Source organism: Hibiscus syriacus, unplaced genomic scaffold, assembly GCF_006381635.1.
Source record: "Hibiscus syriacus cultivar Baekdansim isolate YM2019G1 unplaced genomic scaffold, ASM638163v2 tig00008673_pilon, whole genome shotgun sequence".
Lineage (NCBI taxonomy): Eukaryota > Viridiplantae > Streptophyta > Magnoliopsida > Malvales > Malvaceae > Hibiscus > Hibiscus syriacus.
The window spans coordinates 10087-132993 of record NW_024062172.1 but is presented as its reverse complement, the minus strand read 5'-3'; the positions used below and the strand labels follow the sequence as shown (position 1 = coordinate 132993).

General features: G+C 36.2%; 5 protein-coding genes and 3 pseudogenes across 7 annotated transcripts; 6 read left to right on the top strand and 2 right to left on the bottom strand.

The window, feature by feature from the left end:
• Positions 1-2785: 2785 nt before the first annotated feature.
• On the bottom strand, positions 2786-19419 carry LOC120202374 (annotated as a pseudogene).
• A 6401-nt stretch (positions 19420-25820) lies between these two features.
• On the top strand, positions 25821-28031 carry LOC120202371 (probable 2-oxoglutarate-dependent dioxygenase AOP1). The gene is made up of 5 exons (XM_039202805.1): positions 25821-26088; positions 26222-26437; positions 26958-27255; positions 27319-27643; positions 27747-28031. The coding sequence occupies exons 1-5, from the start codon at positions 25821-25823 to the stop codon at positions 27996-27998; spliced, it is 1359 nt and encodes a 452-aa protein (XP_039058736.1). The 3' UTR covers positions 27999-28031.
• A 50-nt stretch (positions 28032-28081) lies between these two features.
• On the bottom strand, positions 28082-47128 carry LOC120202373 (sugar transporter ERD6-like 5). 3 transcript variants are annotated; one of them, XM_039202807.1, is made up of 18 exons: positions 47044-47128; positions 46578-46785; positions 46380-46442; positions 46216-46305; positions 46003-46128; positions 45855-45920; positions 45698-45773; positions 45546-45610; positions 45384-45476; positions 45230-45310; positions 45079-45163; positions 44954-44997; positions 44810-44872; positions 44666-44725; positions 44535-44588; positions 44365-44424; positions 28339-28453; positions 28082-28252 (listed from the first exon to the last, which is right to left on the bottom strand). In XM_039202807.1, exons 2-18 carry the CDS (start codon positions 46764-46766, stop codon positions 28143-28145), a joined length of 1440 nt encoding a protein of 479 aa, XP_039058738.1. In that variant the 5' UTR covers positions 46767-46785; positions 47044-47128; the 3' UTR covers positions 28082-28142. The 3 variants fall into 3 exon arrangements, with proteins under 3 accessions (XP_039058738.1, XP_039058737.1, XP_039058739.1); XM_039202806.1 differs by having other exon boundaries at positions 47004-47115; XM_039202808.1 differs by lacking the exon at positions 28082-28252 and having other exon boundaries at positions 44806-44872; positions 47004-47115.
• A 2285-nt stretch (positions 47129-49413) lies between these two features.
• On the top strand, positions 49414-50510 carry LOC120202368 (probable 2-oxoglutarate-dependent dioxygenase AOP1.2). The gene is made up of 3 exons (XM_039202802.1): positions 49414-49752; positions 49816-50140; positions 50244-50510. Exons 1-3 carry the CDS (start codon positions 49562-49564, stop codon positions 50493-50495), a joined length of 768 nt encoding a protein of 255 aa, XP_039058733.1. The 5' UTR covers positions 49414-49561; the 3' UTR covers positions 50496-50510.
• Positions 50511-73942: 23432 nt separating this feature from the next.
• Positions 73943-81351, top strand: LOC120202370 (annotated as a pseudogene).
• Positions 81352-85224: 3873 nt separating this feature from the next.
• LOC120202372 lies at positions 85225-90934 on the top strand (annotated as a pseudogene).
• Positions 90935-93972: 3038 nt separating this feature from the next.
• LOC120202367 (histidine-containing phosphotransfer protein 1-like) lies at positions 93973-95556 on the top strand. Its single transcript, XM_039202801.1, has 6 exons — positions 93973-94267; positions 94344-94465; positions 94585-94653; positions 94946-95017; positions 95091-95163; positions 95272-95556. Exons 1-6 carry the CDS (start codon positions 94208-94210, stop codon positions 95314-95316), a joined length of 441 nt encoding a protein of 146 aa, XP_039058732.1. The 5' UTR covers positions 93973-94207; the 3' UTR covers positions 95317-95556.
• Positions 95557-106023: 10467 nt separating this feature from the next.
• On the top strand, positions 106024-107115 carry LOC120202369. The gene has a single exon (XM_039202803.1). The coding sequence runs from the start codon at positions 106024-106026 to the stop codon at positions 107113-107115; it is 1092 nt and encodes a 363-aa protein (XP_039058734.1).
• Positions 107116-122907: the final 15792 nt, after the last annotated feature.

The following is a 122907-nucleotide window of genomic DNA, read 5'->3' as shown; positions in this document are numbered from 1 at the left end:
TTAACATAATTTAAGGTGAAGAGCATACACTACAGCCATAGCAGAAAGAGCCACAGACGGCAACAAACGTACTGATGACGAGAACCGGTGTCAACGGGGACACTGTGAGACTGTCACCGCCGGTGCCGTTACTACTTCGTCCATGCCTGCCTTTTAACAGCCCTTCTTCCAGGCTTTCCCTCTCCATCTTCCCTACTGAAATTGTTTGAAGAACTTATTTGAAGGACTAATTTGATTTACTCATGACTTGATAAATCCTATAGTTGGAATTTATCCAATGATTATGTCATTTAAGGAAATTAAAATGTTAGAAAAAAAAACCCTGATGGGACAAATTTAAAAAAAAATATGAATGTTTTGTCCCATTGAAAAAAAATATGCAAATATTTAATTTGTAGCTTGAAGAAGCAATTTTGTCACAAATCTTTCCAAGATCTAATATTAATCTCATTCAGTGTCCAACTAACCCAATGCTAATTATTGAAATAATCAAATATTAAAAGGTAATCTAAATTATTCGTTTCTAAATTTATGTATTTTTTTAAATTTGAAATTTTAATTTCAACAATATCTATTAAATTTATTAAATCAAATTTTAATATAAACTTTTGTATTATTTTGATCTTATTTCAAACAATAATTAAATTTAAATTAAATGAGCTAATTTAATTTTTTTACCAAATAAAAAAGATACAAATAAATTTTGTTCCATTAAAGAAAAAAATGTTCTTGATAAATTATTTTATTTGTTTATTGGTTGCTTGAGAAAGCAGTTTTGACTTTGTGGACAAACTTAATAATAAAATATAATATATATTTTGTTGCTTGAGAGAGTAATAAAATTGTTGGTTACGTAACACACGTTATATTATATATATATATAGAGAGAGAGAGAGAGAGAGGGGTAGTAGATGGGACCAACTTCATGATTTTCTTGAGTTAAAATAATAGATAAAATATACAAATGATCTTCGATTATAAAGCATTGTTTTGTTAAGTCCTTCGACTACTAAAAGTTATAAAATGTCTCTCGATTATAAAATATTGTTTTGTTGAGTCTCCTAATATTAAAAGTTATAAAATGATAATTCGACTATTCATATTTTTCAAACTCGTCTTTTTCAAGTATAAAATTTATGAAATCATATTTTAATGATATCTACTAGCACCGCTATTGCTTTCAAGCACCAGTTTAACGATATAATGTAAGCAGATAATCAATTCACAAAATACAACTTAAATGATTTTGAGATCATATTTTATTATATCTCAGTCAATAGGTTAACGTCCAACTCAGTCAGTTGCCAGTTTTTTTAATTGAAAAATGATGTGTTTGAAGCGTATGAATAATCATGTGATCATTTTGTAACTTTTAATAGTCGGATGACTGAAAAAAGTATAATCCTATAGTCTAAAGACCATTTTATAACTTTTAATAGTTGAAAGACTTAATAAAATAATACTCTATAGTTGAAAACATTTTACAATTCATTCTACTCTGTAGTTTACTTATCGTACATTTGTTCTCAGTCCTCACTACGGACTGCTAGAAACTGATGCTTGTATGCCTTCAAGCGTTCGCCCCTTCATCTCCGGCACATCTTCGAAACAAATATGAAAGCAGCCTTAATGGGATCTGGTGAAACTCCAAGTCCGAGAAGCACTCGAGGAGTATGGCGGTTTCGAGGCGTTGTTCGACAAACTCGCGGAGGTTCGAAAGGCGGTGTTTGGAGCCATGGAAGAGCTCTTTGACCTTCCTTTAAAAACGAAACAGCTTTTCACTTCCGACAGACCATTTGGTGGCTACCATGATGCTACGGCAAAACTACTGCGTGAAAGCGTGATGATCGATGAAGCACATGTTCCGGAAACATCGATCGAGGCCTCACCAACATCTTGTGGCCTCAAGGAAGCATAAACTTCAGGTGAATTACGTTTCCATTCTGTCTCGCTTTTCCGGAATTCATTTTTTAATTTTCTTTAGACAGCAAAACTATTGAATCCTTTACACACTTAGCAGCGGGATTAGAGAAGACGATTATGAGGATGGTTTTGGAGAGTTTTGGCGTCGAGAAATACACGGATGAACTCATCTATGCCACTAATTATACCCTGAGGGCAATTAAATATGGAAGGCCACAAACCGGCAACGAACCCACCCTTGGAGCAGATGCACATACTAACAAGATTTGGATAACTCTTTTGTATCAAAACGAGATGAAAGGATTGGAGATTCTAACCAAAGATGGCGAATGGATCAACATAAAGCCACGCCAAACTTTCATAATCTTGAGCGGCGAGTCCCTTGGTGTAGTCATTATGACATCGATACCTTTTTGGTCGGTTTGATTAGTATTGTTTAGAAGTACTAGCGGATTATCGGTATGATATGTCCCTTTACTTTCTCTGTAGGTATGGTTAAACGTCCTATTGTCTGTACCTTATAATCGGGTCGTGACGAAAGGAAACAAGGTAAGATATAGCATCGCAGTTTTCGCAAACCCGAGAGGAGGCTACCCTGTAAAGGTTCCTGAAGAGTTTGTGGATGGCAAAAATGGCTCGCTCTTCAAACTCTTCGACTACGACGAATATCTGCAACATTACGCTTCTCAGATAGCAGCTCTAGGTGTTTTTACTGAACTTGAAGTTTACTGCAAGGTCTAGATTTTGGGCATCGATAAGCGTTATATATAACGGATGGTGTGTAGTGTTTTCTTGGCAGAATCTTGTGTTATGTAGTCTATAATGAAATATTATAGATATGTAATATCTGTATCGTTTCAATCCACTGATACTTTGATTTGGAGTCATTGATGTGTTTGTAATTCCTCTAGTGTTCTTCCCTTGGTCTCCGGAACTAGCTTTCCGATGAATATAATCGCAACAACACCGATGAAGGCAAAGATGAAGAATGTTCCTGAAAGAAAAAAAAAACATTTAAAATCCCAGAAAATCTCAAGAAAACAACATTGGAAAGGTAAAAATGGGTCACAAGGAAAATCACCAGCTGAGTTCCATTCAAAGAGAAAAGTGAAGTGTATGAAACAACCAAGAACTTGCCCAGTTAGCAAATTCACCAGGCTTCCTCCTGAACCCTTTATGTTTATAGGAAATATCTGAAAGTACAATCATATAATTGATTAGTGTTTAAATTATACATTATTTTATTATTAATTACTCATTGATTCGATAATTTTAGTTGCTAACTTGGGCTTTTTCATTCATTTTCGATACAAGACATTGAATTTCAGAAATTATGCTAAGAACAACGAAATCGTGTAATTTTTTTATTTTTCTGGATTCATGGTCGGATTAGTGGGCACGACTTGGGACATGACACACCCGACATGGCATCTAGTTAGCAGCTGATGTGGAAATGACGTGGCAGCTGACGTGATGATTGTCGAGACGTTATTTGCCCGGCGAAAAAAACAAATTGTACACATAAGTGTAGCTGTCTCGAAAAATACAAGTGTTTATCTTCTGGCAAAGGATAAAACACTAATTTGAAGAGTCGCCAACAATCATTTATCAAGGTGTGATTGGTCACCAAAATATTATGTTATTTTAATAAAATTCATAAGAACAATATTAAAATAGCACAAAAAAGGGTCTGCTTACCAGAAAATGAGTTCGGGAGTCGGTTACGTGTGGAGAAGGATTAACACTCCCACAACGCCCAAAATTGGTACCGTTGTTCAGTAATTAATTTGTATTTGTAGTAAAAATTTACAAATATGAATTTAATTTAATTTTATGATCCCATAAAAACATTAGGGATATTATTTTATACCAATAAATCATTTAGAATACATTCCTAATCAATTAAGGAGATATTTTATGATTTATTGTATAAAATAATATGACCCGAATCTATATAAAAAACAAATTAAAATTATAGAGATTAAAATGCAAAATATCGAAATTAAAGGGTATAATTTGAAATACCATAAAATATAAACATTAACAGTATAATTTAACCTAAATTATAATTCGGGATTAAAATATAAGTTATTAGAAATTCTAAGGACTAAATATGCAATTTTATCTAAAATACATAAATATATGGGCAGTGACTAAAACATGATAAAATAAAACGCGAAGACCGAATTAAAATACTCAGAAAAATGATTTTAGTGACTAAAATAGAAGACTTACAAAGTACATGGATTGCGGGAGGGATTTTCCCATTAAAAAATTACACAGATACCCCTCCCAAAACGGCATCGTTTGGGAAGGGGCATAAAAGCCCTAAAATCGGCCATTTGAGGCCATTCTCTTTCATTTTCTCACTTCCTCTCTCTCTCTAAAAACCTCCCACCAGAGGAAATCTGGCCACTGGCCGACCACCGTCCGTTGCCGATTTCGACCACCGTCGGTCACCGTTCACGGTGGCCGGAATTCTGGAAAACACTCCAAATTGAAGCCCGATTTACCCTAGTCCCGAATCTGAAATTCCTTCCTCCTAAAAGCTCATAGATCGACGTAGATCTAAATGTTTATCTTCGAAAAACCCGACGACGTTTGGTCTTCTCGGTAAGTTTCTTCTCTTTCTTTTGTTTTTTCCTCTGGTTGTTGTTTGGCTGCCCTTATTTGCTGTTGTTCGAATGGATTTCTATTTTCGTAGCTTTCTCCCCGTTTTTTCTATATCTATGTCCGTTGTTGTCGTCTCTTTTTTTCTTTGCAAGTTCGGTCGATGGCCTTTTATAGGCCTCGTGATGCCTCCCTTTAACTGGTTAACAGAGGGAACCCCGGTGAGTCATCGGATCTACGATGGTGACTCACCATAGGGTAGTGAGGTGTGTGACTCTCCTGCGGCTTCTGGAGTCTTCTGCTGAGGCGGTGGTGGCATGGCATCGTCGGAGTGGAACACTTGGACAGTTGTAGATCGTTGGTGGCGGCGAGATGATAACCCTAGGGTAATGATGAAACCCTAGGGTTTCTGTAAGCTTCATCTGGGCCCTCTATTTCCTCTTTGATCGAACGGTGGTGATGAGGCGGTTGGAGAAGCATGGGAAACCCTAATCAAGTTTGGGCCTTCTTGGGTTTGGATCTGCTAGGTTGGACTTGTAATTGGACCTCTGGATTTTGCTTTGTAATTGGGCCTCCGGAATTGATTTGTTTATTTGGGCCTCCAAGTTTATGTAATAATAATAATACTAATAATAATAATAGTAGTAATAAATAATAATAATATAATAATAATAATATAAAACGAAACTCGGATGAAAACGACTGTCGATAGTTGCCCCTCTTTGCTTATTTTTGTGTTAACAAGAATATATCAAAGATAAAAAGACAAGAAGTTTTCGTCCAATTGACTACTTAAAAAATCCGTTCCACTACTCTTCCGTGGAGATCAAACTTTTGATATGTTCCTACTTCACTAATCTTTCGTGAAGGCTAGATTTGTATCGCTTCACTACTCTTCCGTGAAGGCTAAAAATGATTTACTTCATTACTCTTCCGTGAAGGCTAAAAATGATTTACTTCACTATTCTTCCGTGAAGGTTGGGTTGTTTTACTACTCTTTTATAAAGGCTTTGAATGATTTACTTCACTACTCTTCCGTGAAGGCTGGATGATTGCAAATAATAAGAATATGTTCCACTATTTATTCAGAGAAGATCAAAATGGATCTGTGCCACTTTTCGGGTATACAAATCAATTTAAAGACGTATCTGTTCCTCTATTAATTCAGAGAAGATCAGTCTGGATCTTTACCACTTTTTCGGGTATACAGATCAATTTTGAAGACATATCTGCTCCACTATTCATTCAGAGAATATCAGACTGAATGTTGACTTGCTTCCACTACTCTTCTGTGGAGACCAAATCTGAAATAAGAAGAATATGTTCCACTACTCTTCCGTGAAAATCAGATTCAAAGTTGATTTGATTTGTTGCTTTGTCAGAAAGACCAAATCTGCAATATTGACTTTTCTTCACGAGGAAGTCAAAAGTTGACTCTACTGGAGAGTCAGAAATAACACAAGTTGACATCTCTTCATGAGGAAATCAAGGATTGGCTCCTCTAGGGAGTTAGGAAATAACAAAAGTTGACTTCTCTTCACGAGGAAGTTAAGTATTGACTGTGAGGGGAATAGATGCCAAAAGCGATCTTCATTTTTTTTCCGCTTGCATCAACGTACACTCTTGCAAGTATAGAGTTGTATCAATTTCTTCTTATCCCTAGTAAGTTCTTGCCCCTGCTGAACTTGTGTAGAAATTCAATAAAGCTCTTATTTTTTAAAGGAAGATCTACCATTTTAAGGAAAACATCATTTATTCTGATTTGACTCTTGAAACACATCTAAGGGAATTTTTCCTAATTCCTTTCATGTTTCCACCTCTAATTAGATCTCAAACATTTAGCAACAGCCCATCGTTTAATCTTAGTTGGCTCTACTAGTTTCTTGAAAATTTCATTGCCCCTCTATGGAAAGAAATCTTCACAATTTCTCATTTTGAACCTTTGAGTTGAAGAAGACAAACTTCATATTGAGTAAAAATGGGAATACCATATGATCGCAACATTGGTTTAGCACCATACTTACTGATTCATAAAATATTTGACAACACATTCATCATCTCTTGTGGCTTCTGCCTAGATTTTTCAACCAGGGAAACTCTTTGCATCATTTTCAGAGTTTTTGTATGACGTCACAAAGACACTTAAAAACAAAGCTCATTCGAAATACAAGTAGGACATTTTGGCTTTTCAACATCAATATAGGGGAAAACACCCGGAGAATGCAACTATATGAGGGACAAAATGATCATATATGGTCAGCTCCACTGTCACCGTTTCACCATTTTCATTCTTCATACCTTTCTGTCTCATTGAAAGTATTTTCTCAAATCAATGATTTTTCCACAACATGCCCCAACATTTGCTTCTAGATGACATGGGAATTCAAAATGCCCCAACATTGTTATTTCTGACTAAAACGAGCCTTCAAAATGTCTCAACATTCTAAATTGTAAGGATTACTCTCAATGTCTGATTGATTTGAATCACATGATCCCCACGAGGTCCAACTTTGATAATGCCCCATTGTGGGTACTCTAGGCTCTATTCATGCCCAAATCTCTTAATCTTGAATGCTTTCATTCTAGTGTTACTAAACAACAGTGTTGTCAAGTAACTTGAGGGATTCTCTTCATATTGTCACAAACTTAAAAAGTGATCAATCCTTCTGACAAAAATGTATGAAATATGTGCCTCTTCCGAATGAGGTGATCATCTTCTACTTGACGGTTTGCAGACAACATCACAAGGGAGTGTTACAAGTTCTATCATCCAGCCCTTCTGATCTAACAGGCTACTTGCTTTCAAGAATGTGAAATGTTTCATGTTCGGACATCTTTTATTCTCTCTTTTTCCCAATAGAGACAAAATATGCATCACCTATTTCAAGGACCTTTCTTATCATGTGCTCGTATCATCTGCCTTTTGGTACATCTGACCATGACAAATAGCTTTCAATATCTTTTCTTCAATCAAATTCAATTGGTCATATCTGGCTTGTACCCAATCTATTTCATCTAGTTTTACCTTTGATAAAACTCGTAGTGAAGGAATTTCTACCTCAATAGGTAGGACTGCTTTAATCCCATAGGCTAATAAAAATAGAGTTGATCCATTCAATGTTCGTACTGAAGTTCGATAAGCCAATAGAGCAAATGGTAGTTTCTCATGCCAATCCTTATAAGTTTCAGTCATTTTCTCTATAAGCCTCTTAATATTCTTATTAGCTGCCTCAACCGCTCCATTCATCTTTGGGCGATAAGTGGTGGAATTATGATGCTTTATTTGGAACTGTTCACAGGTTGATTTCATCATTTTGTTGTTTAAATTCAAAGCATTATCGGTAATAATCCTTTCTGATAGACCATATCGACAAATGCTTTCATTTTTCAAGAATTTACAAACTGTGGACTGAGTAATGTTTGCATAAGAAAATGCTTCTACCCATTTGGTAAAATAATCTATTGCTACCAAAATGAAATGATGGCCATTTGAAGCTTTGGGAAAAAATTGTCCAATAAAATCTATGCCCCACATAGAGAATGGCCAAGGAGCTGTCATCACATGCAACAGATGAGGAGGAGTGTGCATCCTGTCTCCATAAATTTGACACTTGTGACATTTTCGGGCATAATTGATACAATCAGTTTCCATAGTTGACCAATAGTATTCAAATCTCATAATTTGTCTAGCAATTGCATGCCCATTAGCATGAGTACCACATACTCCTTCATGCATTTGTTCAAGAATTGTTTTGGCTTCTTTGTGTCTACACATCTCAATAGGATTTGATCCAGGCTCTTTTTGTACAGGATTTCACCATCGAGTACATACCCTGATGTCGTTCTTCTGATAGTTCTTTTATCATTCTCGGTTGCCTGTTCAGGATAACTTTGATATCTGATGTATTGCAAGATATCACAGTACCAAGGTTTCACCTCTTCTTCTTCTTTAATGTTGAAACAATGAGTTGGATATTCATAGGCCTGCATTTCAATAGGCATAATGCTCGAATGCTCATCTACCTTAAATGCGGCTTCCAAAGTTGCCAAGGCATCTGCCATTTGATTTTCTTCTCTAGGGAGGTAATTGAAAGTTACTTCTTCAAATTCTTTGATGAGTTCCAGAACCAATTTATGGTATTCTACAAGCTTGGAATCTTTTGTCTCTCATTCCCCTCTGATTTGGTAAATTACTATAGCTGAATCCCCATATACCTTGAGCATTTTTACTTTACATTCGATGGAAGCTCTAAGACCCAAAACACATGCCTCATACTCAGCCATATTGTTTGTGCAATCAAAATTGAGTCGGCTGATAAACGAATAATACTCTCCATTTGGTGAGACCAAGATTGCCCTAATTTCATGCCCCAAGGCATTCGAAGCACCATCAAAAGTCAATTTCCAATAATCATCAGAAGATGTAATTGATTCTTCCACTGAAATCGCCATTAAATATTCGTCCGGGAAATCAAAGTTTATCGTCTCATATTCTTGAGAAGCCCTACTTGCAATAAATTCAGCTATTGCACTCCCTTTTACTGCTTTTTGACTGAAATATTAGATATCAAATTCTGACAACAAGATCTACCAATGTGGGTACATCCATTAGATACTTCAAAGGATCAAATCTGGGATGGGTGGTACCAAGATTGGGGTACTTGACAAATATTTCTTAATTGTCTCAAAAACTTATTGACACTCTTCATTCCATGCCCCAGAATTGCTCTTTCTAAGGAGGCGAATAATGAGATCACATTTCTCAGTCAAATGTGAGATAAATCGATCTATATAATTCAATCTCCCTAAAAATTCTCGAACCTCCTTTTGTGTTTGTGGGGGTGGTAAATATTGAATAGCTTTAACTTTATATGGATCTATTTCAATTCCTTTTTGGCTCACCACAAATCTCAAGAGCTTGCCAGATGTTACTCCAAATGTACACTTATTTGGGTTAAGCTTCAACTGGCATTTCCTTAATCTTTGGAAAAGCTTTCTTAAATTCTCAACATGTTCATCTTCTGACTTGGCTTTGACAATTATATCATCGACATAAACTTCTATTTCTTTATGCATCATGTCGTGAAATAATGTTACCATAGTCATTTGATATGTTGCCACTGCATTCTTCAGTCCAAATGACATCACTTTTTAACAAAATGTTCCCCATATGGTGACAAACGTTGTTTTTTTCCATATCATCAAGGTGCATTTTGATTTGATTATAGCCAGAGAAACCATCCATAAATGAGAATAAAGAATTCTTAGCAGTATTGTCCACCAATGTGTCTATGTGTGGCAAAGGAAAATTATCCTTCGGACTGGCTCTATTGAGATCTCGGTAGTCAACACACATACGAATTTTACCATCTTTCTTTGATACATGAACAATATTTACTACCCATTTAGGATACATGGCCACTTTAAGAAACTCAACATCGAATTGCTTTTTTACTTCTTCCTTGACTTTGAGTAATATTTCGGGTTTCATTCTTCTCAACTTTTGTTGCACAGGTTTACATTATGGCTTTATTGGTAACTTGTGTACTACCAACTCTGTATCCAATCATGGCATGTCTTCATATGACCAAGCAAATACGTCCTTGTATTTTTGCAGCAACTCAATCAAACTCTGTCGTCCTTTATCAAATAAAGTAGTGCCAATTTTCACCACTTTCTTATCCATATCGGACCCCAAATTTGAAATTTCGATATGTTCCTCATGAGGCAGAATCTACTTATCCTTTTTTCCACCATTTTTAACAGCTCATAAGGTAATTCACATTTCTCACCATTATCATAACCCTTGACTTCCCCAGGACACATGGGCTGCTCGAAGTCAATTTTCGGGTCAGTATCATCAGTATTCATGTTATTGATATTTGAGTTCTCTGAAAAAGACTTGAAAACTATAGGTAATTCTTCCGCAATCCAATTATTTAACTCAAAGTCTGATGGTGCAGGGTAGATGCCCGGAGCTCTCTTTTGTACAGATTCATCATCTTATATGACATTGATACTAATCTCTTTCAAAACATTCTCAACAATCAACCCTTTGTTTTACTGACCCTTTTGGAAAATATGTCCTCGAGACATAAAAATATTACTCAATGGTGGAAAAGTCATTGGTTCCCATATAAGATCATCTCCAGCTTGCTTTGTCTTCCTCAATTCTTGATTCTTTCTAATGCCCCTCTGTTTCTCCCTTACAATCGGTTGATATCCCAAACCAAATTGATCTTTTTTAGAGATAGGAAAAATTGGATTAACTGGTCTTTGCAAGTGACTTCCTAACCCTTTTCCAACTTTTGCTCCTTTTCCCATAGTCAATTTGAGCCCCATTTTAGTGCAATTCAAAATTTTGGGTTTGGGCATCCTTTTACCTTCGGCCACAAATGTGGCATTAACAAATTCCAATGATCTGAAAGAGCACTCAATAGCTTCTTCATTCAACTAAACATAAGGAGTAGTGGTAGAGACTGAAGCAATGATATTTTCTTCAGCATTAAGACATATCAATTTTCCATCTATTACGAGTTTTAACTTATGGTGTAGTGTGGATGGAACTGCCTCTACCTGGTAAATCCAAGGCATTCCTAGTAAGCAATTGTAAGTGGGTATAATATCCATTACAAGGAATTCCACCTCATATGTAGTTAGACTAATAGTTAAAGGAATGTCGGTTTTTCCCAATACCTCTTTCTTGGTTCCATCAAAAGCTCGGACAATACTTTGACTATTTCTCATGAGTTAACTGTCGACTGATAATTTCTTCAAAGTCACTAATGGCATTACGTTCAAAGTTGAACCATTATCAGATAACACTTAAGATAGAATATGTCTTTTGCACTTAACCGTGATGTGCATGGCTTTAGGGCTACCACTCATCTCAGAAGGGATCTCATCTTCAGAAAAAGAAAGAAAATTGTCAGCCTGTATGTTTGTAATCAACCTATCCAATTTGTTTACAGACAATTCCTTTGGCACAAAAGTTTGATTTAACATCTTTAGTAAGGCATTCCGATGTGCTTCGGAGCTTAATAAAAGTGCTAAAACTGATATACGAGCAGACAATTTGTGTAATTGTTCAATAATATTGTATTCACTGTGTTTGAGAAACTTTAAGAATTCTATAGCTTTATTTTCAGTTACTGGTTTGTTGATGACAATTTCATCTTCTCTCAGTTGTAATTTAACCTTTTTCCCTTTATCAACTGTAGCTTGCTTTTCAGGTTCTTTAGAATAACACATTCCACTTCTGGTAAAATGTCCAACCACATCTACTTCTTCATTTTCTCTCATTGTTTCCTTCATTTTACTATCACAATTCCATGGCACCTGCTTGTCATCTTTATATGGGAACGGGGATGGAGAAGTGAAAACCACATTTGGAGCTATTTTACCTGATACACGAGTCTTTGGCGTAATAATTAAAGGCAGTTAGAGTTGTAGACCTCTCTAGATGGTCCTTCAGAGGCACAAATATCTATTTCTTTCTCTTCTGGTACTTTGAAAAATTCCATTTCCTTTTCATCCATCATCTTTTGTACCAAAGCCCGAAAATCTGGACATTGTTGTATAATGTGTCATTCGCAACAATGATAATGGAATACATTTCCAATGTTTAATCATTCTGCTAATGGATTAGGCCTCAATAGACCAACTTTGGTCATTTGAATCCATACCCAAAACATAGGTGATTTCACCTCATTGACTTGCATTATAACTTGTTTTCCTTTTTCCTCTACAACTGCATTGATTCACGCTCATGTGTGGTTTTACAATGGGTTTTGAGCCATATTTGGTTGCTCATTATCACCAAAATTTATGACATTCTTTGTTCTAAGGCTTTGGACGATTCTTTTGAATGCGATGCAATTTTCAATAGAATGTCCACAAGCCCCTGCATGATACTCGCATTGCAAACTATCACTGTACCACTTAGGATATGGAGGTTGCATGGGTGATACATGATAGGGTGACACTATATGTTTATCATATAATATATGGATTAACTCTTTGTATGTCATAGGAATTGAATCAAACTGGAGCTTCTCTCTCTCTTGCCTCGGTTCTCTTACCCCTTGTTTGGCAGAGTTTTGTGTAGAGGATCCAATGTCCTGAGGTTGAGACACTGTGATATTATTTGATTCATATTTCCTCACGCCATTTACCTCGCTCTCTTTCTTTTTCATTAATGGCTTCTTGCTAGATTTACCACTCTCAAGTTTCTCATTCTTAACTGCCATTTCAATCATCTCACCTGCTGTACATCTATGTCCCTCCATCTTTGGGCATAATGCCTAACATTTTCCATGCTCTGCATTACCAGTCGATTGGGTCTTACATCTTTCACTTTCTTGTTTGAAGAAGTAAGCCTAACCGCAAATTCTCATAAAGATTTTTTCCTTGTGTATTCTCTTCAAGGGATTTCCAAGATTAGAGTTCTAGGTTGATTATATGTTGGGTTTGGCTCTATGGTTAAAAGGGTCATCAAATTGTCCTTATTGGTGCCCCCTTGGGCTGCCAAACCCTCAATCCTGGTTCATTACAGACTTTTGGATCGAGTTCAATTCGAAGGAACACACTTCTTTATGTCCATACGGAGGTGAAAACCACACGAGGAACATAAGGTGTGAGCTCAAGGAATGGTCCCCTATCCCATACGGAAGTGAAAACCACACGAGGGAGTAGTTTCTCATTCAAGCTAAATGGTATAGAGCGGTATTTTAGCTCATGTCATGATAATGCAGTGCACAGTGTGTGAGGAAAATCAGAAAGAGAAACATAATCACATAACTCACAAAATTTATTCCTTAATTCCAATAAAGACATAATTAATCAGAAGACAATAACAAACAAGTTAGTACAACTATTTATACCAAGATGGTTATTAAAATAATCAAGAAATCAAAAACTAAATTAAAACAAATTTAATTTTATTGCAAAGACAATTAATTAATAAACTAGTGGCTTGACTCTCTAAAAAAAATGGTCCCCAGTGGAGTCGCCAAGCTGTCGAGACGTTATTTGCCCGGCGAAAAAAAAAACAAATTGTACACATAAGTGTAGCTGTCTCGAAAAATACAAGTGTTTATCTTCTGGCATAAGATAAAACACTAATTTGAAGAGTCGTCACCAATCATTTATCAAAGTGTGATTGGTCACCAAAATGTTATGTTATTTTAATAAAATTCATAAGAACAATATTAAAATAACAAAAAAACGGTCTGCTTACCAGAAAATGAGTTCGGGAGTCGGTTACGTGTGGGGAATGATTAGCACCCCCACAACGCCCAAAATTGGTACCGTTGTTCAGTAATTAATTTGTCTTTGCAGTAAAAATTTACAAATCTAAATTTAATTTAATTTTATGATCCCATAAAAACATTAGGGATATTATTTTATACCAATAAATCATTTAGAATACATTCCTAATCAATTAAGGAGATATTTTATGATTTATTGTATAAAATAATATAACTCAAATCTATATAAAAAACAAATTAAAATTATAGAGATTATAATGCAAAATATTGAAATTAAAGGGTATAATTTGAAATACCATAAAATATAAATATTAACAGTATAATTTAACCTAAATTATAATTCGGGATTAAAATATAATTTATTAGAAATTCTAAGGACTAAATATGCAATTTTACCTAAAATACATAAATATACGGGTAGTGACTAAAACATGATAAAATAAAATGCGAAGACCGAATTAAAATACTTAGAAAAATGATTTCAATGACTAAAATAAAAGACTTACAAAGTACATAGACTGCAAGAGGGATTTTCCCACTAACAAATTAGGCAAATACCCCTCCCCAAAATGGCGTTGTTTGGGAAGGGGTATAAAAGCCCTAAAATCGGCTATTTGAGGCCATTCTCTTTCATTTTCTCACTTCCTCTCTCTCTCTCAGAGAGAGATAAAAATTTCTCTTTCGCCTTTCTCTAAAAACCTCTTACCGGAGGAAATCTGGCCACCAGCCGACCACCGTTCACGGTGGCCAAAATTTTGGAAAATACTCCAAATTAAAGCCCGATTTACCCTGGTCCCGAAATTAAAATTCCTTCCTCCTAAAAGCCCATAAATCGACGTAGATCTAAACGTTTATCTTCGAAAAACCCGACGACGTTTGGCCTTCTCGATAAGTTTCTTCTCTTTCTTTTGTTTTTTCCTCTGGTTGTTGTTTGGCTACCCTTATTTGCTGTTGTTCAAATGAAATTCTATTTTCGTAGCTTTCTCCCTGCTTTTTCTCTCTCTGCCCGTTGTTGTCGTCTCTTTTTTTTTCTTTGCAGGTTCAGTCGATGGCCTTTTATAGGCCTCATGATGTCTCCCTTTAACTGGTTAACAGAGGGAACCCCGGTGAGTCACCGGATCTACAATGGTGACTCATCATAGGGTAGTGAGGTGTGCGGCTCTCCTGCGGCTTCTGGAGTCTTCTGCTGAGGCGGTGGTGGCATGACAGCATCGGAGTGGAACACTGGGACGGTTGTAGATCGTTGGTGGCAGCGATATGATAACCCTAGGGTAATGATGAAACCCTAGGGTTTCTGGAAGCTTCATTTGGGCCCTCAATTTCCTCTTTGATCGAACGGTGGTGATGAGGCGGTTGGATAAGCATGGGAAACCCTAATTGAGTTTGGGCCTTCTCAGGTTTGGATTTGCTGGGTTAGACTTGTAATTGGACCTCTGGAGTTTGCTTTGTAACTGGGCCTCCGGAATTGATTTGTTTATTTGGGCCTCCGAGTTTATGTAATAATAATAATACTAATAATAATAATAGTAGTAATAATAAATAATAATATTAATATTAATATTAATAATAGTAATAATAATAATATAATAATAATATAAAACGAAACTCGGACGAAAACGACTGTCGACAACGATGACGTGGAAGGTGACGTGGCATCCAGTCAGCAGTGGCGTGAAGACCAAAGACTCAACAGAATTTTTGAATTCAAATTAAGATTTATTTTATTTTTATTTTATGAATTATCTTTTTAGTTTTAAATGTTATCCTTTAAGTTTTTTTGAGGACTATAAATACCTCATTGGGGTAAGCCTCTAATCATCGATTTCTTCATCCAGAATTCATTCAACTCTTGTTTCTTTATTTAAGTTTTTATAAATGTTTTTTCCTTTTTTTTCCTTTTCTTTTCAAGTTTTTAGTTTACTTTCTTAAAATGCTAAATATCAATTCAATCATGTTTAGCTAAGTTTTCTATAGCCAAGGTCTCAAGCTATGACTCGATTCTAAGTCATGAGAATCAAAAAGTGCTTCATACTCTCAAGGGATACACTTTCAATTTTCGAAAATCAAGGATAGGTAATCGACAATCCTTTTATAATCAAGGCGATTTCATTTCAAAAGTGCACGTTGGAATTGAATTTCGGTTTCGATTAACAATTGGGAGGAAGGATCGGCCTGTGGCACATTCGACTTCCTATGAACACACTTAGCAGCGGTCCGCTAAGGGAAACTGAAATCGGGTTAGATTCTTAATTGAGACGATAGAATCCGAGTCTGGGTTTTCCATATTTTCAAAGCATTGAATTAATAAGCGATTGACGCTATTAACTCAGAAAGAACCGAGATCTAAAGATAGATTTTAGATTCTCGATTCATTTGAGAGAAAAACAAGTTATAGGGGTTGGACCCTATAGACTGTAACCAGTGTGAGCCCGAAGGTAAAATCCTATTCGAGGATCGATTTAAATCGAGGCAAAAGCTTTAGCCCAAGTCTGATTTCTAGCAATTGAATTTTACCATTTAATTTTATTTCAATCAATTTTATTACTTCGCTTCAATTCTCCAAAATCTCCCCTCTAATTTCTTTTACAAATCACGCCTAAAGCCAGATCAAAAGCTAGGAAATCGTCAAACTCCTAGTCCCTGTGGATCGACTCTTACTCTCACTATTCTACTTATTCTTATTCATTTTTGGGATTAAGACTATTTATTTTGAGATCATAACGACGACGCGTGTCAATAATATATAAGTGTGTGTGTATATATACATATGCATATGTCTGCGTGTGTGAGAGAGTTCATTTGATTTTCATTCTTTTGTCAATATTTCATCAGATGAACTGAAATCGAGAACTTTACCTCAGAAACAATGATCCAGGGAATTCCCCCCAAGCCCAGATCAAAACTAAGCAGGAAAACCTGGTTTTCAGGTTTCACATGGATGGAAGATAAATGATCAAATATCCTGCTCAGTGAAGAAATCTAAACTGTAAACTTGAAGATTGTATGTTAATATATAGCAGCTTTACCAATACTCCAGTAATCACCAATGTGGCTGTTAGTTCCTTGCTTGCATGAAAATCCTACTCATTTCATGGCAGACAAATGTGTTTAGAAAAGGCTGCAAATGGCAAAACCATGTAAGAGTTTAAGCCGAAACCTGCAGGAAGAATGAAAGTCCTGTAATGACACAGCCCAAGCATGTTCCACCTGCCGATATCTGCACAGATTGGTGCTAATTGAATGTTTTTCAATGCTGATGAAGTTTATAGATGGAAGATAAATGTTGTCGATAATAACTAACCAGCAGAAGTGGTCGTCGTCCAGACTTATCGATGAAGAGTACTCCGAGAATAGCCATTAAGATCTGCCAAACATTTCCCTAGGGGTTAGAATGCGCCAGTACAATGTTTTAATCTGATATCAAATGTTAATGTCATTTGCTAACCTGAAGAACAGCTATCGCAATGGATCCGACCTTGCTCGGAAAACCTGTGAAAGACAGAATTACTTTGCTTACGGTTTTCGATCTATGTAATCACGGTTAAACTAAACGTAGTTTCGAAAGTTTACCGGCTGACTCGAATATAAAACTTGTATAGTATGAAAAACCACTTAGGCCTCCAAATTGTTGGAACACCATGAGTCCTACTCCGACCTGAAATAAGCAAGCATAAAGCAGCTTTCGACAATGAATGCAGATGTATATCTAATCATCTCTCACAATCAATGGGTTGATATATCTCTTCTGGAAGAGATTCCGAAGCCCTCCATCGGCGATCTGCTGCATGTATTCCGTGTACAACTGTTTCATAACAAAAATCATGTCTCATTCCGATCGAAAATTTCGTGTTGATTCGAGAAAATATGAGATTTACTCTGATATCAGTAGCTTCTTGAGAGATATTAGCCTTTTCTCCCGAAGGCGTCGCAGGGTGGCTTCAAACTCTTTTGTTTCATTAGTCTTGGCCTGCAGATGGTTACCATTACCAATTGGACACTTTAACTATAGCCTATATATACATTGAACCTCACTGACCAGCCATCTTGGAGACTCTGGAATGAAGAAAACTCCAATCAATTGCAGCACACACGGTACGACTCCTGAAAATAAAACTAATGGCAGCTTTTCAACATGCTCGGAATTCGAATCTTAGTACTAAAAGTTTAAAATATCTTGAAAGAAGTGACCTATAAGGGCTGAGGTGCGCCAATTGATTAGAGAACCGATTATGAACATGACTGCCTTGCCGCAGCATAGCATGACCTGTAAATACCAACATACATGCATCAGCTAAAGAAAACCTGCTCCCAGGAATCAGTTATGGAATGAATGAAGTATGCATACAGTAAAAAGCGACGCGAATGCTCCCCGAACATTCTTAGTAGCGATTTCAGATAGATAAAGAGGAATCTGTATAAGAAAAGATTTAGATGACAGATTTTCATGATACTAATGAATCATGTTTGAAATTTTCGCAAGCTACGAGTGTTACCACATAACAAAGAACCCCGGATCCACATCCAATTAGAAGTCTTCCCAAGTTGAGCCACTGAGCATCCTTAGAGAATACTATTGCAAGCCACCCTGTGATGCAGAAAACTTCTGAAATCCCCATTGCCTGTTTAGAAATCTAAAGCATCTAAGAATCGGGAAACCGGATACCAGTCATCTTCAATAAATGTTAAGGGTTAATAGAAAGACTTACGCCTCTTCCGCCGAGAAGATCTGCGATCTTACCGCTACATGCTGCTCCAAGCATCCCTCCCACTGTTAATATGGAACTAAAAACTGCATACTGCATCAGAGAGTAAAGCTAATTACATTTATTCTGTGATTCAACTTTTCATCTTTGGCGGAATTTATTTTACCTCTGCTAGAGAAAGGCCGAGGTCTTCTGTAATGCCGCTTTTAACCGGAGACGAGTACCCCACCTGAAAATGAATCCCGAACCACTCAAATACACGATTACCACATACATTCCTGAACATAACATATAGCCAAACCAGTATAATATTTCAAGTTGGTGAACAGAACACATAGAAAGGTACATTTTCACTATACTTACTGCATTTCCAAATGCGTATGCACCAGATATTGCCACTAAGGTGCTAAAGATAACAGTCCCGGTGACAGAAGATGAACCATTGTGATTACAGCCGACAGTACTATCTCCGTATCGAACACTCGTCGCTGCCTCATCGATGATAACCGGTTTTCCGGTGACCAGCCCTTCCAACACTTCATTTTTCTCCATGTTTTGCTTTTCTTGATCACTGTGGAAATAGAGAGAAATTACCCATGTGACTATCAGTAAGAAAAGACAGTCGGCAGCTGTTTTATAAGTTCGACTCCTAACATAAAATCTTGAGTCCGTCACTGACTCACTCTTACGACACATGGAACAATATAGAGCATCGAGGAAGTAAAAAACTGTATAACTTCAGGCAATTGAATAATATGTAATTGAATTGTAAAAACAGAGAAATTATACCAATTAACCCGAGAATTCGGGTTGGGTAAGTGTTGCTTACAGATCTGGGCTACACAGGTAAAGTTTGAAGTTTCTGATGATTTTCTGCTGCTCTGTTTTCTTCCCTAAAGTTTCAGCTTCATCTTTAGTCAATGCCAGCCATCAAATCTCTTTATTATTACATAGAAAATGGTTGCCGTGACATTATTTGTTTGTATGTCACTCTCATAAATGATTAATCTAGGGACGGTAATTTATCCCGAAATTGATAGATTTTGACCTGATAGATTTGATATGGACGGAATTTTAAAAAAAAATTAGGTCCTGATCGGGTCGGATTTTTTAAAGGGATGAGATCGGGTCGGGTCGGGTCGGGTTCTGGTGGAGGGTGAAAAAACTTCGACCTGACCTGACTCAGGATAATAATATAACTTTTTTAAAATTTTATTATGTTTTAATTAATTTGTTATTTTATACATAGTCGAATTAGGTTGGATTTATATTTTTAAAATTCTGATCAGATCAGAGTCGAATCAGGTTGGATTTATATTTTTAAAATTCTGATCAGATCAGAGTCGAATTAGGTTGGGTTTATATTTTTAAAATTCTGATCAGATCAGAGTCGGAGGGAGGATTATATATTTTTCAAGTCGGGTCTCATTCGAGTGGAAGATTGAAAATTTTGTGAAATACATGAAGTATAACTAAATTATCATGTCAAATTTTATGTAAATAGCATTTAAATTTTAATATTTTTATTGAAAATAATTATTTATAAACTTTTTTATCAATCTATAATAATTATAAGATAGTATTTGTTCGAAAGATTATTGATAATTTGACAATAAGCGTTCAAATGCTCCTATTGATGACGTGCTCAAATTTAAAACCTTATGAGATAACAATTATTCATTTAATTATTGAAGTGATTTAATTCATACAAATTATTTTAAATAACAATAAAATTAAATTAATAAAAAAATATAGGATAAAGTATATAAATAGTCCCTGAACTTTTAAGGCGCTTGCATTTTGGTCACCCAACTTTTGAAACTTGTAATACAATCATCGAACTTTTATTTCGTTTTGAGTAATATGCTTGTCGTCACCCAACTTTTGAAACTTGCAATACAATCATCGAACTTTTATTTCGTTTTGAGTAATATGCTTGTCGTTACCTCCCGCCAGTTTTTGCTGACGTGGCAGTTAACCCTTCTTCTTCTTCTTCTTCTTCTTCTTCTTCTTCTTCTTCTTCTTCTTCTTCTTCTTCTTCTTCTTCTTCTTCTTCTTCTTCTTCTTCTTCTTCTTCTTCTTCTTCTTCTTCTTCTAGCTTTAAGTCCTGATTTCACAAACACAAATGGAAACTAAACACATAACTAACATTTACAAACTGAAACTAAAATTCCATTCAAGATCCACGAGCTTCGAACCAAACCCAGATCGCCAAACCGAAGAAAATGTTGGAGTATGAGATTGTTGAAGAATGAAGGTGTGAAAGGTTTTGAAGGTTCTGCTCTAGGTGACGTGCATGTGTTTCATCTTTATGCATGAATCTGTTAGAAGTTGATTGAGAGGTTAGAGTTTTGGTGAGCTGTCAATTCTTAGCTGTTTTCTTTCTCTTTAATCGTCGGCTTTGCTTAGTATAAATAACTAGTCATCGTGCTTGGTTGAGGATATACTCAGTTTTATAAAATGATTACTGAAGCATTCTTTCTGTTCTATTTTCCTTTATTTCTATTGTTCATTCTGTAGAATAAGATAGCTTTGTTACTATCTTAACAGAAAACTCATCGAAACCAGTTTTTTCTCGCCATTCAAGATCAATGAGCGATCAGTTTAGCTGGATCTCGTGATTCTTTCTCACCTGACTCGGTTCTCCACTCACCAAATCTTTTTTTTTCCTTTTCAGATTTTGAGCTGTTATTGTCTCATAATGGAACTATCTATTTTGTCAAAAATTCTTCATTCTTTGTAACTCCTAACCCGGTCTATACAATACGATCATTTTTAAAACATTTTTAACACTTTAAAAACCAAAAAAACCCAAAACGAGTAATATAAAAAATAAAATCACCAGTGAAAAAAAAATGTACCCATAACCAGTGACAAAATTAATACATACTTCAGAGGTGATAGGAAGTAGGTTATAAAACCAGTGTATTAAAATAACAGGCACATGTCACCAAAATAAAGATAGTTCGGAATATTAAAAAATTACAATAAAATATATTATACGGAATGTGTCGATCCTTTAAGTGTCGATCTGGGTGCCTATCCAAAATATCTGAAAAGGGAAAAGATGGGGGAATGAGCTAGAGAGCCCAGTTTGTTCGAACAGTGCAAAGTAAAACATACGAATAATTTTAAAAATCATTTCAGTTTTATAAAATGAAAGTAGCAGTACAATTTTCAGTAAAATTACTGAGTTACCATCTAATCTTACACCAAATGTGGTTCCTCATAACTACACTCCATAAGGACTTATCTTAGGCCCAAAGGATCCAAGAGGCAACCTAAGAGAGTACTTTGCGTCCATTATCGACGGAAATTAAAAATAAAGCAACCAAAGCTTTCCCCAACGGTGGTTGGAGAAAACGACGAAGGAGGCAAACAAAACCAACTGGGGGTTTTGATCGGAATTGAGAGGAGATTCTGATGGCAGTGGCGGTGAGACGAACGGAACTCGAAATCGACGCAAAATTGACAAAACTCGTGATGAGTTTAAGGTTTTTTTATGTTAATTTGATAGTTGATTCATGGCGATCGACGACCCTAAATGGGGTGAGACTGGTCAGGTTTTGCTCGGCGTCAGATGGCGGTCACGTTGGTGGTGACGGCACGACCTACAGTCGCCTGTGGTGGTCGAAATCGCAAGGAGAAACAACGGGGTTTTTAGATTTTTATGATCCTTCATCGGGTTCTCTACGTCGATTACGGTTACTCTCAGGAAATAACCAAAGGTGTTTTAAATGGGTGACGACGGGCAACGAGTTGGTGGTGGCGGTGTACGCCACCACCGGCCGGAGACAGGGTGAATCACGATGAGGTAGAGTATGTGTGTTGATGTTTTTCGGAACTTTAGGGTTTTCACGAAATTGGGGATTTGGCTCTAACTTTTAGGAGGCGTTTGGTTCAAGAAATTTCACATTACCGGGGGAATGAAATGTCATTCCCCCGTTTGGTTGTCAAACATTCCCAGCCCCCGATAATAAGTTATTCCCAACAGTGATATTTTGGGGGTATATTACCGGTTATGTGATTATCCCCTTCTCTTAGGTATTGTTATATTCCCGGTGTTTTGGACTAAAATGCCCTTAAATCTTTTTTCTCAAAACTATCCTTCTTCTATCGTTGAATAAAAAAATTCTGCAAATGTTAAATTACAAATTTATCCTTAAACTATTTTAGATTTACAAAAAAAAATCCATAATTAGAATTTTATATGAACTTCAGTGGTTAAAATAAAATTTTACCCTTTCATTAAACCTATTTATCTTTTCAATTTTGTAAAAAAATATATAAATTGTATGAATTTAAAATTTTTAAAGAAAAAATATAAATTAATTATAATAATATTATAGTAGAATTCAACTTGTTAAAAAAATAAATATATAATAAAGACAATTTAGTAAAATATATATTCCAATAATCTTTTATTCTTTTAACCAAACACTATAATCTTATATTCTTACTAAATGAACCAAACACAAAATATAATATTGTCAGTAATCTTATTCCTACCAGTAATCATATTCCCACCGATAATCTTAAATTGTGAACCAAACGCACTGATGATTTGAATTCCTGACTAAAAATATTAAAGATATTTGTTTACTAAATCCTGTTAGCTACAATGGCCTAGCCTAAATGACGAAGGCTTAGGTTAGATTAAGGCAGGATATGGGTTCCATCTTAGAACCACACAAATTATTTTACTTTTCAGAGTTAAGGGAAAAATGGTAATTCATGAGTTAAGCCACTGAACAAAAAGGAAGTTTGAAGAACAGTTATCAATTTTCTAATATCGCTCAAAATGGTCCCTTAATTAAAATTTAATAATTAAAAAAGTTCAAAAATTTCCGGGTGTGACATTCTTCCCGTATCGATGGGTGCTTATGCAATTAGGTGCTTTCATCATTCTTTGTGGAGCAACCCACTTTATAAACTTGTGGACATTCACTATGCACAGTATTGCGCACTAAAGTTGTTGCTGTGGTGATGACCATTGCAAAGGTTTCTTGTGCTCTTGTATCATGTGTAGCTGTTGTGATGCTTGTACACATCATTCCCGATTTGTTGAGTGTTAAAACTCGTGAATTGTTTCTGAGGAACAAGGCGAAACAGCTTGACAGGGAGATGTGCCTTGTTCTCACTCAAGAAGAAACTGGAAGGCATGTAAGAATGCTAACTCATGAAATTAGATGGAAGGCATTCGAGAAAGAATCACGAGACTTTATAATGAAGCTCGTTCTGATCCAAATAAACTGATCGCTCAATTATCTTGAATCACGAGAAAAAACTGGTTTCGATGAGTTTTCTTCGGTTTGGCGATCTTTGTTTGGTTCGAAGCTCGTGGATCTTCAGTTTGTAAATGTTAGTTATGTACAAATGTTTAGTTTCCATTTGTGTTTGTGAAATCAGGACTTAAAGCTAGGGACTATGAATGACTGGTTGCATTAATGTCAACCGGTGAAGAAGAAGAAGAATCTGTCACGTCAGCAAAAAAAGAAGGTTAACGGAGGGTTAACTATCACGTCGGTAAAAATTAATGGGAAATAACAGTAAGGAATTTAATGAAAACGAACTAAAAATTTGATGATTGTATTGTAAATTTTAAAAGTTTGGTGACCAAAATACAAGCACCCTAAAGGTTTGTACACTATTTATATACTTTACCGAAAATATATAAACTACTAGAAATAAACCCAAAAAGGTAGGAAGTAAATCGAATTTTTTTTATACAAAATTAAATATATTTTCTATTAATATTTAAATTAAAATAAAATAAATATTATAATTAGTAATATTTCTACAATTAATCACCGTGGATATTTCTACAATTCTACGAACTATTATAATTGTAGGTTTGTAAACTATCCGAACGAACATGAACGAAGTATTTCATGTTCGTTATTTTAATTTTAATCGAACAAACGAACGAATACTAATAATTAAACGAATGGAATTTCTTGTTTGTATTCGCTCATTAAGAAATTTAGCTTATTTGTGTTTGTTTATGTTTGTTTCAATGATAAACTAACACAAATGAACGAACTTAAACGAATACAAATGAACGAACGTAAAAGCCATAAAATTATTTGGGATTATATTTGAGAAGAGTTTTTTTTTAAATAATTTAAGGGTTTATATTTTTAATTGATTTAAGTATTTTTTTTATTTGAGTTTAAAATTAATTGAGTTTAAAAACTATTAATGGATTTAAGGTTAAAATTTATTAAGTCTTAATATTTCAAACGGATCTGGAGAACATAAATTAACGAACATAAACGGACAGATTATCGAATGTTCACGAACGTAAATGAATGAACAAGTCTTTTGTTCGTGTTCGTTCATTTAACTAAACGGACATAAATATTGTTCATATTCATTCGTTTAATAAATAAACAAACATAAATGAATTTTCCGCTAAACGATTCACTGAATGTTCGGTTCGTTTTCAATCATAATAAAATAAGTAAAAATAATTACATGAACCCGATTCCCTAGGCAATGATATATTTTTAAACCGTTGTAGATAAAAACAAGAGAAAATAACCTCAGTGACCAAAAATCCCAGATAATATACGATTTTGACCAACTTTTTTTGGATTTGCGAAAATGACCAACAAAATCACAATGCGATCTTTAATTCGCATTGCGATCTCCACTATCGCAAATTCGCGTTGCGATAGTCTACAGTTGTCGTTGCGATTTTCCAAAAATCCCAGACAATGCGATTTTCAACTATCGCAACGCGAACTGGAAAATCGCAACGCGATTTTCAATTATCGCAACGCGAAATGCAACGCGAATTTGCGATAGTGGAGATCGCATTGCGATTTTGTTGGTCATTTTCGCAAATCCAAAAAAAATTGATCAAAATCGTATATTATCTGGGATTTTTGGTCACTGAGGTTATTTTCTCTAAAAACAATTGGTAAGGTTTTATTTCTATTTAAACATATAATCTGAATTATTATTATTTATTTCAGAACCTATATAAAATAAATAATCTACAATAATATATATATATATATATATATATAAGATAAACTTAAAATACCTGAAATGACGTTAGACACTCCTACTAAAAGTAGAAAATATAGGAAATATTTTATAATATAATGTTATATTTTAATATATAATATATTATAATATAATATTTTAAAACTTATAGTCTCAGTAGAAATAGGTGACATGTAATTTATAAAATAATGTTTTTTTTGTATATAAAAGCTTAAGTTCATAGTAATTCTGGTAAAAGAAGCTAGATAACCAAATATTATTTTAGTGACTCTTCTCTCTTACCATACTTGATATTCAAGCAATGGCGGAAAACGTTAGTAACCAGCAAAATTCTTCTGCCGCCGTGAATCATGGAGGTGCCGCCGTCGAAAGCCGTGAAATCTTCGCTCACGAAGGTGATGACTTCGCCACCATTTATAAAGATTATCCGGTCGGGTTTCGGTTCGTCCCTACCGATGCAGAGTTGATTGAGCATTACTTGATAAAAAAGCTTAACGATATGCCCTTACCTCCTAATAAGAACATTCATGAAGTTGATCTCTATGGCAGTACTCCATCCCAACTTACTCGTAAGTAAATTAAATCATAATCTCGATATTAGTATCATATTTGTGTTATTTTCATATATTTTTATATAATCCGAATCTTCGTATGTTATTTTGATTCGTATGTCGTTCGTATTATTTTTCATGATTGTGGCAGAACAATACAAGCAAAGTGACGGAGGAGAGGAGTGGTATTTTTTCACACCGAGGAATAGAAAATACCCGAACGGAAAGAGGCCGAATCGTGCGGCGGGAAACGGTGACGGATACTGGAAACCGACGGCGGACGAGAAACCCGTTGTCCGTTTGGGTCAAAAGGATATCATCGGCTACAAGAGAAACCTTGATTATTATGAAGGCCTGCATTCCGACGGTAAAAAAAGCATATGGAAAATGCACGAATATACAGTAAGAAATAGGTGCACTAAGTCTGGACAAGTGGTAAAATTTCTCTCCTCTGATTTCGAATGAGTAAAAGATCGATCCTCAGAGGTGATAGGAAGTAGGTTATAAAACCAGTGTATTAAAATAACAGGCACATGTCACCAAAATAAAGATAGTTCGGAATATTAAAAAATTACAATAAAATATATTATACGGAATGTGTCGATCCTTTAAGTGTCGATCTGGGTGCCTATTCAAAATATCCAAAATAAAGACCATTTTATAATTTTTAGTAGTTAAAATATTTAACAAAATAATGCTATATAGTTTGGGACTATTTTTGTACTTACCCTAAAACATTTTACAATTCATTCTACTGTAGTTTACTTATCGTACATTTGTTCTCAGTCCTCACTACGGACTTCTAGAAACTGATGCTTGTATGCCTTCAAGCGTTCGCCCCTTCATCTCCGGCACCATCTTCGAAACAAATATGAAAGGCAGCCCTTAATGGGATCTGGTGAAACTCCAAGTCCGAGAAGCACTCGAGGAGTATGGCGGTTTCGAGGCGTTGTTCGACAAACTCGCGGAGGTTCGAAAGGCGGTGTTTGGAGCCATGGAAGAGCTCTTTGACCTTCCTTTAAAAACGAAACAGCTTTTCACTTCCGACAGACCATTTGGTGGCTACCATGATGCTATGGCAAAACTACTGCGTGAAAGCGTGATGATCGATGAAGCACATGTTCCCGGAAACATCGATCGAGGCCTCACCAACATCTTGTGGCCTCAAGGAAGCATAAACTTCAGGTGAATTACGTTTCCATTCTGTCTCGCTTTTCCGGAATTCATTTTTTAATTTTCTTTAGACAGCAAAACTATTGAATCCTTTACACACTTAGCAGCGGGATTAGAGAAGACGATTATGAGGATGGTTTTGGAGAGTTTTGGCGTCGAGAAATACACGGATGAACTCATCTATGCCACTAATTATACCCTGAGGGCAATTAAATATGGAAGGCCACAAACCGGCAACGAACCCACCCTTGGAGCAGATGCACATACTAACAAGATTTGGATAACTCTTTTGTATCAAAACGAGATGAAAGGATTGGAGATTCTAACCAAAGATGGCGAATGGATCAACATAAAGCCACCGCCAAACTCTTTCATAATCTTGAGCGGCGAGTCCCTTGGTGTAAGTCATTATGACATCGATACCTTTTTGGTCGGTTTGATTAGTATTGTTTAGAAGTACTAGCGGATTATCGGTATGATATGTCCCTTTACTTTCTCTGTAGGTATGGTTAAACGTCCTATTGTCTGTACCTTATAATCGGGTCGTGACGAAAGGAAACAAGGTAAGATATAGCATCGCAGTTTTCGCAAACCCGAGAGGAGGCTACCCTGTAAAGGTTCCTGAAGAGTTTGTGGATGGCAAAAATGGCTCGCTCTTCAAACTCTTCGACTACGACGAATATCTGCAACATTACGCTTCTCAGATAGCAGCTCTAGGTGTTTTTACTGAACTTGAAGTTTACTGCAAGGTCTAAGATTTTGGGCATCGATAAGCGTTATATATAACGGATGGTGTGTAGTGTTTTCTTGGCAGAATCTTGTGTTATGTAGTCTATAATGAAATATTATAGATATGTAATATCTGTATCGATTCAATCCACTGATACTTTGATTTGGAGTCATTGATGTGTTTGTAATTCCTCTAGTGTTCTTCCCTTGGTCTCCGGAACTAGCTTTCCGATGAATATAATCGCAACAACACCGATGAAGGCAAAGATGAAGAATGTTCCTGAAAGAAAAAAAAACATTTAAAATCCCAGAAAATCTCAAGAAAACAACATTGGAAAGGTAAAAATGGGTCACAAGGAAAATCACCAGCTGAGTTCCATTCAAAGAGAAAAGTGAAAGTATATGAAACAACCCAAGAACTTGCCCAGTTTAGCAAATTCACCAGGCTTCCTCCTGAACCCTTTATGTTTATAGGAAATATCTGAAAGTACAATCATATAATTGATTAGTGTTTAAATTATACATTATTTTATTATTAATTACTCATTGATTAGATAATTTTAGTTGCTAACTTGGGTTTTTTCATTCATTTTCGATACAGGACATTGAATTCCAGAAATTATGCTAAGAACAACGAAATCGTGTAATTTTTTATTTTTCTTGATTCATGGTCGGATTAGTGGGCACGACTTGAGACATGACACACCCGACATGGCATCTAGTTAGCAGCTGATGTGGAAATGACGTGGCAGCTGATGTGATGATTGTCGAGACGTTATTTGCCCGGCGAAAAAAACAAATTGTACACATAAGTGTAGCTGTCTCGAAAAATACAAGTGTTTATCTTCTGGCAAAAGATAAAACACTAATTTGAAGAGTCGCCAACAATCATTTATCAAGGTGTGATTGGTCACCAAAATATTATGTTATTTTAATAAAATTCATAAGAATAATATTAAAATAGCACAAAAAAGGGTCTGCTTACCAGAAAATGAGTTCGGGAGTCGGTTACGTGTGGAGAATGATTAACACTCCCACAACGCCCAAAATTAGTACCGTTGTTCAGTAATTAATTTGTATTTGTAGTAAAAATTTCCAAATATGAATTTAATTTAATTTTATGATCCCATAAAAACATTAAAGATATTATTTTATACCAATAAATCATTTAGAATACATTCCTAATCAATTAAGGAGATATTTTATGATCTATTGTATAAAATAATATGACCCGAATCTATATAAAAAACAAATTAAAATTATAGAGATTAAAATGCAAAATATCGAAATTAAAGGGTATAATTCGAAATACCATAAAATATAAACATTAACAGTATAATTTAACCTAAATTATAATTCGGGATTAAAATATAAGTTATTAGAAATTCTAAGGACTAAATATGCAATTTTACCTAAAATACATAAATATATGGGCAGTGACTAAAACATGATAAAATAAAACGCGAAGACCGAATTAAAATACTCAGAAAAATGATTTCAGTGACTAAAATAGAAGACTTACAAAGTACATGGATTGCGAGAGGGATTTTCCCATTAAAAAATTACACAAATACCCCTCCCAAAACGGCATCGTTTGGGAAGGGGTATAAAAGCCCTAAAATCGACCATTTGAGGCCATTCTCTTTCATTTTCTCACTTCCTCTCTCTCTCTCTCTAAAAACCTCCCACCAGAGGAAATCTGGCCACTGGCCGACCACTGTCCGTTGCCGATTTCGAACACCGTCGGTCACCGTTCACGGTGGCCGAAATTCTGGAAAACACTCCAAATTGAAGCCCGATTTACCCTAGTCCCAAATCTGAAATTCCTTCCTCCTAAAAGCTCATAGATTGACGTAGATCTAAATGTTTATCTTCGAAAAACCCGACGACGTTTGGCCTTCTCGGTAAGTTTCTTCTCTTTCTTTTGTTTTTTCCTCTGGTTGTTGTTTGGCTGCCCTTATTTGCTGTTGTTCGAATGGATTTCTATTTTCATAGCTTTCTCCCCGTTTTTTCTCTATCTATGTCCGTTTTTGTCGTCTCTTTTTTTCTTTGCAAGTTCGGTCGATGGCCTTTTATAGGCCTCGTGATGCCTCCCTTTAACTGGTTAACAGAGGGAACCCCGGTGAGTCATCGGATCTACGATGGTGACTCACCATAGGGTAGTGAGGTGTGCGACTCTCCTGCGACTTCTGGAGTCTTCTGCTAAGGCGGTGGTGGCATGGCAGCGTCGGAGTGGAACACTTGGACGGTTGTAGATCGTTGGTGGTGGCGAGCTGATAACCTAGGGTAATGATGAAACCCTATGGTTTCTGTAAGCTTCATCTGGGCCCTCCATTTCCTCTTTGATCGAACGGTGGTGATGAGGCGGTTGGAGAAGCATGAGAAACCCTAATCGAGTTTGGGCCTTCTTGGGTTTGGATCTGCTAGGTTGGACTTGTAATTGGACCTCCGGATTTTGCTTTGTAATTGGGCCTCCGGAATTGATTTGTTTATTTGGGCCTCCAAGTTTATGTAATAATAATAATAATAATAATAATAGTAGTAGTAATAAATAATAATAATAATAATATTAATAATAGTAATAATAATAATATAAAACGAAACTCGGATGAAAACGACTGTCGACAGTTGCCCCTCTTTGCTTTTTTTTGTGTTAACAAGAATATAGCAAAGATAAAAAGACAAGAAGTTTTCGTCCAATTGACTACTTAAAAAATCCGTTCCACTACTCTTCCGTGGAGATCAAACTTTTGATATGTTCCTGCTTCACTACTCTTTCGTGAAGGCTAGATTTGTATCGCTTCACTACTCTTCCGTGAAGGCTAAAAATGATTTACTTCACTATTCTTCCATGAAGGTTGGGTTGTTTTACTACTCTTTTATAAAGGCTTTGAATGATTTACTTCACTACTCTTCCGTGAAGGCTGGATGATTGAAAATAATAAGAATATGTTCCACTATTTATTCAGAGAAGATCAAAATGGATCTGTGCCACTTTTCGGGTATACAAATCAATTTAAAGACGTATCTGCTCCTCTATTAATTCAGAGAAGATCAGTCTGGATCTTTACCACTTTTTCGGGTATATAGATCAATTTTGAAGACATATCTGCTCCACTATTCATTCAGAGAAGATCAGACTGAATGTTGACTTGCTTCCACTACTCTTATGTGGAGACCAAATCTGAAATAAGAAGAATTTGTTCCACTACTCTTCCGTGAAAATCAAATTCAAAGTTGATTTGATTTGTTGCTTTGTCAGGAAAACCAAATTTGCAATATTGACTTTTCTTCACGTGGAAGTCAAAAATTGACTCTACTGGAGAGTCAGAAATAACACAAGTTGACATCTCTTCACGAGGAAATCAAGGCTTGGCTCCTCTAGGGAGTTAGGAAATAACAAAAGTTGACTTCTCTTCACGAGGAAGTTAAGTATTGACTATGAGGGGAATAGATGCCAAAAGCGATCTTCATTTTTTTCCGCTTGCATCAACGTACACTCTTGCAAGTATAGAGTTGTATCAATTTCTTCTTATCCATAGTAAGTTCTTGCCCCTGCTAAACTTGTGTAAAAATTAAATAAAGCTCTTATTTTTTAAAGGAAGATCTACCATTTTAAGGAAAACATCATTTATTCTGATTTGACTCTTGAAACACATCTAAGGGAATTTTTCCTAATTCCTTTCATGTTTCCACCTCTAATCAGATCTCAAACATTTAGCAACAGCCCATCATTTAATCTTAGTTGGCTCTACTAGTTTCTTGAAAATTTCAGTGCCCCTCTATGGAAAGAAATCTTCAAAATTTCTCATTTTGAACCTTTGAGTTGAAGAAGACAAACTTCATCTTGAGTAAAAATGGGAATACCATATGATCACAACATTGGTTCAGCACCATACTTACTGATTCATAAAACATTTGACAACACATTCATTATCTCTTGTGGCTTCTGCCTAGATTTTTCAACCAGGGAAACTCTTTGTATCATTTTCAGAGTTTTTGTATGACGTCACAAAGACACTTAAAAACAAAGCTCATTCGAAATACAAGTAGGACATTTTGGCTTTTCAACATCAATATAGGTGAAAACACCAGGAGAATGCAACTATATGAGGGACAAAATGATCATATATGGTCAGCTCCACTGTCACCGTTTCACCATTTTCATTCTTCATACCTTTCTGTCTCATTGAAAGTATTTTCTCAAATCAATGATTTTTCCACAACATGGCCCAACATTTGCTTCTAGATGACATGGGAATTCAAAATGCCCCAACATTGTTATTTCTGACTAAAACGAGCCTTCAAAATGTCTCAACATTCTAAATTGTAAGGATTACTCTCAATGTCTGATTGATTTGAATCACATGATCCCCACGAGGTCCAACTTTGATAATGCCCCATTGTGGGTACTCGTGGCTCTATTCGTGCCCAAATCTCTTAATCTTGAATGCTTTCATTCTAGTGTTACTAAACAGCAGTGTTGTCAAGTAACTTGAGGGATTCTCTTCATATTGTCACAAACTTAAAAAGTGATCAATCCTTCTGACAAAAATGTATGAAATATGTGCCTCTTCCGAATGAGGTGATCATCTTCTTCTTGACGGTTTGCAGACAACATCACAAGATTACAAGTTCTATCATCCAGCCCTTCTGATCTAACAGGCTACTTGCTTTCAAGAATGTGAAATGCTTCATGTTCGGACATCTTTTATTTTCTCTTTTCCCCAATAGAGGCAAAATATGCATCACCTATTTCAAGGACCTTTCTTATCATGTGCTCGTATCATCTGCCTTTTGGTACATCTGACCATGACAAATAGCTTTCAATATCTTTTCTTCAATCAAATTCAATTGGTCAAATCTGGCTTGTACCCAATCTATCTCATCTAGTTTTACCTTTGATAAAACTCGTAGTGAAGGAATTTCTACCTCAATAGGTAGGACTGCTTTAATCCCATAGGCTAATGAAAATAGAGTTGATTCATTCAATGTTTGTACTGAAGTTCGATAAGCCAATAGAGCAAATGGTAGTTTCTCATGCCAATCCTTATAAGTTTCAGTTATTTTCTCTATAAGCCTCTTAATATTTTTATTAGCTGTCTCAACCGCTCCATTCATCTTTGGGCGATAAGTGGTGGAATTATGATGCTTTATTTGGAACTGTTCACAGGCTGATTTCATCATTTTGTTGTTTAAATTCAAAGCATTGTCGGTAATAATCCTTTCTGATAGACCATATCGACAAATGATTTCATTTTTCAAGAATTTACAAACTGTGGACTGAGTAATGTTTGCATAAGAAACTGCTTCTACCCATTTGGTAAAATAATCTATTGCTACCAAAATGAAATGATGGCCATTTGAAGTTTTGGGAAAAAATTGTCCAATAAAATCTATGCCCCACATAGAGAATGGCCAAGGAGCTGTCATCACATGCAACAGATGAGGAGGAGTGTGCATCCTGTCTCCATAAATTTGACACTTGTGACATTTTCGGGCATAATTGATACAATCAGTTTCCATAGTTGACCAATAGTATTCAAATCTCATAATTTGTCTAGCAATTGTATGCCCATTAGCATGAGTACCACATACTCCTTCATGCATTTGTTCAAGAATTGTTTTAGCTTCTTTGTGTCTACACATCTCAATAGGATTTGATCCAGGCTCTTTTTGTACAGGATTTCACCATCGAGTACATACCCTGATGTCGTTCTTCTGATAGTTCTTTTATCATTCTCGGTTGCCTGTTCAGGATAACTCTGATATCTGATGTATTGCAAGATATCATAGTACCAAGGTTTCACCTCTTCTTCTTCTTTAATTTTAAAACAATGAGTTGGATATTCATAGGCATGCATTTCAATATGCATCATGCTCGAATGCTCATCTACCTTAAATGCGGCTTCCAAAGTTGCCAAGGCATCTGCCATTTGATTTTCTTCTCTAGGGAGGTAATTGAAAGTTACTTCTTCAAATTCTTTGATGAGTTCCATAACCAATTTATGGTATTCTACAAGCTTGGAATCTTTTGTCTCTCATTCCCCTCTGATTTGGTAAATTACTATAGTTGAATCCCCATATACCTTGAGCATTTTTAGTTTACGTTCGATGGAAGCTCTAAGACCCAAAACACATGCCTCATACTCATCCATATTGTTTGTGCAGTCAAAATTGAGTCGGCTGATAAACGAATAATACTCTCCATTTGGTGAGACCAAGATTGCCCTAATTTCATGCCCCAAGGCATTCGAAGCACCATCAAAAGTCAATTTCCAATATTCATCAGAAGATGTAATTGATTCTTCCACTGAAATTGCCATTAAATATTCATCCAGGAAATCAAAGTTTATCGTCTCATATTCTTGAGAAGCCCTACTTGCAATAAATTCAGCTATTGCACTCCCTTTTACTGCTTTTTGACTGAAATATTAGATATCAAATTCTGACAACAAGATCTACCAACGAGCGAACCTTTCAGATAATGTGATTACATCCATTATATACTTCAAAGGATCAAATCTGGGATGGGTGGTACCAAGATTGGGGTACTTGACAAATATTTCTTAATTGTCTCAAAAACTTATTGACACTCTTCATTCCATGCCCCAGAATTGCTCTTTCTAAGGAGGCGAAAAATGAGATCACATTTCTCAGTCAAATGTGAGATAAATCGATCTATATAATTCAATCTCCCTAAAAATTCTTGAACCTTTTTTTGTGTTTGTGGGGGTGGTAAATATTGAATAGCTTTAACTTTATATGGATCTATTTCAATTCATTTTTGGCTCACCACAAATCTCAAGAGCTTGCCAGATGTTACTCCAAATGTACACTTATTTGGGTTAAGCTTCAACTGGCATTTCCTTAATCTTTGGAAAAGCTTTCTTAAATTCTCAACATGTTCATCTTCTGAGTTGGCTTTGACAATCATATCATCGACATAAACTTCTATTTCTTTATGCATCATGTCGTGAAATAATGTTACCATAGTCCTTTGATATGTTGCCACTGCATTCTTCAGTCCAAATGACATCACTTTATAACAAAATGTTCCCCATATAGTGACAAACGTTTTTTTTTCATATCATCAAGGTGCATTTTGATTTGATTATAGCCAGAGAAACCATCTATAAATGAGAATAAAGAATTCTTAGCAGTATTGTCCACCAATGTGTCTATGTGTGGCAAAGGAAAATTATCCTTCAGACTGGCTCTATTGAGATCTCGGTAGTCAACACACATACGAATTTTACCATCTTTCTTTGATACATGAACAATATTTACTACCCATTTAGGATACATGGCCACTTTAAGAAACTCAACATCGAATTGCTTTTTTACTTCTTCCTTGACTTTGAGTAATATTTCGGGTTTCATTCTTCTCAACTTTTGTTGCACAGGTTTACATTCTGGCTTTATTGGTAACTTGTGTACTACCAACTCTGTATCCAATCATGGCATGTCTTCATATGACCAAGCAAATACGTCCTTGTATTTTTGCAGCAACTCAATCAAACTCTGTCGTCCTTTATCAAATAAAGTAGTGCCAATTTTCACCACTTTCTTATCCATATCGGACCCCAAATTTAAAATTTCGATATGTTCCTCATGAGGCAGAATCTGCTTATCCTTTTTTCCACCATTTTTAACAGCTCAGAAGGTAAGTCACATTTCTCACCATTATCATAACCCTTGACTTCCCCAGGACACATGGGCTGCTCGAAGTCAATTTTCGGGTCAGTATCATCAGTATTCATGTTATTGATATTTGAGTTCTCTGAAAAAGACTTGAAAACTATAGGTAATTCTTCCACAATCCAATTATTTAACTCAAAGTCTGATGGTGCAGGGTAGATGCCCGGAGCTCTCTTTTGTACAGATTCATCATCTTATATGACATTGATACTAATCTCTTTCAAAACATTCTCAACAATCAACCCTTTGTTTTACTGACCCTTTTGGAAAATATGTCCTCGAGACATAAAAATATTACTCAATGGTGGAAAAGTCATTGGTTCCCATATAAGATCATCTCCAGCTTGCTTTGTCTTCCTCAATTCTTGATTCTTTCTAATGCCCCTCTGTTTCTCCCTTACAATCGGTTGATATCTCAAACTAAATTGATCTTTTTTAGAGATAGGAAAAATTGGATTAACTGGTCTTTGCAAGTGACTTCCTAACCCTTTTCCAACTGTTGCTCATTTGCCCATAGTCAATTTGAGCCCCATTTTAGTGCAATTCAAAATTTTGGGTTTGGGCATCCTTTTGCCTTCGGCCACAAATGTGGCATTAACAAATTCCAATGATCTGAAGGAGCACTCAATAGCTTCTTCATTCAACTAAACATAAGGAGTAGTGGTAGAGACTGAAGCAATGATATCTTCTTCAGCAGTAAGACATCAATTTTCCATCTATTACGAGTTTTAACTTATGGTGTAGTGTGGATGGAACTGCCTCTGCCTGGTAAATCCAAGGCATTCATAGTAAGCAAGTGTAAGTGGGTATAATATACATTACAAGGAATTCCACCTCATATGTAGTTAGACTAATAGTTAAAGGAATGTCGGTTTTTCCCAATACCTTTTTCTTGGTTCCATCAAAAGCTCGGACAATACTTTGACTATTTCTCATGAGTTAACTGTCGACTGATAATTTCTTCAAAGTCACTAATGGCATTACATTCAAAGTTGAGCCATTATCAGATAACACTTAAGATAGAATATGTCTTTTGTACTTAACCGTGATGTGCATGGCTTTAGGGCTACCACTCATCTCAGAAGGGATCTCATCTTCAGAAAAAGAAAGGAAATTGTCAGCCTGTATGTTTGTAATCAGCCTATCCAATTTGTTTACAGACAATTCCTTTGGCACAAAAGTTTGATTTAACATCTTTAGTAAGGCATTCCGATGTGCTTCGGAGCTTAATAAAAGTGCTAAAACTGAAATACGAGCAGACAATTTGTGTAATTGTTCAATAATATTGTATTCACTGTGTTTGAGAAACTTTAAGAATTCTATAGCTTTATTTTCAGTTACTGGTTTGTTGATGACAATTTCATCTTCTCTCAGTTGTAATTTAACCTTTTTCCCTTTATCAACTGTAGCTTGCTTTTCAGGTTCTTTAGAATAACACATTCCACTTCTGGTAAAATGTCCAACCTCATCTACTTCTTCATTTTCTCCCATTGTTTCCTTCATTTTACTATCACAATTCCATGGCACCTGCTTGTCATCTTTATACGGGAACAGGGATGGAGAAGTGAAAACCATATTTGGAGCTATTTTACCTGATACACGAGTCCTTGGCGTAATAATTAAAGGGCAGTTAGAGTTGTAGACCTCTCTAGATGGTCCTTCAGAGGCACAAATATCTATTTCTTTCTCTTCTGGTACTTTGAAAAATTCCATTTCCTTTTTATCCATCATCTTTTGTACCAAAGCCAGAAAATCTGGACATTGTTGTATAATGTGTCATTCGCAACAATGATAATGGCATACATTTCCAATGTTTAATCGTTCTGCTAATGGATTGGGCCTCAATAGACCAACTTTGGTCATTTTAATCCATACCCAAAACATAGGTGATTTCACCTCATTGACTTGCATTATAACTTGTTTTCCTTTTTCCTCTACAACTGCATTGATTCACGCTCCTATGTGGTTTGACAATGGGTTTTGAGCCACATTTGGTTGCTCATTATCACCAAAATTTATGACATTCTTTGTTCTAAGGCTTTGGACGATTCTTTTGAATGCGATGCAATTTTCAATAGAATGTCCACAAGCCCCTGCATGATACTCGCATTGCAAACTATCACTGTACCACTTAGGATATGAAGGTTGCATGGGTGATACATGATAGGGTGACACTATATGTTTATCATATAATATCTGGATTAACTCTTTGTATGTAATAGGAATTGAATCAAACTGGAGCTTCTCTCCCTCTTGCCTCGGTTCTCTTACCCCTTGTTTGGCAGAGTTTTGTGTAGAGGATCCAATGTCCTGAGGTTGAGACACTGTGATATTATTTGATTCATATTTCCTCACGCCATTTACCTCGCTCTCTTTCTTTTTCATTAATGGCTTCTTGCTAGATTTACCACTCTCAAGTTTCTCATTCTTAACTGCCATTTCAATCATCTCACATGCTGTACATCTATGTCCCTCCATCTTTGGGCATAATGCCTAACATTTTCCATGCTCTGCATTACCAGTCGATTGGGTCTTACATCTTTCACTTTCTTGTTTGAAGAAGTAAGCCTAACCGCAAATTCTCATAAAGAATTTTTCCTTGTGTATTCTCTTCAAGGGATTTCCAAGATTAGAGTTCTAGGTTGATTATATGCTGGGTTTGGCTCTATGGTTAAAAGGGTCATCAAATTGTCCTTATTGGTGCCCCATTGGGCTGCCAAACCCTCAATCCTGGTCCATTACAGACTTTTGGATCGAGTTCAATTCGAAGGAACACACTTCTTTATGTCCATACGGAGGTGAAAACCACACGAGGAACATAAGGTGTGAGCTCAAGGAATGGCCCCCTATCCCATACGGAGGTGAAAACCACACGAGGGAGTAGTTTCTCATTCAAGCTAAATGGTATAGAGCGGTATTTTAGCTCATGTCATGATAATGCAGTGCACAATGTGTGAGGAAAATCAGAAAGAGAAACATAATCACATAACTCACAAAATTTATTCCTTAATTCCAATAAAGACATAATTAATCTGAAGACAATAACAAACAAGTTAGTACAACTATTTATACCAAAATGGTTATTAAAATAATCAAGAAATCAAAAACTAAATTAAAACAAATTTAATTTTATTGCAAAGACAACAACAACAACAACAACAAAACCCAATTCCCATATGTATGGGGTAAGGGGGAGGTAGGGTAGTAGGCTACCCCCAACGCCAGGTTGAGAGTAGCTTCCGTGGAAGACCTCCGGCAGTCAGAAAATTAAAAATTTAGATAAAATGCAATGCATGTATAAATAAATACATAAATACATAGCTAATCAGTATTCATATGCCGTCATTAAAATAATATGTGCGTCTGTAACTGGAATTTATCCCTGCATAATAATCCCTGCGAAAGAATCTCTGCATATAGACAGAAACATAAGATCCGTCTAATTTAAAAGAGGAAACATGAAGAGAATGATACACAGAAGTCAACGTTAGCAAGCCCAGTTCTAATCCTTAATAAATACCAATAACAGAAACGTATTAAAAGTATAAGTCATGGAAAATACTACAAAGACATTAAAAGAAGACAGAGATGATACACCCTATAGATGTGACCCACACTACTCGACTACCCTAGTCTTTAGCCTCCATATTTTCCTATCAGAGGTCATGTCTTCGGTAAGAGCTAAATCCCTCAAATCAGATCTCAAGCAGTCTTCCCACTTTCGCCTTGGTCGTCCTTTCCTTCTGGCACCGTCGACTGTAATCGACTCTACCCTCCTTACCGCATCCGACGGTAGTCGCCTAAGGACATGCCCAAACCACCGTAGTCTTCCCTCCCTCAATTTTTCGGAAACAGACACCACCCCCAAGGACATCCTAATAGCAGAGTTTGTCGTCATATCCCTCAGAGTCCTACCACATGTCCATCGAAGCATTCTCATTTCTGCGGCCTCAATCCTCCTCACGTGATCCTTCTTGGTTGCCCAACATTCTGATCCATACAACAGCGCTGGTCTTATTGCCATTCTATAAAATTTTCCCTTAAGTTTTAGAGGGACCTTCTTGTCACACAGAACTCCAGTAGCGGCCCTCCACTTTAGCCATCCCGACTTTATACGGTGTGTAACGTCATCATCTACACCCCCATCTTTATGTATCATAGACCCTAGGTACTTGAAACAATCCTTTGAGGGGAGAACGTGTCCTTCTATGCATACTTCTATATCTTCATCATTTTGGTTCCCATTGAAGTTTGAACATACATACTCTGTCTTTTCAATATTGATCCTTAAACCTTTTTCTTCCAAAGCAGTCTTCCAGGTAGCCAGTCTACTATTCAACTCAGATTTTGTTTCAGCAACTAAGACAATGTCGTCAGCGAAAAGCATACACCATGGTACACCGTCTGGTGTCGCACAATAGATGTCGTCCATAATCAAGGCGAAGATGTAAGGGCTAAGAGCCGACCCTGGTGGAGTCCGATTTCAACCGGGAATGCCTCGGTGTCGCCAACTGTAGTCCTGACGTAAGTAGTAGATCTACAGTACATATCACGAATCGCCCGGATATAAGCAGTTGGGATCCGTCTAGTTTCCAAAGTCTTCCAGATCGTATCGCGGGGAACACTATCATAAGCCTTCTCAAGGTCAATGAACGCCATGTGAAGATCTCTAGACTTTTCCCTATATTTCTCCATAAGCCGTCGAAGTAGATGAATCGCCTCCGTGGTAGACCTGCCTGGCATAAAGCCAAATTGGTTTTCCGAAACCCTAGTAACTTGTCTCAACCTAGCCTCTATCACCCTTTCCCATAGCTTCATGGTATGGCTGAGGAGTTTAATACCTCTGTAGTTACCACAACGTTGGGGATCTCCTTTATTTTTATAGATTGGTATCACCGTAGACTCTCTCCACTCCTCTGGCATCTTGGCAGTCTCTAAAATAATATTAAAGATGTTGGTCAACCACTTAACTCCCTCTTCTCCTAGGGCCAACCACACAGTGATAGGAATTTGATCAGGACCGACAGCTTTGTCCCTTCCCATCTTTCTAAGAGCCATTTTGACTTCCTCCAACCCAATCCTACTTGTAGGGCAGTCATTGGCCGTAGTATGATAGTCGGCTAACCCATCAACGATACTATCTCTACATGGAGAGGCACCGTCATTAAATAAGCCAAAGAAGTAACTACCCCAAACCCTCTTAATATCGTGATCTTTCGCTAAAAGAACACCATTGTTGTCCTTAATAAACCTAATGTTACCTAGATCCTTTTTCCTAATCTCCCTAGATTTTGCAAGTCTGAAGATGCCATTTTGTCCTACCTTGGTGTCTAATCTCTTGTACATTTCCTCGTATGCCTTATCCTTTGCTTTAGCTACCGTTTTCTTGGCTTCCCGCTTTGCCTCCTGGTATCTTTGTTTAGCTCTCGACCTTTCTTCGTCGTCATTGCATTGTAGAAACTCCTTGAAGCAAGTTTGTTTTGTCTTCACCTTAGTTTGGACTTCGTCGTTCCACCACCACGATTCTTTATGTTCCTTGGCCTTCCCCGTCGACAACCCAAGGGTATTTTTGCCAACATCTCTGATGGAATTTGCCATATTTTTCCATAACATATCTGCATTTTTTGAGTTTGTAGTTTCAAAACTTGTATTAGACAAAACCTTACTCCTAAAGTCATCAGTTGTCGCTCCATGTAAGTTCTTCCAGTGGAGTGACTTGACTCTCTAAAAAAAATGGTCCCCAGTGGAGTCGCCAAGCTGTCGAGAAGTTATTTACCCGGCGAAAAAAAAAACAAATTGTACACATAAGTGTAGCTGTCTTGAAAAATACAAGTGTTTATCTTCTGGCATAAGATAAAACACTAATTTGAAGAGTCGTCACCAATCATTTATCAAAGTGTGATTGGTCACCAAAATGTTATGTTATTTTAATAAAATTCATAAGAACAATATTAAAATAACACAAAAACGATATGTTTACCAGAAAATGAGTTCGGTAGTCGGTTACGTGTGAGGAATGATTAGCACCCCCACAACGCCCAAAATTGGTACCGTTGTTCAGTAATTAATTTGTCTTTGCAGTAAAAATTTACAAATCTAAATTTAATTTAATTTTATGATCCCATAAAAACATTAGGGATATTATTTTATACCAATAAATCATTTAGAATACCTTCCTAATCAATTAAGGAGATATTTTATGATTTATTGTATAAAATAATATAACTCGAATCTATTTAAAAAAACAAATTAAAATTATAGAGATTATAATGCAAAATATTGAAATTAAAGGGTATAATTTGAAATACCATAAAATATAAATATTAACAGTATAATTTAACCTAAATTATAATTCGAGATTAAAATATAAGTTATTAGAAATTCTAAGGACTAAATATGAAATTTTACCTAAAATACATAAATATATGGGTAGTGACTAAAACATGATAAAATAAAATGCGAAGATCGAATTAAAATACTTAGAAAAATGATTTCAGTGACTAAAATAGAAGACTTACAAAGTACATGGACTGCAAGAGGGATTTTCCCACTAACAAATTACGCAGATACCCCTCCCCAAAATAGCGTTGTTTGGGAAGGGGTATAAAAGCCCTAAAACCGGCCATTTGAGGCCATTCTCTTTCATTTTCTCACTTCCTCTCTCTCTAAGAGAGATAAAAATTTCTCTTTCGCCTCTCTCTAAAAACCTCCTATCGGAGGAAATCTGGCCACCAGCCGACCACCGTTCACGGTGGCCAAAATTCTGGAAAATACTCCAAATTGAAGCCCGATTTACCCTGGTCCCGAAATTGAAATTCCTTCCTCCTAAAAGCCCATAAATCGACGTAGATCTAAACGTTTATCTTCGAAAAACCCGATGACGTTTGGCCTTCTCGATAAGTTTCTTCTCTTTCTTTTGTTTTTTCCTCTGGTTGTTGTTTGGCTGCCCTTATTTGCTGTTGTTCAAATGAATTTCTATTTTCGTAGCTTTCTCCCGGTTTTTTCTCTCTCTGCCCGTTGTTGTCGTCTTTTTTTTTTCTTTGCAGGTTCAGTCGATGGCCTTTTATAGGCCTCGTGATGCCTCCCTTTAACTGGTTAATAGAGGGAATCCCGGTGAGTCACCGGATCTACAATGGTGACTCATCATAGGGTAGTGAGGTGTGCGGCTCTCCTGCGGCTTCTGGAGTCTTCTGCTGAGGCGGTGGTGGCATGACAGCGTCGGAGTGGAACACTGGAACGGAGTGGAACACTAGGACGGTTGTAGATCTTTGATCGAACGGTGGTGATGAGGCGGTTGGATAAGCATGGGAAACCCTAATTGAGTTTGGGCCTTCTCGGGTTTGGATTTGCTGGGTTGGACTTGTAATTGGACCTCTGGAGTTTGTTTTGTAACTGGGCCTCCGGAATTGATTTGTTTATTTGGGCCTCCGAGTTTATGTAATAATAATAATACTAATAATAATAGTAGTAGTAATAATAAATAATAATAATAATAGTAATAATAATAATATAAAACGGAACTCGGACAAAAACGACTGTCGACAACGATGACGTGGAAGGTGATGTGGCATCCAGTCAGCAGTGGCGTGAAGACCAAAGACTCAACAGAATTTTTGAATTCAAATTAAGATTTATTTTATTTTTATTTTATGAATTATCTTTTTAGTTTTAAATGTTATCCTTTAAGTTTTTTTTGGGGACTATAAATACCCCATTGGGGTAAGCCTCTAATCATCGATTTCTTCATCCAGAATTCATTCAACTCTTAAAATTCTAAATATCAATTCATTCATGTTTAGCTAAGTTTTCTATAGCCAAGGTCTCAAGCTATGACTCGATTCTAAGTCATGAGAATCAAAAAGCGCTTCATACTCTCAAGGGATACACTTTCAGTTTTCGAAAATCAAGGATAGGTAATCGACAATCCTTTTATAATCAAGGCGATTTCATTTCAAAAGTGCACGTTGGAATTGAATTTCGGTTTCGATTAACAATTGGGAGGAAGGATCGGCCTGTGGCACATTCGACTTCCTATGAACACACTTAGCGGCGGTCCGCTAAGGGAAACTGAAATCGGGTTAGATTCTCAATTGAGACGATAGAATCCGAGTCTGGGTTTTCCATATTTTCAAAGCATTGAATTAATAAGCGATTGACGCTATTAACTCACAAATAACCGAGATCTAAAGATAGATTTTAGATTCTCGATTCATTTGAGAGAAAAACAAGTTATAGGGGTTGGACCCTATAGACTGTAACCAGCGTGAGCCCGAAGGTAAAATCCTATTCGAGGATCGATTTAAATCGAGGCAAAAGCTTTAGCCCTAGTCTGATTTCTAGCAATTGAATTTTACCATTTAATTTTATTTCAATCAATTTTATTACTTCGCTTCAATTCTCCAAAATCTCCCCTCTAATTTCTTTTACAAATCACGCCTAAAGCCAGATCAAAAGCTAGGAAATCGTCAAACTCCTAGTCCCTGTGGATCTTACTCTCACTATTTTACTTATTCTTATTCATTTTTGGGATTAAGACTATTTATTTTGAGATCATAACGACGACGCGTGTCAATAATATATAAGTGTGTGTGTATATATACATATGCATATGTCTGCGTGTGTGAGAGAGTTCATTTGATTTTCATTCTTTTGTCAATATTTCATCAGATGAACTGAAATCGAGAACTTTACCTCAGAAACAATGATCCAGGGAATTCCCCCCAAGCCCAGATCAAAACTAAGCAGGAAAACCTGGTTTTCAGGTTTCACATGGATGGAAGATAAATGATCAAATATCCTGCTCAGTGAAGAAATCTAAACTGTAAACTTGAAGATTGTATGTTAATATATAGCAGCTTTACCAATACTCCAGTAATCACCAATGTGGCTGTTAGTTCCTTGCTTGCATGAAAATCCTACTCATTTCATGGCAGACAAATGTGTTTAGAAAAGGCTGCAAATGGCAAAACCATGTAAGAGTTTAAGCCGAAACCTGCAGGAAGAATGAAAGTCCTGTAATGACACAGCCCAAGCATGTTCCACCTGCCGATATCTGCACAGATTGGTGCTAATTGAATGTTTTTCAATGCTGATGAAGTTTATAGATGGAAGATAAATGTTGTCGATAATAACTAACCAGCAGAAGTGGTCGTCGTCCAGACTTATCGATGAAGAGTACTCCGAGAATAGCCATTAAGATCTGCCAAACATTTCCCTAGGGGTTAGAATGCGCCAGTACAATGTTTTAATCTGATATCAAATGTTAATGTCATTTGCTAACCTGAAGAACAGCTATCGCAATGGATCCGACCTTGCTCGGAAAACCTGTGAAAGACAGAATTACTTTGCTTACGGTTTTCGATCTATGTAATCACGGTTAAACTAAACGTAGTTTCGAAAGTTTACCGGCTGACTCGAATATAAAACTTGTATAGTATGAAAAACCACTTAGGCCTCCAAATTGTTGGAACACCATGAGTCCTACTCCGACCTGAAATAAGCAAGCATAAAGCAGCTTTCGACAATGAATGCAGATGTATATCTAATCATCTCTCACAATCAATGGGTTGATATATCTCTTCTGGAAGAGATTCCGAAGCCCTCCATCGGCGATCTGCTGCATGTATTCCGTGTACAACTGTTTCATAACAAAAATCATGTCTCATTCCGATCGAAAATTTCGTGTTGATTCGAGAAAATATGAGATTTACTCTGATATCAGTAGCTTCTTGAGAGATATTAGCCTTTTCTCCCCGAAGGCGTCGCAGGGTGGCTTCAAACTCTTTTGTTTCATTAGTCTTGGCCTGCAGATGGTTACCATTACCAATTGGACACTTTAACTATAGCCTATATATACATTGAACCTCACTGACCAGCCATCTTGGAGACTCTGGAATGAAGAAAACTCCAATCAATTGCAGCACACACGGTACGACTCCTGAAAATAAAACTAATGGCAGCTTTTCAACATGCTCGGAATTCGAATCTTAGTACTAAAAGTTTAAAATATCTTGAAAGAAGTGACCTATAAGGGCTGAGGTGCGCCAATTGATTAGAGAACCGATTATGAACATGACTGCCTTGCCGCAGCATAGCATGACCTGTAAATACCAACATACATGCATCAGCTAAAGAAAACCTGCTCCCAGGAATCAGTTATGGAATGAATGAAGTATGCATACAGTAAAAAGCGACGCGAATGCTCCCCGAACATTCTTAGTAGCGATTTCAGATAGATAAAGAGGAATCTGTATAAGAAAAGATTTAGATGACAGATTTTCATGATACTAATGAATCATGTTTGAAATTTTCGCAAGCTACGAGTGTTACCACATAACAAAGAACCCCGGATCCACATCCAATTAGAAGTCTTCCCAAGTTGAGCCACTGAGCATCCTTAGAGAATACTATTGCAAGCCACCCTGTGATGCAGAAAACTTCTGAAATCCCCATTGCCTGTTTAGAAATCTAAAGCATCTAAGAATCGGGAAACCGGATACCAGTCATCTTCAATAAATGTTAAGGGTTAATAGAAAGACTTACGCCTCTTCCGCCGAGAAGATCTGCGATCTTACCGCTACATGCTGCTCCAAGCATCCCTCCCACTGTTAATATGGAACTAAAAACTGCATACTGCATCAGAGAGTAAAGCTAATTACATTTATTCTGTGATTCAACTTTTTCATCTTTGGCGGAATTTATTTTACCTCTGCTAGAGAAAGGCCGAGGTCTTCTGTAATGCCGCTTTTAACCGGAGACGAGTACCCCACCTGAAAATGAATCCCGAACCACTCAAATACACGATTACCACATACATTCCTGAACATAACATATAGCCAAACCAGTATAATATTTCAAGTTGGTGAACAGAACACATAGAAAAGGTACATTTTCACTATACTTACTGCATTTCCAAATGCGTATGCACCAGATATTGCCACTAAGGTGCTAAAGATAACAGTCCCGGTGACAGAAGATGAACCATTGTGATTACAGCCGACAGTACTATCTCCGTATCGAACACTCGTCGCTGCCTCATCGATGATAACCGGTTTTCCGGTGACCAGCCCTTCCAACACTTCATTTTTCTCCATGTTTTGCTTTTCTTGATCACTGTGGAAATAGAGAGAAATTACCCATGTGACTATCAGTAAGAAAAGACAGTCGGCAGCTGTTCTATAAGTTCGACTCCTAACATAAAATCTTGAGTCCGTCACTGACTCACTCTTACGACACATGGAACAATATAGAGCATCGAGGAAGTAAAAAACTGTATAACTTCAGGCAATTGAATAATATGTAATTGAATTGTAAAAACAGAGAAATTATACCAATTAACCCGAGAATTCGGGTTGGGTAAGTGTTGCTTACAGATCTGGGCTACACAGGTAAAGTTTGAAGTTTCTGATGATTTTCTGCTGCTCTGTTTTCTTCCCTAAAGTTTCAGCTTCATCTTTAGTCAATGCCAGCCATCAAATCTCTTTATTATTACATAGAAAATGGTTGCCGTGACATTATTTGTTTGTATGTCACTCTCATAAATGATTAATCTAGGGACGGTAATTTATCCCGAAATTGATAGATTTTGACCTGGTAGATTTGATATGGACGGAATTTAAAAAAAAAATTAGGTCCTAATCGGGTCGGATTTTTTAAAGGGATGAGATCGGGTCGGGTCGGGTTCTGGTGGAGGGTGAAAAAACTTCTACCTGACCTGACTCAGGATAATAATATAACTTTTTTAAAATTTTATTATGTTTTAATTAATTTGTTATTTTATACATAGTCGAATTAGGTTGGATTTATATTTTTAAAATTCTGATCAAATCAGAGTCGAATTAGGTTGGATTTATATTTTTAAAATTCTGATCAGATCAGAGTCGAATTAGGTTGGGTTTATATTTTTAAAATTCTGATCAGATCAGAGTCGGAGGGAGGATTATATATTTTTCAAGTCGGGTCTCGAATATGAAGTATAACTAAATTATCATGTCAAATTTTATGTAAATAGCATTTAAATTTTAATATTTTTATTGAAAATAATTATTTATAAACTTTTTTATCAATCTATAATAATTATAAGATAGTATTTGTTCGAAAGATTATTGATAATTTGACAATAAGCGTTCAAATGCTCCTATTGATGACGTGCTCAAATTTAAAACCTTATGAGATAACAATTATTCATTTAATTATTGAAGTGATTTAATTCATACAAATTATTTTAAATAACAATAAAATTAAATTAATAAAAAAATATAGGATAAAGTATATAAATAGTCCCTGAACTTTTAAGGCGCTTGCATTTTGGTCACCCAACTTTTGAAACTTGTAATACAATCATCGAACTTTTATTTCGTTTTGAGTAATATGCTTGTCGTCACCCAACTTTTGAAACTTGCAATACAATCATCGAACTTTTATTTCGTTTTGAGTAATATGCTTGTCGTTACCTCCCGCCAGTTTTTGCTGACGTGGCAGTTAACCCTTCTTTCTTCTTCTTCTTCTTCTTCTTCTTCTTCTTCTTCTTCTTCTTCTTCTTCTTCTTCTTCTTCTTCTTCTTCTTCTTCTTCTTCTAGCTTTAAGTCCTGATTTCACAAACACAAATGGAAACTAAACACATAACTAACATTTACAAACTGAAACTAAAATTCCATTCAAGATCCACGAGCTTCGAACCAAACCCAGATCGCCAAACCGAAGAAAATGTTGGAGTATGAGATTGTTGAAGAATGAAGGTGTGAAAGGTTTTGAAGGTTCTGCTCTAGGTGACGTGCATGTGTTTCATCTTTATGCATGAATCTGTTAGAAGTTGATTGAGAGGTTAGAGTTTTGGTGAGCTGTCAATTCTTAGCTGTTTTCTTTCTCTTTAATCGTCGGCTTTGCTTAGTATAAATAACTAGTCATCGTGCTTGGTTGAGGATATACTCAGTTTTATAAAATGATTACTGAAGCATTCTTTCTGTTCTATTTTCCTTTATTTCTATTGTTCATTCTGTAGAATAAGATAGCTTTGTTACTATCTTAACAGAAAACTCATCGAAACCAGTTTTTTCTCGCCATTCAAGATCAATGAGCGATCAGTTTAGCTGGATCTCGTGATTCTTTCTCACCTGACTCGGTTCTCCACTCACCAAATCTTTTTTTTTCCTTTTCAGATTTTGAGCTGTTATTGTCTCATAATGGAACTATCTATTTTGTCAAAAATTCTTCATTCTTTGTAACTCCTAACCCGGTCTATACAATACGATCATTTTTAAAACATTTTTAACACTTTAAAAACCAAAAAAACCCAAAACGAGTAATATAAAAAATAAAATCACCAGTGAAAAAAAAAATGTACCCATAACCAGTGACAAAATTAATACATACTTCAGAGGTGATAGGAAGTAGGTTATAAAACCAGTGTATTAAAATAACAGGCACATGTCACCAAAATAAAGATAGTTCGGAATATTAAAAAATTACAATAAAATATATTATACGGAATGTGTCGATCCTTTAAGTGTCGATCTGGGTGCCTATCCAAAATATCCAAAATAAAGACCATTTTATAATTTTTAGTAGTTAAAATACTTAACAAAATAATGCTATATAGTTTGGGACTATTTTTGTACTTACCCTAAAACATTTTACAATTCATTCTACTCTGTAGTTTACTTATCGTACATTTGTTCTCAGTCCTCACTACGGACTGCTAGAAACTGATGCTTGTATGCCTTCAAGCGTTCGCCCCTTCATCTCCGGCACCATCTTCGAAACAAATATGAAAGGCAGCCCTTAATGGGATCTGGTGAAACTCCAAGTCCGAGAAGCACTCGAGGAGTATGGCGGTTTCGAGGCGTTGTTCGACAAACTCGCGGAGGTTCGAAAGGCGGTGTTTGGAGCCATGGAAGAGCTCTTTGACCTTCCTTTAAAAACGAAACAGCTTTTCACTTCCGACAGACCATTTGGTGGCTACCATGATGCTACGGCAAAACTACTGCGTGAAAGCGTGATGATCGATGAAGCACATGTTCCCGGAAACATCGATCGAGGCCTCACCAACATCTTGTGGCCTCAAGGAAGCATAAACTTCAGGTGAATTACGTTTCCATTCTGTCTCGCTTTTCCGGAATTCATTTTTTAATTTTCTTTAGACAGCAAAACTATTGAATCCTTTACACACTTAGCAGCGGGATTAGAGAAGACGATTATGAGGATGGTTTTGGAGAGTTTTGGCGTCGAGAAATACACGGATGAACTCATCTATGCCACTAATTATACCCTGAGGGCAATTAAATATGGAAGGCCACAAACCGGCAACGAACCCACCCTTGGAGCAGATGCACATACTAACAAGATTTGGATAACTCTTTTGTATCAAAACGAGATGAAAGGATTGGAGATTCTAACCAAAGATGGCGAATGGATCAATATAAAGCCATCGCCAAACTCTTTCATAATCTTGAGCGGCGAGTCCCTTGGTGTAAGTCATTATGACATCGATACCTTGTTGGTCGGTTTGATTAGTATTGTTTAGAAGTACTAGCGGATTATCGGTATGATATGTCCCTTTACTTTCTCTGTAGGTATGGTTAAACGTCCTATTGTCTGTACCTTATAATCGGGTCGTGACGAAAGGAAACAAGGTAAGATATAGCATCGCAGTTTTCGCAAACCCGAGAGGAGGCTACCCTGTAAAGGTTCCTGAAGAGTTTGTGGATGGCAAAAATGGCTTGCTCTTCAAACTCTTCGACTACGACGAATATCTGCAACATTACGCTTCTCAGATAGCAGCTCTAGGTGTTTTTACTGAACTTGAAGTTTACTGCAAGGTCTAAGATTTTGGGCATCGATAAGCGTTATATATAACGGATGGTGTGTAGTGTTTTCTTGGCAGAATCTTGTGTTATGTAGTCTATAATGAAATATTATAGATATGTAATATCTGTATCGATTCAATCCACTGATACTTTGATTTGGAGTCATTGATGTGTTTGTAATTCCTCTAGTGTTCTTCCCTTGGTCTCCGGAACTAGCTTTCCGATGAATATAATCGCAACAACACCGATGAAGGCAAAGATGAAGAATGTTCCTGAAAGAAAAAAAAACATTTAAAATCCCAGAAAATCTCAAGAAAACAACATAGGAAAGGTAAAAATGGGTCACAAGGAAAATCACCAGCTGAGTTCCATTCAAAGAGAAAAGTGAAAGTGTATGAAACAACCCAAGAACTTGCCCAGTTTAGCAAATTCACCAGGCTTCCTCCTGAACCCTTTATGTTTATAGGAAATATCTGAAAGTACAATCATATAATTGATTAGTGTTTAAATTATACATTATTTTATTATTAATTACTCATTGATTAGATAATTTTAGTTGCTAACTTGGGCTTTTTCATTCATTTTCGATACAGAACATTGAATTCCAGAAATTATGCTAAGAACAACGAAATCGTGTAATTTTTTTATTTTTCTGGATTCATGGTCGGATTAGTGGGCACGACTTGGGACATGACACACCCGACATGGCATCTAGTTAGCAGCTGATGTGGAAATGACGTGGCAGCTAACGTGATGATTGTCGAGACGTTATTTGCCCGTCGAAAAAAACAAATTGTACACATAAGTGTAGCTGTCTCGAAAAATACAAGTGTTTATCTTCTGGCAAAGGATAAAACACTAATTTGAAGAGTCGCCAACAATCATTTATCAAGGTGAGATTGGTCACCAAAATATTATGTTATTTTAATAAAATTCATAAGAACAATATTAAAATAGCACAAAAAAGGGTCTGCTTACCAGAAAATGAGTTCGGGAGTCGGTTACGTGTGGAGAAGGATTAGCAATCCCACAACGCCCAAAATTGGTACCGTTGTTCAGTAATTAATTTGTATTTGTAGTAAAAATTTACAAATATGAATTTAATTTAATTTTATGATCCCATAAAAACATTAGGGATATTATTTTATACCAATAAATCATTTAGAATACATTCCTAATCAATTAAGGAGATATTTTATGATTTACTGTATAAAATAATATGACCCAAATCTATATAAAAAACAAATTAAAATTATAGAGATTAAAATGCAAAATATCGAAATTAAAGGGTATAATTCGAAATACCATAAAATATAAACATTAATAGTATAATTTAACCTAAATTATAATTCGGGATTAAAATATAAGTTATTAGAAATTCTAAGGACTAAATATGCAATTTTATCTAAAATACATAAATATATGGGCAGTGACTAAAACATGATAAAATAAAACGCGAAGACCGAATTAAAATACTCAGAAAAATGATTTCAGTGACTAAAATAGAAGACTTACAAAGTACATGGATTGCGGGAGGGATTTTCCCATTAAAAAATTACACAAATACCCCTCCCAAAACGGCATCGTTTGGGAAGGGGTATAAAAGCCCTAAAATCGGCCATTTAAGGCCATTCTCTTTCATTTTCTCATTTCCTCTCTCTCTCTAAAAACCTCCCACCGGAGGAAATCTGGCCACTGGCCGACCACCGTCCGTTGCCGATTTCGACCACCGTCGGTCACCGTTCACGGTGGCTGGAATTCTGGAAAACACTCCAAATTGAAGCCCGATTTACCCTAGTCCCGAATCTGAAATTCCTTCATCCTAAAAGCTCATAGATTGACGTAGATCTAAATGTTTATCTTCGAAAAACCCGATGACGTTTGGCCTTCTCGGTAAGTTTCTTCTCTTTCTTTTGTTTTTTCCTCTGGTTGTTGTTTGGCTGCCCTTATTTGCTGTTGTTCGAATGGATTTCTATTTTCGTAGCTTTCTCCCCGTTTTTTCTCTATTTATGTCCGTTGTTGTCGTCTCTTTTTTTTTTTGCAAGTTCGGTCGATGGACTTTTATAGGCCTCGTGATGCCTCCCTTTAACTGGTTAACAGAGGGAACCCCGGTGAGTCATCGGATCTACGATGGTGACTCACTATAGGGTAGTGAGGTGTGCGACTCTCCTGCGGCTTCTGGAGTCTTCTGCTAAGGCGGTGGTGGCATGGCAGCGTCGGAGTGGAACACTTGGACAGTTGTAGATCGTTGGTGGCGGCGAGATGATAACCCTAGGGTAATGATGAAACCCTAGGGTTTCTGTAAGCTTCATCTGGGCCCTCCATTTCCTCTTTGATCGAACGGTGGTGATGAGGCGGTTGGAGAAGCATGGGAAACCCTAATCGAGTTTGGGCCTTCTTGGGTTTGGATCTGCTAGGTTGGACTTGTAATTGGACCTCCGGATTTTGCTTTGTAATTGGGCCTCCGAAATTGATTTGTTTATTTGGGCCTCCAAGTTTATGTAATAATAATAATACTAATAATAATAATAGTAGTAATAAATAATAATAATAATAATATAAAACGAAACTCGGATGAAAACGATTGTCGACAGTTGCCCCTCTTTGCTTATTTTTGTGTTAACAAGAATATAGCAAAGATAAAAAGACAAGAAGTTTTCGTCCAATTGACTACTTAAAAAATCCGTTCCACTACTCTTCCGTGGAGATCAAACTTTTGATATGTTCATGCTTCACTACTCTTTCGTGAAGGCTAAAAATGATTTACTTCACTACTCTTCCTTGAAGGCTAAAAATGATTTACTTCACTATTCTTTCGTGAAGGTTGGGTTGTTTTACTACTCTTTTATAAAGGCTTTGAATGATTTACTTCACTACTCTTCTGTGAAGGCTGGATGATTGCAAATAATAAGAATATGTTCCACTATTTATTCAGAGAAGATCAAAATGGATATGTGCCACTTTTCGGGTATACATATCAATTTAAAGACGTATCTGCTCCTCTATTAATTCAGAGAAGATCAGTATGGATCTTTACCACTTTTTCGGGTATACAGATCAATTTTGAAGACATATCTGCTCCATTATTCATTCAGAGAAGATCAGACTGAATGTTGACTTGCTTCCACTACTCTTCTGTGGAGACCAAATCTGAAATAAGAAGAATCTGTTCCACTACTCTTCCGTGAAAATCAGATTCAAAGTTGATTTGATTTGTTGCTTTGTCAGGAAGACCAAATCTGCAATATTTACTTTTCTTCACGAGGAAGTCAAAAGTTGACTCTACTGGAGAGTAAGAAATAACACAAGTTGACATCTCTTCACGAGGAAATCAAGGATTGACTCCTCTAGGGAGTTAGGAAATAAAAAAAGTTGACTTCTCTTCACGAGGAAGTTAAGTATTGACTGTGAGGGGAATAGATGCCAAAAGCGATCTTCATTTTTTTCCGCTTGCATCAACGTACACTCTTGCAAGTATAGAGTTGTATCAATTTCTTCTTATCCCTAGTAAGTTCTTGCCCCTACTGAACTTGTGTAGAAATTCAATAAAACTCTTATTTTTTAAAGGAAGATATACCATTTTAAGGAAAACATCATTTATTCTGATTTGACTCTTGAAACACATCTAAGGGAATTTTTCCTAATTCCTTTCATGTTTCCACCTCTAATCAGATCTCAAACATTTAGCAACAGCCCATCGTTTAATCTTAGTTGGCTCTACTAGTTTCTTGAAAATTTCATTGCCCCTCTATGGAAAGAAATCTTCACAATTTCTCATTTTTAACCTTTGAGTTGAAGAAGACAAACTTCATCTTGAGTAAAAATGGGAATACCATATGATCGCAACATTGGTTCAGCACCATACTTACTGATTCATAAAACATGACAACACACTCATCATCTCTTGTGGCTTCTGCCTAGATTTTTCAACCAGGGAAACTCTTTGCATCATTTTCAGAGTTTTTGTATGACGTCACAAAGACACTTAAAAACAAAGCTCATTCGAAATACAAGTAGGACATTTTGGCTTTTCAACATCAATATAGGTGAAAAGACCCGGAGAATGCAACTATATGAGGGACAAAATGATCATATATGGTCAGCTCCACTGTCACCGTTTCACCATTTTCATTCTTCATACCTTTCTGTCTCATTGAAAGTATTTTCTCAAATCAATGATTTTTCCACAACATGCCCCAACATTTGCTTCTAGATGACATGGTAATTCAAAATGCCCCAACATTGTTATTTCTGACTAAAATGAGCCTTCAAAATGTCTCAACATTCTAAATTGTAAGGATTACTCTCAATGTCTGATTGATTTGAATCACATGATCCCCACGAGGTCCAACTTTGATAATGCCCCGTTGTGGGTACTCGTGGCTCTATTCGTGCCCAAATCTCTTAATCTTGAATGCTTTCATTCTAGTGTTACTAAACAACAGTGTTTTCAAGTAACTTGAGGGATTCTCTTCATATTGTCACAAACTTAAAAAGTGATCAATCCTTCTGACAAAAATGTATGAAATATGTGCCTCTTCCGAATGAGGTGATCTTCTTCTTCTTGACGGTTTGCAGATAACATCACAAGGGAGTGTTACAAGTTCTATCATCCAACCCTTCTGATCTAACAGTCTACTTGCTTTCAAGAATGTGAAATGCTTCATGTTCGGACATCTTTTATTCTCTCTTTTTCCCAATAGAGACAAAATATGCATCACCTATTTCAAGGACCTTTCTTATCATGTGCTCGTATCATCTGCCTTTTGGTACATCTGACCATGACAAATAGCTTTCAATATCTTTTCTTCAATCAAATTCAATTGGTCATATCTGGCTTGTACCCAATCTATCTCATCTAGTTTTACCTTTGATAAAACTCGTAGTGAAGGAATTTCTGCCTCAATAGGTAGGACTGCTTTAATCCCATAGGCTAATGAAAATGGAGTTGATTCATTCAATGTTCGTACTGAACTTCGATAAGCCAATAGAGCAAATGGTAGTTTCTCATGCCAATCCTTATAAGTTTCAGTCATTTTCTCTATAAGCCTCTTAATATTCTTATTAGCTGCCTCAACCGCTCCATTCATCTTTGGGCGATAAGTGGTGGAATTATGATGCTTTATTTGGAACTATTCACAGGCTGATTTCATCATTTTGTTGTTTAAATTCAAAGCATTGTCGGTAATAATCCTTTCTGATAGACCATATCGACAAATGCTTTCATTTTTCAAGAATTTACAAACTGTGGATTGAGTAATGTTTGCATAAGAAAATGCTTCTACCCATTTGGTAAAATAATCTATTGCTACCAAAAAGAAATGATGGCCATTTGAAGCTTTGGGAAAAAATTGTCCAATAAAATCTATGCCCCACATAGAGAATGGCCAAGGAGCTGTCATCACATGCAACAGATGAGGAGGAGTGTGCATCCTGTCTCCATAAATTTGACACTTGTGATATTTTCGGGCATAATTGATACAATCAGTTTCCATAGTTGACCAATAGTATTCAAATCTCATAATTTGTCTAGCAATTGTATGCCCATTAGCATGAGTACCACATACTCCTTCATGCATTTGTTCAAGAATTGTTTTGGCTTCTTTGTGTCTACACATCTCAATAGGATTTGATCCAAGCTCTTTTTGTACAGGATTTCACCATCGAGTACATACCCTAATGTCGTTCTTCTGATAGTTCTTTTATCATTCTCGGTTGCCTGTTCAGGATAACTCTGATATCTGATGTATTGCAAGATATCATAGTACCAAGGTTTCACCTCTTCTTCTTCTTTAATGTTGAAACAATGAGTTGGATATTCATAGGCCTGCATTTCAATAGGCATCATGCTCGAATGCTCATCTACCTTAAATGCGGCTTCCAAAGTTGCCAAGGCATCTGCCATTTGATTTTATTCTCTAGCGAGGTAATTGAAAGTTACTTCTTCAAATTCTTTGATGAGTTCCAGAACTAATTTATGGTATTCTACAAGCTTGGAATCTTTTGTCTCTCATTCCCCTCTGATTTGGTAAATTACTATAGTTGAATCCCCATATACCTTGAGCATTTTTACTTTACGTTCGATGGAAGCTCTAAGACCCAAAACACATGCCTCATACTCAGCCATATTGTTTGTGCAGTCAAAATTGAGTCGGTTGATAAACGAATAATACTCTCCATTTGGAGACCAAGATTGCCCTAATTTCATGCCCCAAGGCATTCGAAGCACCATCAAAAGTCAATTTCCAATATTCATCAGAAGATGTAATTGATTCTTCCACTGAAATTGCCATTAAATATTCGTCCGGGAAATCAAAGTTTATCGTCTCATATTCTTGAGAATCCCTACTTGCAATAAATTCAGCTATTGCACTCCCTTTTACTGCTTTTTGACTGAAATATTAGATATCAAATTCTGACAACAAGATCTACCAACGAGCTAACCTTCCAGATAATGTGGGTACATCCATTAGATACTTCAAATGATCAAATCTGGGATGGGTGGTACCAAGATTGGGGTACTTGACAAATATTTCTTAATTGTCTCAAAAACTTATTGACACTCTTCATTCCATGCCCCATAATTGCTCTTTCTAAGGAGGCGAAAAATGAGATAACATTTCTCAGTCAAATGTGAGATAAATCGATCTATATAATTCAATCTCCCTAAAAATTCTCGAACCTCCTTTTGTGTTTGTGGGGGTGGTAAATATTGAATAGCTTTAACTTTATATGGATCTATTTCAATTCCTTTTTGGCTCACCACAAATCTCAAGAGCTTGCCAGATGTTACTCCAAATGTACACTTATTTGGGTTAAGCTTCAACTAGCATTTCCTTAATCTTTGGAAAAGCTTTCTTAAATTCTCAACATGTTCATCTTCTGACTTGGCTTTGACAATCATATCATCGACATAAACTTCTATTTCTTTATGCATCATGTCGTGAAATAATGTTACCATAGTCATTTGATATGTTGCCACTGTATTCTTCAGTCCAAATGACATCACTTTATAACAAAATGTTCCCCATATGGTGACAAACGTTGTTTTTTTCCATATCATCAAGGTGCATTTTGATTTGATTATAGCCAGAGAAACCATCCATAAATGAGAATAAAGAATTCTTAGCAGTATTGTCCACCAATGTGTCTATGTGTGGCAAAGGAAAATTATCCTTCGGACTGGTTCTATTGAGATCTCGGTAGTCAACACACATACGAATTTTACCATCTTTCTTTGATACAGGAACAATATTTACTACTCATTTAGGATACATGGCCACTTTAAAAAACTCAACATCGAATTGCTTTTTTACTTCTTCCTTGACTTTGAGTAATATTTCGGGTTTCATTCTTATCAACTTTTGTTGCACAGGTTTACATTATGGCTTTATTGGTAACTTGTGTACTACCAACTCTGTATCCAATCATGGCATGTCTTCATATGACCAAGCAAATACGTCCTTGTATTTTTGCAGCAACTCAATCAAACTCTGTCGTCCTTTATCAAATAAAGTAGTGCCAATTTTCACCACTTTCTTATCCATATCGGACCCCAAATTTAAAATTTCGATATGTTCCTCATGAGGCAGAATCTGCTTATCCTTTTTTCCACTTTTTTTAACAGCTCAGAAGGTAAGTCACATTTCTCACCATTATCATAACCCTTGACTTCCCCAGGACACATAGGCTGCTCGAAGTCAATTTTCGGGTCAGTATCATCAGTATTCATGTTATTGATATTTGAGTTCTCTGAAAAAGACTTGAAAACTATAGGTAATTCTTCCGCAATCCAATTATTTAACTCAAAGTCTGATGGTGCAGGGTAGATGCCCGGAGCTCTCTTTTGTACAGATTCATCATCTTATATGACATTGATACTAATCTCTTTCAAAACATTCTCAACAATCAACCCTTTGTTTTACTGACCCTTTTGGAAAATATGTCCTCGAGACATAAAAATATTACTCAATGGTGGAAAAGTCATTGGTTCCCATATAAGATCATCTCTAGCTTGCTTTGTCTTCCTCAATTCTTGATTCTTTCTAATGCCCCTCTGTTTCTCCCTTACAATCGGTTGATATCCCAAACCAAATTGATATTTTTTAGAGATAGGAAAAATTGGATTAACTGGTCTTTGCAAGTGACATCATAACCCTTTTCCAACTTTTGCTCCTTTTCCCATAGTCAATTTGAGCCCCATTTTAGTGCAATTCAAAATGTTGGGTTTGGGCATCCTTTTACCTTCGGCCACAAATGTGGCATTAACAAATTCCAATGATCTGAAAGAGCACTCAATAGCTTCTTCATTCAACTAAACATAAGGAGTAGTGGTAGAGACTGAAGCAATGATATCTTCTTCAGCATTAAGACATATCAATTTTCCATCTATTACGAGTTTTAACTTATGGTGTAGTGTAGATGGAACTGCCTCTACCTGGTAAATCCAAGGCATTCCTAGTAAGCAATTATAAGTGGGTATAATATCCATTACAAGGAATTCCACCTCATATGTAGTTAGACTAATAGTTAAAGGAATGTCGGTTTTTCCCAATACCTCTTTCTTGGTTCCATCAAAAGCTCGGACAATACTTTGACTATTTCTCATGAGTTAACTGTCGACTGATAATTTCTTCAAAGTCAGTAATGGCATTACGTTCAAAGTTGAGCCATTATCAGATAACACTTAAGATAGAATATGTCTTTTGCACTTAACTGTGATGTGCATGGATTTAGGGCTACCACTCATCTCAGAAGGGATCTCATCTTCAGAAAAAGAAAGGAAATTGTCAGCCTGTATGTTTGTAATCAGCCTATCCAATTTGTTTACAGACAATTCCTTTGGCACAAAAGTTTGATTTAACATCTTTAGTAAGGTATTCTGATGTGCTTCGGAGCTTAATAAAAGTGCTAAAACTGATATACGAGCAGACAATTTGTGTAATTGTTCAATAATATTGTATTCACTGTGTTTGAGAAACTTTAAGAATTCTATAGCTTTATTTTCAGTTACTGGTTTGTTGATGACAATTTCATCTTCTCTCAGTTGTAATTTAACCTTTTTCCCTTTATCAACTGTAGCTTGCTTTTCAGGTTCTTTAGAATAACACATTCCACTTCTGGTAAAATGTCCAACCACATCTACTTCTTCATTTTCTCCCATTGTTTCCTTCATTTTACTATCACAATTCCATGGCACCTGCTTGTCATCTTTATACGGGAACGGGGATGGAGAAGTGAAAACCATATTTGGAGCTATTTTACCTGATACACGAGTCCTTGGCGTAATAATTAAAGGGCAGTTAGAGTTGTAGACCTCTCTAGATGGTCTTTCAGAGGCACAAATATCTATTTCTTTCTCTTCTGGTACTTCGAAAAATTCCATTTCCTTTTCATCCATCATCTTTTGTACTAAAGCCCGAAAATCTGGACATTGTTGTATAATGTGTCATTCGCAACAATGATAATGGCATACATTTCCAATGTTTAATCGTTCTGCTAATGGATTAGGCCTCAATAGACCAACTTTGGTCATTTGAATCCATACCCAAAACATAGGTGATTTCACCTCATTGACTTGCATTATAACTTGTTTTCCTTTTTCCTTTACAACTGCATTGATTCACGCTCCTGTATGGTTTGACAATGGGTTTTGAGCCACATTTGGTTGCTCATTATCACCAAAATTTATGACATTCTTTGTTCTAAGGCTTTGGACGATTCTTTTGAATGCGATGCAATTTTCAATAGAATGTCCACAAGCCCCTGCATGATACTCGCATTGCAAACTATCACTGTACCACTTAGGATATGGAGGTTGCATGGGTGATACATGATAGGGTGACACTATATGTTTATCATATAATATATGGATTAACTCTTTGTATGTCATAGGAATTGAATCAAACTGGAGCTTCTCTCTCTCTTGCCTCGGTTCTCTTACCCCTTGTTTGGCAGAGTTTTGTGTAGAGGATCCAATGTCCTGAGGTTGAGACACTGTGATATTATTTTATTCATATTTCCTCACGCCATTTACCTCGCTCTCTTTCATTTTCATTAATGGCTTCTTGCTAGATTTACCACTCTCAAGTTTCTCATTCTTAACTGCCATTTCAATCATCTCACCTGCTGTACATCTATGTCCCTCTATCTTTGGGCATAATGCCTAACATTTTCCATGCTCTGCATTACCAGTCGATTGGGTCTTACATCTTTCACTTTCTTGTTTGAAGAAGTAAGCCTAACCATAAATTCTCATAAAGAATTTTTCCTTGTGTATTCGCTTCAAGGGATTTCCAAGATTAGAGTTCTAGGTTGATTATATGCTGGGTTTGGCTCTATGGTTAAAAGGGTCATCAAATTGTCCTTATTGGTGCCCCCTTGGGCTGCCAAACCCTCAATCCTGGTCCATTACAGACTTTTAGATCGAGTTCAATTCGAAGGAACACACTTCTTTATGTCCATATGGAGGTGAAAACCACACGAGGGAGTAGTTTCTCATTCAAGCTAAATGGTATAGAGCGGTATTTTAGCTCATGTCATGATAATGCAGTGCACAGTGTGTGAGGAAAATCAGAAAGAGAAACATAATCACATAACTCACAAAATTTATTCCTTAATTCCAATAAAGACATAATTAATCTGAAGACAATAACAAACAAGTTAGTACAACTATTTATACCAAAATGGTTATTAAAATAATCAAGAAATCAAAAACTAAATTAAAACAAATTTAATTTTATTGCAAAGACAATTAATTAATAAACTAGTGGCTTGACTCTCTAAAAAAAATGGTCCCCAGTGGAGTCGCCAAGCTGTCGAGACGTTATTTTCCCGGCGAAAAAAAAAACAAATTGTACACATAAGTGTAGCTGTCTCGAAAAATACAAGTGTTTATCTTCTGGCATAAGATAAAACACTAATTTGAAGAGTCGTCACCAATCATTTATCAAAGTGTGATTGGTCACCAAAATGTTATGTTATTTTAATAAAATTCATAAGAACAATATTAAAATAACACAAAAACGATCTGTTTCCAGAAAATGAGTTCGGGAGTCGGTTACGTGTGGGGAATGATTAGCACCCCCACAACGCCCAAAATTGGTACCGTTGTTCAGTAATTAATTTGTCTTTGCAGTAAAAATTTACAAATCTAAATTTAATTTAATTTTATGATCCCATAAAAACATTAGGGATATTATTTTATACCAATAAATCATTTAGAATACCTTCCTAATCAATTAAGGAGATATTTTATGATTTATTGTATAAAATAATATAACTCGAATCTATATAAAAAAACAAATTAAAATTATAGAGATTATAATGCAAAATATTGAAATTAAAGGGTATAATTTGAAATACCATAAAATATAAATATTAACAGTATAATTTAACCTAAATTATAATTCAGGATTAAAATATAAGTTATTAGAAATTCTAAGGACTAAATATGCAATTTTACCTAAAATACATAAATATACGGGTAGTGACTAAAACATGATAAAATAAAATGCGAAGACCGAATTAAAATACTTAGAAAAATGATTTCAGTGACTAAAATAGAAGACTTACAAAGTACATAGACTGCAAGAGGGATTTTCCCACTAACAAATTACGCAGATACCCCTCCCCAAAACGGCATTGTTTGGGAAGGGGTATAAAAGTCCTAAAACCGACCATTTGAGGCCATTCTCTTTCATTTTCTCACTTCCTCTCTCTCTCTAAGAGAGAGATAAAAATTTCTCTTTCGCCTTTCTCTAAAAACCTCCTACCGGAGGAAATCTGGCCACAAGCCGACCACCGTTCACGGTGGCCAAAATTCTGGAAAATACTCCAAATTGAAGCCCGATTTACCCTGGTCCCGAAATTGAAATTTCTTCCTCCTAAAAGCCCATAAATCGACGTAGATCTAATCGTTTATCTTCGAAAAACCCGACGACGTTTGGCCTTCTCGATAAGTTTCTTCTCTTTCTTTTGTTTTTTCCTCTGGTTGTTGTTTGGCTGCCCTTATTTGCTGTTGTTCAAATGAATTTCTATTTTCGTAGCTTTCTCCCCGTTTTTTCTCTCTCTGCCCATTGTTGTCGTCTCTTTTTTTTTTCTTTGCAGGTTCAGTCGATGGCCTTTTATAGGCCTCGTGATGCCTCCCTTTAACTGGTTAACAGAGGGAACCCCGGTGAGTCACCGGATCTACAATGGTGACTCATCATAGGGTAGTGAGGTGTGTGCGGCTCTCCTGCGGCTTCTGGAGTCTTCTGCTGAGGCGGTGGTGGCATGACAGCGTCGGAGTGGAACACAGGGACGGTTGTAGATCGTTGGTGGCAGCGATATGATAACCCTAGGGTAATGATGAAACCCTAGGGTTTCTGGAAGCTTTATTTGGGCCCTCAATTTCCTCTTTGATCGAACGGTGGTGATGAGGCAGTTGGATAAGCATGGGAAACCCTAATTGAGCTTTGTTACTATCTTAACAGAAAACTCATCGAAACCAATTTTTTCTCGCCATTCAAGATCAATGAGCGATCAGTTTAGCTGGATCTCGTGATTCTTTCTCACCTGACTCGGTTCTCCACTCACCAAATCTTTTTTTTTTTCCTTTTCAGATTTTGAGCTGTTATTGTCTCATAATGGAACTATCTATTTTGTCAACAATTCTTCATTCTTTGTAACTCCTAACCCGGTCTATATAATACGATCATTTTTAAAACATTTTTAACACTTTAAAAACCAAAAAAACCCAAAACGAGTAATATAAAAAATAAAATCACCAGTGAAAAAAAAATGTACCCATAACCAGTGACAAAATTAATACATACTTCAGAGGTGATAGGAAGTAAGTTATAAAACCAGTGTATTAAAATAACAGGCACATGTCACCAAAATAAAGATAGTTCGGAATATTAAAAAATTACAATAAAATATATTATACGAAATGTGTCGATCCTTTAAGTGTCGATCTGGGTACCTATCCAAAATATCTGAAAAGGGAAAAGATGGAGGAATGAGCTAGAGAGCCCAGTTTGTTCGAACAGTGCAAAGTAAAACATACGAATAATTTTAAAAATCATTTCAGTTTTATAAAATGAAAGTAGCAGTACAATTTTCAGTAAAATTACTGAGTTACCATCTAACCTTACACCAAATGTGGTTCCTCATAACTACACTCCATAAGGACTTATCTTAGGCCCAAAGGATCCAAGAGCCAACCTAAGAGAGTACTTTGCGTCCATTATCGACGGAAATTAAAAATAAAGCAACCAAAGCTTTCCCCAACGGTGGTTGGAGAAAACGACGAAGGAGGCAAACAAAACCAACTGGGGGTTTTGATCGGAATTGAGAGGAGATTCTGATGGCAGTGGCGGTGAGACGAACGGAACTCGAAATCGACGCAAAATTGACAAAACTCGTGATGAGTTTAAGGTTTTTTATGTTAATTTGATAGTTGATTCATGGCGATCGACGGCCCTAAATGGGGTGAGACTGGTCAGATTTTGCTCGGCGTCAGATGGCGGTCACGTTGGTGGTGACGGCATGACCTATGGTCGCCTGTGGTGGCCGAAATCGCAAGGAGAAACAACGGGGTTTTTAGATTTCGATGATCCTTCATTGGGTTCTCTACGTCGATTACGGTGACTCTCAGGAAATAACCAGAGGTGTTTTAAATGGGTGATGACGAGCAACGAGTTGGTGGTGGCGGTGTACGCCACCACCGGCCGGAGACAGGGTGAATCGCGATGAGGTAGAGGATTGTGTTGATGTTTTCTGGGAACTTTAGGGTTTTCACGAAATTGGGGATTTGGCTCTAACTTTTAAGAGGCGTTTGGTTCAGGGTATCTCATATTATCGGGGGAGTAAAATGTCATTCTCTCGTTTGGTTGGCAAACATTCTCAGCCCCCGATAATAAGTTATTCCCAACATTGATATTTTGGGGGTATATTACCGGTTATGTGATTACCCCCTTCTCTGATATTGTTACATTCCCGGTGTTTTGGACTAAAATGCCCTTAAATTTTTTTTCTCAAAACTATCCTTCTTCTGTCGTTGAATAAACAAATTCTACAAATGTTAAATTACAAAATTATCCTTAAACTATTTTAGATTTACAAAAAAATCCATAATTAGAATTTTATATGAACTCCAATAGTTAAAATAAAATTTTACCATTTCATTAAACCTATTTATCTTTTCAATTTTGTAAAAAAATATAAATTTTATGAATTTAAAATTTTTAAAGAAAAAATATAAATTAATTATAGTAATATTATAATAGAATTCAACTTGTTAAAAAACAAATATATAATAAGGACAATTTGGTAAAATATATATTCCAATAATATTTTATTATTTTAACCAAACACTGTAACCTTATATTCTTACTAAACGAACCAAACACAAAATACAACATTGTCAGTAATCATATTCCTGCCGGTAATCCTATTCCCGCCGATAATCTTACATTCCGTGAACCAAACACACATATAATTTGAATTCCTGGCTAAAAAGATTAAAGATATTTGTTTACTAAATCCTGTTAGCTACAATGGCCTAGCCTAAATGACGAAGGCTTAGGTTAGATTAAGGCAGGAAATGGGTTCAATCTTAGAACCACACAAATTATTTTACTTTTCAGAGTTAAAGGGAAAAATGGTAATTCATGAGTTAAGCCATTGAACAAAAAGGAAGTTTGAAGAACAATTATCAATTTTCTAATATCGCTTAAAATGGTCCCTTAATTAATTTTTTTTTTGGATAAGTAAGTTATATTCCATCCAAAAGAATACAACCAAGGCTGCTACAAAACGTCACAAACATACAAGCGCAAATACTACTTATATCCTCAAATCAGTATATCCATGCCTGTACATCTTAATTTTTATAGACTCTAACAGGTTATTTACAATTACATCTATTGAACGAATCAAATTTCTATGATATCTATGATTACGTTCCTCCCAAATGAGGTAAAGAAAACCAATCCACGCAAGCTTAAGGACATGAACTCTAAGAGATTTACCTTTGAGGTTAGCCAAAAGCCATTGAAGGAGATCATCCCAAGAACGAGCCACAAAAGAGAGGCTACAAGCATTCAAAACAGCCCCCCAAACACCTCTTGCATAAGAACAGTCAACAAAGAGGTGATTACGAGATTCCAAACCAGCACCACACAAGCCACAACCAGCATCAACAGTCAGTCCAAACCGAGCAAGCCTATCTTTCGTGGGCAGCCTATCAAGAATGACCATCCAAGAAATTAAAGAAAACTTAGGAACATGGCTCGGGAACCAGATTAACCTATGCCAGCTAACTTTCTCTTTGCTTTCACGAATGCAATCCCAAATCCACTTCCCATTAATAAGATTCCAGTTAACATAAGGCAGGAACAATCTCCTAGCCTCATCTCTTAGCTTCAGTAGTTTGACTAATATCCAGTTAAAGTGGGGTTTGCAATCAACCTCCCAGTAGCTCACAGATTTAAAGCAATACTCCTTGATCCATGCAATCTAGAGCGAGCCCTCACCAGCCAAAATATTTCTGACAAGTAGCAGGCAGCATGGTCTACTCTAGACCACAAGATTCCTAAGACCCAAGCCACCCTCAGACTTTAAAGAGCAAACCTGGTTCCAGCTAACACGAGCACCCCTAGCAGGGGTGTCACTGCCCTTCCAAAAGAAACGCATATAGAGCCTTTCAACATCCCTAATAATCCCTTTAGGGAGAACAAACTGCCTGCTCCAGAAATTAAAAATACCAAACAAAACAGTTTTAACTAACTGCAGTCTACCCCCAAAGCTAAGGTTCTTATTGGACCATTGACTTAGCTTGTTTTTAATCCTATCCAATAAGGCTGCACAGTCTTTACCTGTGAGCTTCCTAGTCACTAGTGGTACTCCAAGGTACCTAACAGGAAGGTGCCCTAATCTAAAGCCAGTAGCAGTGCAAATCTGATCCAGAGCATAAGCACTCAAACCACAAGCAAACAATTCCGTTTTTTGGGCATTCAGTCTAAGGCCAGACAACTCATAAAATTTCTCCAAAGTACTCATCACTCCCAAAACAGAATCAAGGGACCCATGGAAGAAGATAAGTAAATCATCCGCAAAGCAAAGATGAGTGAGGGGAACTCTCTTACACTTGGGTGGAATTTAAAGATTCCCTGTTTTGCAGCAGCATCCAAAAGGGAAGAGAAAACATTCATGGCCAAGACAAAAAGGTAAGGAGATAAGGGGTCACCTTGCCTAACTCCCCTTGCACCCTTAAAGAATCCCACAAGACTCCCAATTAAGAGAGACAGAGAACATAGGAGTAGTGATGCAAGCTTTGACCCAATTACAAAAAATTTAATAATTAAAAAAGTTCAAAAATTTCCGGGTGTGACATTCTTCCCGTATCGATGGGTGCTTATGCAATTAGGTGCTTTCATCATTCTTTGTGGAGCAACCCACTTTATAAACTTGTGGACATTCACTATGCACAGTATTGCACACTAAAGCTGTTGCTGTGGTGATGACCATTGCAAAGGTTTCTTGTGCTCTTGTATCATGTGTAGCTGTTGTGATGCTTGTACACATCATTCCCGATTTGTTGAGTGTTAAAACTCGTGAATTGTTTCTGAGGAACAAGGCGAAACAGCTTGACAGGGAGATGTGCCTTGTTCTCACTCAAGAAGAAACTGGAAGGCATGTAAGGATGCTAACTCATGAAATTAGATGGAAGGCATTCGAGAAAGAATCACGAGACTTTATAATGAAGCTCGTTCTGATCCAAATAAACTGATCGCTCAATGATCTTGAATCACGAGAAAAAACTGGTTTCGATGAGTTTTCTTCGGTTTGGCGATCTTTGTTTGGTTCGAAGCTCGTGGATCTTGAATGGAATTTTAGTTTCAGTTTGTAAATGTTAGTTATGTACAAATGTTTAGTTTCCATTTGTGTTTGTGAAATCAGGACTTAAAGCTAGGGACTATGAATGACTGGTTGCATTAATGTCAACCGGTGAAGAAGAAGAAGAATCTGTCACGTCAGCAAAAAAAGAAGGTTAACGGAGGGTTAACTATCACGTCGGTAAAAATTATGGGAAATAACGGTAAGGAATTTAATGAAAACGAATTAAAAATTTGATGATTGTATTGCAAATTTTAAAAGTTTGGTGACCAAAATACAAGCACCCTAAAGGTTTGTACACTATTTATATACTTTACCGAAAATATATAAACTACTAGAAATAAACCCAAAAAGGTAGGAAGTAAATCGAATTTTTTTTATACAAAATTAAATATATTTTCTATTAATATTTAAATTAAAATAAAATAAATATTATAATTAGTAATATTTCAACAATTAATCACCGTGGATATTTCTACAATTCTACGAACTATTATAATTGTAGGTTTGTAAACTATTCGAACGAACACGAACGAAGTATATTCATGTTCATTATTTTAATTTTAATCGAACAAATGAACGAATACTAATAATTAAACGAACGGAATTTCTTGTTTGTATTCGCTCATTAAGAAATTTAGCTTATTTGTGTTTGTTTATGTTCGTTTAAATGATAAACTAACACAAATGAACGAACGTAAACGAATACAAATGAACGAACGTAAAAGACCATAAAATTATTTGGGATTATATTTGAGAAGAGTTTTTTTTAAATAATTTAAGGGTTTATATTTTTAATTGATTTAAGTATTTTTTTTATTTGAGTTTAAAATTAATTGAGTTTAAAAACTATTAATGGATTTAAGGTTAAAATTTATTAAGTCTTAATATTTCAAACGGATCTGGAGAACATAAATTAACGAACATAAACGGACAGATTATCGAATGTTCACGAACGTAAATGAATGAACAAGTCTTTTGTTCGTGTTCGTTCATTTAACTAAACGGACATAAATATTGTTAATATTCATTCGTTTAATAAATAAACAAACATAAATGAATTTTCCGCTAAACGATTCACTGAATGTTCGGTTCGTTTTCAATCATAATAAAATAAGTAAAAATAATTACATGAACCCGATTCCCTAGGCAAGGATCTATTTTTAAACCATTGTAGATAAAAACAAGAGAAAATAACCTCAGTGACCAAAAATCCCAGATAATATACGATTTTGACCAACTTTTTTTGGATTTGCGAAAATGACCAACAAAATCGCAATGCGATCTTTAATTCGCATTGCAATCTCCATTATCGCAAATTCGCGTTGCGATAGTTGAAAATCGCGTTGCGATAGTTGAAAATCGCGTTGCGATTTTCCATTTCGCGTTGCGATTTTCCATTTCGCGTTGCGATAGTCTACAGTTGTCATTGCGATTTTCCAAATTCGTTGCGATAGTCTACAGTTGTTGTTGCGAAAGTCTACAGTTGTAGTTGCGATTTTCCAAATTCGTTGCGATAGTTAAAAAAAAGATTTTGTTTCTTAAGAATTTTCTCTAAAAATATAGTATCCATGCGGACGTGTCGAAGACACGTATGACCACGACCACGACCACGACCACGACCACGACCACGACCACGACCCGACCCGACCCGACCCGACCCGAGACGAGACGAGACGAGACGAGACGGCGGCGGCGGCGGCACGCGAGAGTCTCCCTTGTTCTCTATCACTCAATAAGGAAGTGGGAAAGCCAAGCCTTAAATACCATTCCCAATAGTGTTTCCAATACTATGTGGGATTTGAGCATTACCAACACTTGTTCCCAATACTATGTGGGATTGAGCCTTAAATAGTGATATTATTTTTGAATGTTTTGCTTAAAATTGCAATAATCGCGATTGATTGTAGATTGACTTTTAATTATGACATATTTAATCGTATAATACTAATGCAATTGGTTGCTGATTCAGTTGTTTTAAGGTGCATGATTGTTAATTGTTTCCTGAATAATCACATTGTATTGGAAACAAGTGTTGGTAATGCTCAATCCCACATAGTATTGGAAACACTATTGAGAATGGTATTTAAGGCTTGGCTTTCCCACTTCCTTGTTGAGTGATAGAGAACAAGGGGAACTCTCGCGCGCCGCCGCCGCCGTCTCAGGTCGGGTCGGGTCGGGTCGGGGTCGTGGTCGTGGTAATACGTGTCTTCGACACGTCCGCGCAGATACTATCTTTTTAGAGAAAATTTTTAAGAAACAAAATCTTTTTTTTTAACTATCACAACGAATTTTCGCAACGAATTTGGAAAATCGCAACGACAACTGTAGACTATCGCAATGCGAACTGGAAAATCGCAACGCGAACTTGAAAATCGCTACGCGATTTTCAACTATCGCAACGCGATTTTCAATTATCGCAACGCGAAATGCAACGCGAATTTGCGATAGTGGAGATCGCAATGCGAATTAGAGATCGCATTGCGATTTTGTTGGTCATTTTCGCAAATCCAAAAAAAATTGATCAAAATCGTATATATTATCTGAGATTTTTGGTGACCCCACCATATTTTCTCTAAAAACAATTGGTAAGGTTTTATTTCTATTTAAACATATAATCTGAATTATTACTTTTTTATTTCAGAACCTATATAAAATAAATAATCTACAATAATAAATAAATATATATATATAAGATAAACTTAAAATACCTGAAATGACGTTAGACACTCCTACTAAAAGTAGAAAATATAGGAAATATTTTATAATATAATGTTATATTTTAATATATAATATATTATAATATAATATTTTAAAACTAATAGTCTCAGTAGAAATAGGTGACATGTAATTTATAAAATAATGTTTTTTTTGTATATAAAAAGCTTAAGTTCATAGTAATTCTGGTAAAAGAAGTTAGATAACCAAATATTATTTTAGTGACTCTTCTCTCTTACCATACTTGATATTCAAGCAATGGCGGAAAACGTTAGTAACCAGCAAAATTCTTCTGCCACCGTGAATCATGGAGGTGCCGCCGTCGAAGGTCGTGAAATCTTCGCTCACGAAGGTGATGACTTCGCCACCATTTATAAAGATTATCCGGTCGGGTTTCGGTTCGTCCCTACCGATGCAGAGTTGATTGAGCATTACTTGATAAAAAAGCTTAACGATATGCCCTTACCTCCTAATAAGAACATCCATGAAGTTGATCTCTATGGCAGTACTCCATCCCAACTTACTCGTAAGTAAATTAAATCATAATCTCGATATTAGTATCATATTTGTGTTATTTTCATATATTTTTATATAATCCGAATCTTCGTATGTTATTTTGATTCGTATGTCGTTCGTATTATTTTTCATGATTGTGGCAGAACAATACAAGCAAAGTGACGGAGGAGAGGAGTGGTATTTTTTCACACCGAGGAATAGAAAATACCCGAACGGAAAGAGGCCGAATCGTGCGGCGGGAAACGGTGACGGATACTGGAAACCGACGGCGGACGAGAAACCCGTTGTCCGTTTGGGTCAAAAGGATATCATCGGCTACAAGAGAAACCTTGATTATTATGAAGGCCTGCATTCCGACGGTAAAAAAAGCATATGGAAAATGCACGAATATACAGTAAGAAATAGGTGCACTAAGTCTGGACAAGTGGTAAAATTTCTCTCCTCTGATTTCGAATGAGTAAAAGATCGATCTTCATATTATAAATTGCTGTTAAAAAAACTAATATTTGACTTTGTGTTGCAGCTTGATAAGTGGGTATTGTGCAAGATATACGTGACGAGAAATAAGGTTAACAGTGTACATGAAAATGGAGATTCATATGCCTGTTCTACCTCTCAAGATGTTAATGGAGTACCTTCAATGGCGGATTCTTTGTCGCAACACGTTAACAGACCGCCTTTGATGGCGAAGAACAACTATAGGGTGGATGCGACTCGGATGGTGCAGGATCCGAATGTTTCTTCTTATCAGCATGACTATAATGGAACGCCTTTGATGGCAACAAATGGCAACAAAATTGGCAACATAGCTCCACTATCATATCCGTGCCTTAGGCCGACATATGCCTCTCGTAATCCGTATTTGACTGCTAGTTTTTCCGAGCTGCCTACTAATGGAGCGTCTTCGATGGCTGGACACGGTAATACAATGGCTGGTATGTCTGCAAGTCAGATTCTGAATGCTTATTGTCCGCAACTTGTTAATGGAGTGTCTCTGATGGCAGGTTCTTATCGACAAGACATCAATGGAGCACCATCCATGGCAGGAAACAACAATACAATGTATGCATTTGAGCCTGCACATTCGATTCCGAATGCTTCTTCTCAGCAAGCTGTTAATGGAGTTTCTCCAGTGGCGGGTTATTATCGACGAGACGTCAATGCAGCACCATCAATGGAAGGAAACAACAATATATTGTATGCATTTGCACATGCGCATTCAATTCTGAATGCTTCTCCGATGGTGGGTTCTTATCCAATGATCGATTCTTCGTTGCAGAAACCGAGTGCATCTACACAAGTTGTTCACAATCACATTGATACTGCATATCTAAATCCAATGCCAGCAGGAAATTGTAATAATGTGCATGTGTGGCCTACCGAGATTTCAACTCCGCAATCCTACCAGAATCAGAATGTTAACGCTTGGTCTTTTCAACAAGATTTTAATGCAGCCTCTTCAGTGGGGGATTCGTTACAAAATCCGATGAATGTCGTTAACGGATCGACTTTCTTGACCAGAAACAATCAATTTCCAGACGCTCATCCTACGCATCCACGGGGTGACATCTATGGAGTATCATCTTCAGTGGCTGTAGGAAATGGTGATAATGTGCACGTGCCACAATCCTACCAGAATCAATATGTCAACTCTTGGTCTTCTCAACAAGATTTTAATGCAGGCTCTTCAATGGGAAATTCGTTACAAAATCCGATGAAAGTCGTTAACGGATCGCCTTTCGTGACCGGCAACAATCAATTTTCGAACAATCGTTCTACTTATCCATGGTGCGACATCAACGGAGTATCATCTTCAATGGCTGTAGGAAATGATAATAATGTGCATGTGCCACAATCCTACCAGAATCAGCATTCCAATGCTCGGGGAAATTACGACAACATCACACATACATCATCTGCTGATAACATTAAATAGTTTTCATTACTTTTGCCAATGTTTTGATTGTAATTTCATGGCTTGGTCCTACAAGATATTGATCATACCCGTTTCTGAAATTTTATTGACCTTGAGTGAATATAAAATCTAAACCTTTAAAAATAAGTATCGAAAAAAATTGAATCGTAAGAGTAAGCAAAAAATATTAAAATAAAATTGCTTTTAAATTATATTTTTTTAGTCTGTTTAATAAACTATCTAATAAATATATCAAATTTTAAATAAAAAACATAAAGAATTTTATTAAACACTTAACTACTCACAATAAATATGATGGCCCGAGTTTGATTTCAACCTTCGTCTTATCAAAATCACAAAAAAAAAAAAGAATAATTAGATGTAAAGTCAAAAAGTAATTTAAAAATATCACATTAACATTGTTATTAATTTTTTAATAGTGAGTAACAAAATAAAGGGTAAATTAAGCATTTAGTACCTAAATTATTAAGTTTAGTCCGTTTTAGTATCTCAACTTTTTTTTCCAAAATCATACTTAAAATTTAGTTTCTGTTCCGTTTTAGTACCCGCCATACATAAGGATTTGAACTCAAGACTTGTTTAAACGATATTAAGTTACTTATCGCTTCAACCAACCCATCGGTCATGTGTCCATCTTTTTAATAGTATTGACAATGATAAAAAAATTTAAAGAATTAAAGAGAGAAAATGGATACACTTGAAAGACTAATTCATATATTAGGCCTTAAGAAAACATGATAAATACATTAAGAAAATGAAAAGTCTGAACAGTTGAAATTCTGTATTTGCTGAGGGTGCCGTAGAAGACTTTTTCCAGTGGTAATATACCATTAGTTATTATATAAGCCGTGCATGTGAGATTTTAGTGGTTCATAAAATAATATAAACAAGGGTAAAGTATACATATTGTTCCCTATTATTAGGGCGTTATTTTGTTGAGTATTTGGATTATTAGAAGTTATGAAATGATCATCTCATTATTTATATGTTTTAAATTCGTCTTTTTTTCGTTAAAAATAATTGTCATTTGAGCTGTAAGTTAACCTACTAACTAAGATATGATAAAATCATATTTTAATAATGTCTACAAGCACTAATTTAATGACATAATATTGTAAGCACCAACTCATGATATAATATGAATAGAGATTCAATCGGCAAATATGTCTCAAACAATTGTGGGATTAGATTTTATCGTATCTCAGTCACCAGATTAACATCCAGTTCAGATGACCATCAATTTTAAACAAAAATTAACGAGTTTAAAATATATTAATAATCGGATGATCATTTTATAACTTTTTAATGATAAAAATACTCAGTAAAACAACACCAGCCTGATGTAACTTCCAATCATTTTCCCTTTTCCTTATATATGGCATGGCCAGCTGACCATTTCTTTTGTTGTATGCTGATGTGGATTAATGCAAGGGTATTATTTCTTGTAGAGAACGTAATTGGAAGGGGTGGTTATGCTGAAGTCTACAAGGGTCAGTTGAAGAACGGAAAGCTCATAGCAATAAAGCGGAAGGGACACCAGATGAGAGGACAGCGGGTTTCCTATCAGAGCTCGGCATTTCATTGGGTGTTGCATTGAGGGAGGAATGCACCTTGTCTTTCAGTTATCTCCAATGGAAAGTTTAGCATCAGCTCTTCATGGTTTGTTCCTAATCCGCATTGTTTTTCTCGAGTCGTCTTCATAAGTTTTTGATGCTCTCGAGTCTTTAACATTATCTCGGTTCAAAAGGTACACTGGATTGGAGTAAAAGATATAATATTGCTTTGGGTACAGCGGATGGCCTCACATATCTACACGAGACTTGTAAAAGGCGGATTATTCATCAAGACATCAAGGCTGATAATATTCTTCTTACAGAGAACTTTGAGCCTCAGGTAGCGTGCATCTGTATTTTTCATGATAAAAGGAAATCATGAAACTACGTACGGTGAGAAGAAAAAGAGAATGCATTTTGTTGTAAATTTCTAGAACTGATATTCCGTAAGCTGGGTACTTACGGTTATCTACGTACATTATCCATGCATACTTCAAGTTTCCACATCTATTGACTATTGCCATTACCTTTGTTCATTTTTTTTTTTGTATAACATAATTTACCATTTTCCTGCAACATCGAAAGAAAAGAAACTGGATCAGTGCAATTGACAATTGCTATGTTCTATGCTCTGTAATTTTTCAAACCATAAAGAAGCCGATTTAACCAACCAATGATAGATCATTTTCGTTTCCCTGGTGTTTGGCCAAATTTGTGTTGTGTCCTAGATTTTGATTGTAGTACCCTAATAGGCGCCTTGAATATACTATCATAGTTATTTTTGTCGATATATATAGGCAAGATCTAGCAATAATAGTGCTGCTATATCTGTCCTGCTTTTCTTTTTTGGAATTTTATGAGATTTATTTTATAAAGAATGCCAACTGGTTATTAGTATTTGTATTTGATTCCCTTTATCCGTTTTGTTTATTGATTACGTCATCAAATTTATTTTCCAGATTTGCGATTTCGGTCTTGCCAAGTGGCTTCCTAGACAGTGGACTCACTACAACGTATCGAAGTTTGAATGCACGTTCGGGTTCGTTAGCCTAAAGTATCTTTATCGAGTTAATAAATACTTCTGTCGTAATGCTGACACATCTACTTTGTCGAGATGCAGCTACTTTGCACCAGAATACTTCATGCATGGCATAGTCGACAAGAAAACTGATGTCTATGCATTTGGAGTTCTGCTTTTGGAGCTGATAACAGGAAGGAAAGCTGCAGATGATCAACAGCAAAGTGTTGTAATATGGGTACATTTCTTACACAGACTTCGATCAGTCCAACCGTACTGGGATCGTAAAGGCTCCTTACTTACCCTTTCTAATTTTTGTAGGTAAAGCCACTTCTCGATGAGAATGATATTACAGAGCTCTTAGATCCTTTCCTCGGTGACGGTTATGATGCAGACGAGGTTGATTGCATGGCTCTGACTGCCTCTTTATACATTGAACATTCTCCGATTCTTCGTCCTCAAATGAGTCAGGTGTGGATTATTTTACAAGCGCTTGGATATTTGTTAAAGCACACCGGAAAGAAATCAAAGAAAACAAAATAATATTAGGAAATAAAAAAATGCTAACTGCGATATGATATCCGACATAGCTCTTTTGGAAGGTCCAACTATTCATTTCATTAGGAAAGAAACAGTATTTTCATCATGGAAAGCTATTCCGGTGCTTCTCTTATTTCAACATGCTGATATCGATTATTTGAGTTGCATGTTTGTTAATGTTCAATCGTAGAATTCGACCAATGATAGCAGTAAAAGGTCGACCTCTGCTTGCTTGTGGCATCCATATCCTTTTCTGTTCCTCGATCTTTGATGAAACTGAATTATTTTCTTTACGAGTATGAATGGCAAAATCGCTTTCTCGACCGATGAGTTGGTTTTAGGCTCGTGCTTTCCGTCTGCCCTTTTATTTACGGGGAACGATTACTTAGCTTTTCATCAATGGTTTGCTTCTCGTATTCCGTGTTAAAACTTTGAAGAACACAGTTCAGGAAAACTAGAAATCACGAGTGAAAGAAAAGAAAATCAGAATGTAGGCTAAAGATTGATTTTTAGCCTTGATCCAAGATCTATTAATATAGCCATGCTGATTGCTGAGTTAACACTATAAGTTTAACCCAATGTACAGCTGGCTTAACCACCTAACAACCTTCAACAAAAACAGTTACTAAATGCAGCAACAAACCGATCCAGCTGACACACCTTCCAGCTGACACACCTTCCAGCTGATATAACTTGCTCCTTAACATTCACCCCGCTTTTCAACTTCTCCAAGCAAGAAAGAACCTCAACATTTGTGCAACTGAAGTCTTTGCAGCGAGAACACATTAAGCTTTTGGCGTAACTCCTGAAACCGAGTTGTAATCAATGGCTTTGTCAAAACATCCGCAATTTGGCATTGTGCTGGAACATAGTTGACGGTTAGTTGCTTGTCCATGACCTTTTCCCTAACAAAGTGAACATCTAAATCCACATGTTTAACTTTAGCATGCAAAACCGGATTAGTAGCCATGGCAACAGTACTTGTATTGTCACACCATATAACTGGAGTTTGCGACAATTCAACATTCATGTCATCGAGAATTGCTTTTATCCAAAGAACCTCAGCAGTTGTATCAGCAAGGCTGCGATATTCTACCTCAGCAGTGGAGCGAGACACTGACCTTTGCTTGCGTGAACTCCATGACAGTAGGTGATTACCTAGGTAGACATAGTACCCGAAAACCGACCGCCTATCATTGAGGTCACTACCCCAATCCGCATCTGTAAACGCCTTGATCTAAAGTTGGCCTTGACCCTTGGTCAACCAGAGCCTATAATCCACTGTGCCTTTTAAATAACGTAAAATGCGCTTAACCCCTATCCAATGAGCTTCACAAGGGGACTGCATAAACTGTGCAACCTTATGAACATCAAATGCAATATCTGGTCTGGTATGACACACATACAATAGCGCACCAACCGCACTTCGATACCGTTGAGCATCCACAGGGGCTCTTGCATGTTTCGAGCTCAACTTAGGAGTAATAGGTAAAGGTGTGTCCACTGGTTGGGCTTGTACATTAAATTTGTGCAACAATTCCTCCACATACTTCTTTTTACTTAAAAACATTCCAGTTGTTGTATGAATGGCTTCAATTCCTAAAAAATAGTGAACAAGTCCGAAATCCTTTAACGAGAACTTATCGTGAAGCTGCTTCTTAACCTCTTTAACCCGATTTTCAGAGGAGCCTGTGACAAGAATGTCATCAACATACACAACAACATATGTGACCTCAGTCTTCGAACTACGAACGAATAAAGAGCTATCAGCTCTAGAGGGCCAGAATCCCATATCACACATGCATTGTTGAAGCTTATGATACCAGTTACGAGGAGCTTGTCTGAGCCCATAGAGGGCTTTTTGAAGCTTGCATACCAGCTTTTCAACATGAGTACCAACCTGTTCGAACCCTTCCGGTTGAGACATATAAACTTCCTCCTGTAGATCATCCTTGAGGAAAGCATTATTGACATCTACTTGGTAGACTTGCCACCCTCGTGAGGCTGCAACTAATAATAACACATTTATCGTGAAGAACCGTACTGCCAGGCTGAAAGTGTCAACAAAGTCACAACCTGGTACTTGAGAGTACCCTTTTACTACAAGCCTCGCTTTGAAGAGATTGATAGAGCCATCAGAGTTATGCTTAATATGAAACAACCACTTACAGCCAATGGCCTTCCGATCAGCTGGAAAAGGAACTAGCTTCCACGTGTTGTTGTCAGTCAGAGCCTTGAACTCCATTTCTACTACAATCCGCCAGTGTTTATGTTGTAAAGCCTCCTGCACACTTAGAGGAGTTTCGTTAAACAACGTGTTATAAATCTTAGGCTTAAACGTTCCAACTTTACTGCGAATGACCATGTGATGGTTATTCGTGGTGTGCTGATCATGAATATGGTTACTTTCATTAGTTACGGTCCTGCTTGAACTACTTTGCTCTTGACTAACAGCTGAACTATCATGGTAATCACTTATAGCAGCACCTGGAAGCATAGACTCACTGTTATTAGCCTCCAGTGGAGCAGCAACCCCGGAAACAACATCTGGTTCTACCGCCATCGTATGAGCCCCATCATCACGACCAGTACTTATATTAGGCGTGTGATTTGAACTTGCCACAGTATCATGCACCATGTCAGGAACAATAATTGGGTCACAACACACAATATCCTCGAGATTAGTTTGAGTAGACTCATTGTTGGGAAAAGGAACAACCCATCCAGATTGTTTAGCACTTTTGTTAGCATCTACACGTTGAGACACACATGGGAATATGTACTCGTTGAACACAACGTGTCTAGAAATATACACACGGCCCAATTCATCAAGACATTGATATCCATGATGTTGTGGTGAGTAGTCGAGGAACACACACGGCTTGGATCTGAAATCAAATTTGTGCTGATTGAAGGGTCGAAGACACGGAAAAATTGACAGCCAAAGACTCTGAGAAACTGATAATCCGGTTTCTTACTGTATAACTTCTCAAATGGTGATATTCCACCAAGCAAGTCTACAGGTAACCTATTGATTAGGTAAACTGCAGTAAGAACAGCGTACGACCAATATTTGAAGGGGACTGCTGACTGAGCTAGAAGTGTTAAAGTTGTATCAATGATGTGTCGGTGCTTACGCTCAACAACGACATTCTGTTGAGAGGTATGTGGACATGTAACCCTGTGTTTAATCCCTACAGCTGCAAGAGAACACGCTAGGCCACGATACTCACCTCCACCATCAGTTTGTAATGTAACAATGTTAGTATTAAACTGATTTTTAACAAGAGCATGAAACAAGTTAAATGCTTGAACAATATATGATTTATTGCGCATTAAGTAAACCCAGACATTCCTGTTGTACATGTCAACAAACGAAGTATAATACTGCCAGCCACCAGACTTAATCGGCGCTGGTCCCCATACATCGGTTTCTACCAGCTCAAACAAGCTATTATAAACTGTATCAGATTGCACGAAAGGAAGTTTATGATTTTTCCCTAACTGACACCCAATGCATACTTCATTATTATTAATATCATTTCTAATATGAAGTAGTGTAGACAAGGTTTTGGACGCAGGGTGTCCCAACCTTCTATGCCATAGCCAATAGCTTTTATTGGTCTTAAGTTCATTCTCTTCAGCAGAAGCAGTAACCTGATGAAGCATGTTGTCCATTTGAGTACTTTTATCAAAGCAATACAACCCATTCTCCAACTTACCTTCGAGATGAATTCGACCAGTCTCTTCATCCTTCACAAAACACTTATCCGAATGAAACTTAAGGTAAACATTATTGTCTTGTATGAGTTTAGAGACAAATAATAAGTTCCTAGTTATTTTAGGAACGCACAAGACATTGTCAAGCTGTAACTCACAAGTATTGGCAGTCAATGACACATTACTTACATGTGAGATAGGTAAAGTGGAACTATCACCAAGATAAACCTTACCTTTACCCACGTATGGACGACCCGAGGACACTCCAGCTTTGTCATAGGTCACATGGTGCGTGGCGCTTGAGTCGGGGTACCATTTGTCTGCAGTAGATAACACTCATTTGGCAATGAGAGAGTTTATTTGCACAGTGTCATTGTTGGCTTCTTCATTAACCACTTCACCACCTGTAGCTGTGTGAACAAATGGATTATAAGATGAATCATTGACATCATATTTGCAGACATTAGCTTGTATTTCATTGGTGTCCCTGGACTGTCTCGAAGCAACTCCTTTGTAATTTTCATCAAAACGGTGCCAACACATATCCACTAAATGGTCGATTTTCCCACATAATTGACATTGATGCCTTGGTCTGCCCTTGTACTTATTCATGTTCTGAGTTTTTTCTCGAGTATCATTTGACCTATTGTTGTTATAATACCTGTCATGATTGCCACTAGCATTGCCTCCATTGTTATTGTTATGTCTGGTCAAGTTAATACTGACCGAAGTCTTCTAAGATCACTAATTCTCGATTCAACATCAATGAGGACTGAGGTGACCGTATCAAAAGTGAAAGGTTCACGACTCACGGTTATAGCAGCAACGAATGGCTCGAAGTCAGTTGGGAGGTCGTTGAGCAGTGTAACAGTTTGGTCAATTTCAGATACTGGACTGCCACTTGTCACAAGTAGGTCACAAATCTCCTTGATTTGTGTGGAAAATTCACGGACAAATAAATCACCTTTCCTAAGAGATCTGAGTCTCTCATGCAAACTCATGATCTTCGTGGTGGAGAGTTTCGAGTACATGTTGAGCACTGTATTCCAGATCTTGGCAGAAGTATGTGCTCCTACAAGCTGAGGAAGAATCGATGAGCTAATTGTTGAGAGAAGCCAAGATGCTAATGAGCTATCCTTCTTTTTATGGCGCCGATATGCAGGATTTACCATCAACTCACCAGACTCATCTACAACAGTTTGAGGTGGAATTGGCAGCGACTCATCCAACAAGTGCTCCAGCTCATGTCCTTGAATCATAAAAATAACTTGTTGCTTCCAGGGAAGGAAGTTGTTATCATCCAGTCTAACATTAACATACTTGTTCATAAACGGTATTTCCATCATCCGATTGTTGACTGCAGCAGCACCGTTTTCCTCCGACGTAGCTTCAACCACAACAAACGAGTCAGTCATGATGAGCAAAAAACGTGATGATCAAAGAGAAACCACCGTGAACACCACTGGTAATTGGATCGCTAGACATCTGATGCCATGTTAAAACTGTAAAGAACACAGTTCAGGAAAACTAGAAATCACGAGTTAAAGAAAAGCAAATCAGAATGTAGGCTAAAGATTGATTTTTAGCCTTGATCCAAGATTTATTAATATAACCATGCCGATTGCTGAGTTAACACTATAAGTTTAACCCAATGTACAGCTGGCTTAACCACCTAACAACCTTCAACAAAAACAGTTACTAAATGCAGCAACAAACCGATCCAGCTGGCACACCTTCCAGCTGATATAACTTGCTCCTTAACATTCTGGATATGATTGCATTTCGTGCAGATAACAAGTTAGTTTATGTTGTTTATGATGCAGGTTGTGATACTGCTGAGGGGTGATGAATATGTTGCAGAATGTTATATATGAATCCCAAAATCCAACCCACCATAGAACATACTCGAACGAGCTCTGCGACGCACAGGAATACAACTCGATAAAATTGAATGAAATCAATCGACACCGGGAGATCGCTTTATGTTCTTAGAAAGCCAGTTATGATTTTGTATCAAAAACCAAAATGGTGTTTCTGAGCATGAAGGTTTGCTGCAAATCTCATGGAACTATAAGAAAAACAAGTCGATGTTGTGTTTCATGGCATTTGGAAGCATGGTGTTCTTCCAAATTTCATGTGAAAAATAGTTTATCAAAATTATGTCTTCCTCTGGTCTAATGTATATATATCTAAGATTTGAACTAAAACTTGCAAGAAAATTGAAACTATATATATATATATATAATATGGAGATAATTTTAGACGCCTATTTTCACTAATTATCTTAAGAACGTCTAAAATTTAATATATATATATATATATATATATATATATATAATATGGGTTAGGATTCAGTTTTATACTTTTTTAGATCATTAGATGTAGAAAAATCAAAACTTATAATTAATAGTAAGAAATAAGAAGATATTCATTTGAAAGAAAAGAATTAATTTCGGCCTTTGATTTTTCTCGTCTGACGATTCTAAAAGGGTATAAAAATTAGAAGTTTTACTTTAGGTGTAAGTGGATCATGACCATATATATATAAGGTTGGATTCACTTACGTTGTGTAAAACTCTTTTAATTTTACGTCTTTTTAAGACCATTGGATTGAAGATAATCAAATGCTGAGATTAACTCCTTTGATCCCGATAAATTAGTGTTTCGAGTATATCAAGTAAAGATTATCCATTAAGCTACTTTTGGTAATTTATGAAATAAGGGAACCAAAAAAGGAATCAAGCTTATATTAAGTGATAACCAACTCTTATCTTGTTTTACCTCATTAACAATTAGATTGATTCTTGAGTTTTAGTTTATAAAGAGGGATTAAGCATTATTTTGGGAATTTTAATTTAATCTTTAAATTTATTTTTTCCATTTTAATTTTGAAATTTGATATTTTTTTCTTTTCTTATGGTTTAACTTGAACTTTCAATCTTTCTTATGATTCTTATTTTAAACTAGTCCCTTAATTTTTAAATATTTTAATTTCATCCCTGAACTATGATACTCATTCTAAACTGACTCTTAAACTTTTGAACGTTTCAACTTCATTCACAAACTCATTCAAATATGTAACTAGTTTCAAACATAATTAAACCTAATTTTTATTTATTTTTCAAACATGTATAATAATATATATTGACATAACGATTTTATTAACGATGAATGTGATTAACATATAGTGATAGTTTGGGATGAAGTTGAAATGTTCAAAAATTTGGAGATTAATTTAAAATGAGGGTCATAGTTTAAGAATGAAATTGAAATGTTATAAAATTTGAAGACTAATTTAAAATAATAGTTATAATTTAATAATAAAATTAAAATATTTTAAAATTTAAGAATTTAAATTTAGAAATCACAATTTAAAGACATGTGCCACAATTAGTTACATATAATAATTCAATTATTTTTTTACCAAAGAATAACTTAAATTATTTAAAAAAATGCATAAATTTATTTTTTTAATTTAAAACTCAAATAAAAAGAAAACAAGAATGGAAACACAAGTCGAAATTTAGACGCAAGCTGAATGTGTGATGGAAGAAACGGAACCGACACGTCAAGTTAGTATAATCTCTTTCAGCTGCAACTATTTTGTCTCATTTAGTTTCGTCTGGTTTGGCTATTTTATTTTTGTTTTGGTATAATGACAGAATTAACCCCTAGACCTTTATTACATAGTCATTTTGTCTTTTTATTTTAATTTTTTGAGTAGTTTGACACATTGCGTTTTATTTTAAGGTAAAAGATCCTTAATATTTAACAATAATCACTTTTTTCTTTATTATTTTTTTGAAGTATTTTAACTTTTAACGTTTCATTTTAGGTTAAAAAGACTCATATTTTGGAACGTTATTTCTGTATTAGTTAATAATTTTCATCTGCACAAAAATTTTTTTATTCTAAAATAAAACGTCAGAGTCAAGTTATTCCAAAATAAATAAGAATTAAAATGACTATTTTAATAAACGTCGAGTATTATTTTTAGTAGAATGTGTTTTATTTTTTTATTTTTTTCTGTCTCGAAATTTGTAATTTCAAAGTGTACGGCTAACAACTGTGCAAATCTATCACCCGCCCCCGGGTTTTGTGGTTCGGCAACTCCCTTTGAGATATTCTACTCCTCTGTAGTAAGGTAACCCACCTCCTCCCTCTTCTTCCTTTTATTTTCCCTCTTGCCCCCATACTTTCTTCTTTCTTTCATTTCAGTCCTTCTCCTTGCTAATAACTTTTTTTTTGGATAAGTAACTTATATTCATCCAAAGAAAGCAGCAAAGTTGCTACAAACAACAATAAGCACTATATCAGTCCCCAATTCATATACAAGTGCCTATTTACATCATCTCTTCTATGTGTAGAGTGTCTATACAATTTGTATTGAACAGTTTCTTTGATCAATGTAACAATCGCTTCAACTGAACGTGAATACCTCCTAAAAAACCTATGGTTACGCTCCTCCCAGATGTAATACAAATAAGCAGTCCAGGCGAGCTTTAAAAACCGGACTCGGAGGGAATTACCTCTCAAGTTCTCAACCAGCCAGTCCATTCGTTCATCCTAGCTGTACAGACCAGAACGAATCCCACACACTACAAGAGCAGAGTCTCAAGCTTCATAGCAAAGGAACAATTAGCAAACAGGTGGTTACGTGTTTCCATCCCATTGCCGAACATAATACAGCCATTATCCATTTCCAAACCAAAACGAATCAACATGTCCTTAGTAAGCAGTCTATTGAGGATGGCCATCCACGAAATGAGAGAATGATACACTGCAGAGATCCAAAATTGGGAGCCGATTCAAAAAATTGACCTACCAGGGCATGATTCCAGTCCGCAATACCTTCTTCAATCACCTCAATCGGAGGCTTAACGGTAGCCACACTATCCTTTAGCTCAGGGGGAAATAAATCGAGAGTTTGATCTTTCGAACCCACGAACAGATCCTTCCAATCGAGACTCATAGAGCCCGATTCCACAACAGCAACAGAAACAGAAAATCCCCAGAGAATGAGAAACGAACAAAGATTAGAAGAAAAGAAGAAAATCTGAGAGAGCATTAGGCCTACTAACGTACGCCCAGAGAGCTTCCATTCTATTCTGCTAATAACATTTCTAATTATTTCTGTACGGTTAGAAAATAAAAGGTTTATTTTATAGTCTGATGGAAGAGGTTTATCTTATTGAACGTTGATAATTCATCTCTTTTAACTTGAAAGAATAATCGTAATCGATAAGAGAATTATTATTGACAGTGATTAACGTGCAGAAGAAAGTGAATCATCATAATGATGAAAAAGATAATGTCGAAACTGTAAGATTTCCGTCTCTTTCCCAATCTTAATTAGAAATCTTAATAATGTATTATATTGAGTGCGTCAACTATCCATAAATTAACGGGTTAAACAAACTTGATTGTCAATTTTATATTCCGATGAGTCATATGAATCTATCAGAAATCTTAATTACGAATATTGTTTATACAATATAACCTATTTGAAGGTTAATAATTCTCTTATCCCTATATGTTGAAGATCACTTAATATTTTCGATTGGTGATGAGAGTCTACTTATAAGTTTTAACTTACGAAAAATTGTAATTTTTAAAATTTATTTTTTAATTATAAAAAAATAGTAAAATAAATAAAATATTAGACCAAAGCGAAGTTAAAAAAAGCAAGTGAAAATTTAGTTGGTGAGGTGTGTTCAACCAAATTCTTTTGACCAAATAAGGACTCCATCGAACACTCGGAAAACTCAACAGGGACTGATCCACAATTTTCCCGTTACTGGTCAGACCGCGATTAACATTTAGCGAATCAGCAAAAGTACCGTGTCCTTCTCTTCCTTCCTAATCCCTTCCTCTCTGTTAGAAAGGTCAAACCCAACCACCGCGTAAAAAAAAAGTTTCCAATAACGGTGATCTTCTGACATTGAAGCGCTGCCGTTTCGTTATTTTTACCTCTTATGATATTGCCGATCGCTTCTTTCTATCCCGGTAACGCGCCGGTGGCCGGACAAGGAAATCGGATTGTTTCTTTACTATGAAGAGAGACGGAAACATCGGGAACAATAAAGGCTCGAATATTGGTAATAATAATAATAATAGATTTTTTCCCAATTCTTTGAAATTCATTTCTTCCTGCTTGAAATCAGCCTCCTCCGGTGTCCGGTCAGCTAGTGCCTCCGTCGCCACTTCTATTACCGGAGGTTCTCAGGAGCATCCAAGAGATCAGGTTTATTTTATTCTTTTTAATTTTTTCTTGATTTTTTTTTGGAAAGAAATAAGCTTTTCTTATTTTATCGTTCCATGACTCTGAGAAAATAAAGAGAAAAATCAAATTTATTTCCTTCTCAAAAAAAAGTAAAAATTACTTCTTAGGGCTTAATTAAGTGAATATTGGAATGTGCAGCTAAAAGCTTATTTCTTTGTAAATTTTATCATTGAACTTAATTGTTTTAAGTTAATATTTGCTGAAATTTAAATTTGATTGTTGAAAATGATATTTTTTTTATTGAAAGGGCAAACTTCAGATGCAGAGGAATCTCTCTCTTTTTTCTTTTAAAAGGAAAAAATCACATATAGATTATATTTATCGCTTTAGTAGCCATTGAATTGACATTTGCATTATTTCTCTGAAAATCATTTTAATTAATTTAATGAATGGAGAGTCAGCAGATTGAGTGTTTTAATTTGGATTGATTTGTCTTTTAGCTCTGACCAAACCAATATTTAGATGATATTTTTCAGAAATGATATTTTGGGGAGGTAAGGATTGTGGTGCTCATCTATAGAGTGGGTTTGTTATTGATAAATTAGTGCTGTAATAATGTTAATCATCCAGGACTTAGATGCCATTATTCTGATGGTAAGATAATTGAATTGAGTCGTTTGCTTGATACATTTTCAGTGATAATTTTGTAAAAAAGAAGATTAGATTGTAAATCTGGAAATGATGACACTGGAGAGTGGAGAGCTTAATTTTTTGTGTGAGAACAACAATATTGATTTTTGGACATAGTCATAGAGGCAGTTTAGTTGAAGATTTGTGGTGTGCCAATGATTTGATTCTTTTTTGCTCTTTCTATTACAGGCCATTACATTCTATTCATTCTAATATTGCACTGATTTGAGTTCCTTTAAGGTCACAATTGCCAAAATGGAAATCGAACTGCTTAATGCCATTGTATTTATATGCAAGTTGTTTATCAGTTGTATGACAATTTGATGTCAAAATTTCATTGTAAGGATGAGGCACGATTTTACCCCTTATCCTAAGAGGTGGGGTTGAATGTGAGAATTGAGATGCAGATATGGAGTTACCTGCGTCACATTGCTTGACATGATTTTTTGTTGCGCTCTTATTTGACAGGTTGTGTAATGCATATGGCATTTTCCTTGAAACTTCTTGTTACTCTATCAGCTATCTCATATTGGGTTTCTTTTGTGAAACAGGTGCTATGGGCTTCCTTTGACAGACTAGAGCTTTCCCCCTTATCTTTTAAAAGGGTTCTCTTACTTGGATACTCCAATGGCTTTCAAGTTCTTGATGTCGAAGATGCCTCTAATGTCAGTGAACTTGTTTCAAGGCGTGATGATCCTGCTGCATTTTTACAAATGCAGCCACTCCCTGAAATGTCCGAGGGTCATGAAGGATTTAGAGCATCACATCCTTTACTTCTGGTTGTTGCTGATGAGTCAAAGGTCTCAGGCTTGATGCTTAACAGAAGAGATGGTTTCTCGGAGCCTAAAATTGGAAATGCCCTTCTCTCTCCTACTATTGTTCGATTCTATTCCCTAAGGTCTCATAATTATGTGCACATATTGAGATTCCGGTCAACTGTGTATATGGTTAGATGCAGTCCTCGAATAGTTGCTGTGGGACTTGCAACACAGGTAAGCATTTGCCTTTTTTTCCTTTTCTGAAACTTAATTTTAGAACTAGTATTTTAACATTTGTCAAAAACAAGTCCGACAGAGTGAGATATTTTTATTCCTTGTCTTCATATGTTGGAATGCCTAGTTCATTGAAAAATTTAGAATAATCAGATTGGATGGCTCGAGGAATGCTTTTGTTTTATAAAAACTTTTTCCATTATACTTTTTACTTTAGAACATTTGTTATATCCTTTTATTTGACCAATTATTTAGTTGGAGCCAAACGATTTAAACCAGCATTCTTTTATTGGTTGGCAGATATACTGCTTCGATGCTCTCACTCTAGAAAATAAATTTAGTGTCCTCACCTATCCTGTCCCTCAAGCAGGAGGCCAAGGAACGCTTGGGATTAATATAGGATATGGTCCCATGGCAGTGGGCCCCAGATGGTTAGCTTATGCTTCAAACAATCCATTGCAGTCAAATACATGTCGCCTGAGTCCACACAACCTGACTCCATCTCCTGGCGTTAGTCCATCAACTTCTCCCAGTAGTGGGAATCTTGTGGCTCGATATGCCATGGAATCTAGTAAGCAATTAGCTGCTGGGTTAATCAATCTGGGCGACATGGGCTACAAAACTTTGTCAAAATACTATCAAGATTTTATTCCTGACGGTTCTGGTTCTCCTGTGTCTTCAAATTCAGGCTGGAAAGTTGGTCGGGGTGCATTACAGTCTGCAGACACTGATATCGCTGGAACGGTAAGTACTTGATGTATTTGAGAAGCAAACCTTAGTCCTATGTTAGAATGCCTGATAATAATTCACATGACAAGTGCACATTAATTCCATCTTGATGTGGAAAGCTACTATTCATGTCTTTGCCTATGATGCTTGAACTTTTGTGTCAGATGCATGTTTAATTTAAATTTCTCTGAGAGGCATCTGATGAGATAAGGCTGCCATTACATCTTAGAAATACTACTTGATATCAGAGTCTTGGAACTCTGACCTGTTAGTTATCAACTATGAAAATTTTGAGTATAATTTTAGGATTTTTCTTTATATGTGGTCCATTGCAGGTGGTTGTTAAAGATTTTGTTTCCAGAGCAGTTGTATCACAGTTCAGGGCCCATAGTAGTCCAATTTCTGCTCTATGCTTTGATCCAAGTGGGACTCTTCTAGTTACAGCCTCAATACATGGGAACAATATAAATATTTTTCGGATCATGCCATCCTCAACAAAAAATGGATCTGGCACTCAAAGCTATGATTGGAGTTCTTCACATGTGCACCTTTATAAGCTCCATCGTGGGATGACATCAGCTGTATGTTACTGCATTCTCCACTCTTTCAATATATATATATCATCTATATATAATTTCTTTTTTTTTCCTTTTATTTTCTTTTGTAGGTGATCCAAGATATTTGCTTTAGTGCTTTCAGTCAGTGGATTGCCATTGTTTCATCTAGGGGTACTTGCCATATTTTTGTTCTTTCACCGTTTGGGGGTGAGAATGTACTCCAAATCCGGAATTCTTATGTTGATGGGCCTATCTTATCACTGGTTGTGTCTTTCCCTTGGTGGTCCACTCCATCTTTCTTGAGAAACTATCAAACATTTTGTTTGCCAGCACCACCAACTATTACCCTCTCTGTTGTTAGCAGAATAAAAAATGTGAACTCTGGATGGCTTAATACGGTTACCAATACTGCATCATCTACTGCTGGAAGAACCTCCTTCCCTTCTGGTGCTTTCTCTGCCATTTTCCATAACACTTTACCTAATGATACGCAACGAGCTCAGGTAGATGCGAATGTTTTGGAGCACCTATTAGTTTACACTCCTTCTGGGCATGTTGTTCATCATAAGCTACTGCCTTCATTTGGGGGAGAGGCAGGTGACAGTGCTTCGAGAATTGGACCAGGTTCTACTCTCCAGGTACCAGAAGAGGGGTTGCGGGTGAAAGTTGAAGCTATGCAAGCATGGGATGTATGCAGAAGGGCAGATTGGCCAGAAAGAGAGGAATGCCTTTCTGGAATGACTCGTGGGAGAAAAGAACCACTAGAGATGGCTATGGATGGTTCTGATTCTGAAGAAAATTATGCTGGGCAAAAGGACTTGTCGAAGCCCCAAGACCTAGCACACTTGTTTCTTTCCAATGCAGAAGTGCAAATAAGCTCGGGAAGGGTACCAATGTGGCAGAATTCTAAGGTAGTTATTGATGATTACTTTGTAATGTACTCTTGATGGTCGCCAGTTTCACTTATGTCTCGTATGCATTTCCTTAGGTATCATTCTATACAATGAGTCCTGTGGGATTCAATGAGCATAAGTTCACTACTGATCAGTCTGGTGGAGAAATTGAAATAGAACGGATGCCTGCTCATGAGGTTGAAATTCGACAGAGGGATTTATTACCTATCTTTGAGCATTTTCACATTCAACCTGATTGGAATGACAGGTATTTTCTGCATTCTTTACATTGTGCTGAATGGTGCTCACCAAATGAGATTTCCTTGACAAATTTCTTTTCTTCCACGTGCAGAGGCTTTGCTGCAGAAAGTTATCCAATGTCGTCTTCTCATGATGCTAAAGCAAGATACTCTGAAGTCACTGTTATTTCTCACTCTAAGTTGGTGTCACCTTGCTCGACTGAAAATTCAGATAATGGTATGACGGTGTTTTAAATTTTAGATATCATTAAATATACTTCTTGATTCATGCAATTCATTTGGTGATTGGTGTATTAACCAGGATCATCAAGAAATTCTTATCCGCCCAGCATTCAGTCTGGGAAGGATAGTGGTGGGCTAAAAGGACAGAGTTCTATTTTGACATCACATATGCTTAACCAGAGCAGTGTTAGCAAAGATGCTGGTTCGGTTTCTTTTAATCAATCTAAAATGGGTTTCTGTCACATCGATGATGATAAATCTACTAACAGTCCATCATTATTAACAATTGACAGTTGACTCTCTATCTGGTGGAAGAAACAGTGGTGGAAGCAGTGATGTTTCAAACACAAGTTCTAACCGATCAGATTTGAGCTTCAACATGTTAGATGAGGGGCCTGTAAACGAATCACCAGATTTTGAGCACTTCTTTCACGAACAGTACTGTAAAGTATTGCCCTCAAGTGTGTGTGGCGGCGAGCCAACCGAGCTCCCTACTGATGTCGACAGCAACAACAGTCCTTGTGAGAGAGAAAAATCAGAGGAAGGAGGAGACGATGATGATATGCTTGGGGGCATTTTTTCCTTCTCTGAGGAAGGTCAGTATCTAAAGATGTTATTTGATATAGCTTCTTCCATTTAACAAACAGTCGTTTATATCGTCTTACCTTATTGAAATCATTGTTCCGGTTTCGTGGCAGGTTGAATTGTATCTTGTGCTCCTTTCCTGGTGCGAACGTCAGGTTCGACGCCGGGCTTATAGGGCAGAGGCCGGCAAATTAATTGGAAGTGTGGTTTGATGATTTAAGAACCTACTGACTGATTGATTCAAGTATGAAAAGACTGGCTCATTGTGCCACTAGGGCAAATCTCTGGATTTCTACCCTCTTACTGTACATGCTGTAAATTGATATTCTCCTAAATGCAGATTTGCAAGGCGTGCTATTTCTGTGTTGTGTAACATTAATCATTCTTCAAAGAAAAAGAAAAGAAAAGAAAATGAATTTCTGTACAGTTTGTTCTAAATGGTATAAACCAGGCATGCCCTTGCATTCATTTTGAATGTGTAGATGAATTGTGTCATACCATATGCCTAGATAGTTTAGTATACAAATTGGTAAATAAAGTTAACAATTTTTCTTAAATTAGTACTTGGAATTAGAAAAAATTATCAAACTAGTATCTGTATGGACTTGACATCTCGATAACTAATATGATTGGTTGATAAAATATCATGCCAGACTCGTGTATCCATCTGAATTATTTTAAAGTCAGGGTACCAATCTGTGTATTAAGCCAAAATATAGTCTTTCAAGAATGAGCCAACACTTTGACACCAGACAAAACAAGAAAGCAGTAATGGCAAAACATGAACAATATATATACACACATTCTGCACTATTTTTATGAGCACTGTAGAGGGACAAGCTCATCCAAAACATTATTTTCTCTTTGATGACCCTCTTTCTGTTCTGTTCTGTTCTGTTCATTTGCTTCTTTCTTTCTTTTTTTAACCAAAAACTTTGGATACCAAAAAAAAACTATCCTGCATCTTTGTATTGTTGTGGCCTGCAATGGCAGCTACATTTATGGCATGAAATCTCCCATGGAAATTTGCCCCCCACCTCCTAGAGATGCCCTTCCCATCAAAGGGACTCAGACATGGAGTGGTCCCTTCCATCTTCATAACCAGTCACACTGAGATACTCTTTTTCATTACGCTCCATCACCATTTTCTCATACATGGCAAAATCTTTAACATGCATACACATTTTACAGCAAAATAATACTTGGAAAGGGCCTTTCACTTAGGCTCCCTGTTACTATGGAGATTGGAGCCATTTCTGGTATCCAGTCCATCTCTTCTTTTTTTGTCGTTTTAAGGGGCTTGAATTGTCTTAATCCAACACAACAATAGCCATTGAGGGTCCCCAACAACATCTGGCCCTAAAACCAAACCTAAATTTGCTAACTCTCGTATTGTTCTTAATTAATCACTTTGACAAGCACATGATTTATGGATCTGTTGGGTGTACAAAATCATGTTATCAGCTGTTATCCAATTGGAGAAAATCTTGTAGAAAATCTTGGAGAAATTGCCGGTCATCTTGGGAAGGTTAGTATCCGAATTTTCTAAGAATGTTTAAACGTTCAGTATCCTCCGATTTAGTTCGAAAGATGTATGAAGCATTTCAGCATCGAATAATAAATAAAAGGGAAATCAATTAAACATAGCATGTGGATGAGTAATTAATCTTGAGAGTAAAGCCAGAAAGCAAAGATTGTAGAGTATATTCTGTGGCCAAAAATGTACCCCATTGATCACTCTTAGCCAATTAATTTTTGACAGAATGACAAAATATCTCCAACATTTGATTAAATTGACCCTTATTCTTTTTTTAATTCATTTTGACCTCCTACGTTTCATTTTGATGCAAAACATTTCTTAGTGGATGGAAATTGTTAGTTAACAAATGATCACCCCTCTAAAATAGGAGCTTTTTTTTGTCTTAAATGAAAACATTGGAGGCTAAAATACTCCAAAATAAGAGATAGAGACTTTAATTTAATCAAACGTCATGGTTTTTTTTTTCTAAAATAAAATGTTGGACCAAAATGCTCCAAAAACATAATATGAGCAAAAAAATGACTATACAATCAAACCTTAGTTGTATTTTTATGACATTATGCCTTTAATTTTCTTTTAAACATATTTATGTTTATTAACAAGAAACATAGCTTTGAACAACTGTGGCAAGGTAAGATTCTTGCAAAGATTGACAGCATGTTATAGGCATAAACATGTGAAGATATAAGAGGGAAAGAGAGGCAAGAAACTTGAAAAGAGTAGTAGGTAAGATAGAAATGGATATGCTTCTGTAATAACAAATTATCCTTGATTTCTTAAAAATAAAGACGTTGAATTTACATTTTTTTATTGATAAGATTATATAACAGCATCAGTGGCTGCATCACCCTTTTATTATTTTGTTGCAGAAGTTGCAGCATGGTTTTCACATCACTTTCTTGCAAATTTGGCCCGAAAAGTGTGGGGTTTCTTTGCTCTCTTCCCATGTTATTAGTTATTGCAAGATGGTTAATAGCGTTTTTTTTTGTAAAGTATACGAATGGTCCCCAACTATAGAGTATTATTTTATTAATTTCTTTTACTATTAAAAGTTATAAAATAATCCCTTAATTATATGACGTTGTTTTGTTGAGTCTCCCGACTATTAAAAGTTACAAATGATCATATGACTATTCATATGTTCCAGACTCATCCTTTCAATAAAAGATTAACGGCTGTCTGAATGGTCGTTAACTACTGACTAGGATATGATAAAATCATATTTTAATTATGTCTTGACACTGTCGATGCTTTCAAGCATTGGTTCAATGATATAATTTTTCAAGTACTGGCTCAACGATATATATAATGTAAATGGAGAGCCAATCTACAAAATACAACTCAAACGGTTCTATGATCATATTTTATCATATCTCAGTCAATAAAATTACGTCTAGCTCAGACGACTGTCAATCTTTTAATAGAAAAAGACGTGTTTGGAATATATGAATAATGAAATGATCATTTTGTAACTTCTAATAATTGGGAGACTAAAAAATAATATCCTATAATCAATGACTACCTTTGGATTCCAATAATGAACAAAAAATGAGAGATTGTGTGAAAAATATTTTGTTTCTACTGTGATGCTACAATTAAACCTTGGACTTTAATGCCAGCTGACAGTGGAATAAATTATCTAGAACTGGAATTGGGGTTTTTGCAGTAATGGTGAAGCCATATCCTTTAGGCTGGTTGGCACTTTGTATAGGGAAAAAACAAAATAATAAACAATTGAAGAAAATGATGGCGGGAGAGAGAGCAATAATTACTGAAATAAAAAAGATGGCAAGGTGAATCCATGGCATCAGGTTTTGGATCTTGTTATATATACATATATGTGTATATATATACTTCAGAGTTTTCAACTTGTTCATAAATTATGAGGGATATAGATAAGGGAAATGAAGTCATAAACACAAACCCAGAGAAGAAAGGAATAAAAAAAACCGCAGAAAGAGGGAAGGGTGTGACTTTACATATACTGTAGTTATTATTTGTAGTGTCCACTGTCAAGGGCAAGATTCTTGGACTCCTCGCACTATAATATCCATTTAATCACCCCTCACCTTTCCATTTATTTAAAGGCAGAAGAACATGATATAGTCATCTATAAGATCTGCAAGTGGAGAAAATATACCTTAAAAGCAAGCTGCAATGGATTTGGTTCAGTTGCAAAGGCAGCTGGTTGACTATAGAACCTCACTCTATCATGAGGTCAGTTTTGTTATATCTTTAGCTCTTAGTTTTGTTTTGCTTTTCGATATATTAGATGTTATTGTTGTATGAGTAGGATTTTCTGGATGAACAATTCACCCAACTTCAAGATGAAAACAACCCAGATTTTGTGGTTGAAGTTGTGTCCCTTTTCTTTGAAGATTCTGAAAGGCTTCTAAATGAACTAACTAAAGCTCTGTGAGGGTTTTTCCTTGAATAAATTTTACACAATTTCCTTTTTTTTTTTGTAAACTGAACCTTACAGGACTCCATTTTCTGCTATGGTTTCATTAATGCTTTCTGATCTTAATATATAGAGAGCAGCAGAGTGTAGATTTCAAAAGGGTTGATGCTCATGTTCATCAGTTGAAAGGTAGTAGCTCCAGGTAATTTTCCTCATCTTTTATTCTCAGTTTATAAATTTTAGCTTCAGATGAGATCCTTTGATTGTTTGATAAACATTTTTTTGTAATGGTTAAAGCCAACTTTGTACCAACATATGTGAAAGTTTGTCATTGAAAAAAAATCAGATTCAAACTGTAACATTTGTACTGTTCAAAATAATAATCTGGACTTTAAAAATTGTAATGTCCCACATGAAGGAATCCTATTAATTGTATAGCTTTTACCTACAAAATGTTCTTTTTTTTCATGGTAAAATGTTCTTCAAATTAACAGCATTGGTGCTCAGAGAGTTCAGAAAGTCTGCATTGCCTTCCGCAACTACTGCGAAGAGCAGAACGTCGAAGGGTGCGTTCATTTTGTGTCTTAGATTATTACTTTTCATTGAATTTACTGTTAATAATTTTGATTTCGTACATAGGTGTGTTAAATGTCTGCAACAAGTGAGGCATGAATACTCTCTTGTGAAGACCAAGCCTGAATCCAAGTTCCAGGTAATTTCGAGGTACCTAACCTTATCGAGTAGCGATTTTCTTTCTATCCAAACATGTTTTAATCCCGTGTTAACTCCGAGAATTGATTTTCGATTTCATTGACTGCAGCTTCAACAGCAGATCTTGTCTGCTGGAGGCTCAATTCCTATGTAACAGTTGGCTTCAAACCGACATATAAATCTGCAGAGAAAGAACATGGGACCAAATATAATATTTGGCATTGGAGAAAAAGTTATTTTCATTATCTTTGTTGTTTTTCAATTATTGAAGTTTTAGTAGGGTACCTAAGCTACTGAAGGGTTCTATCTACTTTCGAGCTTAAGCTTGTATCGTATCGCCGGTGTATGAGCAATGACGAAGAATGTGAATAAAACCCTTCCAGCTGTTTCCTCTGAAGTGTTGAATTTCATTCTTCAACCTGTTTAAGAACAATATATGAACAATTGAAACACAAATCTTATCAGGAATCCTCCATCCTTTGGACCAAAGATCGTGTTTCGAGACCGGAAATATATACATCAATGATAACAGAATTGCAGAGGTTTAATGTGATACTTTATTAATTAACTAATCAATTTGATCAGTCCTCCAACAACTCAAGAACACAGATTCCTCGCGAGTTTGTTGAAACAACTATTCTTATCAACAACACCTACTAGAACTGTTCTTTATATGTATACCAACTCTGAAAAAAAAAACAGAAAAAAGATGATAAATGAATATAGAGAAACCAAAAAACGTTGAATGACTGGTAAAATGATTTACAACTTTAGGCATCTTCAAAGGGAAAATAAAAACAAATGCATTGGCCAAATAAACATTACCACCGACCATTCACTGTTAAATGCAGTATATATGATTATAAATTAGTGGTTACTGTTGAATTTTCGGCATTGAAAATGAAGTGGAAACCCCACCCTTGTTGGGGTGATTTCTTTCTATGAAGTCCCAAAATGTTTTTATAATCACCAATCAGTACTCATCTCTCATTCACATTCTTTGAACATGATTATTTTATAAGGTCAAACTGTGTTTTTTCACATGAGTGGGGTGTCCCCCCAATTTAATTAGTTTGCTGGTAATCTTGCAAGTAAAGCCAAAATACAAGCTGTAATGACATAAAATCAAATAGTTCTCTTTTCATCTTTACATGGTGTTCTATGGGAATTGATATTATCATCACCCGATCGAGTCATGACCATCTTCTGCAATCTTTTCCATGGTTTGAATTCAATATGAAACATATCACTGTACCAGGAAGAGGTTGATTCAACTTTACAGGTAAGAAATTCGGTTTCTGCAATGTTATCTGCATTTGATATGAGTTCAAGTACGAGTACGTCACCATTCGAGCTTGCTCATATGCACCTTTATATATATATATATATATTGTAACACCCCAAATCTCGGATTAGTAGTTCGGGTTATCCGAGACCCAAAGTTAAGTCCAAAAGACTTTATAAATTAGTATGACCAAGTTTAGTGTCAGTGTGCTTGAGTTGAGACCCAAGAGATTTGTGGTTAAGTGATAAGAGTTTTATGATTTAGAAGTTGGGGGCTAATAATGTAGTTTGCCCTTAGTTAAAACTAAAAGCTGAAAACCCATTCCTTATTATATCTTATACGTGAACCACCCGCATTACCTCCTCACCAAATACTTCTCTTCTTTCTTCCATAATTCATTTCTTTCTTCTTCCTTCCAAGTTGAGATATTAAGAGTCTTAAGTGTGGGGTTGCTAAGCTAAGGTGAGAATGTTTCTCTCCATCCTTCAAGCTTTGTTTCAAGCTCCATTTTGTGAGTTTTAGAATTTATTTTCAAAATGAGTTTTTCTTGAAGGTAGGGTGGCTCCTAGTTGACTCAAGAGGTGTTTTATCAGCCAAGGTAATAAAGTAACACACTTATAGCTTTCTCATACCAAGTGTACATCATGGAAAGTTAAGATGTGTTAGAAAGTTAAGTTTAAAGCATGTTTAGCAATTTCCATGGTACATTGTTCATTTGATGTTATAAGCATGTTAATAAGACTTTACTAAGACCCCTGTTGATTAAATAAAACTTTAAGCATGTTTGGGGACCTCACTAAGGTCTTTGGGATTGAGAAATAAAATTTTTCATACTTGTTTTATGACTTTTGCAGGTAGAGTATTGATAATTGTTCTTTGTTTTGGGAAATTTCGTGAGTTTCTGGGCAAGAGTATCGATACTCTTTCAAGATTATCGAAACTTTGAGTCATAGTTTCGAAACTCCAAGAAAGTTTTGAAATTGGGCAGAACAAAATGTTTAAAAATATCGATATTTATATAAAGTATCGATACTCTTGGGCTAGTGTCGATACTTTTAGTCTGATTTGGGGGAAATGTTAATTTTTAAGGGAATTAGACTCGAGGTACCCAACACTTCTTTTTATTATCAAATAAGACTACAAGTGAGAATGATAAGAAAGTTTAATTCAAACGTAGAAAAAAAATAGAGTAAAATCAAATAATACTAGTCTTGTTTGAATGCTTGGGAAAACGACCATGACACCCGAGTTTCTTTAGAAAATATAGTGGAGTTGAAAGTATAGATTTAGTCCGGATATATCCTTATGGAGTGCGCAAGCCACTTTAAGCTTACTAGTTTGGGCGCAAGGTCCGACACTTAAGGAGTGAGCTAGTCGGGAGTGTGGTGTCAGATGCAAAGATTTCAGAGGCCACATTCTCGATAGACTAGAGGGGTGTGTGAGCTCCGAGATTTAGAACCCTCATCCGTACCATGATGTCTACCATAGAATAGAGAGTGAGTATACAAGTATACTCACTAAAGCAGTACAAAATAGATCAATAGATTAGATAGAAAAGCAGTAGACTTGAATGTTTAAGCCTTTCGGTGAATTACAATTAGTATATTTTAGATGTTAGTGTGACACTGAGCTATTCGAATGTTTCCGTGGGCAAGTTAGTAGATCAAGCCGTTGGGAAGTAGTAGATAGACCAAGGTTCAGACCAGTCCAGTGCATATCAGATGTACGTCTCAACATTTTTATTGGGCATGTATAAATGTAAACATTATTGTCTAGTTGAGTCGTAGATTCAGTCATGTTGTTCTCTAATATTTTTGAAGTGTAAATATTTTATTTTGGAGCTCCTCAGTGAAATTTTTATTATTATATTTCAGTTTATTTTATGGTTAGTTATAATGGTTGTTTTAAAGCATGAGAAAATAAATTTAAAGTTGATTAGCTACCTAGGCGGTTCCGTGTAGCACCTTAAATCAGTTGGCTGTGTATTGTACCGGTGTAGGGTGTTTTAAATATAACCTTCTAGCTGGGGGTGACTTCACTTTATGTTGTATAAAACTAATATTTTAAGTAATACAAAGGACAGAGGAATCCTAGTGCAGGGCTTACATATAGCATTGTGCATGCACTGTCATGGTGTCATAGTTGTAAAGCTATACAACTAACCCGACAATGAAACTTGAAAGGCATGATTCGGTAGATTTATGTTGAAGAACCAGGGAACATGATTCGGTACTCGTCTAAATCATCACACGAGCGCATGATGCTAAGTGCAAAGAGCTGAAATGTGAACCAACAGACAGAACTGATAATATTAGATAAATACTTGACAGGAAAGATGGGGTCATATATGCTGATGTAAGGATTTCAGAACTGTGTCTGTCGTGAGATATTGTTCTTTTGGAGGTAAAGACCGTCATTACGGCCAGTCACAGTCCGATCCTTGGCTAGTCAACGTGGAGACAATAAGTGCTATACATTCTGAATAAGTAAAAGATGATTAATTGCAATCTGGTAATCTCATTAAAGCTTCCCAGCATAGCATATTGTCTGTGATCACCTAAGATCCTAGTGAATTTGGTCATAAAATGCCTCTGGATTAACACTTTCCAAAACATTCACCTGTTTCCCTTGTTCTTCATCAATAATAATCTCTCCTATCATTGTGATGTCTCCCCGTCTTCCGAGACCTTAAGAGGCTTCGACCTAAATGTCTGGTTTGGATGTGAATTTCCTGCCACGATTACCCAACCAAGGATCTCCCCCCAAAAATATGTCCTGCTAAGGGACAAAGTTGTGTCAATCTAATTTAACTTCTTTTGCATCCATTATTGTTTCTAAAGTTACTTACCATGGGATGATATCTCATGTTATAATTGCCAAAGTCTCGAAAGAGTCGTCGGGCAAACACAAGTTCAGGAGTCTGAGTTGTGGCATTCATCCTGATGTTGAAGGAACTAACTCCTCTTTGCATCTGCAGTGGAACAAGTGTGACGTTCACAGATGAAGTGAAAACGTTCATTGCAGCTAAAAGATCGAGAAACACACTAAATTCTGCATATTAATTTGAGGGAGCCGTTAAAATATTTCCTTTGATCACTGAGCTTGCATTCTCTGATAGGATGATCTGTGCTAAATTAGTCAAGGGTCCATTAGTCAATACTGTGATCTTTGATCCTGGATATCCAATGAGTCCACCTTAGCCATCCAAATTTCTCGTGCTGATGGTTGCCTGAGTTGGGGATTACAGGTATCTCTAGGAGCTGTGTATTTGACAGTGTTCTCTAATGTATCTGAAAAAGTCATTAGAAGGCTAGTAGGCCACATATTTGCAACTTGTTTTTGCTCGTGCATGTTCTGCAACATCTTTGAGTTGTTATTATCACACAAGTATTTGTAATTTTACCTTCTTTCCAAGTAACCACCACCACGAGGGGTAGCCTTGGAATACTTGCAGTCTCCGTTTGCGGTGAAAGATGGATTGGCTTGCCCAACTGAAAATGCTTTGCCAAGACCAACTGGAATGTCATCGCTGCCCATCATATGCACTATGTTATTTACGACATCAATCGTTGCAGGAGTCGCCCAGCCTATTGAGGTGATTAGTATTCCCTAGTTGAACATAGAAACATCAAGCATGAGGAACTTCAGTAAAGCCTGAACATTAGCAATGCTCAAAAATATAACTAGCAGAACATTGCAATATTTCTCTAATTTAAAGTTGCAGATGCTCAACTCTTGAGAGCTGCAGTCTACATTGAGGTTAGACTTAGTGAATCCAATCCGACATAAACTACCTCGAGGTCGATTTATTCCACAGGTAACTTGAGGAGATGTAAAAGAGCTAGAAAGTCCTCGGCACTCATGTCCATGTCAAAATCAATCGCTTTCAATATGAACCCCATTCTTGTGTACATTGAATACCCTGTAAGCAGGTTGAACTCAGCATTATCTAACAAAACAACTGAAGGAATACATTGTAGGAAGCAAAAGGATCTGAAAACATATTGAAGTCAGCATATTGATATCTATATTGTGGATACATATTACCAATATCAGAACATTCCCTTGAATTATCTGAATTGTCGTTCTTCAGACGGTCTGGTCTAACCGAACTTCCCATGGCGTTAATGTATTCGACATCATTCTTCAATTGGGGATTGTTCATAAGAAAGTTTGTATATCATGTATGGAAAAAGGGCTGTCACTGGGCCTTGAAACACAACTTAAATAAGAAGATTTTCTTTTTGAAAAATTAATAAGCCTCATTAAAAACCCCTTCTACCAACACAAGGTTAGGGTCCTATGAGGGGAAAAGAGTACCCAACGATCTATTACTCAAGGTGGAAACATATCCTTTTTATATAGTTCGAAATAAACTCAGGATAATCCCAGCAAAAAAAGAAAGACACCTTCGAATGAAGGGCTCTCGTTGCCAATGCATGCGCCACTCTTTGGCTTCTTTGCGTACAAAGACACAACATTGATTGAAATTAATGCAATTACTACGACCAGGCCACATATGAACCCCTAAAGTTGAGTCGTCATCAAGCTGGATATTAAACTTGTTCACAACCAAAAGGGAATCTGTCACCCACTAGACCCGGCCTATGCGTTTCGACTAAGTCTAGTGGATCACATACATGATTCTTAAAGACATTTTCTGAAACCGTTATTCAATCATTGTAAAATCACATTATAAATGACATGATATTATACTATCAAAACCCAACTTGTAAATATAATACCAATAAGTAACAAATTAATTTAAAACAGGTCTTCAAAATCAAAATCACAATAAACCGAACAGTAATAACAAAAGTGTCATCATCCTAAAATATGATACTTTAAAATAAGGTCCATGTCACCAAAATAAAGTCAACTAGCAAGATAAAACATTACAATCAGATATACTTCAAGAGATATGTTGATCCTCCAAGTGCTCAATCCGGGGTATCTAACCAACAATATCTGAAAGGGGGAAAAACATTTTCGAAAGGTGAGCTAGGCTCAGTGTGTCCCACATTACCATAAAATCACAATAGGTACAATAATCAAATCATAGTCCAGTAAATCTCATAAATTCATAAAAGAGTTTAACTTTTGAAAATCATAGTTTAAACTCTTTTCTTGTACACCATTAGTAATTTCCAAAACTATTTTCCATATAGCTTACTCTAAGCACACATCAAAAAGAATGTTAACCTAAGGATAAACTTTAGATCTTGTATCCTTAGGCCCGTAAGTCCAAGTCCATATAGCTTACCCTAAGCACACAGCAAGGGAAGCCAACCTAATGTATCTTGGGGCCCCAAACATTAAGCCCATTCTGTTTATTAGCTTGATCAGAGCTATACTATTGTAATTCAATCCAAAAGTTCAATTGCACCGTGACACAAATTCCATAAATCATCACATTAAATTGGTGCATCAATAAAACAGTAACCAAAGAACTCAGTGTACCTCATATTAAAACCAATAAAACAGTTCAGTAATAATTAGGGAACACACCTCGATAATAGGTTCAAATAGTAGATCTATTGATTGCTGGTTTCACCACGCTCTGCTACAGTTTTCGAACCTATTTTATAATAACACTATATTACTTATGGGTAACATAAATAAATCTCTAAAATCATAAAATTTACGGGTCTTACGGGTGAATACTGGCACACGTGGTTTAATTGATCTAGAAGAGCTGGGTCGAGCTGTCGAACGATCCGGAGAGTCTCTTGTACCTTCAAACAATAATAATTTATCAGCCCCAAATCTTACTTAATTATTCAAAGCTAAATTCTTAAGTATATAAGTATTTTCAGGGTTTGACTATCAATTTGGAGGATTTGGGTTTGAATTTGGCCAAACGGATTGCGGAATCGGAATCAGGACGTCGAAAAACATAAAGTATGTCTTTTCGAAAATTTAAATTCTTGGTCAAAGTCAAAGTCAACCACTTTGACCGTCGATTTGGAGGCCTTCGGGTTCAAATTTGGTGAAACGGACTTCGGAAACGGATTCGGGACGTCGAAAACTATTAGAATAGGTATACTCAGAAAATATTTACGGTCGTTTAAGGGTCGGTCAAAGCCATTTAAGGTTCTGATCAAAGAAAGTCAACGGTCGACGGTCGGGTCGGGTCGGATCGGGTCAACGGTCGGGTCGAGTCGGTTGGTCAGATCGGTCAAACCGGTTTTCCAGCTGCTCACTCTCCCTGCGGCGGCGCGTGTGGCGCGTGAGACCTCCTCTGGGGCTCTAAAAATCCCGGAAAAATTTCTAAAAATTATTTTGAGCGATTTCGAGATACTTACAAAGATCGGTTCAAATTTTTGAACGGTGGAGAGCTCGATTTCAACTCGGCCGAATATTTGACTGCTCCACCTTCTCACGCGCCGTCGTCGACTGAGACCGAGGATGATACCGGCGGACTCGAAACGGCACAAGGAACACGATGGTGCAGGAGGTGTCGTAAACGGAGCAACGATTGGCGGTAAATTTGAGATTTTCCCGGCGATAGAGCTAAAAAAAAACGTCGATGCTTTGACTTGAAATTCCCGACGTTTGGCAACGTTTCGCTTCAATTAATTTAAGGGAATTATTCATGACTCGATAACGAACACGATGGTGATTTCAAAACGACGATCAAAATTCAGACGGCGTCGGGATCTAAGTCGGAAACCGGCGTAGGGGGAAGGGAATTTGGGAGCAATTGAGGTGTGGTTTTCTGTTTTGAAACAGAAAACCACGTTTATAACATAACATACCTAACTTTCTTGGGTAAATTCAGGGCTTGGTCCCTGAATTTTCTTTAACTCTAAAACAAGCTGCAAGTTTTAAAATTTTTCAATTTAGTCCCCACAATTTACCGATTTTCACAATTAAAATCTCCAATTTCAATTAAATATTATTTTAAAAATATCCGGATTGTTACAGAATCCAGCTCAAACACCATGTTTTGTCAGCCTTCTTCTAGAGCCATGGTAACAGCTGCAGCAAGACCATGAAGTTCAGCAAGCCCGGGCTCGAAGCACCCAGTAGAGGAAATAGCTAAACCTCCAAGGACACCTCCCTGCGTATCTCGAGCAATGGCTCCCACAGCCGCGGTTCGAGAAACTGGGTCAAAGGCTCCATCTGCATTTAATGTAAGTGCAGAGGGGGCAACAGTCGTATTCCGGTGTGGTAGACGACGGCATGGGAGAAAGGTTCTAAGACCCTGTGTTTACTTCATCTGCAAACCGAATCGTGTTGTCTTGTTTCAAGAGATAAAGGAGAGCGAAAACATCACTGGTGCCAAAGTCTGTAGTGACCAGATGAATCGGATGATGCCGACGATCATCATTGAGCTCCACTAAGCTAACTAAAGCTCCTTGTCTTGTAATTACGGCTGCTGGCCATATCGCTCTCATCATCGGTATGTACTTGTCATTTACCGATCATATCATTGATCTTCAAAAGTATGTACTTGTTCCTTACTATCATTCCACTTGACTTTTTGATAATCAATGCAGAGTCTCGGGATTCCTTTCCTTCCTAACAAAAACCAAGTCTAAGCATTCCAAGACAATGCATTAAGCCGTATAAAGCATTCACAAACAACTCATTTTCAGCAAAGAATTTATGTTTAAAAAGTGATTAATTGACTCAAACCAAGAAATAGAAAACGGTGCTTTTACGTTAGTAAACGAAACCTTAGATTAATAACCAACGAAGAATTATTTTATATTAGAGTGAGTTTATGAGTTTTAAAATTACCTTAATAATTTTGAAATCTTACACTTTTGATATTGAAATTCGACGTCAGTTTAGATATTCCATATAGTGTGTTGGACTTCGAGGTAAATCACAAGCAAGTCCATATATTGTGTTGGATTCCAAGTAACCACCACCGCCACCAACATGAGGGATAGGCTTGGAATACTTGCAGTCTCCGATCGTGGCGAAATATGGATTAGCTTGCCCAATTGAAAATGCTTCGCCAAGACCAACTGGAATGTCATTGCTGCCCATCAATATGTAGTATGTTATATAGGACATCAATCTAACCCAGCCTGTTGAGCTGATTAGTATTCAGAAGTTGAACATAGAAATATCAAACATGAGGAACTTCAAAAAGAATACTGCAGTTGGTTCAATTGCGTCTTCATGCTTCTTTTCGGCAATAGGGCCTTCTTCCTTCTCCTTTCGATATTTCCCATCTTTAGATTGACATAACAGTGAGCCACAGATCTCTCACATCTTGTTGTAGCTCAGAATTTTCACTCCCAGCAGCAACTTTGTCTCCAAGAAACTCCTCAAGAAAGTCCACAATCTTCTTCTGGATATCCTTTGGTTCCTTCTTGTTCAGTCCAAAAGGGATGCAGCTTGAACAGTGTTGGAAGGAACTAAAGGATACGCAAAAGAATGTAGACTTTCTTGGAGAAAAAGTTGGTGAAAACGAAAATTCTGAGCTGCAAGAAGATGTGAGTGATCCGTGGACTGTTGTGAACAGGCTGATAGATAGGTTGCAGAATTCCCTTTATGATTCGAGGGCTAAAATGGAATCAACCACCATCAATCATGGGCAAGTATCGACTTAGCTGACAACAATGCCTCACTGTTATGTCAATCTAAAGATGAAAAAGATCGAAAGGACGAGAAGAAGGTCCTTTTACCGAAAAGAAGCGTGAAGAAGAAATGGAACGAAACACGCATTTAAATAGACATTGGCTCAAGATTTGAAGCTGAAAGCTGAGGTTATGGAGAAAACTATTGTGGAATCCCAAAAGAAAATAGTTTCTAGAAATCGGTCTCCTTGGCAACAACTACTATGGATGCAGTAACCTTTGGCTATGCTGCAAAATGAAGATGATTGATATGACCGATTGGTTAACTTTGTTCTGACCACAAGTTCTTCATACTAAAACATCAATGCAGACAATTACCTGATGACCAACATACTATGTTGCTACTTCTGATCTTTTGGTCTGTAATAAATAGTACTCTTGTTGAAGTAACCTCAGGGAATGTTCCTATATGTCAGTGCTTCATATTTTTGGATTATGTCGAGCTTTTGTCAGCTTGATTTTTGCTTGTGGAAAGTAAAAAGAAAATGATTCTATATGTAATTAATTTGACATTTAATGTTCATTTCCATCTTTACATAAGCAAAAAGATTTTTGGAAAGAATGATAATCTTGAAAGTAGATAAATAATAATATTTTTAAAATAAAATTCACAAGGATCATTAGGAAATATTATTTTATAAATCGTCTTACCGTGCAGTATAAGAACCCAGCCAATAGTATTGAAACATGTCAACAACTTTTTCTTAATCATCATTAAATTTAGATTTAAAATTTTAATTAAATTTCCATATATTGTTCTTTAACCTCTCAACTTCCCCTCCCATTCTCTTTGTTAACCACAATCGCCATAGCCACCCTCACTATCCTTCCTTTCTTTATAATAATATTGCAAGAGATTACATCTACTAAGCCACACCATTCCACCATAAAATCCCAGCACTTCTTCTTGGATCCCCAGATTTGAACCCTTTCAAGAATTCCCTCCTTTCTTTATCCATCATCTCCAGTTCTGTTTAGAATGGCCAGAAAGAAATCTACCAACAAATCCAAAGACCCAATGGAACAAAACCCACCTCAGGACACTCAAGAACATCAGAAAGATTCAACCTTTACGCAATCTTCCAGCAGCAAATCTTCCATGGAAGATCCTAGTCGGAAACTACAAAACCTTCAGTCTCTTCAAGATAAGCTCCTCAATGAGATCGAGGAAAAGGAGCAACGTATTCCATTATTGTATCAATACATTGAATTCATTATGGCTACGATGAATGAAAGTGAGAGCTTGGAGTTGCAACACGAGTTGCTTTGGGTCTATATGGCGACTCAGATGAGGCAAATGGTTGTTGGGACAGAAAGGGTGATTGAGGCGTTGGATAGTAGGGCGAACGAGCTATTAGATAGTCTTCAAAATGAAAGAGAAGAGTTTAGTTTGGTCTATAAACAGATGGATTTTGCAAGGAATGAGGGCAGTTTAAGGAAAGAGATGATAACGGTAATGGAGGTAAATGAGAGGAAACTTGCTGAAGAAATCAAGAAGTCATTAGAGGAAAGGGATGCAGCTACAACAGTGTTGGACATGAACAAGAAGGAACTGAAGGATATCCTGAAGAAGATTCATGACTTTCTTGGAGATGAAGCTACTGGTGAAAGTGAAAATTGTGAGCTACAAGAAGATGCGAGTGTTCTATGGATTGTTGTGAACAGGCTGTTAGTTAAGTTGCAGAATTCCCTTTTGGAGACGAAGAGTAGCTCCAACGATCTGAGGGAAAAAATGGAATCAACCAGCATTCGTCATGGACGATTATTGACTTTGTTGAACAACACTGCCTCACTATTGTATCAATCTACAGATGAAAAAGTTCGAAAGGAGAAGGAAGAAGCTCCTATAGCGGACAAGAAGCCTGAAGAGGAAGTTGAACAAATTGCAACTGACTTAAAGATAATCAAGCAAGCATTTAAGAATGAAGAGACAGTGACTCAAGGTTTGAAGCTGAAAGCTGAGGCTATGGAGAAAACTATTGTGGAATCGCACAAGAAAAATAGCTTCTTGAAATTTGTCTCATCATCAACTATTATGGCTGCAGTAGCCTTTGCGTATGCTACAAAATGAAGATGAGTGATTTGATCGATTAGTAACTAAAAGATCAATGGAGAAAGCCTTCTGACTAATATGCTATGTTGCTACTTCTGATTTTTTTTGGCTCTGTAATAAATAGTATTCTTTTTGAAGAAACCTCAGGGCATGTTCCTATATGTTAGTGTTTCATATTTGTAATTGTTGTAATAGTAAAGGAAAGCTTTTCTAAGGCCGCTGTTACAATTGGCATTCCCTTGCACATAAAAAAATTGTTTAACATCTTTATTGATAAACAATGATCAAGTATATATATTGCTTAAGATTAAAGCTGCGCTTCCGCCTCTCCCTCTCTTGATTAATGTAAGCGCATATGGGGTGTCGCTCGTATTTTGGTGTATTGGACGATGTGTGTGGGAGAAAGGTTCTAAGACCCAGATCTGTTTACTTCACCTGCAAATCGAATTGTATTGTCTTTCTTCAAGAGATAAAGGAGAGCGAAAGCATCACTGGTGTCGAAGCCTGTACTGACTAGAAGAATCCGATGAGGCCAACAATCATCATCGGGATCCACTAAGCTAATTAAAGCCCACTGGCTTCTGATCATGGCTGCTGCTCATATCGCTCTGATCACTCCAATAAAGATGCATGCCTTTCATTAATTGATCATAGACCATATACACAGAAATGAAGAAGCAAGAAATGAACATGATATAAGTGAAAATATTATCCTTAAATAAAACTTATTAAGAGAAGAACATTTGAATTTTATAGAGAAACGTTCGAGCTCTATTATTCCATTCGAAGTCCAACATAATTGACGCGTACAAGCACACGCACAGTTCATTGATTTCCTTAATCGGGTACGGAAGAAGGATGTAGATGCTGTGTAGAATGTTGAAAACTTCATGACTAAAGCTTAAGTTTAGAATGGTGAGTCTTTTAGGCACATTGGAAAGTGTATGTTTTGTTGCTAGCTAGAATCCGGGGTATTGAGAAGGCCATTGAGTCATCATGTTTGCCATTCCTCATCAATCTTGAAAAGGAGAGTTTCTAGCTTCAAAAATCAAGAAACATGTAGATTTCTAATGCAGACCATAACACTAATTACTTCCATCTAGATCCATGATGGTAAGAAGTCATCGTAATCGTGCAAGTTCCATACAATTTGAGGATGGCGCTTGGTGCATGTGATGATCATGAGGAAATATAAACCAAGGTGGGTGGCGTATGGGTGTGTAGGTTCGAGATGAGATCCGGTCTAGGTTTGGGCTTCGGGTTGATACAGATTTGGGAAAATACCTCGGTGTGGTAAGGGAGACTGCCATGTTAAGTAGTGTTGCTCCAATCCACAAGATGTAGGCAAATTATAAACACAAGAGCACACAATCGAACAAGTAACACAATAATGAGTTGAGCATCTTCTCTACAGGCTAGGGGTTGAATTTCAGAAATCAATTACTAATAATCTTTGAATGAATGGTGCCTATGCAAAGAAATAAATAAACAAAATCAAGACTAAAATGAAAAGATGGCAGAAAGTAATAAATGTAGTAGAACATGGATTGAAATAAAGTTTGATTAAGGAGGTAGGATTGTTCATGTTGCTTCAACTGCAATATGCAGAAAAAATGCTTTGAGCAATGCGAGTCCCTCAATCGAATTTCAGTCTCTTCAGATAATTAAGTCTTTAAACCCTTTAAACTAAAATCAATATATTCCTATATGAGTTCAGTAATCAAAGCACAAGTTAAGGTGCTGATTCACATGGATTGTATAAGGCGAAAGATATATTCCTATATTTTATCCAAGGGTAACCAAGAGATTATCGACCTTGCGTTATCGAATAAAGATCACCGACGCTGCAACATCATAACAGTCCTCATGCATAATGAGATTGGAATTAAATACACATGATGCTTTTCAACAAGATTTTTCAAACAATAAAAGTGCATTTTAGAATTTTTCCAGCTCTTGAAGGCTAAAACAAAAGACTAACTTAAATGACAATTAAAGATGCTAAAATATAAAGCAAATAGTCTGAGACTTAATCGATTTCTTACTCTGAAATCAAACACAACATGCATATAACTATTGCTGAATTGAATCAATAGTTGCCTTCCTTCAGTTGTCATAATTTTCATGAATATATTCAACCTTCCTATACATGTTCTTCAAAATCAGAACGCGATAATTTCACCCAAAGAGCAGATTTTCTCCATGTAAGAATGTGCATTCGATTGTAGTTACTTCTCCTTGAGTTACCTAGTTTCCCATTCTTCTAAGCTCACTTTCAATTATATAATGGAGTTATTATGTTATACACACTGTAGCTTCAAACATAACCTTATTGGATGTTATACTGTTATGAGCTTGGTAAATGGCATGACACAAGGACAGTTAGCGGATTCAATACCATAATCGGTAGTACAACAGTCTTAACTGATTTTGTTCGTTTCTAAAGCGAAAGTCTATATAAATAAGGGAAATGGGTGTAATGAACTACCAACCACTTTCTTTATCTTCTTCTATTCCTTCTTCTATTTCCCTATTTCTCTTGTAGAGCAATCCTCAATTCAGGGATATTCCTGACATTTGGTTATAACCTTTCACTTCATACGGTCATCCACATATGTGTATATCGTGCAAATTCGGTTTCCAACCTTTGAACAACTCAAAAGATGTTTTAAGACAACCTTGATTTAAGTAGTTTTGATACCTAAATGAGAAAAACGATATAGTTTAAAAACTTATATTAAGTCTTAAAATTATTTGTATATTTATAGTCTCTTTTCTATCGAAGTTTCGAAACTCCCTTGCTATAATTCCCTCCATGAAGATTAAATCAAAGTAAGGTTGTGTATCAACAAAAATGACATCCATTTGTATCAATCAGCTTCCTATCACTCGAATCATAACATTTATAACCAACAAAAACATTTTTTTTCTGCATTAGGATCAAGTTTACCTTTGGTTGTGAAGATGAACAAAAACACTCTCCCAAAAAATAATAAATAGCAATTTAATTACAAAAAAGTAGATTAATAATATTTTTAAAATGAAAATTTCAATTATAAACTTAAAAACTTGATCATTAAACAAGATACCAAATTCACATGTAATATATATATATATATAGCCACACCATTCCACTATAAAAACCTTGTACTTCCTCCCTTTATCAGTCTGTCACATCTCATTTCTCCACCATAAAAAAAACCCCACCTTTAATGATTCACATCCATCTCCCATAGTCCCAAGAATGGCCAAAAAGAAATCTAAACGAAACTACCAAAGCTCCAAGAAACAAAACCGACCTCAAGAACCTCCAAAACCAAAGGATTCAACATCGGCCAATCTTCCACAAGAAATGAAGGTAGTTTGATGAAACAGAAGAAATGAGGGTAATTTGATGAAGAAATTGTTACTCTGAAAGATGAACTTGAGAAGATGAAGCATTTAACGGGGAAGAAGAACGACTTGTTGGAGAAAAACATTGAAGATGTGGTCGAAGAAGTTGGGGATTTGAGAAGCAAGATTGAACTGAATAAGAAGGAACTAAAGAATATGCATAAGAAGATTCTGGACTTTCTTGCACAAAAAGTTACTGGTGAAAATGAAAATTCTGATCTACAAGAAGATGTAAGTGATCTGTGGACTGATGTGAACATGCTGATGGATAGGTTGCATCATTCTCTTTTGGAGGAGAAGAGTAGTTTCAATGATTTGAGGGATAAAATGGAATCAACCACCATTAGTCACGGGAAGGTACTGACTTTGCTGAAAAACACTGCCTCACTGTTATGTCAATCTAAAGATGAAAAGGAGAAGGACCAATCTTCTATTGCCGAAATTGAGCCAATTACAACTAACTTGGAGGCTATCAAAAATGCGTTTAAGAATAAACAGAGATTGGCTCAAGATTTGAAGCTAAAAGTTGAGGTCATGGAGAAAACTGTTGAAAGTCAAAAAAAGGTGGCAACTAAAATTGTCAAAATAAATTGCAATTCGGTGGCTTTCGGTGCACACCGTAATTATAGGAAAAATTAGCTGATTTTGTTGAAATTGGGTAAGGGGAAAATTACAAATTTAATCCCTACACTTTTGGGTATTTACAAGATTATTCTTTAATCTTCAACTATAAATACCCTAACCCATTTAGCTTCAAAATCATCCCAAATCATTCTAGCTTTCTCACAATACTAGAGAATTTAGAGAGCTTTCTTGAGAGTTGTTTTCTCCTTTTTATCAAGAGAGAATTATTATTGTTTTCTCCTTGTTAGATTGAGAGAAGTTGTAATTCCTATTTTCTCATAGTGAAATTCTTCTACTGTTGCCCGTGGTTTTTACCCTATATTATTTAGAGATTTTCCACGTAAAATTTGTGTCTTCTTTATCTTCATTTTTATTTTCTCAAATTATCAGTTGCGATTTTGCTCTATCCGATAGCTGTATTTCACAATAATTGGTATCAGAGCCAAATTTGAGTGTGTAATATCTACTTATTGTCTTTGTGATTGCAACCAAAAAGTAGATCCTCTAACATAAGAAAGTAAGAAGGTATTACTCATTCTTTGAAGGTTCCGAGAACTATTCACGATAGTGAAATAGTGGGAGCTATCCGTAATAAAAGTTATGGCAATGAAATTTGATATTGAAAAGTTCAATAGGAGAAATTTCTCATTGTAGAAATTGAAGATGAATATCATCCTGAGGAAAGACGGTTGTCTAACAGCTATCAGTGAAAGGCTGATAGATTTCACAGATGACAATAAATGGATCGAAATAGATGGGAATGTTATGGCAAACTTTCATCTAGCATTAGCAGATGAAGTATTGTCAAGCATCGAGGAGAAGAAGACAGGTAAGGAGATATGGGATCATTATACCAAACTGTACAAGGTCACATCATTGCATAATAAAATTTTCCTTAAGAGGAAATTGTACATTCTCCGTATGCCAGAATATACTTCAGTGACGAAGCACTTAAACACACTGAACACTTTATTTTCTCAGCTTACATCCTTAAGCTGTAAAATAGGAGAACAAGAATGTGCTGAACTTCTACTTCAAAGTCTACCGGATTTGTATGATCAACTCATCATCAACTAGACAAACAGTAATGTCACCAGTCTAGTCTTCGATGATGTTGCAGCTGCTGTTCTACAAGAAGAAAATCGACGCAAAAGCAAGGAAGACAGACAAGTAAATCTGCAACAAGCAGAAGTGTTAACAACGATGAGAGGGGAATGAACAGAACGTGGCCAAAGAAGCAGTCACAAACATGGTAGATCAAAGTCAAGAAGCAAAAAGAATTTAAAGTGCCACAACTATGGAAAGAATGGCCACTTGAAGAATGATTGTTGGAGACTAAGTAAAAACTCCAATCCACAAGGCAATACCGCAAACACTTCAGATGATGGAGATGCTCTATGTTGTGAAGTGTCAACCACCGTGAAAGCTAGAAAGAGATTTGAAGATATATGGCTCATTGATTCAGGAGCAACATATCACATGACCTCAAGAAGAGAATGGTTCCATCATTATGAACATGTCTCAGGAGGATCTGTGTATAGTTGCAATGATCATGCCTTAGAGATCATTGGTATTGGAACCATCAAATTGAAGATGTATGATGGAAAAATTAAAGTTGTTCGAGATGTACAACACGTAAAAGGCCTGAAGAAAAATTTATTATCCTACGGATTGTTGGATAATAATGCAAGCAAGATTGAAACACGTAAAGGAATCATGAAGGTGTTCCGTGGAGCGTTTGTGGTGATGAAAGGCGAAAAGATAGCATCAAACTTGTACATGTTGAAGGGAGAGACGTTGCTAGAAGTAGAAGCCTCTGTTGCCTCATGTTGTTCAAATTCTGCAATGCTATGGCATCATAAAATTGGACACATGTCAGAATAAGGAATGAAAGTCCTTGTGGAGCAAAAGCTACTTCCAGGCTTAACAAATGTATCACTTACTTTGTGTGAGCATTGCATAACAAGTAAAAAACATAGGTTGAAATTCAACACGTCAAATTCTAGAGGCAAAAGTGTTCTAGAATTGGTTTATTCTGACGTATGGCAATCACCAGTAACATCCCTAGGTGGAGCAAAATACTTTGTCTCGTTTATTGATGACTACTCCAGGATATGTTAGGTGTACCCTACTAAGAAGAAGTCAAAAGTGTTTTCAACTTTAAAAAACTTCAAAGCATGGGTGGAACTTGATTATGGAAATACGATCAAGTGTTTCAGAACAAATAATGGAGGAGAATACACAAGTGAAGAATTTGATGACTTTAACAGGAAAGAAGACATCAAAAGACAGTTCACAGTGGTCACTCCTCAACAAAATAGAGTGACAGAACGAATGAATAGAACCTTGTTAGAAAGAACAAGAGCAATGTTGAGGGATGCAGGCCTAAAAAATCATTCTGGACAGAACCAGTCAATATCGCCTGTTATTTGGTGAATCGAGCTCCATCAACTGCAATAGAGCTGAAGACACCAATGGAGATGTGAACTTGTAAACCAGCTGATTATTCAAACCTCCATGTATTTGGAAGTATAGTGTACATGATGTACAACTCCCAAGAAATTTCAAAGTTGGATCTAAAATCCAGGAAATGCAAATTCTTGGGGTATGTTGATGGAGTAAAGGGGTATCGCTTGTGGGATCCCACTGCCCGCAAAGTGATCATCAGCAGGGATGTTATCTTTCTAGAAGATGTGCTACAAAAAAAGAAGACGATTATAGCGCTGAAAAGTTAGAGACTACACAGATACATGTGGAAAAGGAGGTTGAACAAGGAGATTCTTCTGAAGCAGAACCAGCACATGATGAACAAGAACCAGAGAATTCTGAAGCTCCAACAACTCGTCAATCAGATCGTGTGAGAAGACGTCCCAATTGGCACTCAGATTATGTTATATAAGGAAATATTGCATACTGCCTTTTAACAGAGGACGATGAGCCATCAACATACCAAGAGGCAATAAACAGCTCAGATGTTTCACTGTGGATGATGGAGATGCAAGAAATATTGAAGCCCTTCATAAAAATAATACATGTGACCTTGTGCCACTACCACAAGGAAGGAAGCCAATTGGTAATAATTGGGTCTTCAATCAAGCGAAATGGTGATGATCAAGTTGAGAGGTATCGTGCAAGACTGGTGGTCAAAGGATATGCTCAAAAAGAAGGTATTGATTTCAATGAAATCTTTTCTCCTGTGGTTCGACTAACAACAGTTCGAGTAGTCTTTACAATGTGTGCTACATTGAACTTACATCTAGAGCAGCTAGATGTTAAAACAACTTTTCTTCATGGAAATCTTGAAGAATAGATTTACACGCTCCAGCCTGAAGGTTTTGAAGATGAAAAAAGAATAACTTGGTTTGCAGGTTGAACAAATCTCTATACAGTCTGAAGCAGGCACCGAGGTGTTGGTATAAGAGATTTGATTCCTTCATTATGTGCCTTGGATACAACAGACTTAATGCAGACCCTTGTGTTTATTTCAAGGGGTATGGTGATAACGATTTTATTATATTGTTATTGTAGAAGACATGTTGGTTGCAAGACCCAACAAAGATCATATTGAAGAATTGAAGGTACAACTGGCTATGGAATTTGAAATGAAGGAATTGGGATCATCAAACAAGATTCTAGGGATGCAAATTCATCGAGACATAAGTAATAGGAAGATTTAGCTTTCACAAAAGAATTACTTGAAGAAAATCTTATCACGATTCAACTTGAAAGATTATAAGCCAATTTCTACCCCTCTTTCTATTAACTTCAAATTATCCTCTAGTATGAGTCTTAGAGTGAAGAAGAGAGGATGGAGATGTCTCGAGTACAGTATGCATCGGTAATGGGAAGTTTAATGTTCGCTATGATATGTACAATACCAGACATTGCACAAGTAGTGGGAGTGGTTAGTTGGTACATGGTGAATCCAGGCAAAGAGCATTGGAATACAATAAAGAGGATCCTGAGATACATCAAAAGGGCCTCAAATGTTGCATTATGTTACGGAGGATCAAACTTACTTATCAATGGGTATGTCGATTCTGACTATGCAGGGGATTTGGATAAAAGTAAATCTACTACAGGATATGTGTTCAAAGTTGCTGGTGGAGCTGTAAGATGGGTTTCAAAATTGCAGTCAGTTGTGGCTACGTCCACAACAGAAGCATAATAGCAGCTACACAAGCTAATAAAGAAGCAATTTGGTTGAAGATGCTATTGGAGGAGCTTAGGCACAATCAAGAATATGTCTCTCTATTTTGTGACAGTTAAAGCGCCTTGCATCTAGCAAGGAATCCAACATTTCATTCAAGGACAAAGCACATACAAGTTTAGTATCATTTCATTCGTGAAAAGGTGGAAGAAGAGATGGTAGATATGCAGAAGATCCATACAAAAGACAATATAGCAAATTTCATGACAAAGGCGATCAATGTTGATAAATTTAATTGGTGTCGATCCTCTTGTAGCTTGTCAGATACGTAAGCAACATGATTGTACAAGGTAGAAAGAATGGTGTGAAGATATGATTGTTTCAATCAAATCTTCAAGTGAGAGATTGTTGAAAGTCAAAAAAAGGTGGCAGTTGAAATTGTCAAAATAAGCTGCAATTCAGTGGCTTTCGGTGCACACCAAAATTATGGAAAAAATTAGTTGATTTTGTTGAAATTGGGTAAGGGGAAAATTATAAATTTAGTCCCTATACTTTAGGATATTTACAATATTAGTCCTTAAGCTTCAACTATAAATACCCTAACCCATTTAGCTTCAAAACCATCCCAAATCATTCTAGCTTTCTCCCAATACTAGAGAATTTAGAGAGTTTTCTTGAGAGTTGTTTTCTCGTTTTTATCAAGAGAGAATTGTTATTGTTTTCTCCTTGTTATATCGAGAGAAGTTATAATTCCTATTTTCTCATAGTGAAATTCTTTTACCGTTGCCCGTGGTTTTTACCCTATATTATTTAGGGGTTTTCCACGTAAAATTTGTTTCTTCTTTATCTTCATTTTTATTTTCTCAAATTATCAGTTGTGAGTTTTCTCTATCCGATTGTCGTATTCTGCAACAAAAACTATTGAGGAATCTCAAAATAAGAATAATTTCTGGAAATCGGTCTCCTTGGCAACAACTATCATGGCTGATGTAACCTTTGCGCCTATGCTGCAAAATGAAGATGGAGGATTTCATTGATTGGTAACTTTGTTTTGAGAACAAGTTGTTCATGCTAAAAGATCAATCAATACAATTACCTGATGAGTAACATGTCATGTTGCTACTTCTGATCTTTTGGTCAGTAATAAATAGTATTCTTTTTGAAGTAACCTCAGGGGATCTTTCTATATATTAGTGCTTTATATTTTTGGGTGTGCTTCCATGTACAACATATACATGCATCACTGTAACATTTATAAGTAAACAACTAAACATACAATTCTCGACATATACACGCATTCAACTACGTTTCCAATCGAATCAATAGTTGGCTTCCTTCAGTTCTCATAATTTTCCTTCATTCATGAATATGTTCAAGCTTCCTATATATGTTCTTCAGAACTAGAATGCAAGAATTTCACCCTAAGAGCAGTTTTTCTACTTGTAAGTTACTTATCCTTGAGTTACCTAGTCCTCAATGCATGAACATGAAAAATAAGTAAATGCAAAAGAAAAAAAATTAAAGAGGAATAAAAAATACTTCTCGACCATTCACCAGTTGAGCTATTTCAATTCAGGTGCTTCTACCGATGTTTTCTAGTTGATTGTCACACCTTTTCCTTTCTTCTTCCTCTTGCTCTGATTCACTTTGCAGCAGCGTTATCTGGTATGGTTGGACCCCCAAACTTAATTGTTACTCCAACATGCTAACAAGATTTTCACCCTCAGGTTTTTTCCAATAATATGTTAGTCATCAGGTTTTCTCCCTTGGTCTTTAGTATGAAGAACTTGTGGTTCTATCAAATCAGTCATCTTCGTTCTTGTAGCTCAGAATTTTCACCCTCACTGACGAATTTGTCTCCAAGAAACTCCTCAAGGAACTAAATAATATGCAGAAGAAGATTCTGGACTTTCTTGAAGGGATTTTTGGAGAAAAAGTTATTGGTGAACGGTGGATTATTGTGAACAGGCTGATAGATGAAAAAGAACATTGCCTCAATGCCTCAAGTTCTTGAAGAGGAAATTCCAACCACCGAAGTCCAACTATATAGATCGCCTTGGCAGGCTCTAGGGTAATGTTATGTTTGATCATATTGTCTCATGAACCTAACAAGTTTGATAAAACTACCCCATAAACTTTGAAAGCGTAACACAAAACGGTTAACACATTAATTTTTGAAAATGAAGTTTAAAATAACGTCATTAATCTAAGGTGTCATTTTGTGTCACATTTTCAATGTTCAAGAGGTAATTTGATTGAATAAAGTTTATGGTCCGATTTAACCAAGCTGGCAGAACAAAAGACATGTGAATCAAAAGGACGAAATTAGCATAAGAAAGGCTAGCAGAAGCACACCAACAACAGCTCTAGCAGAAATGATGGTGAATGATACCATGTTAGGAATCACCATTAGCGCAGAAAGACAGGCAGCACTCTCGAAGATTTTATTATTAATACCGCAATATCCTCAATAAGGACCAGGTCAATTTATACAAGACAAGCTAATGAATCAGTTTAAGAGCATATTAACATAAACCTAACAACTTAATCACTGCTGCAGCAATAAAGAAATGGTCGAATAACATAAATCTAATTGCACTTTATGATATTCATAACATAATATAGGGTAAACTACACTTATTTTCTCCATAACCTCAGCTTTTAGCTTCAAATATTGTGCCAATGTCTCTTTAAATGCTTGTTTGATTGGGTTGCAGTTGGTTCAATTTCGTCTTCTAGCTTTCATAGGTAGAACAGTGAGGCAATGAGTGTTGTTCAATAAAGTCAAAACTTGCCCATGACTAAAGTTGGTTGATGTTAATGTTCTACTGCAAAAAGGTTTTAAAATAGAGAAAGAGATGACGTGAAAAGAAGAAGAAGAATGCAAATGGACTGAACAAAGAAAACTTAAGGAAAGTTGAAAGGTAATATATTACTGACTACAGAACAATCCAAGCAATCTAAATTTAGTTCTCCTTTCTCTCTTTTATTCTTTAGGCCATATTCAAAGTATAAATCATGCATATTTAAATGCTTATTTTTTCTTTTGGAGCACATTTTACTAGGTTCCAAAAAGAGGTGATGGCTTTGCCACTGGCTAGGATTGAAGCAATATTGTCCAGTGATGATCTGCATATCAAGAAAAATATAGAGACTTCCAAAATCAACTTCAAGATATGAAGAAGATGATATAGTAGAACCTAGCACAAAATCCACCATCTTAAGTGATTTCCTAGGTTCATATTTTGTTTATTATAGTTAATAATACTGAATTACATTACATTTCACTTTAATGTTTGTTATTATTGGATAATTTTTTAATATATTTTTGTTGTTAAGTATTTCAACTAAGTCGTAATTCAATTTAAAGTTTGTTATGATTGGATAATGGTACATGTTAAATTTTAGTAGTATATCTAAAAATAATATTCGGCAAATCAATTAACTTTAGCGACGTTTGTTGAATAAAAACGCCACTACAAGTAATGATGTTTGAGGCATTTTGTGAATAAAAATGTCCCTATGGACTACGCATATATATATATACCCAATAGAGGCGTTTGGGTAAAAAATGCCACTATATATCATGACTTTTAGCTGAGTTTGTGTGAAAATCATCACTATATATTATGACTTTTAGCTGAGTTTGTGTGAAAATCATCACTATATATTATGACTTTTAGCGGCGTTGATGTAAAAAACGCCGCTAAAGATCTCAACCTATTGCGGCGTTTTATGCTCACAAACGTCGGGACCTGTTGTGGTGCTCGCTTTAACGACATTTCTTACGACGCTCTTACTAGCGCCAAAAGAGTTTTTAGCAGCGCTTAAAGGAAAAAAACATACGACATACTTGTTTTACTGTAGTGAATCTCTGATATTGTATTCTAAAGGTCATATGTCTCCATACCATTCCCCAATAAGTCTAAAATGCCTCTATTTAGCTCAGCTTGACTCCACACGTTCAATTCAAGAGGTGATGGCTTTGCCACTAGCTAGGATTGAAGCAATATTGTCCATGATGATCTGCATATCAAGAAAATATATAGAGACTTCCAAAATCAACTTCAAGATATGAACAAGATGATTTAGTAGAACCTAACACAAAATCCACCATCTTAAGTGATTTCCTAGGTTCATATTTTGTTTATTCTAATGAATAAATACATTATATTTCACTTTAATGTTTGTTATTATTGGATAATTTTTCATATATTTTTGTTGTTAAGTATTTTAACTAAGTCCAATTAAATTTAAAGTTTTTTATGATTATATAATGGTTCATGCTGTTAAATTTGAGTAGTATAGATCTAAAAATAATATTCGGCAAATCAATTAACTTTAATGACATTTTTTTTAATAAAAACGTCACTACAAGTCATGATGTTTGCGGTATTTTGTGAATAAAAGTACCACTATGGACTACATATATATACCCAATAGCGGCGTTTGGGTGAAAATGCCACTATATATCATGATTTTTAGTGGCGTTTGTATGAAAAACATCACTATATATCATGACTTTTAGCGGCGTTTATGTAAAAAAAACCGCTAAAGATCTCAAACTATTGCGGTCGCTAAATATCTCGACCTATTGCGGCGTTTTGTGCTCATAAACGTCGGAACCTGTCGTAGTGCTTGCTTTAACGACACTTCTTGTGGCGCTTTTACTAGCGCCAAAAGAGTTTTTTGTGGCGCTTAAAAACACCATTATAGGAAAAAAAACACCATGAAAGATTTGTTTTACTATAGTGAATCTCTGATATCGTATTCTAATGGTCACATGTCTCTGTATTCTAATGTTTTAATTGGTACCTTTAATATGTTTTTTATTACGTTGTATGATATTATTTGTACACATGAACGTATTTTGGATACATGTAATTGGATTATTATTGATTTCTTATTATTACGACTTCATTTTAAATTTGTACATTTATGCATTCTTGTTTCTGCATGGGATCCTCAATGGAGGGCATAATCCTTGTCCTTTTTCTGCATGGGATGCTCTATGGAGGGCATAATTTCCATCCTGATTCTGCATGGGCATAGTCTCCGTCCTGATTCTGCATGGGCATAGTTCCTGTCCTGATTCTGCAAGGGATTATATCTCCCTCCTATTTTTGTTTGGGTTCCTTTTCAGAGGGATAGATTCCCATCATGACTTCTGTATTTTGATTTGGGTACACCTTCGGAGTGTAACATCCTCATCCTTTATGTTCATGGTGAAAGGTATAGTTATGAGTTATTGATGCTGCACTCTGATGTATAAATCGTGATGTTACTGTTTACGTATTATTTGTGTTGTTATATATATATATATATATATTAATATTTGTTTACTGCAGAGGATGCACTGAGCTTTGTAGCTCACTCTGTTTCTATCTTTTCTTTTCACATTATCCAGTTATAGAACCAGTTTGGCTATCGGAGGTGTGATCTCGATTGTATATTATATGAGGTTTAATATTTATTTTCAACCTCTTTAAAATGTGACATGAGTTTATTTCTGATTTCGTATTTGGTAAATGATTTTGAAATGATTCGTTAAACAGTTTTCATTCTTGGATCATTTATGTGATCAACATGATCACCCTGATTCAGATGTAACTGCTAAGCTGGGTCTAGGGGTTACACTGATTGTTACAAATGGATTCCACTTTTGTTGAAACACAACCTTACTTTGATTTAATCTTCATGGAGGGAATTATAGCAAGGGAGTTTTGATACTTGATAGAGAAGGACTATAAATATACAATATAGTTTTAAGACTTCATATAAAAATAAGCGTTTAAACTATATCATTTTTCTCATTTAGGTGTCTAAACTATTTAATCCAAGGTTGTCCAAAAACATCTTTTTAGTTGTTCAAAGGTTCCAACCGAATTTGCACGATCATATGAAGTGAGAGATTATAACCAAATGTCAGGAATATCCCTGAATTGAGGACTTTCGTTTTAGAAACGAGCAAGATCAGTTAAGACTGTTGATGTCTTTCTCCTGCGTAAACTATGTCGATTGCCCTGGCCCCTTTGTCGTACTACTGATTATGGTATTGGATCCACCAACTGTCCTTGTGTTATGCCATATACCAAGTTCATAACAGTATAACATCCAATAAGGTTATGTTTGAAGCTATAGTGCGTATAACATAATAACTGCATTATATAAGGGAATGTATTGTATTTGGTATTAGATATAAGTTTTTGAGATGAAAATAATAATCTTATAAAACATTTTTCAAGGGCAGCAAAATTTAACATTGCTGCCTCTCTCTACCTCACTGGCACCACAGACCACACTAAAACAACGCTGCCCTAGAGCCTGCAAAGGCAGTTTAAGTAGTTAGAAGTATGAAATAATGGAGTTGGAACTTTTCTCTCTAAAAGTCAATGCTTCTTCTTTTAAAGTTATATATAGTCTATGATCATTTTTTTCTAAATTCTTCTCTTTCAAAGTTTGCATGGGATATTAATGGAAGAAATATATGTTGATTGCCTCCAAGTGGGTGGTTACAATTTCCTCTTCAAGCACTTATCGGCAATAGGACATTCTTTTTCATATTTAAAAAATTAGTTGACCCTTATTCTCATATATAATGGGGTATGGGGGAGGTAAGATAGGAGGCTGCCCCCAACGCCAGGTTGAGAGCAGCTTCCGTGGGAGACCTCCAAATTATGAAATACCCTCCGTGGGACTCGATCCCACGACCTCAAGGTTAAGAATTCTTTTTCATCTTTAGATTGACATAACAGTGAGGCAGTGTTCTTTTTCATTCATCAGCCTGTTCACAACAATCCACCGATTACCAGTAATTGTTTCTCCAAGAAACCCCTCAAGAGATCCAGAGTCCTCTTCTGCATATCCTTTAGTTCCTTGAGGAGTTTCTTGGAGAAAAAGTTGCTGATAAAGGTGAAAATTGTGAGCTACAAGGACGAAAATGACTGACTTGATCGAAGCACAACTTCTTCATACTAAAAAGATCAATGGATCAGATCGTCGTCTTCGTTTTGCAGCATAAGCAAAGGTTACTGCAGCCATAATAATTGTTGCCAAGGAGACCCGCTTCTAGAAACTATTTTCTTTTGGGATTCCACAATAGTTTTTCTCCATAACCTCACCTTTCAGCTTCAAATCTTGAGCCAATGTCTCTTTAAATGCTTTTCTGATTGCTTCCAAGTTGGTTGCAATTGCAATTTCTTCTTTACGCTTCTTTTCGGCAACATGACCTTCTTCCTTCTCCTTTTGATCTTTTTCATCTTTAGATTGACATAACAACGAGGCAGTGTTGTTCAGCAAAGTCGATAGTTGCCCATGATTAATGGTGGTCCATTCCATTTTAGCCCTCAAATTATTGAAAATACTCTTCTCCTCCAAAAGGGAAATCTGCAACCTATCTATCAGCCTATTCACAGCAGTCCATGGATCACTTACATCTTCTTGTAGCTTAGAATTTTAATTTTCACAAGTAACATTTTCTCCAAGAAACTCCTCAAGAAAGTCTATAATATTCTTATGTGTATCCTTCAGTTCTTTCTTGTTCATTTCCAACACTGTTCCACCTGCATCTCTTTTGGAAAGAACAAGAAGGAACTAAAGGATATGCAGAAGAAGATTGTGGACTTTCTTGATGAGTTTCTTGG

Excerpts from the sequence above, each read along its gene's own strand:
- LOC120202371 (XM_039202805.1), top strand. The coding sequence starts at position 25,821 with ATGGCGGAAAACGTTAGTAACCAGCAAAATTCTTCTGCCGCCGTGAAT. Across the intron at positions 26,089-26,221 it reads TACTCCATCCCAACTTACTC|AACAATACAAGCAAAGTGAC; the intron begins GTAAGTAAATTA and ends TGATTGTGGCAG. Across the intron at positions 27,644-27,746 it reads TGAGCGGCGAGTCCCTTGGT|GTATGGTTAAACGTCCTATT; the intron begins GTAAGTCATTAT and ends CTTTCTCTGTAG.
- LOC120202373 (XM_039202807.1), bottom strand. The coding sequence starts at position 46,766 with ATGGAGAAAAATGAAGTGTTGGAAGGGCTGGTCACCGGAAAACCGGTT. Across the intron at positions 44,589-44,665 it reads GACTTTCATTCTTCCTGCAG|GATTTTCATGCAAGCAAGGA; the intron begins GTTTCGGCTTAA and ends TGAAATGAGTAG. Across the intron at positions 28,454-44,364 it reads CCTGGATCATTGTTTCTGAG|ATATTTCCTATAAACATAAA; the intron begins GTAAAGTTCTCG and ends TTGTACTTTCAG.
- LOC120202368 (XM_039202802.1), top strand. The coding sequence starts at position 49,562 with ATGGAAGAGCTCTTTGACCTTCCTTTAAAAACGAAACAGCTTTTCACT. Across the intron at positions 49,753-49,815 it reads CAAGGAAGCATAAACTTCAG|CAAAACTATTGAATCCTTTA; the intron begins GTGAATTACGTT and ends TTCTTTAGACAG. Across the intron at positions 50,141-50,243 it reads TGAGCGGCGAGTCCCTTGGT|GTATGGTTAAACGTCCTATT; the intron begins GTAAGTCATTAT and ends CTTTCTCTGTAG.
- LOC120202367 (XM_039202801.1), top strand. The coding sequence starts at position 94,208 with ATGGATTTGGTTCAGTTGCAAAGGCAGCTGGTTGACTATAGAACCTCA. Across the intron at positions 94,466-94,584 it reads AATGAACTAACTAAAGCTCT|AGAGCAGCAGAGTGTAGATT; the intron begins GTGAGGGTTTTT and ends CTTAATATATAG. Across the intron at positions 94,654-94,945 it reads TTGAAAGGTAGTAGCTCCAG|CATTGGTGCTCAGAGAGTTC; the intron begins GTAATTTTCCTC and ends TCAAATTAACAG.
- LOC120202369 (XM_039202803.1), top strand. The coding sequence starts at position 106,024 with ATGGCCAGAAAGAAATCTACCAACAAATCCAAAGACCCAATGGAACAA.